The 144,179-nt window shown below is 35.3% G+C and overlaps 5 protein-coding genes and 2 non-coding genes across 11 annotated transcripts; 4 read left to right on the top strand and 3 right to left on the bottom strand.

Moving 5' to 3' along the window:
- Window positions 1-24,398: 24,398 nt before the first annotated feature.
- On the top strand, window positions 24,399-58,635 carry LOC131164827 (kinesin-like protein KIN-14J). 2 transcript variants are annotated; one of them, XM_058122318.1, is made up of 19 exons: window positions 24,399-24,669; window positions 26,513-26,674; window positions 27,279-27,406; window positions 27,561-27,644; window positions 27,762-27,839; window positions 27,923-28,015; window positions 28,106-28,135; window positions 29,224-29,565; window positions 29,648-29,729; window positions 29,830-29,925; window positions 30,640-30,819; window positions 30,990-31,096; window positions 31,189-31,367; window positions 31,609-31,773; window positions 31,870-32,123; window positions 32,293-32,456; window positions 38,895-39,409; window positions 58,121-58,257; window positions 58,370-58,635. In XM_058122318.1, the coding sequence occupies exons 2-19, from the start codon at window positions 26,536-26,538 to the stop codon at window positions 58,426-58,428; spliced, it is 2,832 nt and encodes a 943-aa protein (XP_057978301.1). In that variant the 5' UTR covers window positions 24,399-24,669; window positions 26,513-26,535; the 3' UTR covers window positions 58,429-58,635. The 2 variants fall into 2 exon arrangements, with proteins under 2 accessions (XP_057978301.1, XP_057978302.1); XM_058122319.1 differs by having other exon boundaries at window positions 24,461-24,685.
- Window positions 24,487-64,826, bottom strand: LOC131163506 (uncharacterized). The gene is made up of 2 exons (XM_058120100.1): window positions 64,562-64,826; window positions 24,487-24,702 (listed from the first exon to the last, which is right to left on the bottom strand). Exons 1-2 carry the CDS (start codon window positions 64,824-64,826, stop codon window positions 24,653-24,655), a joined length of 315 nt encoding a protein of 104 aa, XP_057976083.1. The 3' UTR covers window positions 24,487-24,652.
- Window positions 64,827-72,855: 8,029 nt separating this feature from the next.
- TRNAV-CAC (transfer RNA valine (anticodon CAC)) lies at window positions 72,856-72,929 on the bottom strand. Its single transcript has one exon. It is a non-coding gene; the product is annotated as a tRNA-Val (tRNA).
- Window positions 72,930-89,120: 16,191 nt separating this feature from the next.
- LOC131164828 (uncharacterized) lies at window positions 89,121-100,218 on the top strand. 2 transcript variants are annotated; one of them, XM_058122320.1, is made up of 9 exons: window positions 89,121-89,586; window positions 92,429-93,639; window positions 93,773-93,891; window positions 94,026-94,150; window positions 95,992-96,091; window positions 96,264-96,341; window positions 96,567-96,650; window positions 97,137-97,222; window positions 99,115-100,218. In XM_058122320.1, the coding sequence occupies exons 2-9, from the start codon at window positions 92,487-92,489 to the stop codon at window positions 99,302-99,304; spliced, it is 1,935 nt and encodes a 644-aa protein (XP_057978303.1). In that variant the 5' UTR covers window positions 89,121-89,586; window positions 92,429-92,486; the 3' UTR covers window positions 99,305-100,218. The 2 variants fall into 2 exon arrangements, with proteins under 2 accessions (XP_057978303.1, XP_057978304.1); XM_058122321.1 differs by having other exon boundaries at window positions 89,166-89,327.
- Window positions 100,219-101,252: 1,034 nt separating this feature from the next.
- TRNAD-GUC (transfer RNA aspartic acid (anticodon GUC)) lies at window positions 101,253-101,324 on the top strand. The gene has a single exon. It is a non-coding gene; the product is annotated as a tRNA-Asp (tRNA).
- A 311-nt stretch (window positions 101,325-101,635) lies between these two features.
- On the top strand, window positions 101,636-103,147 carry LOC131163507 (putative pentatricopeptide repeat-containing protein At3g11460, mitochondrial). The gene has a single exon (XM_058120101.1). The coding sequence runs from the start codon at window positions 101,636-101,638 to the stop codon at window positions 103,145-103,147; it is 1,512 nt and encodes a 503-aa protein (XP_057976084.1).
- A 121-nt stretch (window positions 103,148-103,268) lies between these two features.
- On the bottom strand, window positions 103,269-108,184 carry LOC131164829 (uncharacterized). 3 transcript variants are annotated; one of them, XM_058122325.1, is made up of 4 exons: window positions 108,006-108,184; window positions 107,693-107,855; window positions 104,914-106,831; window positions 103,269-104,172 (listed from the first exon to the last, which is right to left on the bottom strand). In XM_058122325.1, the coding sequence occupies exons 3-4, from the start codon at window positions 106,801-106,803 to the stop codon at window positions 103,846-103,848; spliced, it is 2,217 nt and encodes a 738-aa protein (XP_057978308.1). In that variant the 5' UTR covers window positions 106,804-106,831; window positions 107,693-107,855; window positions 108,006-108,184; the 3' UTR covers window positions 103,269-103,845. The 3 variants fall into 3 exon arrangements, with proteins under 3 accessions (XP_057978308.1, XP_057978307.1, XP_057978306.1); XM_058122324.1 differs by having other exon boundaries at window positions 107,693-108,167; XM_058122323.1 differs by having other exon boundaries at window positions 107,486-108,097.
- Window positions 108,185-144,179: the final 35,995 nt, after the last annotated feature.

Here is a 144,179-nt window from a genome sequence, read left to right on the forward strand (position 1 = left end):
AATAACCAAAACATTAAGAGTATTAAGCAATCTATAACAAAGCAATAGCACAATAAGCACTCTCACAATACTAGGATTAATAAAAGGAATGAGTGTATGAGAGGATTTGAGTAAGAATATGCAAAATAAGCTTTTTGAGTTTGAGAGGATTTTTTGCTAAAGATTTCTCTAATCTCTTGCTAATTTGCACAAATGAGGCCCTATATATAGAGGTAGCCCAAATTATGACCGTTAAGGACTCATAGGGCATTTTTAGAATTGTTTAAAAGCCCTTTAGGAAAAATAACCTCGTTTAACCAATTTTAACCTCGATAAAAAAATAAACAACCCAAGAGTTTTCTGGTGGCTGAACCACAGTTCGGTCGCCTGAACATACTCAGTTAAAAAAGTTATTTTTGAAGGTTTGGGTGCCCGAGTCAAGGTTCGATTTGCTGAATGAGGCGATTTCCAAAAGGTCCGTGATTTGGTCGCCTGATCCATAATTTGATTAACCAAACTCAAGAGTTCGGTCGCTAGGGGCCATTTTGAACGTGAATGTTCGGTTGACTGAGTTGGTGAGAACGATCACCTCAGTGGTTCGGTCGCCCGTGGACGGTGTGTACATTTTGGTTCGGTTTGCCGAACTCAGGTCAACTTGTTGACCGGTCCACAGTTCAGGCACCCGAGGTGTTTTGAACACAACAGGTTCGTCGCCCAACCTCTCACATTTTTTCTTATTAAGTCAATTTACACTTCAATTAATTCCCCTGACATTATAAGTGATTTTGGGGACAACTTATGTGTTTGTGCTGGAACCTAAGGTCTTTCTTGGGTCATTTTGAAATTGTCCCAAAAATTTAGTGTTGGTCGACCAAATTCCCTAAGGTCTTAAGCTTACAATTACCTACATGCATGACTTGCAGAGATTATTATAGACATTTTCCTATATTTACTATTACATACTAATTAAAAAAGAATACAAATATAATAGAAAAATAGGTCTTCATTCTTCTGATTCTTGAGACGCCATAAATGAAACTTGATCTTCATAGTTCGTATGACTTGCTTAAGTTCCTACCAACAATGCATGCTAAGGATAAACCTGTTCAAAAAACTTAGTGTAATAACCCCAAAAAGGGATATAGAAGATTAGTGGAGTGATTCCCAAAATAATAATAATAATAATAATAATAATAATAATAATTTATTAATTAATTAATCAAATTTTAAAAAAAGAAAAAAAAATTAATTAAAATTTATTTTTACTTTTATTAATAAAATATATTATTAATAATATTAATTAAATATATTATTATTATTATTGTTATAATCATTGATACCTTCTTCAACCTGCGCAGAGAAGGCCCCCCCAATAGTGTTCTCTGAACTTTCTCTCTCTCTCTCTCTCTCTCTCTCTCTCTCTCTCTCTCTCTCTCTCTCTCTCTCTCTCTCCATCTCTCCTCAGTTACGTGGCGGATACTCACTTGATCAGGAATCGGAAGATATCGCTGGACTCCATTCTCCGTTGCCGTCATTTCTACCGGAGCGAATCGGTGGTAGGAGCGGCGTAGACGTATCTCTTGGGGTAAGCCAATTTCCTATTTTTCTTTAATTTCTTACAAATTATAAGCCCAATCGATGAATAGACACTACCACGAGAATTTAGGGATGATTCTTTACAAGTCTAGCGGGATCGAATTTTCGTAGGGTCGTCATGGGCAAAATCCCAAATTTGGGTTACGGGGGTTATTAAGGGGCTTATTTTTAATTAAGTAGGATTAATTTAGAAATGTTAAAATATTGAGCATTTGGAGTTGAAGTAGGATTTTTGAAATTTAGGACCCGAGTTAGCGCCGCAGGTGTAATTTACAAGTGGGGCTGTTAAATGTTAGTTTAAATATTAATTTGAGGTATATGGAGCCTCGGGAAGGTTATATGGGTATTATTTTAAAAAAATAGATTAATTAATCTGAAAAAAATGTAAATTGCAGGAGTTAAATTTCAGGCGCCAATGGCGTAGGATCTGGGTGTTAATGAGACTCTCAGTAAGACAGGTAAGAGGAATAAATTATAGCAGTGTTTTTAAAATTATTATTTGAATTAATATGTGAAAATGAGCATATGATATTTTGTCTGAAAATTATTATGATATAAATATCAGATAAATTATGTGGCATTTCAGTAATTTTAAATTGTAATATTTTGGAGTGTAAAATATAACGATAAGTAATTTCTGTGAAAATATTGAAATGAGAATTATTGATGTGATTAGTGAAAAATAATGAAATATGGTATTTATATGTGAGTAGAAATATTTTGCTTGAAAAATGAGATTTCGTGAATTACTGATATTGGAAAATAATGAAATGTGGTATTTATTTGTGAGTGAAAATTATTTGCAGGAGAAATGAGTTTGTACAAATTATTGGTATGAGTATTTTGGAAAAATGTGAAAATACGTGAAATAAGATATATATTATTACGAGATGATGAAATGTGCACAAAAAATGATGAGAATATTTATATTGAACTGATCTATGATATACTGAAATATGATTGATGAAATGCTAATACCGCATAATGATTGCGGGTATATGGTAGTAAACCCTGTTGGATGGTTATGATATTGAGCATGGTACCGTTGCTAGTGGTGTTAGTGCAACCACATGGACTCTTGGAGCGTGTGGCGTGACACTCGACTGTGCCATTTTGTAGGGTTGTGGGCTCCCTGAGTTTGAATCAGGGTTATAGGTTGGCCATTCGTACTATAGATGCGATATGTGATATGATATTTTGATCTAACTGGGTCGGCCAACCGCAGTTAGATCCAGCCTTCGGGCCGCACAACCTTGACCATGGGGGGAAGCATGACTTGGATAGAAAGATCCTCAGGGTGACCATGAGTTACAGACGCGATGTTGGTATTTGATACCAAAGATACTCATGAGCCGGAAAGTAAAATGAAAATGGAAAGTGAAAGAATGATAAAATTGGCTAAAATGAGAAATGAAATAAAGAATGAAAATTGAGAAATAAATAATGTTAAATATAAGAAACGAATTGTGTGAGTTAATGACATAAATAATTAAGGCAAAGTGAAACTCTCCCCCTGAGGGCTTGTTGAGTAAGGTGAGTGCCCTAATAGGTATCAGATGTGGTCATACCTGGTTGCATAACGTGTTAGGGCAGAGGGAAGCTACCTGTATGGGCGAGTAACCTTCCCTATTCTTAGGAACTTCGCAGATAATTATGTGTTGAAATTATTGAATTTAAGAAATGGTTTTAAAGCTGATAAAAGTTTGTGTTGTATATCTATATGAGTATGAGAATATGTTTGCCAGTGTATTTTCTTAGATGAAATGTTATTTTGAAAAGTAAAGCATGTTATAACTGAACTCATATGACCACACACTGTAAATAATTTATTCCTTCTTACTAAGATGTGTCTCACCCAATTTATCTAAATTTTTCAGGGAACAGAGACCGACTGGGTGATAGAGCTCTATGATAGTAGGGAGCTGGAACCCTGATATACAGGGTGAGTTTGGACTAGGAAGGTGTGATTCCCTAAGGTTGTATTGTTTTTGGATATGAGATAATATTGTGTATATGTGTATATTGATACTCAGGGTATTGTATTCTGACTGATATGTATATATTGTCTTTCACTGTTAGGTTATATAATAAAATAATTTTTTACCCGGTACCCAATGCGGGTCGAGTCGTATGAATGATATTAGGATTGTTGAGGTGGCCGATCTATGGATGTTGCGGAGGACGAGTGATTATTTTTTTATTATTGAAAAAAAAATTGTACGAAAATCGGGGTGTCACACTTAATGCATAGGTGAGAAACATTAGTTTTGTCATAATCAAAACGGGATCAGATTCATAGAGTCAACAACTTACAAAGCAAGCATCCATAACCCACTAACCTATATAATAATATATACTAATATCATATATATATTATCATAACTTACTTTATCATATTATACTATATATATATATATATATATATATGTATACTTATATATTTATCATACCATTTATTTAATTACTTTATAAACATTAAGATCATCATATAAATTGTTCAATCATCCCTAATTAAACTAAATCATCATTATCTTAAATATATAATCTCGTACCTATGCCTCTAGCAATATCTACATCATCCTGAAACAACGAGTACACTTGTGCTAGACCACCCCTACCTAATGGTATCTGTCGTTTCCCCCGATACCATAACCTCTAAAATCAACTAACCAAGCTCATACCACACATTTCCATATACTCCAATTTAAATATCAAACACCCAACTTGACCACAAACCATTAAATCACATCACCTAAATTATTCTCCTTCAAAGATTTTTTTTTTCTACACGAATCAACCAACCTAACCTTCAAGTTCAAATTTTTCTGCTCGGAAACATCACCATCAATGGATGTACCATGATTTTTTGAAACTAACTACTTCTTCAGAAAAACATAGAAGACCATCAAAAGATTTTTCCCCCAAGCTTACGAAACACAACTTAAAATTCCTAAAAGTATCTTAATCTACCCATTCCTATCCTTATCGCAACTCAATCCTATACTCTAGTATAAATCAATTCTAGAGTCTGCAGAACCCAAAACCTAATGCTTTGATACCAAAATATAATGCTCCGAATCTGAAAACCTGGTCTGGTGCGTTATACTTGAATAATCGTGCTTCGTAGCGCCCCAAACCCTCCTGGTGGGACCTAGGTGCCACGTCATCCATTCATTTACCTAATACCTTACATTCTATTATCATTTACGCAACGAAAAACATAAATATAATCCTCCAACAATATATTACGAGAGTTTTTTATATCTATCTACATTCCAAAATAATCCATCCATCAACCTGCATCTACATATATATATATATATATATATATATATATATACATATCTCCAACATCCATTATTCATGAAATTAGGAATAACTTCCCAAGAGGGGGGGTAAATTGGCTTTTAAAAATTTCTTTTGACTTCTTTTAAGAATCATTAACTTCTTTAAACACTTAACCAATTCTTTAACTTGTTTGTTTAATTTCACTAATCACACAAGAACTTAGTTCTTTTATCCAATCAATAACACAATTAAACAACCAATCAATTAAACACAATCTTCAAACCAAACAATCAATTTATTTGCCAAGTACAAGTTAAACATCAAACAACCAAACCAAGATATAAGGTATTCAGCACTTTGGTAATATAAGATCTTGAGATTGTTTGTTTGTTTATATAGGCCTCGTGATTATGAATTTGAAAACCTTGTGAAGAATGTAATTTAATATTCAACAATCCTTTCACAAATACAATAAAGCTTTTGTAGTCAGCCCTAGATATAAATTTTCATCAAGTCCTGTATATATGGATTTGCTTAATATGATGTTAAATACAACATTCAATCACTCTTTCCAAATATTCAAAACTCAAATAAACTTTCAGTTAAGTTATCTTTGAGTGTTTAACCAAGAAACGTACTCCCGTATGGTTTTCGTAAGATATGGTTTCACCAACATACTCCCTTTCGGTTTCCGCAACCCAAATCAAAATTAATTTTTAAGTTTATTTGATTTCCAAATATGCGTAGTATATTTGATTTTCAATTTAAATCATTCACGCAATTTAAATATGTACTGAAAATAAAGAATAGGGAAAGAGAGAGTGAGACAGAGATTTTTACGAGGTTCGGTTTATACCCAGCCTACGTTCTCGCCTTTGGCAAACAACCAAAGGATTCACTAAACCTGTTCCGTTGATGGGTGGAATAAAACCGATTACAACATTCCTTGGTTAAGGCTCTACCTGCCTTCTCCAAACGATATTCCCTCGTTTGGTCACTCCTTACATAGGCTAGAGTCCGCCTCTCTAAGCAATATCCCCTTGCTTAGCCAACGATCCAAACACCTTGGAAAGTAAATGAACTACAAGAAACATAAGATAAAATTTGCGTACAAGTATACTCTTTCAAAGAGTAAGTTAGTACAATTTCAGCACTATATACTTAAATGTAAAATATCAATAGGAAATAGAATGAAACTCAAGTGTAGAATTCACCAATATCCTTCTTAGAAGAGGATTAGCAGTAGGAATTCAAAGGAAGAAGGGTCAGCACTTCAGAATTCTCAACAAAAGAATTTTTCAATGAGTGAGCAAGAGAACTTAGGAAGAACAAGAGTACTTTCAGCTCCTCAAAACAGATTTTTCAATTCTTTTTTTTTATTTGTTTTGAAAAACCATGTATTTATAGGCTTTCAAACTTGAAAAAGTTTCCTTAAAGAATTTCCCTATTTATTAGAATATTTAAGGTTCAAATGGCTATAATTTAAAACATTAGAATTTTAAAAATTTGCTCGTTGAACAGTTTTTAAATGTCTGACAATAGTACCCCATTTCAGTGTTTTGACCATAACTTTTTCTGTATAACTCCAAATTAGGTTTTCTTGATGTCAAAAGAAAGCTAAGAGAAAATCCTACAACTTTAATGTTTAACACTCTTTAAAATAATGAGCTTTTGATAGATAAAAATTCACCTCAATGCGGCTGTATAAAAACTAACAGCATTTGGGAAAAAAACTCTTTTTGGTGCTCTTTATTCCAAAAATGATTCTGACCTTTTTAAAATAATTTTTGACCTTATAAAAATATTATTCAGGTATTTTAAAAAGTATCTAGGTCTAAGAAGTTAACCTAGAGCTTCAAATATTTCAACCGATATTTTAAACATTAAAGCACTTACATGAGACTTCTAAAATTTTAACATTCTAAGTTCTTGAGTTTTCATGCTTTGTCCTTGGATTGAATTCATCTTTTCTTCAAACTTCCATATTCTTTAAGCTTTCTTACTTTTCCTTTCTTTGGATCTTTTGACTTTAATATGCCTTGACTTTCAACAACTTATTCATGTCCTCATGTTCTTCAGCAAGTAATTCATGTCTTGGCTCATTTAAGCTTCATTTGATCCTTGTGAACACTTTGACCTTGCTTCCATCATATTTGATCCTTGTGGGCACTTTGACCTTACTTTCACATATATGAACCCTGAAATATCATTACTCACACAAATACATTAAATTTCGTTTGTTTGTTAGCATCAAAACAAGATAACAAGATTTTAAACCTTGTAAGGCCAATAATTCACAACTCCATAACTCATAAAACTTAAAACATAAAACATAAAAACTTAATACAACTCAAAAATATCATCAAAGTTTATACCAATTTTTTTCTAACACAAAATACTATAATGGCCTCAAGCTCTCTAAGCTCAATCACGTGGAGGTCTGGAAAAAGATGAATTTGTATTCAGGTGAGACACATCTCAGTAAGGGAAGAAATAATATATTAAATTAGCGTGTGGCCAACATGAGGTTTGTAAATAACATATAAAATCATCATTTGTATTTAATCATAATTTCTAAAATCCTTTTCCTAAGCTTGATCAAACACATGCAAGGTATTTTACTCACGAGAATACCTAAAGATTGGGGTTATTACCCACCCATACAAGTAGCACCCATTTGCTATGATACTTTAGGCAACCAATGGTCACAACTGAAGCATATAAAAGCACTTACCTTACTCAGTAAGCCCTCAGGTGAAGAAGTAATCTTGTACTCACATAGTTCATACAATGGTTTACTAGCAAAGGCTCCCGAGAATAAGGAAATTTACCCGCCCATACAAGTAATTTCCCTCTATCCTAAAACGTTTTGCAGCCTATTGCTATATCTAATACCTATTAGGGCACTCGCCTTTCTCAGCAAGCCCTCAAGCGAAGAGTTTGCCCCGCCTATACAGGTACCATGTTATACTAGCATACATACTGATACTACCGTAATACATTATTCTGTCTATCATTTATCCTTCATTTCTCATCTGTTCATGTTCTTAACTTTGACATTTTGTAGCATTTCACTTTATGTGGCTCTTTCCCATTTTACATTGTTTACATTTCATATTTCATTTCCATTTCATTCCCTTTTCATTTCATTCATTTCATTTCATTTCATGCATTCGTACTACAGCTCCTTTTAATTGTACATCAGTTAGTCCACATAAATATGCGCTCAATCTGCTATTATAGCTCCTTTTAGCTGTTCATCAGTCAGTCCACATAGATATGCACTAAATCTAGTACTATAGCTCCTTTCAATTGTACATCAGTTAGTCCACATAGATATGCGCTAGCCTGCTACTACAACTCCTTTCAACTGTCATTAGTTAGTCTACAGCTCCTTTCAGCTGTTCATTGTTTCCATGGTTACATTAACAATCACATGCAGCATAATTCATATAACATTTTCATTATCAGTGCATTCCCTGTATAACCTGCATTTCATATATATAACATAATTTACACAGAATTTTCATTTTACTCATGCCACACAATTTAGCAGTAAAATTATACATTTCCTATAAAATAAGCCAACCTACATTTAACATTCATATACTAAAAATATACCTTTAATTTCTTACATAATTATCTTGAAAAATCTTTCACTTTCATCAGTCCATTTTCACATATACATAACTAATAAAACAACCCTAGGTTCAGAAATCATAATTTAAACGGTTAGCATTTTAAAACCCATAAGAAAACATATACGTATATACATAACATAATCCGTTTATCCGTTTAATTCATAAAAATTTGGTTTAATATATATTCCCCCTTACTTGGTTCCTTGAACTACGCCAACAAGGACCCCAAAACAATGCTTGCGGCGCTCACCCGAACCCTGATTCAATAATCATAGTTCAATTAAATTAACCCTAAATAAAATACTATTTCAACATTTTTTAGACTCATAAATTCCAAATAAATTATTAAACTCTTAAATATGACTAATTTACTTATTTCCCAAATCACAATCTCGCTTTGGAGTGGTGCCTATGATACCCAAATTGAAAATTTACTCTGGCCAAAATGACGATGATCGAAACTAGGACCCCGTGGTGGTGTCCGATCGTCGATTTAGTTGAAGATATAATGAGAAATTAAGGAATAAGTGAGGGTTTACCTCACCCCAGGAGTGGTGCCTACGCCGCTCCCACGATAAATTCGCTTTGGTAGAAATGTCGGTGACGGAGTTAGGAATCCAACGATACCTTTCGTTTTTCGATCGACCGAATATTTGCCAAGATATTTTAGAGAAAGAGAGAGGTGGTCGTGGAGGAGAGTTGGAGAGAGAGAGAGAGAGAGAGGGCGTGAGGTTCTATTTGAAATTGGATTTGATTTCCAATTTCACCAATTATAATTTGGTTCCTTTGGTTGGCTTACAAAGCAAGCATCCATAACCCACTAACCTATATAATAATATTATACTAATATCATATATATATTATTATAACTTACTTTATCATATTATACTATATATATAAACACACACACACACACATTTACATATTACTTTATCATATATATATATATATATATATATATATATCTGTATACTTATATATCTATCATACCATTTATTTAATTACTTTAATTTAATAATGCTTAATTAATTATTTGATTAATAATTAATATTTTTTTTCGGGTCTTTACAAGAGTTTCGAGGATCTGAAGGTTTTAGGCAGATTTTATAGGAACAAGTAAGAGGATTAGGTTATGTCAGCTCTTTTTGAAATATGAACCGATTAAACTATTGTTTATGTTTTTATAAACGGTTTATGTGTTTTTCTGAACGAATCAGGCTTATGGAAATGGTAGTTTTGAGTATTATGTGTATTTGGGGAAAATTAAAGTGAATGGGTTGATCATCTTCTTTTGCCTGCAAAACATATAGTTTGAGTTAAGTTAAACCCTAGAGATGATCAAACCCTTGTTTTTAGCAAATTTTATATTCCCCGTGCATTTTACTATATTATGATTTATTAGTCAAAATGGTGTGGCGTGAGAACGAGTATTATGGTATGATTAAATATGATAGTTTAATCAGATGATTTTATCAATATATGTTATGAAAGATTGATTCGATTATGATATAATGAAATGGTAGCTATATGCCAGTTATGATATACTAAATGGCGGCTATATGCCGGTTGTGATATACCGAAATGACGACTATATGCTAGTTGTGATATACTAAAATGGCGGCTATATGCCAAGTTACAATAATGACATGTTTTACATTGTTAAATGGAAATGAGATTTTATCATAGTTTTTATTTATGTAAATTACAATATATGGTTTAAGAACCCTATGGGATTAAATGTAATGTGAGCACGGTACCATACCTATAATCAAGAGGGAGTGCAACCACACTGGTATGAAAGTGTGGTAGTGAATAGTCAATTTGGCCTGGGTACAATACTACTCTTGTAGGCTTTGTCGAGAGACCCCTCCCGAAGGACATTCCGGGGGACCCTACCGAGGTACATTTCGGGATAAGGTAGGGAAATTGCACTTGCATATCAGTTCGATTGACTTAGCATTAAGTCGGCCGACCAAATGCTAAGTCCAGTCTTCAGGCAACACAACCCGGCATGGGGCGGAAGTATGTCGTTAGTTCACTGGCCCAAGAGGTTGGTTCTTCTATGCATATATTTGTGAATTTACGAGAAATAGACTATACTGAGCCAAATTATGTTATATAGGAAAATATACGTATTTTCAGTTACACAAGTGAGTACAGTTTTCAAATGTCATTTCCTGTTCAGTTAAATAAATGGGAATATCATGTTCTCACTAAAACTCATGTTAGCCACACACTGATGATAATCTGATCCTCTTTACTGAGAAGTGTCTCACCCCAATATCCATTTTATATTTCAAGTCTTACAGGGAATCAGTCCTAGCGTGTTACAGGGCTGGGAGTAGTTTCTTTTGTTAGTTTATGTAAGTATAGTGAGAAACTGAATTTTGTTATATTTTGTCTACTTTGGGATGTAATATATGTTATGGAGACACATATGCATAATTGGAATAGTTAGTACTCTAGTATTGTGTTTTGAGGTGGTTTGTCTTCCACTGCATATTTATGTTTTCAGTTATGGACAGGAACACCTAGGACCCCAGTTTGGGGGCAGGTTGTATGTTTATGGTATTAGAGATCATTACAGGGATTATGCAGGTTTTCCTACGTGGCACCCCGGGCCCAACGTGACGGGTTTAGGGCGTCACAAAATGGTATCAGAGCCTAGGTTTGCTAGGTTCTGCATACTTTGTTAGATGATCTTACCAAAGTATAGGTTTGAGTTAGGATATGGGTAGGAATTTTGAGTTTTGGTTTCGTAGCTCGGGGGCAGATTTCCTTAACATACTTCTATGTTTTTCCTAAAACGACGGTTTCAGAAAAACCACGGCAATCCATCAACGATTTTGTTTCTGAGTGGAGAGACTGGAAGTTAAAATTTTGAAAAGGAATATTAAGATGGCAGAGTACGTCATAATTAGGGGGTGATGGTTTAGACCTAGTACCTAAATTTGTTAAATGTATATATAAGAAAAGGGGATTAGTAAAGGTGTCTGGGGCCAAACTGTCGACGGTTTTCTAGGATGTCCATACAACCATCGACGGTTTTGTGTCTATGTTGGGTGTTTAGGGTTTATATCAAGAATTAAGATATTAAATGGGTCTTTTAGTATTATAAATGCACCGAACATGTTAAGATATTAAAATTCTAAATTCATTTCGATTATATCTTCAGGATGGATCCCGAGGATAATAATACGAACGCCTGAGGAAGCAATACAGAGGGGATGTCACATGAGCATGGTAATGGTTCTACATCGGTGATTCGGGACTTCGCCCAAAAATTCATGATCGAGGTCATGCAAAGTTCTAGGGGGTAGGACCGTCCCACCACTAAGCTAGGATGCACCGTCGATCAGTTCGCTCGCATGAATCTTCCCACATTCATGGGAAGCGTCGACCCGATTATTGCGGAGAACTGGGTGCAGGAAATTGAAAAGATCTTGGTTGTAATGCAATGCATAGAGAGTCCTCTACGTCACATTCAAGCTGACTGAAGAGGCTGAGCGATTGTGGTAATCTGTTAGGCTACTGAAGGAATAGAGATCAGTACCTGCAGCGTTGACTTGGGGTCGGTTTAGAGAGATTTTCTTCGACTGGTACTTTCCCGCCACTACCAGAGATGCAAAGGTCGAGGAGTTCATGAACCTGACTTAGGGACATTTTTCTGTTCAACAGTACGCCGCTAGGTTCATGGAGCTGTCACACTCGCTCCATATATGGTACCTGACGAGTATAGAAAGATACGGAAGTTCGAGAGAGGTCTGAGATAGGAAATCTTCGAGCAGGTGGCAATGTTACAGGTGCAGAACTTCTTGGAGCTAGTGGATAAAGCCACCATGGTGGAGACGAGTCGACAGAGAGGTGCAGAGGTTCAGAACCTGAAGAAGAGGGTTATGTCTTCTGGTTCTCACACAGGTTTGAGGCAAGGTCCTTGGAGGAGGTATGGTAACGACGGAGGCCAGATATGGGAGACAGGTAGTGGGGCATTTCAGGGTACCCCACCATACCCTATATGCCCTACCTATGACAAAAGGCATCCGGGGGAGGGCTGGAAAAAAGGGAATGTTATAGGTGCGGTAAACCTGGCCACGTCGCTCATTATTGTCGTGGGCCAGAAGGCGATGCACCTGCACCTCAACAATATCAGGGAGGTAATTAGGCATTGCATGGGAACTATCAAAGGGGCACTACCCAGGCGCGAGTGTATTCTTTAACTTTGGGCGATACGGAGAATACAAAATATGTGATGACAGGTAACCTTTATATGTTTCTAAATAAAGCTATTATGTTATTTGATTTGGGAGCCACACACTCGTGTCTCTAGGGTATGTCAGATTATGTGGGGTAGAAACATAATTCTTAGACGACAATATATCAGTAGTGACACCGACAGAGGTGACAATAGCATGTAGAAAAATGGTTAGAAATTGCCCAGTGGATATTTACGGTAGAGTGCTGCTGGCTAGTTTGATTGTATTCGATATGTATGGATTCGACGTTGTTTTCGGGATGGACTGGCTAGCATCCAACTATGCTAGTATAGACTACCACCGGAAAGAGGTAGTGTTCAGACCTCCTGGGGAGCAGGAGTTTAAATTTGTTGGGTCATGTGTGCGCTCAACACCACAAATTCTTCCAGCCATTCAGACAAAGAAGCTACTTTTGGGGGGATGCCCGGGGTACCTAGCATTTGTGAAAGAGGCACCAAAGGGGGAACTCAAGCTGGAGAATATTCCGGTAGTAAGGGAGTTCTCGGATGTTTTTCCAGATGACTTACCTGGATTGCCTCCTAATCGTGAAGTGGAGTTTGCCATTGATTTACTTCCAGGGACGACACCCATTTCTAAAGCTCCATACATAATGGCTCCAGCTAAACTAAAAGAGTTAAATGAGCAACTACAGGAACTACTAGACAAGGGATTTATCAGACTGAGCGTGTCACCCTGGGGAGGACTAGTATTGTTTGTGAAAAAGAAAGACGAGTCAAAGAGGATGTGTATCGAATACCGGGAGATAAATTAGATGATGATAAAGAACAAGTACCCGTTACCCCGTATTGACGATCTATTTGACCAAATTTAGGGAACACAAGTCTTCTCCAAGATTGATTTTCGATCCAGGTACCACTAGGTGAGAGTAAATTAGAGGATGTACTACAGACGGCGTTTCGAACCAGGTACGGCTACTATGAATTTCTTGTTATGCCTTTTGGGTTGACGAATGCTCCTGCGGCATTTATGGACTTAATGAATAAGGTCTTCCACCAGTATTTGAATCAGTTCATAGTGGTGTTCATTAATGACATAATGGTTTATTCAAGGAGTCTCTAGGAGCATGAGACACATTTGAGGCTGGTACTTCAGGTACTTAGAGAAAGGAAACTTTACGCTAAATTCAAGAAATGCAAATTATGGTTGGAACAAGTTGCATTTCTAGGACACGTAGTTTACAGGGAAGGTGTTTCAGTGGACTCAAGCAAGATAGAAGCAGTAGTTGATTGGGCGAGACTGAAATGTGCATGAGGTTAGAAGTTTCATGGGTCTGACAGGATATTATTGCCAGTTCGTAGAGGGATTTTCTAGATTGTCAGGTCCTTTGACATGGCTAACGAGGAAGGATGTGAAGTTAAGTGGACTGGTGAATGCGAGCAGAGCTTTTAGGAATTGAAATAGTGGTCGATCACTGCCCCAGTTTTGACCATTCCATCAAAATATGGTGGATTTGTGATCTACAGTGACGTGTCTCAGAAAGGACTTGGGTGTGTTTTAATGCAGTAGGGAAAGGTCATTGCGTATGCTTCTTGGCATTTCAAGGAATACAAAAAGAACTATCCCACGCACGACATGAAATTGGCAGCAGTAGTGTATGCATTAAAAATCTAAAGGCATTACCTCTATGGTGAAAGGTGCGAGATCTTTATAGACCACAAAAGCCTAAAATACTTCTTCACGCAAAAATAACTAAATATGAGCCAGAGGAGGTGGCTAGAGTTAATAAAGGACTACGACTATACCATCAATTACCACACAGGAAAAGCTAATGTGGTAACTGATGCGCTAAGTCAAAGTCAGTGAATGCGTCAGTATCAGCAGTGGTAGTTCAGCATCAGATCAGGATGGACTTGGAACGACTTGGCATGGAGATAGTGGAAGGAAATCACCAGACATTCATTGCTAGCCTAGTAATTCAGCCGACCTTACTAGAAAGGATCAGGGCAGCTCAGATGAGAGATACAAAACTAGTGAAAATGACAGATACAGTGTAGAGTGGGTTGAGAGTAGATTTCAATGTCTCAGATGATGGGGTGTTGAGGTTTTGCACCGGGGTATGTGTACCAAATGACGCAGAGATTAAATGAACCATTTTGGAGGAGGCACATCGCTCTCTCTATACAATGCATCTAGGGAGCACTAAGATGTACAGGGATCTGTGGGAATATTTTTGGTGGAATAACATGAAGAGGAAAATTTCCAGATTCGTAAAGGAGTGCCTGTCATGTCAGCAAATGAAGGCTGAGCATCAGAGGCCAGCAAGATCATTGCAACTAGTTCCTATTCTTGAGTGGAAGTGAGAGCACATTTCCATGGACTTCGTCACGAGATTACCATCAGCACTTCATGGACAGAACGCTATCTGGGTGATTTTTGACTAACTGACGAAGACTGCTTACTTCGTCCTGATTAAAATTAGCTATTCCATGAATATGTTCAAGAGATAGTGAGACTGCACGGTATACCAGTGTTCATTGTTTCAGACAGTGACCCCCAGCTCATCTCCCAATTTTGGAAAAGTATGTAGAGAGTTTTGGGAATGCAACTCACTTTCATCACAACGTTTCACCCTTAGAAAGATGGATAGTTAGAAAGGACAATCCATATATTAGAGGATGTGTTGAGGCGTGTGCTGGATTTCAAAGGTGGTTGTCTTCAGTATTTACCATTAGTGGAGTTTGCCTACAATAATAGCTATCAGGCTAGTATTAAGATGGCAGCGTATGAGAGGTTTGGAAAGAAAGGTAAGCTAAGCCCTAGGTACATCGGACTATTCGAGATTTAGGAGAAGGTTGGTCCGGTTGTGTACCGTTTAGTGTTACTCCCAGCCTTATCTAGAATGTATGATGTCTTCCATATGTTGATGTTGAGGAAGTACATCCTAGATCCCTCACACGTGATCAGTAATGAATTCTTGAAAATCAGCGATACCTTATTCTACGAGGAAGTGCCAGCTCAGGTTTTGGATTGTAAGGAATAGGAACTGCATACTAAGAAGATCTCTCTAGTGAAAGTGCTTTGGCATAATCACGCAGTGGAGGAAGCTTCATGGGAGTTGGAAGAGGAAATACATCGAAAGTACCCACAGCTGTTCAACAAGACCCAACATTAGGCATGTAGGTACAATGATTCAGGTAAGTATAACGGTATAGGTAGGTGTTTGGTTTTGTGTATAGGTTTGTTTAGTTATCTGTTTATTTCTGGTTTTAGTACATGGATGGTCGTTGGGATAGTTTTGAATGGTAATTGTAATCTCTGAAAAGCATTGTATGTAACCACGGTATTCCTCCTCCATAAGTGATGGTAATTAATAAACTTTGGACGGAGCTGCCATGTGGATGGTTGTCGGCTCTTCCTAAAATCAGACCAACAGATAAGTGATTGTAATAAAAATCAATTAGCAAATTTCAAAGATGAAAATTTTTATGAGGGGAGGATGTAGTAACCTGAACCAAGAAAATAAAAGAAAAGGAAAAAAAAGAGAAAAAGGAAAGAAAAGAGGGAATCAGTTTGGTACAAGACCAAACCGTCGACAGTTTTAGGGGAGTCTCAGGAAATCATCGATGGTTAAAACTACCAAGAGCATTCTAAGTGTCAAACCATCGACGGTTTTATAAAGCTCGGGAAAACCATCGACAATTTCAACTACTGAGAGGTTTTTGAGGAAGATTTTGGTTTGGTATATGGCAAAACCGTCGACGATTTCATGCGGGCCAACTTGCCTATAAATAGAATGAAGCTCATTTTTTTTAGGAAAATAAAATCTCTCACTCTCTCTCTGTAACGACCTGCTACAATTTATAAATATTTTAAAATTTTCCAATAATAAATACTATAAAAATTTCATATCTCTGATACCTTCATATATATTTATATATATAATAATTATCAACCTATGCAGCGATAAGCTGAATTCATATGACCATAATCACAAATGTACAATACAATACCAGAGTGCTAGATTGTTCCCAAAATACACATATACAACTGAACTAGAGCTACACCAAAAATACTCTCTCTCCAAAAACACTCACTCTTTTATCAAGGTAGCACTGTAACTCCCTCTATCTGCGAGCCTGATCACTCGCCTAACTGGATCACCTGAAAAAAATGTTAATATGACGGGATGAGATGACGCTCAGTAAGATAAAATATGCTATTGCTAGTGTGTGGCAAATGAGTTATAATTCTATAAAAATCTGATTCTATATAATCATGTATAATTGAATTTGCAAATACGGTACAAATAATATAAACCACCACCTATATCCATGTTGCTTAACTTATCCGTATTTTAGGTTTCTACTCATAATACTTATAATGTACATAAGTATATTCTCTGTTTCTGTAAAACTCTATATACACAATAATACCTGAAAAACTTCCCTGGATGGATAGTTGTATGTCATGATTTAACCCCTCGTGACAGGGTTGTGCAGCTCGTAGGCAGGATCTATCACTGGTTGGCCTACCAGGATAAACCACTATACTTGGTCAGTCAGATCGGCCTTCCTCAACCTATATCTGATGGGGATTCTGTCCACAACATAGGCACGATTGACTTATCTTCCAAGTATTATCTGAATATGTGGTTGCACTCTAAACTGTATATAGCTACGGTACCGTGCTCTGTAAACTGTATCTGTAATAGTCCATCAGGGTATGATACCATATAGTACGTTTCTGTATATAACTATCTGTTTTACCATGATTCTGTAGTAGCTGTATTAACCATGGCGCTGAAATAAACTATTTCTATAACAACTGTATTTCTGAAATTAATTGTAAATCTGTATGTCATGATACTATAAAGTGTATAATCATGGTATTCTGAAATTGCTATAAAACATATTTCCTGTATGTATATTATGTAAACATAATCCTGAAAATTACTGTAAAACATGTTTTTAGACTATATCTATATTCTCAAGCTACACAGTAATTTAAAACATATTAAACATAATTGATAAACTGTATAAATTTCTGCTGTGAATGATCATCTAGTAAAAACGTACAATTTATACTGAAAACATAATAAAATTGCCTAGCATAGCATATTTCTCTTACTTGATTCCTACTAAATTTCCTTACCGTAACGGGTCCTACACCTGTTGGGTTTCTCACTAAACACCCTGAAAATCAAATATCTTATACAAAATATCATTATTTCCCTGCCTACTACATTTCTTACAACTACTGGAAAGCCAAATTTTAACAAAAAGGCTTTACCCTGAATCTGGGGTGAAATTCAACTCCATCCCACCAATGATCCGCTCCGGAAGACTTGGAAAGAACTTTCCCAGGAGCATCGTGGTGGCCTCAGATCGTCGATCTGATGACTAACGGGGCCGAAATCGGAGAGAGAGGAGAGAGGAATCGTAGAGGAGAGAGAGAGAGTTTTCTGCTGAAAATTTATGCGTAAAACCCGAGTTTAACACTATTTATACTGTGGGATACATCGACGAGCCATGTCACCTTGCTGACGAGGCCAAGAGGAAATTTGTCGATGAACTCTCCCCTTCGTCGATGAAATTCAGAGTCACCCAGAACATCCCCTCGATATCTTCTCGTCGACGAGGCACACCCTCATCGACGAGCCCAGTACGCAACGTCGTCGACGAACGCTGAAACCCGCTGCCTCCTTCTGTTATTGTTTCCCATTTACCCTTTTCTTTATTATTTAAATACTATTATTCCTTGGGTCGTTACACTCTCTCTCCCAGGGTTTCGAGGTTTTCTCTCTCTAAGGCTCTCCTGGGCTTCCTTATGCTCTCCGATCCTCTCTCCTTCCTCCCAGCTCGTAGGTTGTCAATCCTCGGCAAATTTAAACGGCTAGGGTTTCGAGGATCTGAAGGTTTTAGGCAGATTTTCCAAGAACAGGTAAGGGGATTAGGTTATGTCAGCTCTTTTTGAAATATGAACCAATTAAATTGTTGTTTATGTTTTTATAAACGGTATATGTGTTTTTCTAAACTAATCAGGTTTATGAAAATAGTACTTTTGAGTATTATACGTATTTGGGGAAAACTAAAGTGAATGGGTTGATCATCTCCTTTTTCATGTAAAAGATATAGTTTGAGTTAAGTTAAACCCTAGAGATGATCATATTCTTGTTTTCAACAAATTTTATATTCCCTAGGCATTTTACTATATTATGATTTATCGGTCAAAATGATGTGGCATAAGAACGAGTATTATGGTATGATTAAATATGATAGTTTAGTGATATGATTTTATCTGTATATGTCATGACAAATTAATATGATTATGATATAATGAAATGGCGGCTATATGCCGATTACTATATACTGAAATGGCAGCTATATGCCAGTTGTGATATACTAAAATGACGGCTACATGCCGAGATACAATAATGGCATGTTTTACATTGATAAATGGAAATATTTTTTTATTACAGTTTTTATTTACGTAAATTGCAATATATGGTTTAAAAGCCCTGTGGGATTAAATGTAATGTGAGCACGGTACCGTAGCTATAATCAGGAGGTAGGCAACCACACTAGTATGAAAGTGTGGTGGTGAATAGTCGATTTGGCCTGGGTACAGTACTACTCCTGTAGGCTTTGCTAGGAGACCCCTCCCAAAGGACATTCTGGGACAGGGTAGACAAATCGTACTTGTAGATGAATTTGATTGACTTAGCATTATTTCGACCGACCAAATGCTAAGTCCAACCTTTGGGCAGCACAACCCGGTATGGGGCGAAAACATGTCGTTAATTCAGTGGCCCAATAGGTTGGTTTTTCTATGCATATATTTGTGAATTTACGAGAAATATGCTATATTGAACCGAATTATGTTATATAGGAAAATATACATATTTTCAGTTACACAAGTGAATACAATTTTCAAATGTCATTTCTTGTTCAGTTAAATATATGGGAATATCATGTTCACATTAAAACTCATGTTAGTCACACACTGATGATAATCTGATCCTTCTTACTGAGAAGTGTCTCACCCCAATATCCGTCTCATAATTCAGGTCTTACAGGGAATCATTCCTAGCGTGCTATAGGGCTGGGAGTAGTTTATTTTGTTAGTTTATGTAAGTATGATGAGATATCGAATTTTGTTATATTTTGTCTACTTTGGGATGTAATATATGTTATGGATACACATATGTATAACTGGAATAGTTAGTACTCTGGTATTGTGTTTTGAGGTGGTTTGTCTCCCGCTGCATATTTATGTTTTCAGTTATGGATAGGAAAATCCGGGACCCCAGTTTGGGGCCTGGTTGTATATTTATGGTATTAGAGATCATTACAGGGATTATGTAGGTTTTTCTACGTGTCGAGTTTAGGGCGTCACAACTGTGTTGTAAAATCGGAATACATTAGAAAATAAGGGAAAAAAAGGCAATCTAAGACCAAGGTCAAGATAATCCATATATAGGCAAATCTCACTGCTGCTTGGCTATTAAGAAAACTCATAGCTGGTGGGCAGCTTGAGTTGGATACTATCCGGAATGGCAAGGAAGCGACGTAGGTCACGCAAATCTTCATGGGAAGGGTTCGACCTAGCATTGCTTATATTGGTCGGAGGCGCGAATTGAGCCTCAGAAGACTTCATGGGGAGTAGACAATGAAAGAGCAAGAAGAAAACAACTTGTGATTTTCAAAAAGAAGAATCAACGAAGTCTACTTTCAACAATCTACTAAGAACATCCGATGAGCACACGAAGAACGCGAAGAATATTCAAAGAACATGTGAAGAACATTCAAAGAACACATGAAGAACGCATAGAACATGTGGCGAACTCAGAGAATATATAAGGAACAAAGCCAAAATAATACCACACACTGCCAAGGAAAAACAAACAAAAACAATGAAAGTAAACAAAAGAAAGGAGGACATAAGGGCATACATAGCAAACACAAAGAGAAGCTTTCGATTGAGACGAGGAAGGAATGAACGAGTAAGAGCAAAGCTTGTGAGGCCTGAAAATAGCCCAACTGATGAGCACAACTCACGAGGCTAAATAAAATCGGCACAAAAAGCTGCTCGGCGCAAAGAGCATCTTAAAAACCTGCTTCGCACAGAGAGCATCTCAAAGAGCTGCTTGGTACAAGGAGCATCTTAAATAGCTACTCGGCACAAAGAGCATCTCGAAGAGCTACTCGGCACAAGGAGCATCTCGAAGAGCTACTTGGCACAAAAAGCATCTCAAAGAGCTGTTCGCCACAAAGAGAATCTCAAAGAGCTACTTAGCACGAATGGTTACTCAAAAAGTTGCTCGGATCTGAGCTAGTTGGCATGAAGGACCACTCAAAGAGCTGCTAGAATAAGAGCTGGTTGACACGAATGACCACTTAAAGAGTTGCTTGAATTAGAGCTAGTCGGCATGAATGGCCACTCAAAAAGCTGCTCAGATGAGAGCTGGTTGGCACAAATGGGCACTCAAAAAGCTGGTTGGCATGAAGCGCCACTAAAGAACTACTTAAATTTTAGCTGGTCGAATTGAGGTTTGTTCGAAAACATTAGCTCAGCAAGCCAACCGATGAGGCGGTTTAGCAAGCCAAATGTGGAATGACTCGGATGAGCTGACAACAAAAAAACCTTAGCTTGGCAAGTTGCATAAGCAGATAAATGTGGACATTGACTCGGTAAGCCACATAGCAGCTTAGTAGTGGCATGGGCTCAGATGATTTGACAATGAAACGACCTCGGCTCGACAAGATGCATAAGCGGCTCAAGGGAGATATCGACTTGCCGAGCCACGTAGGCTGCTCGGTAGAGACATAGGCTCAGATGAGCTGACAACGAAACTACCTCAACTCGACAAGTTGCATAAGCAGCTCAAGGTAGACATCGGCTCGATAGGCCGCGTAGGCAACTCGGTAGCGACATCAGCTCGGATGAGTTGACGACGTAACGACCTCGACTTGGCAAGTCGCATAAGTAGCTCAATGCAGACATCGACTCAACAAGCGATGTAGTCGGCTCGGTAATCTATGTAATCGGCTTGGTAAGCCATATATATAAGGACGACTCCAATAGACCAACACGTTGTTTAGAAAAAAAAAAAAAAAACCACTTTCGAACTTTGGAAACAAGCTTCAAATTTTCGAAACCTAAAAGGGGGGCAACTGATATACCCCAAATGTGTCACCATTAAGAAGACCAACTATCAAATCAATAGCTTTTATAAACCAAGAGAAGACTAAAGCACTACATTGATGGGGGCAGTTACAAAACTACCCAAGTTAATTGTTCAACCGGAGCGATTTACGCCAACGCTGTAATGACCATAAAGATTAGAGTGATTCACGTCAACGCCATAATACGCTCATAAATGGCATATTGCCATAGGGTCAAATCTCACCAATATAAAAGGGGACGCTATAAAGAGGTAAGACATCTCATTCCTACATATCATTTTACTGTTGTATAAAACCTCTCAAGCAAATCCCTTACTTAGGCATCAGAGCGATCCCCCTGAGTACACCCTGGGTTCTCCAAACCGTTCATACTTTTTTCAGGTGATCACGCTTGGAGAATGTTTCAAAGGTCATTCAATATTTCATTCAGCAACAAATATAAAATCAAGATTTCTTATTAGTTTTTTTGAGATTATTTGAAATAAAAAAAAAAAAAAAACATGGTAAATGAAAGAATAAACATTTATTTTTCATTTAAAGCTTTTTAAAAGTATAATGAAAATTAAGACTTGTATTTTGAAAATTTAAATCTAACATATTGTCAAATTCATGTTTTCAAATCTTGAATCCATTTTTGTTTTTAATTTTTTTTTCAATTGTAGGATATATATATATATATATATAATTTAAAAATTATTAAAAAATAAAAAATAAAAATTTCATATCATTTTTTTTTTGTAAATGTTTTATTTCCAAAGTATCAAGTCTTTTTTAATATCAATTAAGAACAAATTTTTACAACAACACTATTTTGAAAAAGAATCGAAATTCTTATTTGTATTATTTTGTATAAAGTACGATAAAAACTTTTCCACACATACTCTCCCATGACTTTTGACATTCACCACACTCTCATTCTCATAAGTATTATCCAACCAAAATACTTTTTAAAGCATACTAATTATTAATAACAACTTTTACTTTAGTTTTACTCAACTAACCTAAATAAAAAAATACACATTTTATAAATTATAGCAAATACAGAAAATATAAAAATAGTCACACAACCATAACCATGCACCTCTGTTTTCATACAATGCTAAATAGTTTTCAAGTAGAACAATGCAATGGCTAGTTTAAATTTAGTTCGACTATATATGGGAGATGAGTCATCTTTCATCCTATACTCCTTTCTATTTTTCATAATTTGATCCCTAATAGCTATAATATAAGGGTTTGTTTGATATCATTATTTTTTGTTTTCTGTTTCCATTTTTGCATAGCAAAAACAAATTATAAAAATATTTTTGTTGTTGTTATCTTTTAGCGATCTGTGAAAAAAACAGAAAGTTAAACTTTATTTTTTGTTTCAATTGTTTTGAACTTATTGTCAAAAAATTTTAATATCTAAAAATTGTTTTTTGGATTGTATCATTCATTTAATACATACTTTTAATAAAAAAAAAAAAGCATCCATGAATTTTTTTAAAAAATCTTAAAAATAATAAATGCGAATTACAAAATATATTTACTGTTTTCAATTGTCATTTATAGTAAAATTTTTATTATAAGTGAATTTTGAAAATATAAACATTAAATAAAATAATTGCAATAATTTTTATCTTTAACTTTAAGTTTTATTATTTTTCACTTTTATTACTTAAATCATATGTTTTAAAATATTTGTTGATTTGAAGACAAAAATGAGTATTTTTACTTTAAAAATTTAAACCGATTGCTGATTTTTATTTTATATTTTTAGTTTTTAGTTTCTATTTTTAATTTTTATTTTAACAAATTTTAACAGTGATACCAAACGACTCTTAAACATCGCAAGTTTGATTACTAAAATACCTCCTTAAAAACAATATGCATGACCTAACTCACTTTAACCTTAACTATATATATGTGAAACTTTATTTAAAACCCTCAAGCGGAAGGGAGAGCTTTCTCTCACGCGTTCAAATTCTTCCCTAGAGATTTATCAGTTTTTCAAACCATTCTTCACATTTATCATCCGATCTATTATGTACATAAATATTTTTTGGTAATTTAAACTTACTGTTAACTATAGAACGAAAAACTTGTGACATTTATTTATATCATTAAAATTTTAGACGTATTGATGTATAGAAGCTCTTATAGATTTGATATTAATTTCTAAAAAAAATTAATTACTAAATCGAGAGATTAAACATATAATTATAATTTAATTAATTGTGTAATCCCATAATCAAGCGTGACATTAAATTAAAACCTCGAGCAATTATGCATCAAATTAGAATTGATGGGAGCAAATGGCTTGAAGCTAGCATTGATATAGTAGGTTCTATCCTAAACATACGTTTGCGCGTGTGGAGCACAACCACGCGCCACAAAAGCTCCGTACTCTGGAGCCCGCAGAGCTCGGCGAGTCGTAGTTGAAATCAAAAACCGGACAAAGGCGGGAACGGACGTCCAAAATCTTGGGGGGTCAAAACTGCAATAACCGAAACATTGACGGTCGTTTTGAAATATCGCAATTAACCATCAAATCATCGCCATTTCCCAACTATCTCTGAGAACGAAAGCCTTGCATTGCTCGCCGGCCTCCGAAAACTCGAACGAACGCGTCGCTTTGCGTGTTCGCGAAACGAACGCCTCGCTTCCTCCCTCCCTTCCTCGTTCGATCGATTTCGAGCCTCTCTGCTCTGTCGCGCGGCCTCTTTTTTACCGATCTGTGCAAGCTTCGGCGGTTTGTTTCAAGATCTCAGCATGCTTCTTCAGGTCCCATGTTTTGCCTGTACGCTTTTTGATTTCCTGAAATCCAGGGTGTTCCCTGCGGATCTGTTAGCGAATTCACCTTTACATGGTGTTTTGTTCAAATGCTGCTGGTGAATTGTCTTGCAAGTTGAAATTCTACCGGTTATGGGGGTGTATGAGTCAAACGTGTTGCTTTTGGATTGTTTAGGGCTTAGCTTTTATCGTGTTTGTCCTGTTCGGGTACCGGAAACACAGATGAGAGGAGAATTGAGAATTTTTCTTGGAAGCTGAATAATCTTTTTAGGTTCAGTTGAGTGGAGTGTATTATTTTCTCGGGCTCTAATAAAGAATGGAATTTGACATCTTGGGTTTTTCTTAAGTTTTTCATCCTCGCAGTCTAATGGATTTGACACATTTTGCGACACGTGCTTGAAGATTCATTCAGTTTAAATTAGCTGAATTCCTAACAATTTGATATTTTAAGGGGTATTAGCTATGCTCATTTCGTCTATTCGTTTGCAGAACACTTCTAGCAGATAGTATGCAGGCACACGTATCAAAAAATTTTACCTTGCACAGTGGCTGAACTCAAAGTTTTGTTTTTGAGGTATTTGTTCATAGGGCTGTAGGCCTTGTGGCAGCAGGTTTCATGGTATCTGTAGCGTAGTGGCAATCTTCAGAGACTCAGAGGGCTTCTTTACTTATTTTAGCGCATAATATAATTTTCTTCAATTCAATCTGGTTTGCCCTTTTTTTTTTAAAAAATAAATTAAATAATTACAGGATGAGTTAGAGCTTCAATATGATGCCTGGGTCAACGCTATTTATTTTCTTCAATGATGGTAAACTGCACTGGCTGATAAGCTCATAGCCTATCTACCCTTATTAACTTGGGTGTTGCAGAACTTTGAAACATTAGAGACCTCGGTGTTCTGATATCATGGTCATCCAAATACAAATTTTAAACTTATTCTGTTTGCTCATGACACCAAGTTTATTGTCCCCTTTCTCATAGATTTAACTTGATCAAGAAGAAGCGAAATGTGACAAAAGGTACCAGTGGGCAATGTCCCACTGTTAAAGAAACTGAGGTTCTAAATACTAATTTTGGCATGATTTTTCCATAGCAGGTGTATCCTGATCCGAGGAGCCCTAAATATCTGTTTTCCCCTCCTTGTTTTTTAAACCAGGGAAGAGGGGGGTGGGGGGGATGATGGTGGAATTTGATATTTGTTCTGGTTGAATTTGCTGGAGTCTAGTTTTAACTGCTAAGTCCTAAGAATATTTAAACGAATCATTGACTGTACACTGACAATAGTGTGGTGTTTTCAATGGTTCAGTAGTAGAAGAATAGGAATAGTAGCACAGTGGTGCTAATTGAGTCTGCATGCATGTGTGTTTTCAAGTGCACATCATATTGGTTCGCAGACAAAAAGGGAAATCCAACATTACAATTTATATTTTTTCCAGTTCATTGTATTTATTTCCTTTTTAAAATTTTAAGATATTATGCTGCTAGTTCACTAAGATTTGCTGGTCAAAGCAACATATGTTTTAACGGTATATAACTTATAGTTACTGGCTTTCAACTGTTTTTATATTTAAAGACATGATCAATCAACTCTTCCATCTCAATTTGTCAATATGAGCGGTACTGTATGCTGTTTAAAAGAGGCTTGTTTTTTTGTTTCCCAATATTTTTCTGACCCATGGATTTGTCACATGCTCAGCATGGCAATGGTCATGCCATCTTCAAGATGGATTCATTTCCAGGGCAGTTTATTTACCTAATAGAATTTTGAACTTTTACCATTGTAATGACTAGTATGTATTTTGTTAATTTTTTTATGGGGTTATTTTTTTGTAGCATTGTTTCCATAATTGACTCGGATGCAAAGTATGTTTGAAGATATTATCATGAATCCTCAGTCAGAAATGCATGCAACTGAAAATGGAGGATTTGGCAACTCAGATGAAGCTTGTAATCGAGTTGTTAAACAAACCCAAATTTTTGAAGGCATGGTTGAAGGTAAGAAAAAATTGCACATACCCATATATTGGTGTTTGCATTCCCTTTGTTGCAAGCTGAACATAAAGCTCATGCTTCTTGTCACTTCATTTTACTTGTTAAATAAGCTCAGATGAATTATGTGCCAGTTAAGGTGCTCAAAAGCAGTTTTATTTCATTTTTGGCTCTGCACTCGATGTTGTGAGTGAATTCAATACTTTGCAATGCATATGATTTGTAATTTTATAAAATTTCACTGATCATATTTTTTTGGAGCAATCAGAGTTTAAAACCTGAGTTAAAATCTTAAACCTTGATTTTTATAGTAGTGAAACTGCAACAGTGCCATGTTGCATGGGTTTCTTTCATAGTTATTTAGTTTTGTGCAGAACATTTGGGTTCTGATGAATATGCATGTGATATTGATCATGAGCTGCATATATGGAGATTATATGTGCAATGTCCGAAATTTTTGTTTATCCTTGGAGAGAACTAATTGTAGGTGTAGCAGTAACAGCCAGCGCTTTTGGGGTGGGGTGGGGGGGGGGGGGGGGTTGGTTTCATTCAGTTTGTTATTGCAGATTTGTAATATTGTTGTCTATTATCTTTTACTCTTAATGTGCAGAGCCATCAGCTGCGTTAAGGCATCATTTTGGACATAAGTTCCGTGAGGTGATCCTAGCAAAGCAAGGTTGTATTGCTGATCTTCCTGCTTCTAAAATATCAGAATTGATGAAATCCAACAGTTTAGATGTAAGCGCTGAAATCTTTTATTAATATGTGTGGTCTGCAACTTTTTATTTTAGAATTATTTTATCTACGTTTGGTGTACCTCAACATATTAGTTATTTTTCTATTACAACTCTTTTAATTCGAGTTGCTTGTTTGCTTGTGTTTTTTTTTGCAGGCTGCCCCGATTCATTCACTGTTCAGTATTGTGAACAAAATTTTGGATGAAAGCATTGAAAAGAAGAATGGGGATATTCCTCAAGTATGGTAGTGAGAGGATGCATTCCATATTATTGAAGCATATGCACAGACTGATCCTGTTATATTTTGTTTCCTTTCTTATCCAAAGTATTCTAACTCTTTGTTAAGTTCTGTTCAGCGCATGGCATGTTTGCTAAAAAAAGTTGTGCAAGCTATCGATGAGCGGGTTTCAACTCAGTTTGAAAACTTAAAAAATGTAAAATGTTTCCAAATATTGTATTCTCTGAAGAATAATTCTTGTTATTTTTGCTGAGTATTTTCACTATTGCGTGCTCGCAGCAAAATGATATATATAAGGCCCATGAAGAGAAATGTCAATCGAAAATCAGAGTACTTGAAACCATTGCAACAGGAACTACGGAAGAGAATGAGGTACTTTGAATAGTATGGATACATTTCCAAGTTTCTATTGGTTTTACTTTTTAACTAAGTTGACTTTGAAAACTCTTGGTCTACTTGTAGGTTGTAATGAATCAGCTTCAGCGGATAAAGGTTTAATTCTAAATTTTTGAGGCATATATAAAGTACATAGATAAAAACTTGTTAGTTACTTGTGTAATTTTGAATAGCTTGTTCTTATATGTCTTTTAGAAATCCCTAGCACACTGTACACAGATCCCCACAGTGGGGGGCTGGCAGGCTAGGTGGCTTTGGCTTTTGAGTCACTTTGATTTTTACAATGCTGTCCCAATATTAGTATCCTCTTGCACAGTTATTATGACTAATCCTGTTGAACTAATGCCTAGTCATGCTGGTTTCTTAATGGAAATATTCATGTCAAACTCTCTTTTCATGTTTGCTATAGCATGCCTAGTCTTTCTTCTTCAGTATTTTGGAGTACATCATACTGTTCATACATATTTCAAAAGACTGCAAATTCCTCTCAGCTCAATATTTATATGGATTAGCACGACTATCTATGATGATTAATAGAAGAGCTTATGAAAAAAAGTTGATAAATTGAAGAATCTATTGTAATATTTTTGGAAATTATACCTTACAAGCACACTTTAAAGTTTAGAAATGATTTTAAAGGTGGCAGGTTTAACTCAATGACATTGTCTGATGGGTAAACATTTTTTAAAGAGCTGTTTAATTTTATGAGCTAGCTTGAGACTTATATTATATTGTATATATATACATGTTTTTATATGGTTGCTGGGGGTCTATGTATTATATCTGGACATTTTATTAATGGCTATTATAGTTAGGACAAAATCATTGTTTGATCACATCTTTCTTGTTTACACTTGTTTTTGGAAACCACTGGCCAACTTTTGACTGTACTCAAAATCTACTTATTTATGAAAATGAACATACTCAATAATGTTTTATGTGTTCAGAACCTGTATATTTATTAGTACAAACAGCCTTGTATTATTACTTCATGATGCAAGAGCTGTTGGAGTCTTGGCTTGCGTTCTTTTATTTTTCCTATGTGTGATTATTGACTTGTATTTGACTATTTGTCAAGAGACACTGTAGTTTTATTTGCTACTTTAGGAGAAAATGACTATATCGTTTTGCTTATTATGCATTTTTTGAATATAGCTGTTATATGTGTTTTCTGCTTGTTGAAGATTGAGAAGACCAAAATAGAGGAGAAAAAGAAACTTGAAGAGCTGGGTATGGTTAGATTAAAGAAAGAGAAGGAAAATACTGTTGCTGAGGTTTCTGCACTGAAGCAGGAGCTTGAAACCACCAAAGTGGCCCATGAAGAGCATTGCTTGCTATTAGAAGCACAAGCTAAGGAGAGTGAGTTTGAGTTAAGGAATAAGTTAAAGGAACTTGAGTTCCTTTTGTCTGAATCAAGAAAGGAGGTTAGGGAAGTCAAGGCATTTTCTGAAGCTTTATCTGAGAGATTGAAAAAGAAAGTCCTCAGCTACCAGAACTTAATAGATTTTCAGTTTGGAGTTCTAAAGGTCTGCAAATTGCTAACATATTTTTCAAATTTGGGGAGCTTTGATGTTCTATTTATGTCAAATTCATTTGTTATAATGTTAGGAATTAAGGGTTGCTTCTGATTCCATAAAGCAAGATGTCTTGAAGACACAAGGAAGTTACTTGGAGGAACTTAATCACTTGGGTATGATTGACTGTCTACCATTAGTCTTGTTTGTCATGTTGAACTGACGTGTTTTACGATTTGGCATTTTTACCTGATGTAAATTTTTTATTATTGACAGGGTTAAAGGTTAAAGGCATAGCGGATGCGGCTGAAAATTACCACATGATTCTTGCTGAAAATAGGAGGTTGTACAATGAGGTTCAGGATTTGAAAGGTATAGTGCGAAGCAATGTTTTAAAAGGCTAAATCAATGCTCTCCTCAAGGCAATGCATGCCTAGAACACCTTAAGGCTCAATCTAAAATGCCAAATCTGAAAATGGCTAACACATTGCACACTGAGGCTACACATTTGTTCAAAAGCATGCCTTTTGTGCCTTCCTAGTTGAGGCTTATGCATTTTGGGTGTGTGGTTCTCAAGTTACATTTGGCTAGAAAATTTTAACTCCATGTTTATACAAAAGGAATGTCATAATATGAGTTGATTTTGTAAACTCTTGAACCTCAACCTTTCCAAAATAATCTATCTTAAATCTTGAAAATAATTTTAACTTTGTGATGTTATAACTATCTATTGCCATGATTTACGTAATGAATTCAAGTTAGCAATTTTTGGATGCCCACAAGTAGTTTGCAATTTATATTTGTTGCTGTTGTTGTCATTTTTTTTACATTTTATTTGTGTTTTTATTCATTTTATTTTATTTTATTTTTAAAATATGTGTAATTTATTTACATATTTTTATCTAAAAATAAAAATTTCAGAAAGGCTTATGCCCCAATGCCTTAAGGCTTACGCCTCACTTGTTGAGGGTTAAAGCGCCTTACCTCATGCCTTTGTCTTTTAAAACATTGGTGCAAAGTATAGTACATGTTGTTCCTTGGGTTTAGCTGTTACTTTACTTGTCATTTCTTGTTATATTTTGGCAGGAAATATTAGAGTATATTGCCGGATAAGACCATTCCTTCCTGGACAAAGTAGAAAGCATACTACCCTAGAATATGTTGGTGATAATGGGGAGTTGGTGGTTGTGAATCCTTTGAAACAAGGAAAAGATAGCCACAGGCTATTCAAGTTCAACAAGGTCTTTGGTCCAGTGGCCACTCAAGGTTTTATTTGTTCTTTCATGTTTGTTTTTATTCAAATATGTAATGTTTGACACAACTTGTTTATTTGTTCTTTGACTTCTTTCATGTTTGCATTTTACTTGATACTACATGTCCATTCAGAATTTATTTGTGATTTTGTACTTGTATTTGCTTATATCTTATGTTGACAGAGGAGGTATTTTTGGACACTCAACCTTTGATTCGGTCAGTTCTTGATGGATACAATGTCTGTATCTTCGCCTACGGTCAAACTGGCTCAGGAAAAACCTACACAATGGTATGTGTTTTTCTATATATATATATATGTACTACAGAGATGTTGGTGGTTCCAAACTTTTTATATTGTGCACCTTAATACATTTTTTCCAGAGTGGACCTGATATATCATCCAAAGAGGATTGGGGGGTCAACTACCGAGCTTTAAATGACCTTTTCAACATCTCCCAAAGTAGGAAGAATTCCATTATGTATGAAGTTGGAGTCCAAATGGTTGAGATATACAATGAACAAGTTCGTGATTTACTCTCAAATGGCGGTTATCAAAAAAGATATCCTTCCACTGTTCTTTTAGCTTTTATTTATTAAATTTAATTTGCCTGAGGTATACTGATTTTATTGCTTGATAAGATGGTGCTTTTAATTAACACCCCCCACACACATACACAGAGTAAAAAAGGAAAATATTATGAATGGACATTTCTGACAGTTGCCTCTTTTTTTGCTGCTATTGCATTTTGTCGCTATGATGAATGGGCCTCCTTCCAATTTTGTTTCCTTTGACTTGCACACACTTGAGATTTGGAACACTACTCAACCAAATGGTTTAGCTGTCCCAGATGCCAGCATGCACCCTGTTAAATCAACTGGAGATGTTCTCGAATTGATGAGTATTGGGCTAATGAATAGAGCTGTTGGTGCTACTGCCCTAAATGAGAGAAGTAGCCGATCCCACAGGTGGAATTTCTGATTGTATATGTATTTCTATATTTATTCTTCTTTATTTCAATCTGTTTTGTTTTGATTGTGGGCTTCATTTAATCATATGTGTAGCGTGCTCACTGTGCATGTCCGTGGCACGGATTTGGAGACTGATGCTGTTTTGCGCGGCAATCTACATTTGGTAGATCTTGCCGGTAGTGAAAGAGTAGATCGTTCTGAAGCTACTGGGGACAGGCTGAGGGAAGCACAACATATAAACAAATCTTTGTCAGCTCTTGGAGATGTAATCTTTGCTTTGGCTCAAAAAAGTCCTCATGTGCCATACAGAAATAGCAAACTGACTCAACTTCTTCAGGGCTCTTTGGGTACTTGCCTATTTGTCCTGCATCTGGCTTGTTATTATGGTCACATGACTCTTGATTGTTTCAGTGTGCTTTAGGACTCTGGCTTTAACATGTAGATCTGGGTGCCTTTTTTTTTTTAATCTTTGTGGATCTACTTTAATCTTTTTTGCCACCCCCCCCCCCCTTACAGGTGGTCAGGCAAAGACCCTTATGTTTGTACAGCTTAATCCCGATGTAGATTCCTATTCGGAAACTATAAGTACCTTAAAGTTTGCTGAGAGGGTCTCTGGTGTTGAGTTAGGTGCTGCTAGGAGCAACAAAGAGGGAAGGGATGTTAGAAGACTTATGGAACAGGTCCAATTTCTAGTCTTTTTCCTTGTTTATGAAAACTTTAACCCTCTGTTTGGAGAGACCTTGGATTTGGAGTTGTATTGGATTTGGATAAAATGTAATATTAAATTGTATTGAAATTTGTTCAAATACCCAAATCCAAATCCAAGGTTCGAAATCCATGCTCCCAAACGCAAAACAAGGGTTCAGTTTCTCTGCAATTATATTTGTGAAGTGCCATGTCTTTTGTTAGTAATTTTTTTCTTTGAGGTTATTGAGATGTACTATTAATAAATTTTTGTGAAAATTGTTCTTTTTACTGAAGTATAATGTATTATCTGTGCATTTTTTCCTTCAGTGTCCTTATTGCCTTGTGCCCTTCATGTCAACATAATTGCAATAATGTTGGCTGCTAAAGAGTTAATGAATGGTGTAGGTGTGAGGTATTACCTGCAACCTTTTATGCATAAATAATTTGTGAGAATAGGACTTAGTCTATGTCCTATGGTATTGCAAATTTATGATACGAACTTACCATCAATTAAAAAACAATACCCGGTTGTGGATTTTGTAGGATGGTGACCCAACCCAATATGCATCTCTATATACCTGAATATAAGTGTGACCCTGATCCTCAAAGAAGAGACCTCTTGTAGATGCACCTTTGAGGTATCTCAAGATGTAAATTACTGCATTCCAGTGACTTGTTCTCAGAGAATCAAGAAATTGGTTCATTGTACTTGTTAGATATATCCGGTTGAGTGATTGTTAGATCAACTTTCCAGTAAGTCTTTGGTGCCATCCAAGGTCAGCTAACAAATCTCACACATTTGGCAATAACTTGCTATTATTCATGGGTGTATCGACATGTTTGGATACCAACAACATACTCTCATCTAAAATGTCAAGATTCAAGAACATCTTCCTCTGTGACAATGCGCTTCCCGTACGAGATTCGGAATGGAGTCTTTGATTTGAAATTTTAGTTTGTAGAAAATGCTCTAGGTGCTGGATACCTTGGTCATCATCGCTAGTAATCAAAACATCATCCATATACACAATGATCACAATCCTACCGGATGCAGTATATACACAACAATCAGAATCCTAGAGGATGCAGTATGACAAACTGACAATAAAATATAGGGCAATCCACTGCATGCTGATGAAGGCCAAACTTAAGAACTACAACACTGAATTGACCAAATCATGCTCTAGAGATTGCCTTAGACCGTACAATAATTTCTTGAGTCAACAAACTAGCTTGATTGCTCATGAGCAACAAACCTAGTGGTTGCTCCATATAGGTCTCCTCCTAATCACCAAGTAGGAACACATTCTTCACATTTAATTTATGCAGAGACTAGTGATAGATGGTGGCTAAGGGATGAACAAATCAATTGAGTTAAGTTGATAACCAGGGAGATTGTGTTTGAATAAACTAGATCACACACCTAAGTAAATCCCTTAGCAAAAAGGCGGGCCTTCACAGTATGCACCTAGTGACAACGAACTATGGACTTATCATCAGGAGGAAGAGGTACCAATTCCAAGTATCACATCTATTCAACTATTGTAGTCCTCCATTTAAAATGTGCTGAGGCTTCAAACACAGATTTAGAAAGAGCAATATAAGATAGAGTACTTGAAAAAAACAATAATATAAGGGTGACAAGAAATCATGGCAAATGAAGTCAGAGATTGGATGCTGTGTACACTGTACAGGTGCATTTACCTTCGATGGCAATGGGAAGATCAACATCTTGGGCAATATGATCATCACACAAGGAGACCTAAGGCATAGCAGCAGAAACTGGCGGAGACTCTCCTCCCTTTAGCCACCATTGTGTAGATACCTTCAAATTAGGACAATTTAAGTGACATGAAGGACTCAAACTAGATGAAGATGCATGTGGATGAATAAGTAGAGATCATAAGCTAGAATTAAGAAGGTTAGATGGAGGAAGAGACTCATTGAGGCCAGAAGCGCTCAAGGACTCAGAAGAGTATGGTGTTGACTCAAAGAAGGTAATATTGAAAAAGAAGGAAAAAAAGCAATGCAAGTAAGACTATAACAACGATATCCCTTTTAAGTACATGAATAGCCCAAAAAAATACATTTTATAGCACGAGGATAAACGAGGACAGACGCTAGAACATATGGGGAGGTAAAAGAGCATTCTGGAAGAGAACATATGGGAAATATTTACAACTAAGAATAGAGGATGGCATTTTGTTAATAAGAGAGCAAGTCTTGAGTACGAACATCACTCCAAAACAATTTAGGAACATTCATTTCATTAAGTAGGTTATGAGTGGCTTCAAGGATATGTATCTTTCTCTTCTTTGCAACTCCATTTTATTGTGGAATGTGGGCACAAGATGATTGCGGAACTTAGTCATATAGGTAGTAAGTTGGGCACTAAAGTAGTCCTTAGCAGTATCACTACGAACTATGAAGTATCTGGACAGGAAAATCAAATTGAGTCTTTATTTAGGAAAAAAAGGCACACAATATTGGGACAATACTTTATTAAATAAGGCCAAGTCATCTTTGAATGATAGAATTTACAAAATATTGGAAACCCAACTAGGACCCCAAACATGGGAATGGACTAACATGAAAGGGCTTACTGCCTGTTTGTTGGCTTGGGAAGCAAATGGCACACAATGATGCTTTTTGCAAGACTAACTTTCAAGAATTGATACAGAACTCAAACTAGGAACTAGTTTTTTTTTTTTTTTAATTGTCTAATGAAGGATGACCGAGGCACAATGGATTTGGAGTGGTGTAGCAGCAACAGTACATGCAATAGAAGGATATAGCGATTCAAAGTTTAAAGTCCACTTGCCTCATGTCCTCTGCCAATCATCTTCTTTGTCCTCAAATCGTGAGTGCAATAGAATGAGGAAAGAGTGTTATTGAGCAATTCATGGATTTTGTAATCCTGCTAACTGATATAAGATTGAAGGGAGACTTAGGAATATACAAAGAAAGCTGGATTTACTATCCTTATTCCCTTAATGGTAGTGGTGGGCCCATTAGCAAGGACGACATGAGTTAAGCTTTTATTAATGGCAGCTGAATCTATATTTTAAGGACTATTGGGAGAAATACTGGACAACATGCAAGCTATAGGGTTATGTGTTGGAGCATGAGGTGCAATGGGAAGACAAGTTTGTTGAGATGCTTGATGCTAGTGGAACTTCGAAGATTCTTCCTCTGTCATAGATATAGTACATTGCTGCCCACTTAAGCCTGAAAGTGTGGACTCTGTGGTGGTTGCATTGGCAACATGGTGGTTTCCCATGAAGATTCTATCAATGCTCAATTGTCCACAATGATGTGAGGAGGGCCTCTATCACATCCATCCCTTCCACCTTGACCACTCAAACCACCTCGATAACTTTTGTGACTACTTCATGGTAAACTAGAATCACCTTGCATAATGAAAATAGTCTTCTCATAGCCTGAGGTTGAAACATGAGGAGCAGGGGCTGAGGAATGTGTACTGGTGGAAGCACCAAGGATGTGAGAGTAAGCATCAACAAAGGATGGCAACTCGACACTACTAATGATCTAGGACTAGATTGCCTTAACCTTAGGTTTCAAACCCGCTAGGACTTGAAGAACTGTCATATGCTCCTCTCTTCTTCTCCATGTCATGGGCATCGGTTGTGGGTTGCATCACGTTAAGTTCCTTATAAATGTGCTTTATCTCTGTAAAGTACTTTGTGACACTCCTGTCTCATGTTGTAATTGAAAATACTCTAGGCATAGATTGTACACATGTGTAACATTACTTGAATATAAGAGCTTGATATAATCCCATATATACTTTTATACATCTAGATGCATGCACATCCATGCAATCTTGGTTCCCATTGAGTTCTATGGTAGGGAGACAATCACCATATTTTCTTGAATTCATGCTTCTTTCCTTTTCCTGTCACTAGCCCACATAGAAACAGGTGCTTAGATTTATCTAACCCAGTCAAATAGATCTTGACAGTCTTAGAATTGCACACAACTCTTTCGATCCAACTTCTCAGTTGTTATTTGCAGAAATGATGAAGGGAACCTACTTTTCACTATTTTTGGATTCATGGACTCCATCCCAACAACTCACAAACAAGATCAATAATGAACATGGTCAATGGCTGGAACAACTGGAACAACACGAACAAGATGAACAATTGAAATGATCATGAACAAGACATAAACAAACTAGCACCTGCCAAGCCCTAAGAAACTAACGACAACCATTGATGTGCCATGAGTGGACGACAAATAAAGATTTGATCTTTGAACAAAATACATGACCAACAATGTGATCTTATGGAGTATGGAAGTATTTAAGGCATTCTGGAATAAATCAGAGCAAAAACAGTGCTCAAAAAGTTCTCATGTGCAGATGCGTGGGGTTGGAGCTACTGGTTTCAGCTGGCGCGTCGGGGCTCCTCCATGACGAAATTTCACAAACTTATAGATTGGCAGGTTCTGTGGCTTTATATTTGGCTGATTTTGAAAAATATTAAGGGGTTATTGTGACTCCAAAACAGCAGCGACGTCCAGGAAATTTCTGGTGACTGCTGTGTTTTCTGGTGACTCCTGGAGTTTTTTTGGTCTCTGAGGCTGTGGATGATCCTCTTATAGTGGCAGGTTTGCATGGGCATGGTTTAGGGTTTGGTTTGGTGGCGGTTACGCACTTAGGGTTTTGGTCAGATCTTGCTTTGGTCCCATGTTGAAGTGTTGGGTAAATTGAAGACCTATTCACAGAATCACAGTGGTAGGTCTCTCTCTATATTTATAATATATGTCAAGTACATATGTTCACATGAAAATTTTCTCATCTGATCCAGAAACCAAAACAGCTGGTATTTTGTTAAAGACGGAAGATGAAATCTTGAATGAGGTATAAGTGACCTTAAGATTAAGAAAACTATTTCGCTCCCACTTCTTGTAAATTTGATCTTTCTGCGGGCTTCCTAAAAGTGTGAAACTATTGAGCAGCTCTTGACTTTGTGTGGCTTTTAAACTTGTTTTAGGGGCCAATATGGGGTTCTATGATGCAATTTTTATTTGGACTAGATTTAGAACTATTACGGCGATGAATATAAGTTTTAGATCTAGTACAGGTACTGAGAACCAATGAGCAGAATGAAACAATGAAGTTTTAAAAGTTATTGCATGAAGCTAGCAGCTTGATGTGTGAGAATCATAGGTCAATATTTCATGAAGCTGAGGGGGCATGCCACCTATACAAATGGTCCACTTGCATGTATTCAATCAAAACACTAAAAATGCTTGGTCTTTTGGGGCAGTTCCACTGGTTGAGGCCGGGGGGAGGGGGCTTGTGGTTGCTGCAGGAGGTTTGCTACAAACTACCACGTGGAGGACCATTTGGAAGCCGTGTATTATCTCTCAGGGCCTGTAGATGACCACATAGGCAATTTAAGCATATTATCTCTCTGATTTAGTTTGTGTCCAAAGCATTTCCTTTGATTTTTCTGAAATTAGATGAATAAGATCATGTTTTGTCCTTATGCCATTCTTCCTTCTTTTATCATTGCCATCATGTTCTTGTAGTGTATTATGTATTTTTTGCACTATTTTTTTTGTAGGAACTATTTTTCTTGTAATCCATCAATTTTTCTTTTTCATTTTCTTTTGGATGTTCGACCATTGGAGAGGCCTTTTCTGAATTGGGTAATTACCCACCTCTATGCAATTTGGTGGAGAAAGCTTTGATAACACATGACTAGTAGCAAATGGCATAGGTAACTGCGCAGTTTTCCATTGGAATATTTGCCCAATTTTTTCTCCATGGTAAGTTTTACCTATCCTTCTCATGATTGAGATTCAACCTGGCTGTCACTTACAGCAAATGACCTGGCAGAAACTTTTTAACAGATTCTGGATCTCTCATTTTCTCATACTAAAATTTGCTAGTGAGGATTGGAGCTGTGTGTTCAGTGTGAGGTTCGCAGAGGTTGATTAAATTGCTTCTAGAGAATTATTTGATGCTTTTTGTAGTATTTCCACTTAAGGCATTCCTTGGAGTTCAATGTAATGAATACAAGGATGCATTTTCAATGAAGGTTGATGAAAATTGTATATTATTTTGGTAAGTAATTTCTAGAAGTCATGGAACGCTAAGATCCATGTTCAATGTGAAAGTAGAATTCGTGCTTGCATTGTATGAGTCCTCTATTTGTTACTTTGCCTCACTAGGTTTCCATATCACTCGACACACAATATTTCACTTTTTTACGATATTCTGTTTAGGATAATCTCGTAACTTTGCAGCTTTGCAGACACGTTTATACAAAATTAGTAAATATTTATATTCAACTACACTCATGTTATATACTTATTTTTTAAGGATGTTTTGAAGCCTGTTCAACTTTATTTATTTATTTTTATTTTTAATTTTATTTTTTTTCTTGTTGATCTTCCAGGTTGCATCCCTCAAAGACACAATTGCTAAAAAAGATGAAGAGATTGAGCGATTGCAGCTCCTTAAGCTAAATGTTAGTGGTGAGAAGCGTGGGATCAGCTCAGTAAGGCATGGGTCGTCCTCTCCAAGAAGGCATTCCTTAGGGGCGTCTCAACACACGCGTAGGATCTCAGGAGGGAAAGGATCAGGACTTGCTAAGAAAGCTGCTTCTGATCTTGATAATTGCTCAGAGTACAGTGATAAGCAGTCTGAAGCTGGTTCTCAGCAGTCAGTGGATGATTTTAGACATCAGAAGGACTTTCTCGAACAGTCAAAGGTTGCTGTAAAGGATGCCGGTCAGAATTTCACTGAAGACATTGAGCTTTTGGGATTTGGAGATGCAGATTCTGAAGAAAGATTAAGTGACATATCTGATGGAGGCCTTTCAATGGGAACAGAGACAGACGGTTCAATAAGTAGTATTGTGGAGTACACTCTTTTTCCTGAAACTTCTAAACCCGCTGAGAACATGGAGAAGTGAGTTTCTCATATTCTTTTAGCTTTTAGATTCTATTTAAACTTATTGGATATATTTCAGTGCAGTGTGAAATATTAACATGTTCTAATTTCTTTGTTTTGCATGATGGAACATCATACTCTTTTTCTCCCATGCATACGCATTGCTTCTAACAATCTTGAGATGCACTTGTGCTACTGGAATAAGAAAATTATAGACAACCACAGCATATTATCATATTTCCCCTTGTTTCTTTCATTCATATGCTTGTATATGTTTTCTTTGAAAACCTATTTATTCATTTAACCTTCATTTGGTGCTTATTTTTTGATTTGTGGAGTTTCTTATGTGTGTAAGATTTTGGATTCATTCTGTTTGCCTGGATGAAACTTACAATTTTCCTCTTTGGATGCTAGAAGTTTTCTGAACAGCATCCTCTTCCTGTAGAATTAGATCTCGTTTCATAAGTTGCTGATTTTTTCAGTGTTAATTTACTGGACTGTACCTGTGAGTGGACGATAGTATGTTATCTTTTTCACTTTCCTTCAAGGCTATAAATTAAAAAAGCAGCATACATCTTTCTTGTTCTCTTGTCATGGATATTTTGTATATGTCTGTGACAAGTATGTTTTACTGCTTTCTGGGTTTTGTTAATTTTTATTATTTTATTGATTTATTTTTGTGAATAAATAAACTTCCATTGAAAAGCACTCAGTGGTAAAGCCTCCCATATACACCAGGTTTGTATGGATAAACAAATCCTAAGGAAAATGCTGCAACAAAGTTTGCAAAAGAATAACGAGTAAGGAATAGTAACTTCCAATTATTCAAAAATGTATTAGCAAAAGAATAATAACTTCCAAACATTTAAAAATGTGGTATAAACAGCTAGTTTTGTGTTATCCTCTTCAATCTATTTTAAATTTCTCATATTTCCTCTTCCTCCAAAAGTTATCCATGGAAGGGCCAAGAAATGGTATCCCATGCTTGTCCTTTGGCATCTTTGCTCAACTATGGAAACCTGCTCATGTCTGAAGGTTGAAGGTTCTTTCACAACTTATCTGAGAACTCACAAAAAAACCATCCACATAATGGCCAAGGAAATGGTATCCCGTTCTTCTGTGTTCTTTGGCACCTTTGCTCAACTATGGAAACCTGTTCATGCCTGAAAGTTCTTCCACAATTTATCCGAGACAACTGGATGAATGCCAAGTATTTCCAAGTATTTTATAAACCACAAGAAAAACATGCTTATTCAGTTGGAATGGAGAAGCATTGAAGCAAATGGTTAACCAGCTCTACATGATTCTTGCACAGGAGTTATCTATTAGTGCAGTGTTTCCCTCTTTTCATCAAATTCTTGCTGGTTAAGATTCTCTCTTGAAGCATAACACAATTGTTTACTATGTGACAACAGTTGCAATAGACTTGTCACTAACTCACTATGACAGCATGGTATTCTCTGCTCTCACATGGCCTCCCAAGAAAAGGACACTTTTGGGGGTCTTATGGTTTTACCTACTTTGGAATAGAGTTTCAGCCAAAGGCATCATGTCTTCTCACCAATCTATTGTCAAAAATTTGAAAGTAAACTGCTCTTTTTTTTTTTTTTTTTTATAACAGTCATCGAATATTTATCAACCTCTGCAAAATGAACTGCAGTCCCACCAAGGGCATAAAGCCCCCATTCGACACCACTTATAATTAAGGACTTATATCATCTATTACTTATAGAGGTACTTGCAGTAAGTTTTTGCTGTATGAAAAGTACTTGTAACCCTAATAACTATTGAGGACCTCTCAAATAAGAGGCTTTTCAAGAAGTTGATGTAGGACATTAACCAGGTATTTGGATGGATCATTTTGACCCAATTTGGGGATTTGTTTCAAAGAATAGGGTCAAGGGATTGTTGGGTCCTATATCCAAATGTGTTTAGTTAATTAGTAGTTTATTATGCATGTTTAGTTTGCTTGTAGTAGGTTCTTTTTAGGCGTAGGGGTATAGTGAAATTCTTGTATTTGAGCCTTCCTTACAAATAGGGAGTGAAAGGCCTGAAAGAAATGGTTACTGCTGAATTTGAATTGAAGTGAAAGTGTGTTCTTCTTCCTTGATGCGATTCTGCATTATTTGGCATCAGAGCTGGATCCATTCAATTCCACAATCTGCCACCGTCGTTCACTCTTCCACAAAACCAAGTAACAGTTTCTTTGTCTCCATTGCTGTAACCTTCCCTGAACAAGAATCCCTTTGAACCAACTTCATTCCTACCATCATTGTTTCATCATTACTTCCACTATAATAGATCACATGAATTTTATGAAGGCATATGAAATACTCCACAAGCTAAACACCTGCTCTGTTCGTCATCTGCAAATTTCATTTAAATTGCAGCTGCTGCCTGTGTTTCCAACTCCAATCTTCTGATGCCCTCTCGTGACACTTCCAAATCCATAAAAAATAGAAACCTCAGAAAGGCTCTCCCAAAAAATTTCATCACTTGCCAACAAGCCATGTGCACCCCCATGCCGGAGAAAGATTCCCCAACTTTCGCCCCTTCAAAATCCCTAACTTCTTGGCATTATTCTTTCACATCGCCACCGCCACTGGGCTCACCACCCCTTGATCCACCACGTGCCAAAATTTCAGCACTGGAGAACACTTGCTGGTGGCACACGCACCAGCAACTCATGTGTGGAAAACTACTAGAAAGTAGGAACATGATATTTTGCAAGAAAGTGTGATATTTTGATATGAAAAGCTAGAAGTTGGTCTGCCAGGATACTGTCAACACTTCAGAGCATTAGACATCAAGAATCAAGTTTCTCAATATTACAGGTGAATTGAAGAAAGTTCTTGAGAAATTGGGAGTAAGGCTGGTGGTTTTGCATAAATAGACTGAGAGTTGTGGGTGAATTGTGTTAAGTGTCCTTTGCGATAAATAATTGCAGTATTTATATATATATATATATATATATATATATATATATATATATATATGTATAAACAGCTGCATGGTGACTTATGTTGAGTTGTTTGCGAAAGTGGAGCTATTGTCCGTTGAGTATAGAATGTGGAGAATGCCTTGGAGACATGGTTCGAAATCGCGGTCGCGGGAGACGCGGGTGTTACATAACCGGAAGCGGGCGTAACGGTCGTGAATTTTTTTTACGCATGCACAACCATGCCAAAATTGAAAAATAAGCATGAAATCCATTAATACATGATTTTTAATGAATTTTGAAGGCTTTCATTCAACCTGCAAATGCTTTTTAATAGACATTATGATTTTTATATTAATTTTAGTGCGCTGTTTACAAAAAAAAGCATATTTTTTTATAGTTTATATTACTTTAATGAGTAAAAAGATGCAGAAATGTAAGAATCAATTAATTAAAGTCATAAAGTTACTAAAAATGAATCAATACTCAATAGACTCAATACTCAATATACACATTACACATACATGAATTTAAAAAATAATTAATATCAAATATCAATAAATAGTTGAAAATACATGAATACAATATTACAAATTTATAACATAACACATGTCACCACCAAAAAGAATGACGTGGAGGGTCTTCATAATTTGCATCTGTATCTTGAGATTGGGATGGGAAATTATCTCCCCATCCTTGTGGAAATACATAGTTGAATAAACCCAAGTTTGTGTCATTTCGTTGTTGCTCTTGAAAATGTACTGGTGATGAAAATTCTCTTGAATAATGTCCATAAGTTGGGGTAGGGGCTGGCTCTGGGTAGTGTGTAGAAGAAGACTCACCAGATCCTGAGATTCCTAATCCACTGGGATAAAAATGTGAGTCACGAGATGCATAATGTGGGTATGCTGGATGAGATCCATATGATTGTGATGATGAACCATCTAAACCAAAGTTGCTAAAACTACGAACCACACCATATGAATCTTCAGTAGAATCACTAGGGTTACCACGAGCACTCCTTCTCCTGGGTTGTGAAGATTGGTTCCCTGGAGAAATACCCAAGTCATAATTTTCAGGTATGTCATGTAGTCCATAAGGATCAGAAGGAGATATATTCCTTGCAAATGATGTCCCTGTGTCATATCCATAATTATATTTTACACCGCCGCCTCCACCACCACCACTGCCACCCCCCCCAACCCCTGCTCTAGCACCACTATTACCATCATCGTCACTTGGTGGGCTCAAACCAAGATTGTCATCACTTTGTGTTCGTTCAAGGCTTGAACTTGAATCATCATGCGTGTTTATTGGTGGTTGATCATCTCCTTTTGTAGTACCACCAACTTCTTCATTTAACCAATTTGAATTGTCTTGACCGTTGAGTAGTGGTGTCTCTCTTTCCTCTAACCATTGACTTAAAGGATCATCTTCTTTGAAAATGTAGTCCAAATTGATAGGATTGAAACCCTCTTCAATTTCTCGTTGGCTTCTTCTCATTGTACGTCTTAACTTTAACCTCATGTTGTAATGTACGAAAACAAGTTTTTGTAGTCATGTACTTTAATCTATTTCTTGTTTTCGTATGGATGAGGCTAAAGGTGCTCCAATTACGCTTACAGTTCGAAGCTGATGTGGTCTGGCTAAGAACTCTGATTGCTATTCTTTGGAGCTCAGGAGCACACAAGTTATAATGAATCCACCATTCAGCTGCATGAATAATTAAAAAGAGTTTATGTTAGTATAGCGTATATTTCAAAAGTCAAATTTGAACATAAAGTCTCCATTATTTAGCTATATAGCCATATTTACCAGGATTTGTTTGTTTCACTGCCCTTTGAGCCAACAGGGTTCCAAAAGTCTTTTGCCTATCTCGATATAACAACAACTAAAAAAGGATGATTTTGAAATATAATTAATTAATTAGATGTATTAATAATTATTCTTGAAAGTATTACAGAATACTAGAACAATTTATTATTCAATTTAATGGAACCAATACTTACTTGATTAATAGCCCGAATTTGAGTATCTATTTCGGGTACCAACTTGGTTATCACTTTTTTAACCCCATCCATAACTTCTCTAGCAATTTGAGGAGAGGGTTGGGCACTATAAAGAAATTGTGGGTTCAAAAAATACCCTACAATTAAATTTAGAAACATATTAATCAATAGTTTTGTAATGGAACTATGCATAATTTAGAAGTTAAAATAATAAGAAATTGTATTTGATTTACACTTACCAGCAGCGTGCAAATCTTGGTGCAACTGAAAACTCCACCGGTTGTCAATAATTTTCCAATAGTCTTTGTAAAACCGGTAATCTTTTTGAATGGCCAACTTCGCCCTATCAATTGTCTCGTATATGAAGCCCATGGTTGGTTTTTCATCACCATCAACCAATTTAAGAACTTTCACTAAGGGTTCTTGCACTTTAATTATATCAGAGGCCTTTTGCCAAAACTTTTTGCCTAAGATAATTTTCTTTGAATCATATGCTAGGTCTGATTTTGCCATCCCAAACCTTGAGTTTTTCCAAGCATCAAATGTAAACATTTTCCTTAGTGCTTGTTTATGCCTGACAATAGTCTCCAAAGCAATGAAATTTGTGGCAAATCGAGTGATGACAGGGCGAAGTAACTCTCTATTATTTGTGAATTTCTTCATGAAATTCACTGTCCATGTGTGGTTGTAAATAAATGAGTTTATTATTCTTGCATCTTCTAAGACTTTCTTCACGTTACTTTTCTTACCAATATCTTCAAGAATAAGGTCTATGCAATGAGCTGTGCATGCTGTCCAATAGAGATTGGGCTTCTTCTGCATTAATAATTTTCCTCCTGCCTTCATTGCAGCTTCATTATCAGTTACTACCTGGACAACATTCTTCTTTCCAATTTCTTCAACCACCTCGTCCATTAATCTGAAAAGAAATTATAGATTCAATAATTACTACTATTTAATTGAAAATATGCAAATTCATAATACTATTTGCATATACAATTAAAATTAGAAAATTATCTGAAATAATATTCGGCTGTTCTGCTTGGTACATCAGAGGTATCAATTGATTTATGAAACACGGTGCCTCTATCGCAATAAACTAAAAAGTTTATAATGTGTTTTCTAGTTGGTCCTGACCAACCATCACACATAAGGGTTACACCTCTCTCCTTCCAAATTCCAGCAAAAAAAGCTATATAATTTTTCATTTCTTGATACTCTTGCTCCAAATAAATTTCAGATATCTCATAGGGTGATGGACCCTTCACCCCCTTTTCCAACCTCTGCAGCAATATCAAGTACAGGCTGCATAAATGGAGAGTCAGCTACATTTGCTGGAATCCGATTATAAATTAGGAATTTTTCAATTGCTTTTCCTAATTTACTTCTTAAACCTTTCAGTAACTTTGTGTTGATTTTTGGTTGTTTCGCACTCTTGCTTCTTTCTAAAATAGGATCCATTGCCTTTAGTCTAGTTTCAGGGGCATCAGGATTGATCCATTGTCGTCCACTACCTCCAGCTTCTCGACCACTATAAGATCGAGCTTCTGCTCTATTGAAACCACTGGTAGCACCACTACCAGAGCCACCTCCCTCTTCATAAATATTACCCCCTCTAGATGTTCTTGCTCGAAATATTTGTCTCTCTTCCCATTGTTGCTGTGATCGTATGCTTTCTTGTCGAGCAAATCTTATACTTTCTTCTTCCAAGTCTTCTTCATCGCTCAAATTCTCAAATCTCCTCTAATTTGGGCTTCTGCTGCTTCTTGCCTTTTTTGTTTATCTATTTTCTTCTCAGCATACTGGTGTAGATGTTTCATCATTTGTTTTCTGACTTGTGTGGTCACATTTGAGCATTTAGCTACTTGACCTTTTTTATGTGCCAAGTGTTGTTTCAAGCGTGTAATGCCTCCTTTAATTATCTTCCTACATAACTTACACATAATAACATGTCTATTACCGTCCACCGCAGTACCAAAATGCCATCCAATATCCTCATTATGTAAGTTCTCATTTCCTCTATCACATGACATATTGATAGACTTAATTTGATGATCTCTACACAAAACATAAAGAAAATACAAAGTTACAACCTTTCTAAAAAAAATGACAGGAATAATATTATAATTAGTAATTTAGTAAATATTAAATAATAAGTACTAAATAGTCATTCTAATTTTAAATACTTATTACGTAAAAATAAAATATAATATTTTGATTAAAAATAATAAGTAATGTTTAATTTATTTTTATATTTAAATAAGCAAAATTATAAAATATTAGATATTTTATTACAAAAAAATATATTCCTTTATCTTTAAAAAGATATTCTCATTATTTTTTATAACTTGATTTTATTTTCATTTATAACTATAAGAAATTAACATTGTAATTTTAAAGGTGGAAAAGACTTGCTCTACTTTCATATACATCACAGCATCACTAATAGAGATCCATACAGTACAAATTGACTATTTAATTTTTTAAGCATTTTCTTAGTTTATGGATTAAAATAAAATTTTTCTACAAATTCCAGTAGTAAACTAGTAATTAGTAAAAATCTGGATTATTAATATATTAACTATTAGGTTAAATTTTTTTTTTGTTAAGTTATCAATTTTTACTTTATTTGATAATTAAAAACAAAAAATAGATAATGTAACGATTTATTTTACCTAATTTTAAATTTAAGGTCAAAATGATGTTTTAAAACTTAAAAAATATTTATAAATAGGAAATATGTGATGAAACTAAATTTTCCTAATTACCTTTAAAAAAATATAAGACAATTAAAATATTTATAAATTAAGAAAATTTTATTTTACATAATTATTATTGTTTTCTAATTTTTTACTCTATTAAATTACTTTTTTTTTTAATTCAATTTAACAAACATAATTTACAATAAATTATTATTTAAAAAAAAACATAATAAAAAGTTTAAGATGTGGGAGATTTCTGATCTTTGAAAAAAAAAAAAAAAAAAACAAGAGCTGCATCTATGGGCAAGGCATAGGACTAGAAAAGAGTATTTTTTGTACTAATATTGTATCTTGGAAGTCTGTAACCATAATACTATTACTAACGGTGTCAGCTTTCAAAAAATGTTAATGCAATACCATATAAATGAAATTGATATTGTATATGAATATAATAATTTACAAGAAAAAAAATCCTGTTAGGGGAAATAATTATGCAAAATGTTGTTTTACTCTTACAAATATAAAATAGCATAGAAATAGAACATGAGAAATTGTCCACTCCATATTTTTGGAATGCCATGTCATAGTCATTTATTTTAAAATAATATATATTTTATATGCAATGAAACCAAAAAGAAAGAAAGAATACGTATGTAAAAGTATGTTAATCAAAACTAAATATGACATACTTAAATTGTTTTGGAACCAATTTGCATATTAAATGAATATGAAATTTTAAAGCTTATCTCAATTAATTTTTTACTCTGTTAAATTACTCTTTTTTTTTTAATTCAATTTAACAAACATAATTTACAACAAATTATAATTAAAAAAAAAAAAAAACATAATAAAAAGTTTAAGATGTGGCCATGTGGGTGTTGAGTGTTACTGAAATTTTAAAGCTTATCTCATACGTTGAGATGAGCAGAGGTCAGAGAGTCTGAGACTCTGAGTGAGACCGAGAGAGGGGAGGCAACTCGGAGGACTAGAGGAGCCTCGAAGCTTCGTGCGACGACTGACGGAGGGCTAGCTGGTGGCGGCGAGTGCGACGACTGGTGGAGGCTGCCGAAGGGCTATCGATGACTCCAAGCTCCGTGCGACGACTAGCAGAGGGCTGGCTGGTGGTGGCGAGTGCGACGACTGGCGGATGAAGCTGCCTTCGGCCACTCTCAAGCTTCGAAGAACTTAGTTAGGATCAGGATTCATGAAGGCTAGACGAAGGCTGCGAAGATGAGTAGATCAGGTCAGGCTTCGAAGGAGTGAAGGCGTGAAGCCTTCTTATAGCTTCGGCGGCTCGGCCAACAAAACTTCAAGTAAGTTTTTTTGCTCTTTGAATGTTAGATTTAGGTAGATTGAATGGTAGATGGGTGCTTGGGACTCGGGAAAGGGGGAAAGGAACACTGCGCAGCAGGAAGGAGATTCTGCAAGTCGTTGGCATGTAACAGTCCGTAATTGTGAACTTTTTCTGAACTGCATTATCGGCCCGTATCGGTTTCGGAACCCTTGATTTACGTTACATATCAGCCGTTACGTTACGTAACGGCCGTTATTTAAAACCATGCTTGGAGACTATTCCTAATTCTTTGAATAGGCTGACAACTGAAGTTGTAGCCCTGTGTCAAGATCCATTGATTTCCCTACCAAACAGAAAGTTTTATAGCTGCTGTTGCTCCTTAAGCTTTTGAGTTTCATGAACACTGAAATAACCATTTCAATGAAGGAATTAAATTAGTAGTTTTGGATTTGAATGGAGATGGTTCTCCAAATGAATTTAGGGATTGGGCGTATTCTTTGGAGTAGTGTTATCAATGGTATGACATGAATGAGGCTTCGAAGTTGTATTTGGCTGAATCAAAGTTGAAGGGAACTGCTTGAATTTGATGGGATTTAAACAACAGGTGATTTTCAGAAGAAGGAGATTTGGTGAGATTAGAATGTGAGATGAGATGAAGCAAGCCATGCAGCAATAATTTGTATCTTCGAATTACCAGCAGCATGTTCATTTGCAACTCTTTAACTTGAAGCAAGAAGTAAGATAGTGACACAGTACACTGTTAGGCTCTATCATTTGGCTACTTGTGCTGATATAGAATGGAGAGAGGATGCGATGATAGCTTTGTGCAAGAAAGGAAGCTAGCCATTGCCTCCAAGCTTGCTGCATGTTGTCTCATTATAGTTGTGGATGCAATACATTCAGATTGAGGAGGATATGCAGTGTGATCCTCTATAGTCGCATTGTTCCTTTGATTTGAGAAGAGTACTAGTGCGTTGTGCTAGAAAAACGAGCTTGACCAATTGCGTAAAAGAGTTCAGACTACTACCCTTGGAAAGACTTCTGGGACATCTTCTAAGTTCCAATCGCTAATTAAATGCTTCAAATGTCAAGGTTTTGGGCATTGTGCTTGACAATGTCATAACCAAGTCATGGCTAATGCAGAAAAAGAAGATGATGAGGACATTACCCGGCTAATTGAAGCTGGAACAAGTACCAAATGACTTAGATGATGATGGCAACATGAAAAACTGTTTAGTACTGTGATCTATACTCTCTTCCCCCAAGGTTGAAGAAAAAGAAGATTGGAGACGAACTAGCATCTTTTGGACTCATGTGTTTGTCATAAGCTTCTTTGTTCTTTGGTTGTTGATCCTGGTAGAAACAGCAAAGAAGTTGAGTTTGGAAGTTGAATGTTTTCTTGATCCATACAAAATTGCTTGGGTGAGCAATACCAACTTGAAGGCCCATGATTGTTGCTTAGTGTAGAAATCCTGAGTATGTTGGAGTGATTTAGGGGATATTAATGTAGAGAATTGTATATTATTAAGAGAGATTATTCTAGGAGATTGTTTCCATTTTAGCAATGGTGTAAACTGCCAGCCAAAGTAGAGGTTCGATGATCTCTGAATCTCACGAGGGTGAGAACGAAGCTATCTCCACCATGGGCTCAACAGGACTCGACAACTCATCTTTCCAACTCACGGTGGAGAAGATGAATGACAAGAATTTCTGAGAATGGGCACAATCGATCAAACTTGTGATCGATGGCAAGAGAAAGTTGGGATTTCTTACTTGCGAGACACGGAGGCTTGCCCCAACCGAAGTCGCTGCCCTTCAGAAATGGAAATCGGAGAAATCCATGGTCATGGCGTGGCTGGTGAACTCCATGAAGCTGTCGATTGGGAGGACTTATCTTTTCTTGCCGTCAGTGAAGGAAGTCTGGGATGCCGTCCATGAGACCTACATCGATGCCGAGAACTCCTCCATCACTCTACATAGCATTTCGCATAGGCAGTTGCTTAGACCAACCGCACTCGTCCCCATGGATTCCTCTTTGTCACCAGCGCCGTCGCTGCATCTGGCCATGGACGCCTTGATTGGTGCCTCCGTCATGGCCATCTTCGCCTTCTACATTCACAAGCACAGCGTTGACTAGGTCCTCCGCCGCCTCATTGACATCCAACGCAAGATTCCTCCTAATTACGCTGACCGTCGCTCTGCGTTGCATGGCCGAGAGGAGAAAGAAGAAGAAGAAGAAGAAGAGAAAGAATGGAGTGAGACTTTGACAGTTTTGGTTCCGACAGAGAGATTGGGATTGATGAGAAAATGTTGAGGTAGGGTCTATCTAGGTTGGCGGACCAGACCTCGTTTAGTTATTACAAAACTTCATCTTCCATAAATGTTTCTTCGGGTTCTTTAGCCCGAAGAGGTAATTTTTTGCAAGCCTTGAGTACAACTTCTAGATCTAAAACTCCTTGGATTATTGATTCTGGTGCCTCTGACCACATGACCATTGCCTATCATCTTTTCTCATCACATCCACCCTGTGCTAGAAATTTGAAAGTTAAAATTGCAGATGGATCGCTCTCGTCTATCGCAGGCAAAGCGAATATCCGACTCTCTGACTCCATCACACTGGAGTCCGTTCTTCATGTTCCTAATTTATCCAGCAACTTACTTTCCATTAGCCGGTTAACTAAGAATTCCAATTGTTCTGCTAAATTTCTTTCCTCTCATTGTGTTTTTTAGGACCTATCATCGGGGAAGACGATTGACAGTGCTAAGGAGTGTGAGGGACTCTACTACTTTGAGGAGGCTAATGTGAGTGAACAATGTCAAACTGCTATTTGGGATTCTGCATCTGTTTCTAGGAATAGTGAGATTTTGTTATGGCATTCTAGGATGGGTCATCCAAATTTTCAATACTTAAGACATTTATTTCCTTCCATTTGTTCAAATAAGACGTTTTCTGATTTTCAGTGTGAGATTTGTGAACTTGTAAAACACCATCGTAATTCCTTTCCAAGATTCACATACAAACCATCCAGACCTTTTACTATGATTCACAGTGATTTATGGGGGCCCTCACGCTCTCTCAATCGCACTCACACGAAATGATTTGTTACTTTTATTGATGATCACACTTGTATTTGTTGGATTTACGTGTTGAAAAATAAAATTAAAGTCCGTTCTATTTTTATCAATTTCCACTCCATGATTCAAACACAATTTCAAACTCACATTCAAATCTTGCATACTGATAATGGTACAAAATATTTGAATACTATCTTGAGAAATTATCTTCAAGAAAATGGAATTATCCATCAAAGTTCCTGTGTGGATACCCCTAACAAGATGGGATTGCCAAACGCAAAAATAAGCATATTCTTGAAGTAGCTCGGGCATTGATGTTCACTACAAATATGAAAAAATATTTTTGGGGCGATGCCATTTTAACAACTACATATCTCATTAATAGAATGCCTAGTTGGGTTCTTTCTTTTGCCACTCTCCAAAAATTCCAAAATTGTTTTCCCAACTCTTGGCTCAATTCCAATCTCTCCCTAAAATTTTTTGGGTAATCTGCATTTGTACATGTTCATGCTCACAATAGGGATAAATTGGAACCTTGTGCCATTAAGTACGTTTTTATTGGTTACTCTCCTACTCAGAAAGGCTACAAATGTTATGATCCTGTCACAAAAAAATTTGTTTGTTAGTCTTGATGTCACGTTCTTTGAAACCATTCCTTACTTCCAAAAACCCTCTCTTCAAGGGAAGAATTGGATTGAAGATTTGTTTTTTGATTTCTCTGTTGATGAATCTGTGTCATACACTGTGTCTGTCAACACCACTACACCATTCCCTGATCTGTCACTTGATCTGTCATGTACAAAAAACCACTTAAACTCAGGGGGAGATGCAGAAAAACAAAATAACAAGGAGATACTTGTTTACTCAAGGAAGCCAAAATCAAAGAACAGTGAGAATCTCATGCTTGAGGCACCAAGAGAGTTGGAACTGGTGATAGCTCCAAGCAACCATGAGGCCACGCCCAATCCCAATTAGGTAATAGATCCAAATGACCATGAGCTTCCTTCTGATAAGTCTGCACCTGATGACATCAATTTACCCATTGCTTTCAGAAAACAAATTAGGTCATGTACTCTCTATCCTTGTTCAAAATACATGTCTTATAAAACTCTGTTTACAGGGTATCGTACTTTTACCTCTAACCTTGACAGGATAAAAATTTCAAAGATTATCTAGGAAGCCTTGGAGATTCCTGAATGGAGGGAAGTCGTCATGGAGGAAATGCGGGCCCTGGAAAAGAATGAAACTTGGGATGTTATGAATTTTCCGAGAGAGAAGAAGCCGGTAGGCTACAAATGGGTCTTCACGGTGAAATATAAAGCTGATGGGATAGTTGAACTGTATAAAGCTCGTCTTGTTGCAAAAGGGTTTACACAAACCTATGACATTGACTATACGAAGACATTTGCACCAATGGCAAAATTGAGTGCAGTTTGGGTCCTCCTATTCTTGGTAGCCTACTTGGATTGGCCGCTTCAGCAACTTGACATTAAGAATGCATTTCTAAATGGCGAGTTAGAAGAAGAAGTTTACATGACGATACCACCAGGTTTTAGTAAGAAAGGTGACGAAGGTAGAGTATGTAAACTCAAGAAGTCCTTGTATGAACTCAAGCAATCTCCTAGAGCATGGTTCGACAGATTTGCGAAGGTGATATAGAACCAAGGATATCGACAAGGGCAATCAGATCACACCATGTTTTTCCAACAGTTTGAAAATAGGAAAAAAACAATTCTGATTGTGTATGTTGATGATATAATCCTAACTGGAGATGATACAGTGGAGATGGAAAGAATGAAGAAAGTCCTAGTCGTTGAGTTTGAAGTTAAAGACCTAGGACAAATGCGGTACTTCTTGGGAATGGAAGTTGCTAGATCAAAAAAGGGTATTAGTGTCTCTCAGCGAAAGTATATCCTTGATCTCCTAGCCGAAACTGGCATGCTTGGATGCAAACCTTGTGAAACCCCAATCGAAACAGTAAAGAGAGTTGAAGACTGCGAAATATCGATTGAAAAGGAGAGGTATTAGAGATTGGTTGGTAAACTAATCTATCTATCACATACCAGACCCGACATTGCATTTGCAGTAAGTATGGGAAGCCAACACATGCATTCACCAAAGAAGACACACCTAGAAGCTGTGTACAAGATTCTCAGGTATCTCAAGGGTTCTCCGGGCAAAGGACTCTTCTTCAAGAAGTGTGAATGCAAGGATGTAGAAGTTTTCATAGATGCTAATTGGGTAGGATCAGCGGAAGATAGAAGGTCTACTATCGAATATTGCACCTTTGTATGGGGAAATTTGGTGACTTTGAGGAGTAAAAAACAGAATGTAGTGGCTCGAAGTAGTGTTGAAGCTGAGTTCAGGGCAACTGCACAAGGGATATGTGAAGGACTGTGGTTACGGAAACTTTTGGAAGAATTACAAATCACAGTGAAATTCCCTATCAAACTCTACTATGATAACAAAGCAGTCATCAATATCTCTCTTAATCCAGTTCAACATGACTGGACTAAGCATGTAAAAGTGGATCGACACTTTATCAAAGAAAAGGTTGAAGAAGGAACCATTTGTATGACTTATGTGCCTACCAAGGAACAAATAGCAGACATCTTTACCACAGGGTTAGCTCGATAGAGTTTTGATGATTTCATGTCCAAGTTGGATATGATCAATATAAATGATCCAACTTGAGGGGGAGTGTTAAAATCTTGAGTATCTTGGAGTGATTCAGGGGATATTTATGTAGAGAATTGTATATTATTAAGAGAGATTATTCTAGGAGATTGTTTCCATTTTTAGCATACCTGATTGTATTATAAGTAGTGTATCAGCTTGTACAAAGATTTATTCAATAAATATAGAAATTATTCATTTTGATTTCATCGAGTTCTTATGGAAAGAAGGAATGATATAGGACAGGGAGTGGGTATTTGGATGGATAATTTCAAAGAATAGGATTGAGGGGATTGGATATTTGGATGGATCATTTCAAAGAATAGGATCAAGGGATATTTGGGTCCTAAACACAAATGCTTTTAGTTAATTAATAGTTTGTTATGTGTTTTTGGTTTGCTTGTAGTAGGATTTTGTATAGTGTGGGAGCTTGTTTGTAATTTCATGTAATTTTAGGGGTATATGTGTAATTTTTTGTATTTTTGGCTTTCTTATAAACAGGGTCTAAAAGCCATGTAAAAGTGGTTCTTGTTGAATTTGAATTGAAGTGAACATGTGTATTTTTCAACCCCTTGTATCTCCTTATCTTCCTCCTTTCTTCTTTTTCTGCCCCTCTCATCTCCTCTATTTCTCTGAAATTGTCTCTTGGCTGTAATTCTTTGATGATGTTTTGCATTTATTGAATGATTTGGTAGACCCTGTCTACCACGTCATCCATAGACTAAATCAATAAAATGTTGATAATTCATGACCTTCAGCTCCTGCAATGGGACCTCTCCATCCTTAGGTTTCCTCGCCAAATTTTCTTGTTTTGATGTGTTCTTTTCAATAGGGCAATTGTATTTGCTTTCTTTTCATTAGCTAAGTTTTTAAAGGTTAGCTATTTGGGTATTTTCAAGTGATTCATTCTCTTTGCTCTCCCTACTACAACACTCCTCCACTCTCTGGCTATTATCTGGAGCCATTTGTTCTCCTTGCTGAGGGGTTTTGACCCAGACTCTACTTGGATATAGCGAACAACCCATCTGCACCCTTCGTTGGAGTCCTAAATTTCTAGTCGAAGCTTTCCCTGCAATCCTTCTGTGCGCTATCGTGCCTCACCTCTGTTGACTGTTAGTGGTGTTGGACCAGCAACTTCTGCACCCCTCTCTCTTCTGTGCCTACCCATCTATGCAAAGATCTAAAGGTTTCTTGGGAACTTAGCTAGAATTCTCGTCATTGTTTGGCAGACCTCATTGTTGTCCCCCTAACCACACGGTAACAGTGGTGGAGAACCTCTTGCTCAAGCTGGGGGTTGGCTGTTGAAAACACCTAGAGAATGGGGATTAGGGGGATTTTTTTGCAATTTGTGTTTAGAAGGAAAATTTGCTATGATTTGCATATATCGTGGTGTATGAGTTGTCACTAAATTGGATTAGTTTATGGATGACTGGTAGTCCGAGTCTACCCAATAAGTTCTCTTTTATGAGAGATTCAGTAATATTGAATCTTACTAATATATTATGTTATAATATTGTAAAATAGTGATATACAAATTATAATTTATATTATTATATGCTAAAATGATATGATAGTAGATTTTACCTTACAATATGGTATTGTCACTCACTATTATGATGTTAAATATTATTATTAATAAATTATTGTAATATTAAAAAAAGGAAGTAATATTATTATGCCCTAATAATATAACATTAAACTATAACATAATGTATTAGTGCAACTATATTCTATGCCATTATATTTATAGAATGATTGATAATGTATATTTATGCTATAATATATTATTCGCAAACATGATTTTTATAAAAATAATAATTTTTCATAATATTGAATATATAAAAAAACATTCTATTATGCTACAATAATATAATATGGGAATTGCTATTGGCATTCCAAGAAGTATTGCTAGCTTTCCACATTTTTTAAGTATCAAATACAATTTTATCCCTTATTTTCACAATGAAATGAAAAATTTATCCTTTCTTTTTTTGCCTTTTCACTTGCAAAATGAAAATCAAAGCTAAACTCGCCATTTAATAAATGAAATGATATATGTGGAGTGCTAGTGATTTTTGTTGGAATGCCAATAGTTCCTCCCATATAATATTGTTATTTAAAGATAAAACAACAATTATAATATCGTATAATATTATAATACAATATTTTAATGCTATGATACTAAAATAAATATCTTTACGGGGGGTGCTTTTGGCAATCCCTAAATTACTATTGCTACTCCATTTTTGTTTTTTTCAATCTATCAATTATCAAGTGTCAACTTTATCCATTGATATTAATATTATCTTTGCTAGTGAACAGACAAAAAAGAGGTGATAAACTCATCATTTCACTATCTGAGAAAAAAATGGAGCATTAGTGCTAATTTTTGGAGTGCCAATAGTGCTTCCCTATGCTATCATGTTATATTTCAGAATAGTATATATGAAGATAATAATATATAATAAAATTATTACTACAACTATACATATGATTATACAATAACATATTTTATATCATACTAGTATATTATCCTATGTTCATAATAGATTAATATTATTAAAATTATTAAGATAATATTACTGGTCAAGTAATTACTTATTTTCTAATATTACCAAATACTACTATTCATTTTCATTACTTTTAAGCAATGGTTCTAAGTGTACTTGTTAAAGTTTTTTTCTGAGTCAGTACTTTCCAAATAAGTGGTTCAAAACAAAGCCGTAAATGGCCTCAAATCTGCTTCTACTTCCCAAATTAGAAGGCTCTATTTTGAAATTCTGATTTCATGTCACTGTGATATTTGTTAACAAGACAAGTATTCCTTGCTGAATCATTCCCAAATGGGGTCATTGAATATGGTCTGGTGCACTCTTCTTCTCTAATACTTTTTCAGGTTTCATTTCTAATATAGACTGATTTTTCATTCCATAGATAGTGTATCATATAATAATAGCAGAGAACGGTATTAGCTGGAATATTGAAAGCCTCTTAATTAGCTGAAAAGTTGAGTGCTTTATCTGCTCAATATTCTGTTTGATATGTGAAAATGTGAATGTCATCAAGTTCATTACATGGCGCTTGTTCCGCCCAGAGATCAGGCCATTTCTCCATGCTTGTTCCTTATTCTTATACACTATATTCTATATTTATGATTATGCTGTCAGACATGATTTGTTTTTGTTGGAAAAAACTAGAAAACTCAGGACTCAAACCATAATTTTGGTACAAGCATGGGCTGCATTGGCATTTATCTTCCTCAACTTGACTCTTCAGAAACATTTTTTTAAGTTAAGAATATAAGATTGGTGCCTATTTTCAATATGTGGTATATTGGTATTAGAAAACGTTTTCAAATGCTTCACTCCTGCCCCCCCGTTTCAAGGTGCTATGGAAATTTCTTCAACTGCCGCCCATCACTTTTTTAAGTTATAGACGGCAACAGGTTGTGTATACTTATAAATGGAAACAGGTTGTGTATACTTCAGTTGAGGCCTACAAAGGTTTGGTTTATATTTTCCCTATTCATAATGACCCCGACCTTGCGTCAGGGAAAACCCTAGCAGATTTAATTCGTAATGTATCAGGGTAGTACACCTCGAACATGTCGTACAATTGGGGCAATTACAAAAATCAAGGAGTATAAGTTGGTGATTGATGGGGCTTTGAAATTTTTTTAGTTTGTTGTGCTCGTTGTAAGATGACTGAGGGGCTGTTTGTTCTTGTCCTAACTGAAAATTTCATTCTACTTATCATCTTTCATTTTCTGTTATCTCATATACTTAAATTTTGTCTCCAGTTAGCTGCAGTGGAAAAACCATCTTTTAGGATTATTTATAACTTGTCTAATTTGCTGCTGTAGTCAAACTTTTTATCCAAAAATCTTGTTCACTTTTAACTGGTATGGGTGTGTGTGTTTACATATATGATTTGGAAGATCAGATCTACACTCGACTTTGCTGCATGACAATCTGCCTTTCCAAATAGACCCTGAGGATTGATGTTTATTTTTGCACTTTTTTTTGTTTAATGCAGGCATAGTGTGTCTGCGGCATCTGTACCATCTATATCATCATCTGTACCGTCCAAGCTCCCAAGGCCCCCACAAAAGCAAGGCCAAACAAAAACTTCCCAGTTGTCATTGACCCGAAGCCTGTCAAGGATTCCATCAAGTATGTAAAACCAAACATACCAAAAATCTTTCTGGACTTAATTTTTGCTTTCTCTTTGCTAGTTGAATTTTGAATTTTGACATTTCTGGGCATTCTTTGTCTTGGTGTCCAGGTTCAAGGAAATCTGCCATTGGCAGCTCTTCAGTCAAGCCCCTCAAAAGATGGCAGTGAATTTGAAGGGCTATTGAAATGGGCATCAGAATTGTTGTACCCCTTGGTAGGTAGGTCACGATTCTAACCAGCTTGTGTTGCATTCCTTGGATGGCTTATTGGTTTGTTTCCCGGGAATCCCTTGCACTGGAAAAAAATGATATTGACAACATTTTAGGCTGTAATATATCGATCATAATGTGTTCTAATTTCAGCATTTTTTGCCCATCTCTATATTTTATTCCAGTCATGTTTTTAATGTTCATTAGTTTAATTCCTCAAAAATCGTAGGAAGATTTTTGAAAACTTTATTACATTACAAGGAATGTTGTGGTTGAACTGTCATTTGGTAATGCTCATAGCTGCTTGTGACAAAACAATGCCAAAAGTGTTTTCTGCAGGTTGACGATTCCAAGAACTTAATTGTTTTGAAAATAAGAGGAAGAATGATGGATGAATCGTAAGAAAAACCTTTGAGAGAATGTAAGTAATGGTCCATTGTGTAGGAGTTGGTTGTTTCACAAAAATCTTTTAACAAGACAGATGATCGTGCTGATAAATACTATTTGTGGGTGCCAGACAACATTTTCATAAGTGAAATTTGGATAAAACTGTATTAGAAACATTTTGCGCAGCTTTTATTTGTTCCATGTGCCAGTTGAACTTCAATAAATATTTATTCTCTTCATTTCTTATCATGATCAATCAAGATATTAGCTAGATGCACCAAAAATATTCACCCAGGGTTACTAATGTTGAATGATACTGGAAAAAATTTATAGAATATTAAGACTACAGGGCCAATTTACCATCTAAATTATGCGCTTTGGTTGTTTCCGAATGAACACTAGTGTTCTTGGGTATGGTCATTGTGGCCAAGTAATGTATTTTCAGTAAATAATAGATATTGGAGCTGTCTAAGCTCTTATGTTTCTGATAAAAAAATTCTTTGTTAAATGAAAACACTACCGCAGATCCAGAAACTATTGCTTGGTAGGTTATACTGGATACATCTCACGGCTAAAAGGTTTTGAAAAATTTTGGTTGATTGAATTCTAGCTAATCTGATATCTATGTTAGGCCAAATAGTCACAGTTTTCCTAACAATTGTTAATGTGTGAATTTTACTTTGTACTAATAACAATAAGATTGATATATTTGTAAGTTTACAATAGGTATTATATCAAAATGAATAGTCTAAAATGCATAAAATCCCTTTGTACTGAAAACTAATTGCCCAATCCCCTTTAACTAAAACAATATTTATGAGAAATTTTAATGAAAAATATCCCTCTTAATCATGAGAAATTTTAATGGAGTAAGCCTTCAATCTCAAAAATACCCAATGCTAGAATGGTTGAACAAAATTCTCTTGCGTGGAAAGATCATTAAAAAAAATAAAAAACTTATGGATTAGTAAATCTTACTGTCATTTTTATTTTAATTATATTTTAAATTCATATAATCATTTTATTTTAATACTTTTAATTGAAAAGTATGTATAATATGACTAATTTAATAAAAAAAAAAAAAAAATAGATGTTAAAATATTTTTGAAAGAAGTTGTCCAAACAATTGAAAAATTATAAAATCTAGTTCTCAACTTTTTTCACTAATAATAAAAAAATTAACAATAGAAATAGAAAATTTACAACTTAAACAAATGCCTTTTCAAGATTTTTTTTTTTACTATAGAGAAATGAAAATGAAAAATAGGAAATAGAAATGATACCAAAAAGACTAGTAGATGCTCAGGTTGATAAACGCATAAATTGCAAGTGTTGGAAAAAATAGACCCTATGCAGTTTCATGGTTCGGTCAAGCAAGCAAATAATTTCCCATGGCTGTCTCCCCACATAATGGTCCAGCTGCAATTGGGTTGTCACGACTACGATGGTGACAACTCTAACTGCAGGTGTTGTGCTACCTACGACTATGGCAAATCCCTTTGTTTTTTTTGGGGCAATGACCAAGTTGATGTCGTAGAACTATTGATCATGAATGAGCATACTTTTACCTTGGGGTGCTCCTCAATGGAATGGTGAAGTCCAAAACTATTTAAGACTTGTTTGATAAAAAATCAAGGGTCTTTTAAGTGATGAATTTGTTATGTCAATTCTCATTAAAAGTGTAAGGATAAGGATAGTAAAAATCGTAGAAATCATTGAAGGAGAGAGAAAAAAAAAAGGTGAAAATACTTAAATTAGGAGAGGTAAGAAGAGAAACAGAGAAAAGAGACTAAGGGAAGAAAGAAGTGAGGGAGAAAGAGGTGAAGAGATAAGAGAGATAAAAGATATTGGGGTCTGTTTAGTGTTGAGTTATTGTATTATGTTTGTTTAGTTGAGTTAGGTATCTTTACTAGATGTGTTGTACACCTATTTATACCCCTTTGAAGTCAAACTTACATCAATTCTAAGATTTCAAATTATAAATTCAAGTCATAAATCTTAATTGTAAATTCAATTTATTTTTAAATATTCAAAATATATTTGTAAATTAGACTGTTTCTAAACATTAAAGATTCAATTGTTATAGTTGACAAATATTTTATTGTAGTTGAAATGCATATTTGCTCCTTATTTGTCTTATCGCTTGATTACTAAATGATTTCCCAGATGATTAGGCAACCATCGTTGCCTGATGACTGTGCGACTTCTATCGCTTGAGTAGTTACTTGTGCTTCCTTGGTTGCCTTGGTGATTTTTGCCATACTTTTTTCCTAGGCATTTCTCATTTACTCACTAGGATGACTAGACGCCACATGATTTGCCTTGCCTAAGCAAGTGCCGTATTTTTTGCCTCCATCTCTATTTATAATTTTCAAGTGACTACCTTGGTTAGACGATCACCATCACATTCTAAGGGGGTGCACAAATATGACACAAACAATGTCCCCATAGCTGTTCCATTTAGTTGCTTTTAACACTTATAAATGAGTAGTTGTAATTTTTTTATTTTCAGCCTAAAGTGTGTTTTTATTTTCTTAGGATGAACAATTTTATTTTATTTTATTTTTTTATTTTTTTAGTAAAAGATGGTGACACCTCCATATATTTATTAATATACCCTCACTTTTGGCGGAGGAATACCATGGTTACAAGTTAAAACAAACCAATCAAACTATGACAACCAAACTTAAACATAACTAATAAAGGAGATAAAAAACATAAAAACAACCAAACATAAAAAACAAATACACCAAACGAAACTCTAGAGTTGAACTAACGACGAATGGCAACGAGACCCCACTTATCCATCTGAATGATATCTTTCAGATAACGTGGTAAAATTTGTTATTCTTTGTAAATTAGATTGTTTCTCATTTCTCATTCTTTAGTAAGAAAATCAGCCGCACTATTGCCTTCCCTATATTGATGCATCACAATGACATTCACTCCTTCTAAATGATGACTATGACTGACCAAACCTAAACATAACTAATAAAGGAGATAAAAAACATAAAAACAACCAAACATAAAAAAAAAAAAAATACACCAAACGAAACTCTAGAGTTGAATTAACGACGAACGGCAACGAGAACCCATCTATCCATCTGAAGGATACCTTTCAGATAACGTGGTAGAAGGTGTTGTTCTTCATAAATTAGATTGTTTCCCATTTCTCCTTCTTTAACAAGAAAATTAGCCGCACTATTGTCTTCTCTATATTGATGCATCATAATGACATTCACTCCTTCTTGATTGGTCAATTACTTGTAAATGATGCTCCCAAGCTTGTTACAGTATATTTTGTTGCCTTTTTGAGTTCGATTCCTAATTTTAATTATGACAAATCATAAGTTACTTATGTGTGTATCTAATGATTGAACATATTATAATTCAACAAACACATAAAGAGATTGAGAATGGAAGCCAAAGACACATAAAGCTTATATAATCAGGCATTTTCCATGAAAATTAAAGAGTAAAGAAGATAAAGAAGACATTTGTTTTTAATTTGTATTACATTTAAATTTGGTCTATAATAACTCCCTCTCATGCATGATAGGTTTATGCTCAAAGGTCATAGTTTGATCATAGGGAAAATCAAAAGATCATAGACAGGTCGACCGACCTTGGGTTTTTAGGCTTAATTAAAAAGCCTTAGTCAACCAATACCCTTTAACCAAATTGCCGCAAGTTTATTCACACAGGGTTGACAAAACACAGGGGCTAAATAAGACTTAAATGCACATTTTTAAATAGCCTCGGGCGACTGAACCTTGGCATTATAAATGCCTTGGTCAATCGAATCAACCTAAAGTCAAACTGTTGACTATGACTTGGGCGACCGAACTGATTTTGAACGTATTTCCCACTATTGACCAACCAAGAAATTGAGACTTCTCCACTTGCCCCGGGCGACCGTTCCTTTAGGTCAAAATGACCACGGTCGACCGAACTTCAAAGTTCGACAGACCGAACCATTCACCAGGCGATCGAAACCACGAAACCTTGAGGAAAATCGCCTAGTTAAGCCAACCAAACCCTTTTTTCAGCTGACTGAACATGATTTTGAGCCTCAAATTATTGAGTCTATTCGAGCGACCGACCTTTGGCTTCAGGCGGCTGAAACTCTCGGGTAGCCAGATTTTTACCGTGGTTAACTAAGGTTAAAATTAATTAAACTCCATTAATCTTTTTCCAAATTGACCTCCATGTCCCTAACGGTAATATTTTTTGTAAAATCTATATATACTCTTTCATTTGGAGAAATTAGCAATTAAATTAAGAAAAATTCTCTCTAAATTTTTTGAGCTTTTATTGCTTACATACTAAGATTTTTTCAAGCATATCTTCACACTCTCTTGTTTCTTCTTTGGAAAATCATCTTTGATAAGAGAACATTTATTTCATCCTCTTCATTTGCAAATCCATTGCAAACTTGAAGAGTGATTATTCTTAATTCTTGTGGCCATATATATCCTTCTTTAGCTTATACTCTCTTATTCATTATTGTTAAAATTATTTTTAGAGAGTTAGCTTGAGTTGATCCCCGATTATTTCATTGATAAATATTATCTTGGGATAACTCTTTTTAGTTTGAGAATCTTTGCATCTTTGTTGTAACATCCAAAGGTTAGTTTTTGTGCTTATTGCAAAAAATTTTTTGAAGAAGCTAATCTTCACTATCTCCTAATTTCATTGCTAAAAATATTTTTGTGGAGGTAAAGATAGTTAAAGTATAAATCTTTGAAATACATTTTATTGACTTCCATTTATTTAATTCAAAGATTTATCTTTACATTATCTCTCATTTTACTTCATTGATATATTCTTTTGATCCTAATCTCTATTGTGCTTAATATTGAAAATATATCTATTGAGATATTTGATTAGGATGTTAGAAGTCCTTTTGATTATTTGTTGATTATAATATCCTGAATCAAAGGTACTACTCTCACGTAGAGATGAGCAAACGGTCGGTTTGATGAAATTCGGTTAATTAACCGAATTAATCAAAAAATTTCGGTTAACCATTTTCATTAACTGAACTGACCGAATAAGAGATATTAACTGAATCTCGTCCGACTGAATTTAACTAAAATTATTTAAAATTAATTATTAAAAATAGAATATAATTATAAATTTTTTGCTCATTCTGCAGTTCATGAATAAAGATAGATATATAGTAGCTATTTAGAATGGCATTACCCAAGGAGAGATCGCTGAGGGATTTTAACAAAAACATAACAAGCAGGCATATTAAAATGACTCATGCTAATAAAATGGACATTCATTCAGTCATTTTAACAAACAAATCAAAAGGAACTACATCGAACTAATAATAGAGATTGGTTAACACATTTTAACAAACACATCACAACAGATGCATCAAACAGATACTAGTTAATCTAATAGTCATTCATTGAGACATTTTAACAAACATGACAAGGGACTATTCGAGGGGCTGTTCAAGTGTAGTTTATTGGATCATTGGAGACTCATTTCTAATGGTCACTCTGTTCATGTGTTCGCAATACACAATACTCACCCTTAAAAAAAAAAGCTTTTAGCTTTTGCTCCAAGATCTTGATCATTGGAGAAGGAAAAAAAATGGCTATTTCTTAATAATTTTAGATGTTCATCGAAAACATGGTTTATACTTTATAGTCTAAAGCCTCGCTGCATAGGACAAATGCCTATCGAAGTACCTGAGTGAAAAGCCGTTGCAACGCGAAGAGCCGAAGAGGGATTCAGGACATGTGAAGCCACGAAGAGGGAGAACTGAGAAGGATTCGGGAATGGGGACTGCAGGCAAGCCAAAGGGAATGGAAGCGAGAACTGAAGAGGAAAACCGCTGAATTGAGAAGTGGAGATGGAGAAACCGAGAACTCGAGAAGGACCGAAGGAGAAGTCGAGACTCGAGAGTGGAGAGGACAGCGGCTGCGGAGTGAAGACCACTAAATAGTAAACCATAGTTAATTTATGCTTGAAATTTAAGTAAGTATTAAATCGCTTAACCGGATTTATATTTTTTGTTCACCGAATCGAAAACCGATTCACTGAAATTTGGTGAACCCCAATCGAACCAACCAAGCTGGTTTTTTTAACCAAACTGAACCGACCAATTTCGATCGGTTAAATCAGTTAATTTAGGTTTCCCCGAATTATGCTCACCCCTACTCTCACGTATTTACATATTCATATACACAACTTTGAGAGCTGATACATAACTTGACCAATCTCACCTTGAGCATAAATAATTATCATCTGTGAGTGCATTGGTTGTGTTGTGCATATCGATACATATTTGCTTAGTGTAAGAAGCATCTGGTTGTACGGAATATTTTATTTGATTATCTATTGTATTCCCGGCAAGTGGTTGGAAGAGGGAACCTAGACATGTAAATAGTTCCGGACTTGCTCAGACCCAGTTAGGAGAGCACTAGACCGGTTTAGACCTGATTAGGAGAACTAGGTGCACCATCCTAGTAAGGTGTTGTAAACGGTGTCGCTCCACCTGCAAGTGAACAACTTAATTTAGTGGAATCCTCAGGCTTGCGAGCTAAAGGTGGAGACGTAAGCAGTATTGGACGAACCCCATTAACATATCGTGTGTACACTTTACTTTTCCTCAATTTATTTTCCGCACCTATATGTTATTGTTTAATACTCTGATTATTTTACATATGCACTTTGAATGATTGTAAATTACTGAGAATAGTTTATTTGTTTTAATATCTGCTCGTTAATTTATTTGTTGAATTATATTGGTATGTGTTTAGACAAACCCTAGGTTGTGTATTACTGCTGTTAGCTTAGTTAAACTTAGGAAGAAATTTTTTAGATATCCAATTCACCCCCTCTTGGGAATACACCAATTTCAACATATTTGACTGATTAATGATGGTAAATAAAAGATGATCAACTAGATCTAGGTTGAGATAAGGGATGATCCTTGCTTAGCTTAAAATTTTTGTCAACGAGTTCACCAATCTATAGATCTAGCTTGATATCATCATCATTCTCAAGATTGCTTTGGCCCTTGTTGAGCTTTGAGTCCTTGACCGAAAATAAATTATAGAACTCTTCATGTTTGATTGAGTTAGAGTCTTCCTCATTATAGTTGATCAGTAAAGACTCTTCATAATTCTCAGGTTTGACCAAAAAAGAGATTTTGCATTCTTTATGTTCAGCTGAATTGAGATCTTCTTTCTCTTTAGTATGCTTGGACACTAAAGGGTCATGTTGTGGTGGTATTTGTCTCTTCATATTCTTCTATATATATAATCAACAAATATAACATTCTCATGATTTTCATGATTGATATTATCTATAAAAAATCCCATTGTGTCTTGTGTTATTGTGATTGAATGAAATAATCATAAGCGATGGTTCGACCAAAAGGAGTTTTGAGGTGAATGATGTTTGCCTTCCAGCATCTACCTACAAAAGAGCAAGTTGGTCGAATCCACCGTTGTAATTATAGTTGATGGTTTGACTATGTCCATAGAAGAACCATGGGCGAATGACAATAAAGGTTTTCATGGATGCTTTTGTCGTGAATCTTGAATTCTTAAACATATTGCTTCACATGTTCTACATCTAAGATCTCATCTCAGTTTGTAGATCACCTATGACTGTCTTCATTGCTGTTGTCACCTCGTGAGAATTGTGGGTGACCACTCAAACACTTTCTATGGCCAATTATTGACGAATCAACATCAAGTTAGTGTTGGTAAGTTTGATTGGCTTTAGTGACACAATGATCTTATCTTATACCTCTGGTAATTGACGACATAAAGGATCTTATGTGGTGCCAAATATTGCAGAAATGATCATTTATTCATTAGGAAGGGGAGACCAAATGACTCTCGATTCTGGAGATCAATGAAGGCCATCATTCTAGAAGTTATGGATATTGTTAAAATTTTGGTGAGAGGTGGAAACTCTTCTTTTTGGTTCGATAGGTGGCTTGCATCAGGCCTGTTATCTATGCACACATAGGATATTTTGAACAAGAAGCTGTGTATTAAAGATTGCTGGCTGAATAACAACTGGAACTCTAATTTATTACTAGAATTGGTTGGGGCCGATAGAACAATGGAAATTTTGCACAATGTGCCAGTTGGTAAAAGTGGTCAGGATATATTCATCTAGAAGCTTGCCCCTGACAGTAATTTATCTACAAAAATGGCATGGGAGGCAGTGAGGAGCAAAAGTGATAATTTTGTGTGGAATGAATGGTTTTGACATTCATTATTGCCCAGAAGAATCTCAATGTGTTTATTGGAAAGTATGCTTCGTATGCTTGGCAGTAGATGATAGAATTCAGGCCAAAGGATTATCGATGGCTTCGGCATGTGATTGCTACGTGTAGAGAAGCTAGGAAAACAAGGTGGCTTCTGAGGTTTGGTGCTGGGCTAGTGTGGTGTTGGGGATTCCTTTCCAGTGGTTCCTTCTATGGTGACTCGGAAAAATAAAATGATAAAAGAAATTAGAAAAATGGATTTTTGGTCGGAAAAGGAGAAAACTAGAGACGGTTTTCTGAAGAAGTCAAAAAATCGGAGACGGTTTTGGGAAGTTATTGAGCTCTGGTAAAGGTAAAACGGTAAATTTTGGAGCCGGTTAATAGAAAATCGGCGATGATTTTCTGGCCAATGCTGAAACTTATAAAGAACCGAGAGCTTTATTTTTAAAAACTAAATCAAATTCTTTCTCTCCTCTCTCAACTCACGAACCTCTCTTACTTTTCTCTACAAATTCCGCTCTGTTAAGCCTTGTTTCAACGATCAGGAACCACCACGAGGTTCCTGAGAAGATTCTCTACAACGTTGGCGGAGTAGAATTTCAATTTGGGGTTTTGGGGCACCATCTCAAAGCTGAGGTAAGGGTGTTATTTGAGTGTTTTGGGTTGATTATTTAATTATTGAAGGTATAAGCTTAGATCTAAATGTATTTCTGAGGTTAAATTAAGAAATTGGGATTTTGTATAATTCAGGGTTGGTGTATACACGACAGGCAGGTTAGGTTTTCAATGGGTGTTTTTCCTTAGGGACCTAGGTAAATGATAAATAGTTTATAATTCAAGAAATGTGAGTAAGAAACTATTCTGGGAAATTGTGTTGATTGATAGGGAAATATATATATATATATATATATATATATATATGTGTGTGTGTGTGTGTGTGTGTGTGTGTGTGTGTGTGTGTGTGTAATTTTAGGATTATGGAATTATGAACGTCGTGGGCGTGAGTTAGAATCAGTAGGCGAGTTCAATTAGCCAGGTAAGGGAAATATGCTATGCTAGGAATTTTAAAAATTTTATCAGTAAATAGTATTTGTTTATTAAGATACAGGGTATAAATTATACAGTTTTATAGATTTCAGAACATGAGTTTTATTAATTGTGTGGCATGAGTAGTATTTGTTCAGTACAATGTTTATATAGTTTTTCAGAAAATCATGATATACAATATTTTTTTATAGAAAAATATACCTCACCAGATTTTACAGAATAATACAAACATATATTTTACAGATAGATATTTTACAGTATGTATAGAATACCATTATTTCCAGAATTTCAAATCCATAACACTCAGATATTACAGTTTATTCAGTCAGATAATACAAATCAGATATTATAGTTATTTCAGTCAGATATTATAGTATTTTTAAATCAGATTTACAGTGTTATGATTATTTTGGAATCATGATGAAACAGTAAGATAATTATATATTAGTATTATATTGTATCAGACCCTAATGAATTATTTTAGTTAGATTAATTAATTTAGTTAGATTCGGTCAGCAGAGCACGATACCGTAGTTATTTCAGATCAAAGTGCAACCATGTATCTCAAATAGTGTGTGCATTTCCGTCAACCGTGGCTTGGAGGGATTGTAGGCACCCTAGTATTCTGGGTAGAGGTGGTTGGTTTGATGAAAGAGAGGCCAGTACTAAGCCTTTGGAGGGATTGTAGTAAGGCCGGACTGAGGATTGATAGAGTATCAATCAACTTATCCTGGTTGGCCAACCAGAGTTAAGTCCCGCCTACAGGTCGCACAACCCTGTCATGAGGGGTTAAATCATGACATACAGTTTTTCAAGGTAGTTTCCACAATTATTTATATATATACATATTTACAGAATAATGGCAGATATAGTATAATACTAGCAATATGATTAAATAGAAAACTCAGATATTACAGATGTATTTTAAGCCACATAGGTGTGAATTACACAATATTATATTTTACATGATATCTCAGTTTTGTTATTTATCAGAAAATAATTTATATAAACTCAGTTGCCACACACTTGTAATAACATATTTCGTCTTACTAAGTCTCATCCTAGTAATTTAACATTTTTCAGATGATCCAGTTAGACGAGCATATCAGGCTCAGAGATAGGGAGATTGGTTGCACTGCCCTGTTTGTAGGGTAAGTGTTTCTAGGAGAAAAGCATATTTGGGTAGATCTCAGGAGTTTTGATAAATGATACTGGAGAGTTATATTTTTGTGTATGTATATTGTGGGGAGATACTGAATTCTGGTATTGTGTATATGGTTGTACAATTTTATGTTTTTTGCTGCATAGGTGTATTGCAGTAGTCATTACAGGGGTATCAGAGTAAGATAATTTACAGTCTATATTTAAAAAAAAAAATGGTATGAAATTTTAGGTAGTTACACCTTCCCTAGAAAAACTGAATTACAAACTGGTTCCACTATGCTCGAAAATAATCTATTAAATGTATTTTAATCGAATTGATTCCGTATTTGATTATGTGGTGCCTCAGGAATCAAAGATGCAAAGTGAGAATGGAAGGAGTATATTAAAGTTCAGATCAAATGTGGAGAAGTGTTCGATACTGTGTTAGTTCTTTAGTTGAGAGCACTAATTCTTTTCAAAAATTGAAGATGTCGGACATTATGATTTTAAAAGAGTTTCAAATTAAGCATCGGGGAGTTTGCGTCAAGCCTAGAAAAATTATTTCGTGGGTTAAACCTCCAGTATGGTGGATAAATATTAATTGTGATAGGAGCTGTAAGGGCAATCCGGGTATTTTAGGAGGTGAAAAAATTATTCGAGACTGCCATGATATGGTGAAAGCGACTTTTTCAAGCTACTTTGGCAATGGTACGAACAATAGTGCGAAATTAAAAGAAATTCTGGAAGGAATTTGCTTATGCAGACGACTTCATTATTTTTAATTTGATTATTGAAAGTGACTCGCAAATTGTTGTTGATTGGCTTTGCAAAGGAAGATGTATCTTGTGGTATCTTTGAGATTTTTGGGAGGACCTCATGGTGGAGCTATAAGTAGTGAACTTCATGGTGATCCATCAATATAGGGAAGACAATAGTGCGACTGATTTTCTCGTTAGAGAAGGAGAAATGGGACACAATGTCATCTATGAAAAACAACATCTTTTACCACGTTCTCTGAAAGGTATCTTTCAGATGGATAGGTTGTATCTCATTTCCTTTCGTTATTAGTTCAACTTATCGATTTTTGCTCTGGTGGGTTTACGTTTGTTTTAATGTTTTTTTTTTTAAATTTTATCTAGGTTTGTTTAGATTTGTTTCTTATTTAGCATTATTTGGATTTATTGTCCTGGTTTGGTTGGTTTTTGGTGTTGTTTCTGGGAGGGTTTTAATTTCATGATCTGTAATCTCTCAATGTTTGTCTTATAATCACAGTATTCATCCGCCAAAAGTGAGGGCATATCAATAAAGATTTTATTATTATTATTATTATTATTATTATTATTATTATTATTATTATTATTATAATAAAAAAAGCTCTTATCAAAAGTGTAAGGATAGTGCTAGTAAGAATTGTAGAAACCATAAAAGGAGGGAGAACAAAGGCAGGTGAAAAGGCTTAAATCAGAAGATATAAGGAGAGATAGAGAGGAAAAAGAATGAGAAGAAAGTGAGAGAGCAAGAGATAAGAAGGAAAAATGCACTGATGTCTGTTTATCATAGGGTTATTGCTTTATATTTGTTGAATTGAGTTGGAGATTCATACAAGATAGGTTGTATACCTATTTATACCCGTAGGTCCAACATATATCAATTTTAAGGTTAGAATTTATAAATTCAAACTATAAATTGTAATCATAAATTCGGTTCATTTCTAAACATTAAAAACCTAATCATAAGTTAGGATTGTCTATAAACATTAAAACCAATTATTTTAGTTGATAAAATATTTTATTTTAATTGATACGCATGCTTGTCTAATGCTTACTCACCTTGTTGCTTGATGACTAGGCGATCTCATATATGATTGGGTGATCATCGTTTTTTGATGATTGTGCAGCTTCTGTCATTTGGATAGCTACTTGTGATTCCTTTTTTGCGTGGGTGCTGTTTGTCTCCTTGTCATTCCTTGTTGTCTGAGTGATATTTATCGTATGCCTCATCTTAGCAATTTTCCACTCAGTTACTAGGGTAACTAGGCGACATGTGATTTGCCTCGTTTAGGCAAACACCTCATGCCTTGCCTAGGCAACCTCTACTTATAATTTCTCAAGTGACTACCTTGCCCTCATAGTTTAAGGGGATATAGAAATATGGTACAAATAACACCCTATAGTTGAGAGAAATTTAAAACGAAATTGGTCATTGGGAAGGTAGTTTACACTTTACATGTTTAAAGGGGAGATATTAACCTTAATCAAAAGAATATCACATTATCTACCCTAACTATGTCCCCATTCCCAAATAAAGCAAGATGTCTGGGTCTGTGATTCTTATGATATTTTATTCCTATATTTATTTTGAAATTGATTTCTATTGTGGTGATAGTAGAATAAAAGATTTCAAAATTTCCTTTTCATATTTTGATATTTGTCTATAAAAAGTTTCATGTGAATACCACATGAATTAAAAAAAAAAAAAAAAAAACTAATTGCCTCCATTATTTTGGTCAATTGGGTATTAATTCTCTTATAATATATACATAGCATTGTGTCACGAGTTAAGCTTGTTCAGGGCATTATGCTTGCCTGTGACCGCTTATCTCGTGTGCTTAGGATGAGTTTCCATCATGTAAATACTAGTGTAGGGGTTATTTTCTGCTAGTAGAGTCTTTGTAAGCCAAATAAGGCAGTATGACTCCTCGGTCACTTTGATGTTTCCTAGTGTCAGGATGATAATTACATAAAAACATCTTTAGGGGAGAGTGAGTGTTCATCAATCATTGTAAAACTCACTAGCAATTGTCAACGTGCTTAACCTACTTGTCTCTCTTACTAAGTACAACACGTCAACGGAGGATTTGTTAATAAATTACGTTTGCTTCAATGTTTACTGCTTACTTGCCACGACTTTCATGAATTGATTACTGTTTCCGCTGCTATCTGAATGAATGTTAATGAAAATGCTTTGTGAATGAATGTTGGTAAACGATAGGCTGATTAGTTAAGAAAGAGTGCTTTAGCTAGCGCTACACGACCCTTCACAACGGTGTGAAAAAGGCGGACCGTGACACATTGCTATTACAATAATAAATTATCATAATAACAAAAATGGTAATCTATAAAAATGAAAATATATTACATTATTAAATTGATGATTTTTTTTTTCGGGCAATATAGATTTCAACATTGAATTTGAATTTGAATGAATTTTAACAAATTTTAATATAATTTTATATTAAAATCTATTTGAATTCAATATAACTTCAAATTCAAAATCTCTAATTCTTTAAAAATGCATATCAAAATTTTTATATGGAGTCAAATCCTGAATGAGTATGTTATATATATATATATATATATATATTGATAATTTAAAAGGAAAAGGAAAAATCAAGAAATAATATTCTCATAAATAAAAAAAATATTTTAAGGGTAATATTTTTTGTTCCAAGAGGGAAACAGACAGCCACTACTATGAGAGACAAAGCAGTCAAATCAACTTTGGACTCTTGATTGCTTTCACTGTCGTGCAGAATTCAAAAGCTAGATAAAATAAAAGCAAGGATGTCTGAGCCCGGCTTCGAACCGGGGACCTCTAGTGTGTGAGACTAGCGTGATAACCAACTACACCACCCAGACAACTCATGTTTCGTGCCCGAGGAAGAGTTATAGATATAAACTTAAAAATTGTAAATTCTTTTCTTTAGTTTTTATTTTTCGGAAGTTTTATATTTAGTTTCTATTATCAATATTTTCCCTTACCATCAGGAAAATATATAGCCGCTGCCGCAGCGCGGCTGCAGTAATCCTAGTGCATGCTCCACCATTATTTACAATTTAATTTTATTTAATTTTTAAAAAAGAATTACTGTAAAAGAAGAAGAAGAAGATACACTTCAGTTTGTAGAAAAGAAATTATGGGACTGTGTGAGGATGTTTTGGGCATCCAACAAACGAAATCAAGTTGGGGAATTCCTTTTCTTAGTAGCATAGTATTAATTTTTTAAAAAAAAAATTGTAGAGAGAATGGCAAGAACCAAAGGGTATTTTAGTTTTGATTAAAAGAGCAACTATATGATAGGTAGAGAGGTATTTCGAGCATTCAAAAAATCAGACGGAGTTAGGAGAGTTCCCGTCCTAGAATTATAGATATGAGTATGATGAAGAAAACATACTAAAATATTTTTTTGATTCGTAAAATGAAATTAAGTCGGAACGAGATAGAGTGAAAATTTGAAGGAAGAAGATGAAAAAACAAAAAAGAATAATAAATTTGATTATATTTCACTTGGTTACATTCGATTTCATACTTATCATATGCCTAGCATGTCGAAATACATTTTTTTTTTTCTAAAACGATAGTGTGTTGTTGGAAATAACTTTAATCCATACATCTAATATTCCAAGATCATCATGTTATTCAATTGAGAAACTAAACGCAGAATAAATACCTGGATCTAAACTAAATGCGGAATAAATACCTGGATCCATAAATGTGTCTGATTTGATTGTCTAACAGCCTTTAGCAGAGAGTTTTGATTTTCCACAGTCAAATCCCTAAGTGTCTCACTTGTGTTATTCTCTTTAGATGGAGAAAAGAAAAAACGTGAAAACTATTTCTGATTTGACTTGAGGACTATAATCCTATTATGTTTTCTTTATATATTAGGTTAATTTTAGAAGTTCATCAGTCCTAAATTAACTTAGTATTGTGTTTCTACACATTGCAAAACCTATACCCAATACATGTTAAAATAGCCTAGTAAAATAATTGTTCTTAAATATGTGAGCCCATAATAGGAAATTAAAATTTCTTAATAATCTCCCACTTGGGCGACACATAAATATCGAAAACAATTATGCTACCCAAACCTTAAGTGTGCACAATATGACTATTATCCTTATAACATCTCCATAATTCAATCTTGTTCATCTCATATACTAGCATGGGATCAAAGCGGCATTCGTCACACTCATATTCATAACTAAACCCATCAATGGTCACCACACTAATATACTCAATGACATAAATCGAGTAAGGAATAAGGTAGCTCCTTAACATGCATATCCCAACTAGTCCTACCTTATTCCTTATGAAATCAACCTCAGTTCCTTAGTCTTTAACTCGTCCAAAAAGAAGATAACATTTAGAGTCACAAATACATAAAAATGTATTCCTTCATTACTTTATTTTTGCAAAAAATAATCTGAAACAAGTGTCTACAAGAAGGAACACAAAAACAAATACAAAGACCCACTAAACCGCAACATTGTCAAACAAGACGACACCCATACGACGGTGTGCTCATGAAACACCTTGGGCGGTAAACCCTTGGTGAGTGGATTTGCAATCATGGAGTTTGTCCTAATATGTTCTATCGATACTTGATGACTCTGAACCCTTTCTTTAACCACCATAAATTTGATGTCAATGTGCTTTGATTTGGTAGAACTTATGTTGTTGTTTGAATACAAGACCGCATACTTATTGTCACAATAGATCTTGAGCGATTTTTCAACCCTGTCCAAGATATGTAGCCTTGTGACAAAATTACACAACCAAATTCCTTGATTAGATTGTAAGAATCCGAACTGTGGTATGTGGATTTGATATTTGAAAGAAGGGTAAAGTGGTAATTTGGGCAAGCTTCATCGATGAAGCCAGAGTTCGTCGATGAAGTCCCTTCTATTCTCGGCGACGAAATTCAAAGGCTCGTCGATGAGGAGAAGCCGAGAGATTTCGAGAAATTGGGGATCTCAGGCTCGTCGACGAGGCCACCTTTTCGTCGATGAAGGTAATGGCAGACTCGTTGACAAGGATGCCAATTCGTTGACGAGGGGGGCCGAGTCAAGGGCTATAAATATCAGTTTCCATTGCTTCTAAGCAAAGTAATCTCAAAATATCCTCTCCTTCTCTCTCTAGAACTTGAAGAACTCTCACTCTCTCTAGTTTTCTTCGCCATTCGTCGCTTGATTCATAAATCCAACGCTACTGCAAGGATTATGGAAGGATTCTTTACGTTTCTAGCAGATTAGAATCTCGTTTTGAGCGTTTTTGGGTTTCGGGCTAAAATCGAGGTAAGACTCAATTTTCGTTTCTGATTCAGAATATGTGTAGTAGTATGAATTGTAAGCATGTATTGTACTGTGGTTTGTAGGTTTTGAAGTCTCGATTCATAGTTTTGGGGACCGTAGAGTTCGTAGTTGGATTCCGGGTTAAGGTAAAGGGATTCGGTTTATATCAATTTATTTTCGAAATCGGGATTAGTAAGCTTGTAGGCTACGATCGTATGTATGTTTTGGTAACTTATTTGGGGAAATCTATTGTGTAAAAATAAGGTATTTTTGGGTTACAATTTTCGAGAAAATTTGGGGATTTCGGGTATCATCTCTCCTTTGTTTGGAAAACTGTTCTTTTTGTTTAAACTATATTATTGAGATGACTGTTATCCATATTTGCATAAACTGTATACTTGAAATAGAAAACGATATGATTTGCCGTAAACCAAATAAGTGTGGTATATATGTAATTGTTCCAAGTATTTGTAAAACAATTATGTGGCGGCTAATTACCGTACGTTGATATGTATAGAAGTGTGAGCTCCAAAATGATTCCAGGTTTTGTGAAATCAGCTAGTGGCGGCTAATTACCGTACGCAGAGAAACAACTGTGGCGGCTAATTATCGTGCGCTGCGCCATCTACCGGTGTGAAAACCGTAGGTGAGAGTGTCCGACTCTATATCCGAGAGTGTGAAATATCACTACGTATCCCAGTTGGTCACTGAGGGGTGTGAGCTACACGATATTGGCAATGTAATCACTGTGAAGTTTTGGGTTTCATGGAGTAGTTGCATGTTGACAATGTAATCACTATGAAACTTTAAAATCATGGAGTAGTTGCGTACTGTTGTGAGCTACATCGTATTGGCAATGTAATCGCTGTAAAACTTCGGGTTTCATAGCGTAGTTGCGTATTAGTGTGATAACACTGACCTTCTATTTTGGGTATCGTATGTACTGGAATGCATTTGTGAAAATACGAGAACTGTATGGAACTGTATGGAATTGTATGGAAATGTTTTCGAACTGTATCGTATTGTATTGTGTTATGTTTTGCGTAAAATAACACTGGTATGCCAAACACTGATATAACCTGCTTTCTTCCTTACTAAGAGGTGTCTCACCCCTAATGTACGTACAATGTTTTTAGGTCCATCAAGTAGCCATGTTTAGCATCCTAGCAATCGGAAGCGGGGGTGTCTTTAGCTGCTGTTAGTACTTGATTAGGTACAAGATTTTGTAATCGAGTTGTCGTGATGGTTTTTGTAAACACCGGGAGTATGTACGGTATTTATGGGATTATATACCTTAGTATTGTATGGGTTTGTGTATCCTAGTTTTGTACAGACTCTAGTATGGTATGTTATATAAATAGATGAAGCATTTTCTACTGCGTAACTGATGAGTATGGATGTATATGTGTATGTGTATAGGGAATCCGTGTATCTCACAGGGTCGGACCCTCTTATTGTATTGTATCATGTGTGTTTGAATTGATACAGAGATAGGTTAGGTTACTATATTCACACCTGGGACCCATCTGCGGGTTTAAGGCGTGACATAGATGCCTTGTAGCATGCTATAAATTCTACAGCCATGGTCGAAGGAGCTATGAGAGTCTACTTAACAATCTTCCAAGAAATAACACCTCCAACCAGCAGATAGATATAGCCCGAAGTAGATCTTTTGCTGTTTTGGCATCTAGCGAAATCAGAATCAGAATACCCAATGATCTCAAGTTGATCTGATTTCCTATAGGTGAGCACGTAGTCTTTTGTTCCCTAAAGATACCTCATAACCCTTTTGTCTGTCTTACAATGATCCAATCCTACGTTACTCAAATATCTGCCTAAAATTCCAACTATGTACCTGAGCAGATATAAGACTCCCTACAACTTACGCATAAGGAATCTTTTCCATTTCCTTATTTTCAACCTACAACTTACACATAAGGAATCTTCTACATTTCCTTATTTTCAACCTCAGTCTTGGGGCATTGACTAAGACTGAACCTTTCTCCCTTAGCTATGGGTGTATCTCCTAGGTGATAGTCTTTCATGCCAAATCTAGCAAGTACCTTTTCGATATAGCTCTTTTATGATAACCCAAGTATACCTCGAGAGCGATCATGATGTATCTTAATTCCTAATACAAAAAAGGCATCCCAAAGATCTTTCATCTCAAAAATTTTGGTCAGAAATCTCTTGATTTCACGCAATAAGCCTATATCACTACTTGCGAACAATATGTCATCGACATACAAAACTAGGAATATAGCCTTACTCCCACTGGTCTTATGGTATACACAATCATCAACCAAATTTACTTTAAAATCATACGAGATGATTACTTGATGAAACTTGTGATACCATTGACGAGAAGCCTGCTTGAGCCCATAGATGGATTTCTTTAATTTGCAAACTGTATTTTATGGATATCCAGAAATAAAATATTCATACTGCACCATATAAATAGTTTCATCAATGTCACCATAGAGAAACGTTGTCTTTACATCCATTTGATGAAGCTCTAAGTCCAAATGAGCCACTAATGCCATTATAATCCTGAAAGAGTCTTTCGATAAAAATCTAGAGAGAAAGTCTCTTTATAATCAATGCCTTCCTTCTGAGTGAATCCCTTAGCAACCAGACGTGCCTTACATCTCTCAATATTATCCCTTGAATCCCTCTTGGTCTTAAATATCCATTTGCAACTAATGGGTTTCACATTTTCGGGTAATTTTATGAGATCCCAAATGTCATTTGCTTTCATGGAATTCATCTCATCATTCATGACATCAATCCTCTTATGAGAATTAGAACTTTGTTTGACTTGATGGAAGTTGATTGGATCATCTTCCACCACACCTATGTCAAACTCATGTTCTTGGAGAAAGACAATATAGTCATCCGAAATCGCACTTCTCATTTCTCTAGTGGATCTCCTTATGGGCATCACTTCTTAAGGTTGTTGAGTTTGCTCTTCTGAAGCAATATCCTCATTTTGTTTAGGGAATATAATGATATTGTCTTGTATTGTTTCTTGAACAGGTTTAATAGCAATACTAGGAAGAGAAATAAATTCCTCCTCAAAGACAATATCCCTAACCTTATCTCCCCTCACAAACTCAACTTCCTCAAGAAACTTGGCATTACCCGTCTCAAAGAAGGTCCTTGTCGAGGAATCATAAAATTTATAACCCCTTGACCTTTCAGCATACCTAACAAAGTAGTAACTAACTGTCCTTAGGTCCAGTTTCTTTTCATTAGACCTATAAGGCCTAGCCTCAGCTAGACACCCCCGAATGTGTAAATGTCTAATACTTGGCTTTTTTTTCCAATCCAAAGTTCATAAGGAGTTTTAGCTACTTTCTTGTTTGGCATCCTATTCAATATATATGCTGCAGTCTTTAGTGCTTCTCCCCAGAGAGATTCTGGTAAAGAAGAATGACTAATCATACTTCTTACCATGTCCTTAAGCATCATGTTTCGTCTCTCAACAACATCATTCATGCTAGGTTTCCCTGGCATGGTGTACGGTGGGACGATACAACATTCCTCTAGGAATTTGGCAAAGGGTCTTGGACGTTGTTCTCTTGATCTGTTATATCTACCATAGTATTCACCACCACGATCAGATTTTTTTCTTAATTTTCTTGCCTAGTTGGTTCTCAACTTTGGCTTTGAAAGCCTTGAACACATCCAGAGATTGTGACTTCTCATGTATCAAATAAAGGTAACCATAGCACGAGTAATCGTCTATGAACGTGATAAAATACTGCTGTCTATTCCAAGAAGCCATAGGAAATTGACCACATATATTAGTATGTATCAGTTTTAAGATGCCTGAGGCTCTATTGGCACCTAAATTTTTTTTGTTTGTTAGTTTCCCCTTAATACATTCCACACAAACTTTAAAGTCCGTTAAGTTAAGGGGTCCCAAGATTCTATCTAACACAAGCCTCTCCATTCTCTGTTTAAAGATATGTCCTAACCTCTTGTGCCATAAGGTGGCGGAATCCTCCTCAGTTAATTTGCATTTAGTACCTCATGAACTAACTTGCCAGAACTCATGATTAGAGGCAATAGTACCCTACATATATAAATTGTCAACCAAAGATCCTGTGACAACCATATTTCAATATTGAAAAAGACAAAATTTATTATTTCCAAAAGAACAAGAATAACTAAATTTGTCCAATATAGAAATTGAAACCAAATTTCGTCTAAAAGATGATACCACATATGTCTCTTCCAAATCCAAAATGCAACCTAATTTAAAAACAATCTAAATGTCCTAATTGCCTCAACCTCAACTTTATTTTCGTCACCTACGTAGATGAATCTTTTAGCATCAATCGACTTTTGACTTCTTAGGCAGCCCTGTATTGACACACTTATGTGAGTAGTAGCACCCGAATCTACCCACCAAGTATATAAAGGTACTATATCTAAATTAACTTCAGAACAAACTAAAGTTAGAAGCGTACCTTTCTTTTCCTGCCAAGCGGCGTAATTGGGATAGTCCTTCTTGAGGTGTCTCCCTTCCTACATAAGTAATAGACAAATTCTTGAGTTGATTTCTTTTGCAGTTTTATTTGGGATGTCCCAACTACAACATCCTTATCCTTCAAAGTCCACTTATCCTTTTGAGTGTTGTAACTCACAGTAAATTGACTGTATTGTGCAGGAAGGGAAATCAAAACTAAATGCATGAGCAAGTCATCAGACAACTTTAAATTAAGTGCCTTTAGCTTTGAAGCGATGTTAGACATTTCCGTAATGTGTTCCCTGATATTACCTTTTTCTTTATACCTCATTGAAACAAGACTAGCCAAAAGGTTGCTTGTTTCAGCCTTTTCATTTTTAGCAAACTTTTTCTGTAGTTTCTCAAGGAATACTTTAGCATTATCCTCATCGGACATTGCGCCCTTGAATGCTTCTAGAACAGAGCGTTTCATGATCATTAGGCTCATGCGATTAGAACGCTCCCACCTCTCCAAGTCCCTTTTCATATCAAAGGTACTTATATTCGTAAGGGCGGAAGGCCGTTCCATCCGTAGTGCAAAATCTAGATCCATACAGCCTAGAACAATCATGGTGTTCTCCTCTAGTTCTTAAAGTTGGAGCCGTTAAGCACCAGAATGGAATTTATGTTGGCAAAAATTGTAGTAGTAGATACAGTAACTGAATGCAAAACAAAAAACCAAACAATATGCTCAGTCATAATATACAAGTCATATTAAATTCCTAAATCAGTTCTATATATACATGAGAGGTATATTAATAAATAAAAGTGGACCCAATTTGAAGATACCTAGTACAACATTAATATATTTTTGCCGACTTCAACAAATCATGATTACACTAATCAACAAATTGCCTTGATCATCAATACGACATTTAGAGCACGATCAAAGTACCAAAACTCAACCACAACGAATTAGGACAAGATGGTTAGAGGTAAATTTCACGCGTGCAAGATAAATTGTTACTACGTACCTTGTTCTCGATCATTGTTCTAAAATGAAGTCGACTTTAAGATTGTTGGAATTATAATAGAAGGAAAAATATTTACCAATAAAATTAATATTAAATAAAAATACAAATATTTATCAGAAGCTGAGACATGGATGAACCACTAGCCAATTTCACACCTACGGAGAACATTTCTTGGTGCATATAGTCACTGCATACACGACCTTTAGGATTACTCAGCTGGCCTAGTTTTGTGTGCATGCACAAGTCATTTAATTATCCAACAAAATATAAATCTCAAACGAGAGTAGAATGTATAGTTGTTTTGAAGAAGAAAAACGTATCTTGAAATGAAGCTGAATTATAGTTTCCTATTAGGGAATGGTCAACTAGCCTTACTCGAGAGCAAGGCATTTGCAAAAATTCCTTACAATTTAGTTTCGGAAAATTCTATCTTTTTAAGGGACACACATGCACATAATGCAAACATGATAAAAGTTCTTAGACTTGGTGTTATAGGATGTAAACCTCTTAATTCTAATTTTAAAGATCTAATGAATTATCTTACATATCCACAAAGATAGTTCTGAACTCATTTTTTTAAAAAGTTTATTTTTATTTTTTGAAAAAAATAAAATAAAGTAGGTACTATGTTTTCAAAATAAATATTGAGTAAAAACCAAAGGATTGGTTTTCTATACTGTCACTAAGTTTGTTGGTAATAAACATGTCATCCGGGTCTATTGTTGATAGCTATCAACAATTATTCGTAAATATTTTCCAACTGCAAATATAATTCACCTTTTAAAGCGCTACTCTAGTTTCTTGTGAAAGGAATTTGATTTAGAAAAGAAAATTTCATGTACAAGATTACATTAGATTTAACTATCTTTTGTTAATGAAAGGGATCTTTTTGCAATAATAAAGATAATTTAAGGTGTTACTTTTACAAGTTTAAGGCAACGTTTGTGATAAATTATAGTAACTCAGAAAAGAAATTAAGATTAATTATTGATTAATTAATTAATCAATTATTATTAAATTAAATAAATAAAAGAATAGTGTGGAAAAAATTGAAATAAAGATATATAGTAAGTTATAAATGTATATATATATATATATATATATATATATATATATATAAAGTTATTATGTAACGACCTGCTTAATTAACATAATTTTTTTTTTCACTGTAATAATTATCATACTTTGATACCATAATATTATCCTAAGCAGCGAGAAGTATAATACAAATAAACATTTCCATATATAATGATATACCATACTGTATAATACCAAAGTGCTATTATGTTTCCCAAAAGAATATATACTTGTGATACTAAATCCCCAAAATTGCCCTCAGCTAGCTAGGGCAAATACAAAAACTCTCTACTGTACTCACTTTGCTGTCAGGGCACCATAGACGCCCCTTTACCTGCGAGCCTGATCTGCTCGCCTAATTGGATCACCTGAAAAAGGTTTCAACACTAGGATAAGCCAACATTCAGTAAGACGATATATGCTATTACTAATGTGTGGCAAATGAGTAATCATATCATAAAAATCCGTTTCCATATAATCATGTGTATCTGGAGTTATAAATACAGTACAAATCATAATATTCATTACCATTTTCATGTCATTTAACACATATGCATTTAAGTTACTATTCAAAAAACTTCTAACATACATAAGTAACTCCCTGGTCTCTGTAAATCATAATATACATAATAATAACTATAAAATTTTCCCTGTGGATATCTATATGTCATGATTTAACCCCTCATGATAGGGTTGTGCGGCCCCGAGGCGGGATCTACACTGGCTGGCCGACTAGGTAAATCACTATACTCCCTCGGTCGATCTGCCCACCTCTACACATATCTAATGGGGAGCCTGTCCACGTCAAGGGCACTATACGATCGACCTACAACCTATTATCTGAATAGGCGGTTGCACTCTGTAAACTGTATACTGCATGTAGCTACGATACCGTGCTCTGTAAACTGTATGGTCCAACAAGGTCTGATACTATATACGTATTTATATATATACTCTTTCACTGTTTTCATCATGTTTTCAAAATTACCATAACGCTATCTTTCTGTATTGTACATACTATAACTGTAGCATCTCGATGCTATCTCTGTATAACTGTCTATATATTCTGTAAATGCTCTGTCTGTATACTTTGAATGTTATGGTAATAGAAATCATGACATGCTTTAAATTTTGTAAATCATAATACTGGAACTACGTAATCATAATACTGGAACTACGTAATCATAATACTGTATCCGTAATTCGTATAATCATGGTGTTAAAATCCGTACAATCATGGTACTGTAATTCACATAATCGTAGCACTAAAATACATAAAATCATGAAACTACAATTCATAACACATACTCCCATACTACATACATATTTCTCTAGCCACACCATAATAAATACACTGCATAATATTTAGAAATTTCCTAGCATAGCATATATCCCTTACCTTAACTCTAAAAAGCCCTTACTGTACTCTACCCCGATACTTGCAGGGCCTCCTACAAAACACCCTGAAACCAATATTTGCCAGAACTAAACATTAGTATTTTTCTGCCTATATCATTTCCTATAACTACCACAAGGCCAAAAGGAGACTAAAAGGCCTTACCCTGAATTTAGGATGATTTCCAACTCCGATTCCCCGACGATCCGCTCTGGTAGATGCATAGAGAACTCTGCCAGGAGCGTCGTGGTAGCTTCGGATCGCCGATCCGGTGACTGGTGGGGCCGAAAATGAAGAGAGAAGGGAGAGAGAATCATAGGAGAGAGAGAGCAACGAGACAATTGATAAAAATCCCGGTTTTCCTCCTTTTATAGGGCCAAGTTCATCGACGAGACATGTCATCTCGTCGACGAGCCTTTCACAAATTTCGTTGACGAGGCCCTACATTCGTCGACGAAATTCAAAGTAGCCCAAACCGTCTCTCTATATTTTCTTGTTGACGAAGCCTCGTGTTCATCAACGAAATTCTGAAGACCTTTGTCGACGAGATCCTGTGTTCGTTGACAAAGTCTACGACCTTCTTCTGTTGCTGGTTCTATTCTCTCCCTCTTATTATTACTAACATGCTATTATTCTTTGGGTCACTACATATTATATAATAATGGATAAAATAAAATAAAAAAGAAAAGGAAAAAAAAAATGGTTAAAGCTTCTTTCAGAAGCTTCACTGATCCATTCAAAATTAAAATTACAAAGCCTTGGGCTCTGCGTCTCTCTCTCTCACGTTCTTCCGTCTCTCACTCCTCCGTTTAATTCACTCTCTTTCATCAATTTCCTGATAAATATTTGGTCGATCGAAAATTGAAAAATACCACTGGCTCCATTCTCCGCCACCGACATTTCTACCGGAGTGAATTTGTCGTAGGAGTGATGTAGGCATATCTCATGGGGTAAGGTAAATTCTCACTTTTACCTCAATTTTTCTTAAATCTTAAGTCAAATTAATGATCAGGAATCACCACGGGATTCCTGGAACAATTCTCTACAAATCTAGCGGAGTGAAATTTTGGTTTGAGGTTCCCGGGCATAGCTCCAAAATTAGGGTAAGGTTGTATATTTGGATTTTAATGATTATTTGAGGGAAATAGGTTAAGGAATATTATTAGGAAGTGTTATGGGATTGAGATGATTGGTTTGAAATTTAGGAATACAAGGGCTTTTGCACGTACGTCGCAGCAGGAGCGGTGTAGGGTCCCTGCGGGTTTATTTTCGAGGATCAGGTAAGGAGAAATAAAATTATATCAGTATTTTATTAAAGCGAACCAGTTATTTATAAGCATATGAAACCTGGTATTTATCTATATGATTTTCAGAACAGTTCGAGTATTGAAAAATGATGATTTTGTTTAAGGTTTATATTTGGAATAATTGCATATGATATTAAAACCATGTGGCATGAGAACAATTTTTCCTAATAAATTGAATATGAATTACTGTGGTATTTGGGTTTGCATATGAGGATGTTTGTAATAATTATGACATGATGAATGAATTGTTATGTTTGAATTCCTGTGTGGAAATACATTGTAATGTTAGATTTTTGTGTGGAAATGCATTGATGCGTTTATGTGAATTATCTGGTGTGGTTATTCGTATGCATCACAATATAACGTTGGCATGAGGAGGTTGTTATATTACCTAAATATAAATCATGATATGACGTTGGCAGGCCGAAGAGTTCGTCATGTTGTCATTTATATGAGGTAGGACATTGGAAGGTCTGAGGAGTTTGTTTTACTGATGTACTACAAATCGGTTATGAGAATTGGACTGGTGAATAGTGATGCCTGTGTGGGTCATGTGTCGCGGAAGCCGGAGTGGTGCTTGTGCGGGCCACGTTATATCTTGTGTGGATGATGACGCATGTGTGGGCCATGTTATGTATCATGTGTGGATGGTGGTGCATGTGCAGGCCATATTATATACCCTGTGTAGATAGTGGTGTCTGTGTAGGTTAAGTGTAGATAAGAAGTACGTAAGTGCCTGTGTAGGCCACATACTAAGGACATTGGAAGACGAAATATGAGATGCATGATTCCTGTGTGGATGTGTTGTACGCATGTGGATTTATTTATAGCATAATAATGATGGTATAGCATATTGTGAATGCATGTGTGTGCATGCGGCGAGGTAAACATATTGTCGGGGGCTTGCTGAGAAAGGCTAGTGCTCTAATAGATAGTTTCTTGGTGTCAGTATAAAGGGATGTTACTTGTATAGGTGGGTAATCATCCCGATCCTTGGAAACCTTTACTTTTAAAAATAAAAATAAAAATAAAGATGTGTGTACTGGCGGCGAGATAATTCTTCGCCCGAGAGCTTACTGAGTAAGGTGAGTGCTCTAGTAGGTATCTTTTAGGTATCAGAGTAGAGGGAAACTACTTGTATGAGAGGATAATTTTTCATATCTTCAGGGACTTTCGTCTGCATAAAAATTATGTACTTGTGCATATTAGATGTGTGTATGATATTAATTGTTAGTGATGTTATTAATGATACGTTTTCTCAGTTGTTATAGATATTATATGAGAAACAGTTTATTTTGATATATATATATATATATTAAAACTCATATGCCGCACACTATTATAATTTATTTCCACCCTTACTGAGAAGTGTCTCACCTTAGTGGATTATTAACTTTCAGGTTCTTCTGGAGATCGAGCTTGAAAGCCTCTATGACTGTTTTTGGTAGTTTTCTTTTTGGGGTATTGTGAGATATTACTAAAATACAGATATATTTGTATAAGATTATGTTTTAAATGCTGGTTGTAGATACGTATATCTGGATGTTGTAGGGTTCATTTTTGGGATGTTATATAAAATTCTGGTATTTATTTAAGGTTGTTTATTTATATTCCGCTGCGTGTATGTTAATTATGGTATCAGAGATGGAGGATTGAATAGCGTGCCACTTGGGTCCCACCTGGCGATTCGAGGCGTCATATAAATGGTATGGTTTAGGGGTGAAAATATATATATATATATATATATATATAAGTGTAATTTCTCTTATATTTTTTGTAATACTTTTGTAGAACTTGTGTTCAAAATATGGTTTCAACTTTGCGTGTCTATAAACGTCACTAAAAGATATGTATACACTCCTACACATTGATGGTTACTTTCACAATATTAAGCAATTGTTCGTGTTTTTTTCGAAACCATTTATTGAGAAGTACTTTTTTTAAAAAGTTCTAAATTCTATAAATGTTGTTAATAAGTTTTGAACTAAAAAAATGCTAAAAATTATAAGTATTGTTTGATTGTATCTAATATAAGTGTTGGTTTTTTTATAAGCGCTCCGTAGATTTATATTATTATTATTATTATTATATGAATAATAATATTATATTTTAACATATAATAAATATATTATGATACATAACAACATAATATGAAAATGTTAAATTATGCCGATAATACTATTATTAAATAAATTAACATTTTAATCAATATTTTCTAATTTATATATTGCAATATTTTTAATTAACGATTTAATTAACCCTAATATAGAGTTATTTCTATTTTTTAATTTACAATATATTATTATTAAGTCATGTTTATAATATTATTTATATAAAATGATATAATTATTGTATGAATAATATTGTTATATTTCAACATATTATAAATATATTGTAATACATAATGTCTTTTATGTTAAATTATGTTTATAAATAATATTATTAAAAATAAAATAAAATATTTAATTAATGGTACAATTAGCCCGTCATTTAAACCTTAACATAGAATCATTTATTTTTTGATGATCTAGAATTCTTAACCGGACAAACCCTTTGAGCCCACCTAGGTGATACCAAATTGATGATAAAAACATTATCGCTTATCCATCGATGCATTCCTAGTAATAAACTAGATAAATAACAAGCGGGAATTCAAGGTTTTTTTCTTTTTTTTTAAATATACGTTTCACAAGATAATCAAACATATGTTGATGTCAAGTCTCACGTCTATATATATATATATATATATATATATATATATATATATATATATGTTTCACAAGATAATTAAACAAATGTTGATGTCAAGTCTCAAGTTGTTGTTTTTTTTATTTTTTTTGAAGATGACAATCTCAGTTTTATTGATAGTTCTCATTTATGGTGGAGAAATATCATGATTATAAGCAGAACATATGAGATTTATAAATAAAATATCAAAACCATTCCAAACATCAAAACCAATACTAAAAAAAGCAGTACCATTATCTAATTAAAACAATCTAAACATGCATAAATTTAATCAAAATCAAACAAAAACAAACAAAAACAAAGTATTTGTAAAATGATGTCAATTATCTGTAAACTTAAATAAGAGGAAAATCAAATAAAGACAATTAAAGACGAAGACTTAAAATACTCATTTTATCCATACGAATGAGACCTCTCATTTTACTTGACAGCATATCACTTACAAATGATTGTGTGATGTATTATAATATGATTATTAACAAGCTCTTTATAACAAAATTTACTTCAACAAATTCAAACTTTGCTTGGAGTTGGTTATTATTTGTTACAAGTAAGTTGTGCCTGTAAGGGGGCTTGTAAAGATAGTGGAGGGAAATCCTATTAAGTTTTTTGGTACTCTAAATAACTCTAGTCTATGTAGAGATTTATTGCACATTGAATTCACATGCTTGCAGCTTGGTATTATTGGGCTTGTGGGCCTTTCTTCATAGGCAAATTCCCCTCTTCTTGCTCATGGTCGATGCTCATAAATTTCAAAGTCGAACCAACTAAATTTTGATGTTTGTTCTATTTTTTGTTAGGTTTGTTCATTTGCTTATAATTTTGCCGATTTAGAGTTTGATTATGGTAATCAAGAAATTCTCTCACACAACAATTATGTCGTATAGAATGTATTCTTGAGTTTATGATGCATACTAAACACAGTTAAAATCAATTAATAACATTTCTTTATGTTGTAAGCACAAAATTAGCAAGTATTTTTTTTTTTTGAATGATGTTTATAAAATAAGATATTTAAATTGTGTTTGGGAGCATAAATTTTACACTTTGGTATTGGATTCAGATTTGAATAGGTTTCATATAATTTTATATTATATCTTATTCAAAGTAAATACAAATTCAAATTTAAGGTCTCTTTAGGCATAGTGTTAATGTTACACTCATTAAATATATTAAAAATAATATTAGGAATATTGAGAGATGAACACGTGTCACACATTACATCTTGTTAGGATATCTACTAAAAAAAACTTAAACATAAATAAAAATACAAATATAAACACGATTCACAAATAGGCCGAGACACGAATATCTCGCTCTTTTTAAGGAAATTCAAGTCTTTTGCGATTATTTGATTTAACCCACGAACTGGTGCAGTAGAATTTCTCAAGATTTGTCTCCCCCATAATACAATAACTTGATCTAAATCATATGATTTTCTTCAATTTTGCATAGACAGAGGAGTCCAAAGCTTCACTAAAAAATACCTTTATTTGTCAAATTTTCTAAATTTAAAATAACGATGATATAATGAAAAAGAAGAAAAAAAATTGATGGATTGTGTTAATGTCTCAGAGACTATTTATAGATAAAAAAATGAGCCTTTAAAATACACTTAACACTTTTGAAACGTGGCCATTGTGGGACACCCAAAACTAAAAGAAGTCACTCATTACGTTAAGCCAAAAATGTTCTTCCTATTGGACGCCTTGGGAAGCTGCGTCAAAGAAACCCAAAAATGACTAAATGGCTCGCACAAAATGAGCAACCACTCCAACCGCGATAAGGGTTCATCAGCAGCCTGTCGATGATCATGGTTATAGAAAGTCCACCAATCGCCACCGTTGATAGACTCGCAAACTTCTTGAAACGATGCACACGATCGAAGCTCCGGCCATCCGAGGTTAGATCCATTCAGGGACAGCGCGTAACGCGAGAATTTTCCTGGTAATTTCCAGGTGCAAAGAAACCCGCGAGGCTCACGTTAGCACGGACAAAGACGGCAATAGAAAATGAGCGCTTTGTGTCGTTTTGACGGTTGAGCAATTTGAATTTACGCTCTACATGCTCTCTATATAAACCCCGCCCAAAACCCTAACACATTCGTGGAAAAACTCCAATTTTTATTACCAGATTTGCCCGGGAAAATGAGTAAAACGTCCCTAGAGTTACTGCCATCCGTACAGGACCAACCCAATTCATTGAGGTTTCGGCTCTTTTGAACTCTGCTTTCTCACTGTTAAATGCGCCTGTAAATCTTCTACATGATTCTTCTTACCCTCCGTTTGGTTGCTGAGAAAACTGAGGAAAAGATAGGAAAATGGAAGAGAATTTTGGGTCCTATGTCGGCACCGAGTTTTGGGTGATGCTAGTTTCTCTGTTTTTCCTTGGTTTTCTTAGCAACCCGACGGAAGGCAAGTTCGTATTTCGGGAAACCATGTTTTTCGGAGTCATCTTTCTGATTTATCAGTTAAAAATATGGGTTTTCGGGAGCCCTTTTTCAATAGACTTCATTTCATATTATCAGGGCTTATATTGCAATTCTATAGTTTAAAGATCAGTATTAATTAACATGTTTTGTTTGGTAATATATTACACTGGTTGTTACCTTGTTATATTTTTATTCATTATCTCATTCATTTTTTGATTATGCTTGAACTGTCTCTCTCTCTCTCACACACACACACACACACACACACACACACATTTCAACAACCTAGACTTAAGTCCCACTGGGTGGGATTGGCTGCATGAATTGTTTTCTTCCAATTTTGGTCCTTTGGACAATATCTTCAAGCAAATAAGAGTTATTAGATTTTTACTATCACTAACATTAACTAGCTCACTCACTGATATTTTATTGCATGTGCCCAAACCATTTGAGGTGCCCATCTCTTACCTTATTTTAGTGCTACGCGTAACTTACCATAATATGCTTATTCATTCATTTATCTTTTAGCGTTATGCTACTAGGACTCTCATTTTAACAACTTTTATTTTTTGGATATGTTTTTTTCTTAGTTACCCAATATTTTGATCCATATTGCATAACTAGTCTTATAGACCTACCTCTTGATTTTAAGGATATTCACCACTTCTCCATTTTACCCAACTTGCTTTAGCTCTATGTATTTCATCTTCAATTTCTCACTTAGCTTTCTTAATAGATTTGAAGTATCAAAATCTACTAGTGATATTTATATCTTCACCATCAAGTTTAATCTTTTCACCAATTTTCTTCTTGTCATCACTAAAATTAGTAGTTACTCTATTGTTCATGCCCTTAATGACATTGATATACCTATTGCATACTCTCTTTTTTCTTCAGAAGTTACCATAGAACTTCCCAAGGTACCGTATCATTTTCTTTAGGTCAATGAAAATCATGTGCAAGTCCCTCTTCTTTTCTCTAAACTTTTCTATTAATCTCCTTAATGGATGATAGACATATAGCTTCTATAGTTGATCTCCCAATACTGATTTTTTGAAACCCTCATTCTTAATCTCAATCTTTGTTCAACTACACTTTCCAAAGTTTCATTGTATGACTCATAAGTTTAATTCCATGATAGTTATTACAATCTTGAATATCTCTTTTACTTTTGTATGTAGTTATTAAAGTGTTTTTCCTCCATCATTTGGCATTTTCCTAGTTCTTATAAAATTGTGTTAAATACGTCACTTAACCAAAAAACTCCATGCTCACCTCAAGCTTCAAACAGGACATCATCCGGGTTCTCTATATTTCTTTTACGTCATTTTTTTTTTAATGAGATTACTGTCATCCTCAGTTTTTATACATTTGAAATGACTTAAGTCTTCTCTAGCTTTAGCAAGTTTAAATATATCTTTCCCCTATTTATTTGTACCTAATTGTGTGTGTGTGTGTGTGTGCATGCGTGTGTTGCACGCACACGCATTGTTTTCACTAAATATTTAACAATATTTTTGCCTTTTGTGCATGTGGATAGGTATAGATGCTGTTCAAACTGCTAATTATTTTATGAGCTTTATATTAATGATCTACAGAGTATATTTTTAGGGATTGGGGTGCAAAGGCTGGATGTAGATTCGGGGTCCTTACATTGCTAATCTTCTTGCTGTGTTCTCATAAATTAGAATGGGTGGTTCATGGTTAATATTAAAAGGGAAAGAAATTGGCTAGGAAATGAATTTGTGGCCACACTTTTCCCAATGGTTCTTGTTTAATATGTTTTTCTACTCGTTTCTGATGATTATTGCCACAATCCCATTTTGATTGCAGTAATTCATTATGTCCTGCATTTATAGTCTTGATGTGTTTACACTGTAGTCCCAAGCTCTTGAAAAATACATGGTGTCAAGTTAGGCAAGTTAGGTCCACAGCTTGCGCAAATACCAGTGAAAAGACCTTGAATTGAGTTTAAGGTCCTGTGCATCACATACCTAGAATTAGTGGCCCTGATTGAAGGTCGTCTGCTGTTGTATCCAGATTGTAGGCTTATGCTTACAATTTATAACTTTTGTTTGCTTGGTTTACAATGGGCCCAAGGCACAAGAAGAAGTAAACTAAATTAGCTGTACCAATCCTCGAGAGAGCAAATCCCACAATGTAATTCAAATTTTCCTTCATTATAAAATAAAAAGGTGACTTCCTTTTAAAATTTTCATCCCATAGAGAAACTAATGCACATGTGTTCTCGAATGGCCTCTTAATTAGCTTTTCAGTTCATTTTTAAAAATCTGTTGGGTTCTGAAAACCAATATGTTTTTGTTTTTTTCACAATTTGACTGCATGGGGTTTTGATGACTCTTTCTTCCACTCTTGTCCTTATTGTTGAATAAAAATTTTGGTTAAGTGATTAACTGTCGAGACTGTCATTTTTTACTTATGTTTGCCCTTTGCTTCTTTCTTTCTGCATTAAATACAATAAATTGTGACTATAATTTTTAACATTTACATATCTTATTGAATCATAATATAACAACTCTATTGTTGACATGCAACTGTTATAGTTTGAAATAATAACTATTATATTTTTAATGCAACTTGGTAATTTATGTTGCAGTTACCTTTTCTGTCAAGATATTGGTGTGCTGTTTGCCATTGCTTTGTGAAGAAAATCGATGAAGGATTTGAGAAAAATGGGTGAGCGCAGTCGTCCTCATAGAGCAGCTCAACCCTCTATCAGATACAGGCACAGCCAAGTTGAGGGGGTATGCTTTGAGCTTGTTGATTTTGGTCAGGAAGATTGTCCTTCCTCTCACTCAGATAATAGTAAGCCAACCAGTAAAATACCTGATGGCAAGACTTATGAGATGTTGAGCACCGCTGAACTCATCTCAGCAGTTGGTCAATTGTGGAATTGCGCAACTCGTCCTCTCTCTGTTTTGCAGTCTAAACCACATTTGAAAGTCTTTGATCATGGCTGTCAGAAAGAGGCTGCATACTGTTATATGAATGAAGGAAATGGCAAGACTCCTACTTCAGATGATAGGAAATGTCCCTCGGTTGATTTGAGAACTGCTAGCAATTATTCACCGAAGATGCAGCAGTTAGAGTATCTGAAAGCAACTGACAAGATGTCATTTTTTGAACCTGGTAGTGGACATTATATGTATTCATCTTTCTGGAGATTTCTACAGGGTGGTGCCAACAAGTCTAATGAGTTTTGGAAGGGGCAGGGACATGCAAGTATAGGAATTTCATATGATTTGGAAAGCATATATAAATTGATGAACAAAATTACTTTCATTGGACTAAAATATCCTGCCAATATTAGCAAGACCAAGAACATGGAAATTGATGAATGTTGCATTTCGGGAGATACAGTTAGTCCTGCCAGTAGCTGCATTGCAAAAGGTCAAGGCATTGATTTCGATGCTGATTTAACCAAATGTAAAGATTCATCAGCTGGTGAAAATGAAAAAGCTATGATGAACACAAATGCTTCCGTCGTCACCTCTGTGTGTTCAGATTGTTTCCTCAGGGCTAACAAAGATACAGAAACCTCAGATGATAACCCACTTGTAACGAAAATGGATCGACGTGAAGAGTTTGTCCTCAAGAATAAGTCTAAAATGGAGATTTGTTCGTCAACACAAGATAAACCTTGTTATGCTCTTGCAAAGCAAGACCATGCTTTTGCAGGAGCATTGGCTGGTATATTTGTCAGCCTTTGTCTACATCCTGTTGATACAATTAAAACTGTCTTTCAATCTTGTCACACAGATCAGAATTCTATTAGTTACATTGGCAGATCTATTATTTCTAATAGAGGTAAGTTTTATATGAACTTCTGATTATTTTGTTTAGGGAATATTCTTATCTTATTTCTTGGGGAAGAAAGAGAGCATTCTGCAGTATTTTTGAGTGCATCTGATCGGCTTTAAGAAATTGATACTGTTTTCAGGTTTAACTGGACTTTATCGTGGAATTACTAGCAACATTGCTTCTTCAGCTCCAATTTCTGCACTTTATACCTTTACTTATGAATCAGTAAAAGGAGCATTGCTTCCTCTTCTTCCTAAGGTGATTTCTTAACTTTTTCTCTGATAACACATGGGAAACAAATTGTGGTGCCTAAAAGGTAGCACATTTGTTCTCAACTTTTCTAGTTATGCTTAATGGCTTTGTGACACTCTTAACTCATTTCATGCATGCAGGAGTATTACTCTGTTGCTCATTGCGTGGCAGGTGGTTCTGCAAGCATTGCTACTTCTTTTATTTTTACCCCTAGTGAGCGTATAAAACAACAGATGCAAGTTGGTTCTCACTATAAAAACTGCTGGTATATGTTTGACATCCCTTTTTTTTTTAATCTTTGTTGAGATGTCTGTTTTGCCCATACTGTTTATGTTTATGAGATTGATATGTGATAGTATAAGAAGAGTTTAAGAATATTTTATTCAACATTATCTTGCATTTATGAGTCACTTGTAATTTTTCTCACATGTTGGAAATGAGTAGTTGACCTTTGCATTAAATGGTGCTTTTAGGTCAATGATTTCATTTCAATATTTATCTTTCAAAACTCAAGTTGATTGGTCATTTGAATGACTTTGTTAATCATATGTTTTAGCTTGTGTTTTCTTTATTTACATATATGAACTGTTGCTTTCATTTTGCTTTTTCAAGCAAATGGACATTTTATTTGTATAACTAACAACTTTCTCAGTAATGAGAAATTATGACAATTAGATATTTGTTGAAGTTTAAAGATTGAAAATAAATTTCTAAATAATTGCAATTTATTTTCTTTTAATGCTATGCAACAAAAGGAAGACTTTTTCAACTGGTATAGAAAGCAAAACAACTTTGTGCCAAAAAAAAAATTGTTAGGTTCAAATCTTGACCTATCCATAATAGTCATTAAATATATTTTTATATTATTTTGGTTAAGCTTAATTCTTTTCAAGAATATTTTGTCAACTAGTCAATCAAAGTCAATGCACCAAAGTATGCATGTTCAAATCTTTGCCTATTTAAAATATAAATACTGGCATTGTATTTTTATATAATTTTCGTTAAATTTAGTTCCCTTTTAAGAATGTTTCACCTTATTTTATTTTTTATTTTTTTAAAGAAGAGATGTTTTTGTGCAAAGAAATGATTTGCACTATTCATGCTGTCATGTATAGTATAGATTGTTACAATTAGATGTTTGAAGTTAAAAAATTAATAATAAATTAATGAAATTTTAGTTGTGAAAATTTATTTAATGTTTTGTAATTGAAACAATGATATAGGGAGTAAATTGAAGCAATGCATTAGGTTTTATAGGTTCTAATTTTAATATCAAAGTACATTTTTTAGGTTCCAGTTTTTAACATATTTAAACCAAGTACTTTAATGTTGTGTTTGGGAGCATGGATTTTGGATCATGGATTTGTATTTGGGTGGATTTGGATAAATTTCAAACAATTTTATATTACATCTTATCCAAATTCAATGCAAATCCAAATCCAAGGCCTCTCCAAACATAGTGTAAGTGTAAAATTGATAATTTGGGATGTTTCTTATTTTTAGAAGATAAGGATATTTTCTTTCTACAAAATGATTTATACTATTCATACTTTTGTAGTTTCTATGTAACATAAATTGAGTGAAATTTTTATAAAACCATCTTCAGGATTGTGGCATGTGTTCTCATCTCAGAAGGTTTGCAGAAAGCAGTATTTGAGTTTACTTTGTTAAACTAGTTCTATATTCTAACTTGACTTTCATTATTTTCACAGCCAAATAAGCCGAATTTTAAATGCAACAACATGAGGACATAATCTTTGTCCCTTAAAGAGCTCTTTTAATCATAGATCTATTAGATTAGGGCTATTTAGATTTTTGGATTTTTTTTATATTTTTTTTATGTTCATAATTTGGTTATTGAAATACTGTTGCTGAAGATGATGTACAACAAGTAAGCCTCCATCTTACTATTGGGTTAATTTTATATATTGGATTTGCTATGTTGGTTCCATTTCAAAATTGTAGCTCCCCCTATTATTTTTCTTTTTATCTAACCTTTAGGGTTTCTTTCTTAAGGTTCTTGCAGTTTTTCTGTTGTATACATCAATTTTTGTTCTGGTGTGATCTCTAATGAAACTTCGCTTTTCTTAACGTGGCATTTTGTAGGAATGCTTTGATTGGAATTCTTATAAAAGGTGGTTTACCTTCATTATATACTGGATGGGGAGCTGTAGTATGTAGGAATGTTCCCCACTCCATCATCAAGGTCAGATGACCTATATGTATGCGTCCCTAAATGTTAGTCTGCCTCATTTTGAAGTCATTAGATAGGACACATTTGATTATACAATTATCCTTTTTTCCTGTTTAATGATCTTCCTTTTTCCTTTTCTCCAGCAAGCCACTTTATCTAAAGTTTTATTCCTTGTTACATGTAGTTCTACACATATGAAAGCTTGAAGCAATTGACATTGTCATCACTCCAGCCTGATGCTCAACTGAACACATTCCAAACGGTTTGATGTTTCCTTCTTTTCGAGTATCCTTTTTTCCTCTGCTGTATATTAGGTTCTTTGTGAAAATAATCTCGCTTCTGGAGCAGCTGGCTCTGTATTTTGAGCTAGGTTGTCGCCACTTCTCAAAAGATCCATATAATGACCTAAAGTTATAATTTGAAATTGATTAGCTGGAACTATTCTCTCTGCAGAATATGCTAAAAATAATTTTTGCTTCCCCTGCAGCTCATTTGTGGAGGACTAGCTGGATCTACTGCTGCTTTATTCACTACTCCTTTTGACGTGGTGAAGACAAGATTGCAGACACAGGTTTGCAATTTGTGTGTTATGTTATAGTTCCATTCAGCTGTTTCATTTTCTTAAATTGGCTAGTTAGTTTTAGCAAATTGTGGCCATAGATATAATTATGTAATTGAGTCATTAATTGAATGTTGCAGATTGTATCAACTGTAGCTTTTGCAATTATTATGTGATAGTTTAATGATGTGCGGACATTCTTTTGAAAATAGAATCACGCGATGTATTGTTTCTTATTTTTAGACGGCATGGATTTCTTGCCCAACGTCTGTAGTTCAATACCAAACCACCTTCTACTGCATAGAAGAACTTAAAACCTGGCAGTCATTCTGGAATTTCTCCTGTTATCAACTAGTCAACAGATTACATTGCATCCTATCAAAAAGATTTTTGCATGACATGATCCTGTTTTCAACATTTTGTTTCTAGCAATTATCCCCACAGATTTGTAATCCTTTACTTGATGTATAATGCTTATGATATGGTGGTATTATGCAGATTCCTGGATCTGTGAACCAATACAGTGGTGTCTTTCACACCCTTCAGCTAATAGGCATGCGAGAAGGTTTGAAAGGTCTCTACAGGTATGGATTGCTTCGTGTCTGTAGTTTTTGTTTTCAAGAAAACATTTCTTTATGACATTATTTACTGAAAATAATGGAACTTTAGTGGCAATATCTGTATTTATTGGTTTATCTCATAAATATAAATATGAAAATAATGGAACTCTAGTTCCCTCCCCCTCTCTTGACTCAATTTGCTAGTGTTTTGGATAAATGGTTGCTTCTTGATCATAGTGTTGTGATGTCAAGAATCTAATTAGTAAAAGTTTGGTAAAAAAATGAAAATTTTCCAGTGAAGATGTTTGATGCTTACTGATTTACGAAATAATGATAAGAAAACATGTTTGTGCTCTGTAGTTTGTTTGTTCCAATTTCTGGTTTTTGCTGACCTACCCTAGATATTTATTGAAAAGACCATCTGAATGTAAAAGAGCATTGAGATGTTCTTTAGAAGGGCTAAGCAAAGCTTCTATACATCATTTGGTGGAATAAGATAGTGCATTCGGGTGCTTCATAAACATCCACTCTACAAGCTTTCCCAATTTCCCAAATTTTCTCCTCCCTCTCCCTCTATCAACCTTGCCATGAAGGTGAATAGCTACGAATCTCCCAAATGTCAATCTGCAACTGAACTATTAGCTCCCTTTTTTATGTAGTTGAGTTTAAGAAGGATTCAGTACACCTTTGAATTACAGGAAAAACCACTCAGAGCTCGATTGTACAGGGCAGTAACCTGTTGATTGCTAAACTGTGGATTTTGCATCTAGTGACATAGCCACCAAAGTACATGTCTACCCATGAGGTGCTTCCTCAGAAGTGTTGTATTCTAGTAGGGACTTGTCTGAAGTTGGTACATTGTGCTTCTCATTATCATAAGAATTTTATTTATGGCGGATTAGTCATTTTTATTTCCTTCTTGTAACTTGCAAAGCAGAAGCTTTTATTTTGTGGGTAGCTGATATCATACCAATGGATTGATACAGAAAACTTGTATAGCATTTGAGTTAGTTAGGCTAAACTTGGTGATCTTATGGTTGTTGAACTTGAGCTCATTTCAGTTGCAAGTTCTTTAAACTAAAGCTTGATTTTTTAGCTACAATATAATATTTATTGAATATGTTTAAAATTAGGAATATAATTTGAAACATTTGTATAGTCCTATGCCCTAAACCCTAAGCCCTACACCCTGAACCCTAACCCCTATACCCTAAACCCTAAAACCCTAAACCCTGAACACTCACCCAAAAACCCTAATCCTTAAATTCTAAACCCCAAAAACATAAACCTTAAACCTTGAACCTTAAACCCGAAAACCCTAAAACCCTAAACCATGACCGCTAAACCCCTAAACCTTAAACCTTGAACCCTAAACCCTAAATCCTAAATCTTGAACCCTGAACCCGAAACCTTGAACCCTGAATCCTACATCCTAAACCCTAAACCATAAACCCCCTGAACCCTAAACTTTAACCTTGAACCCTCAATCCTAAACCCTAAACACTATCCGTAATACAATATAAAAATAATAAAATAACAAAAGCTCAATTAAGCCCGATTAAGTCGTATTGTGAAACTTGAACTTGACTCATCTAGCTAACTGGAGATCTAACTAAAGCTCAAATAAAGTTGAGGTAAAAGAGTAAGCTTGCTTGACTAGCTTGCATAGTTGAATTGGGGTCATTAAAGTGGACCAAAAATTTTGGACAGGAATTGTCAATGCACATCCTTGAGCTATCTGATTTTTTCTTTTTTTCTTTCTTTCATTCTTTTTGCCAGAATTTTCTTTCAATTTATGAGTTAGATTTCTTTATTACCTTTCAATTTTATTTTGCCATGCTTCTTTAATAATAGCCTGACAATAGCTACTCTTTTCTCCTCCCCCTTTCCCCTGTTGTTTTCTTCTCTTCAATCAGGGGACTGACTCCAAGATTGGTGATGTATATGACTCAAGGAGCACTCTTCTTTGCATCATATGAATCTTTCAAAAGTTTGTTTTCTTTGAAGGTGCCACAACTCGGCGCTGCAACAATATCTCACAAATCAAAATTGGAAGATAATCCAGAATCATCATCATTATTACCATCACCATCGTCATTTTCTTAATTGAGGCTGCAATGTGTGCCCCAAGTCAGCAGTGATTCAGAGAGCATCTAGAGAACCTTTCTTCTTGCTTTAGGAGCAAGTACCAGCAAAAGTCTTTGGATTCTGCTAGAACTGTCTTATCTTGTCTGAAGCTATATGTCTATCCAAAAGGACATAAACAGATGCAGCCTCATTTGCAGAAAAAAGAGATAGAGATCTCTCAGTTGATCCAGCAGAATCCCCTTTCTCAAGTGTTCCTAGCCTTTGCTTTCTCTGACATCCTTGCAGCAGAAGGGACACTGAGGAAAGCAAGTTTCCCTGCTTATTTTGGATTGTCTCCTTGAGAAGCTTTGGCAATAGACTTGGACAAACTAGTTTTGTTGGAATCCTGACTGAATTTCTGACCAGTTTTCTTCTCGAAATTCATTAACCCCATGTTTGCAAGTATGGATTTCAAGTCCAAATTTGGTATTGGGTGGATTTAAACGAAGTACAATTGAAGCATACACCAAGTTTTGTCAAATTCCAAATTCAAGGCTCGAACTCCATCATCTCAAATGCACTGTTAGCCTTTGTTTGTTTTAGAAGAAAATGATAGCAGGAAATAAGCATTGTGGCACCTGGCCAATGGGGCATGTATCATTCTTATTGTATCATAGATATTCAATGTTTGAGAACTCATAACCTTGGATGCAGTTCTGAAAACCAGAAGGTCAGTTCCTGAAGAACTCAGTTTCTCGACATTCAAGCATTGTAAACAATAAAGCTAATTTTGCAGCTGCAAATACTTAAGGGCATTGGTTTTGTAGTTTGTAAAGCCATTTCCACTCTTTTCTTCATTAATTATTATGACAAATGTATATATTTTTTTTTAGCAGGCTTCAATTTCAATGTCATTTTCATCATGGTCAATAACAGTAATCATCTTCATCAAAGGAAATAGCAATGGCTGTTTGCAAAATTTATGGTATTTGTTGTTCAAATGCTTAATTCACTTCCAGAGCACTTGCAGGAATCCAGGAACTGACCTTCTGGTTTAAAGCTTTCTCCAGTTATGGGCAATGGTTTTCATTTATTTATTTTATTTTATTTTAAAATTTTCAAAAAATTATAAAAAAGCCATTTTAATTTTTTAGAAAACTAGGAAAATAATAAAAAAAGTAGTCCAATGTTTCTACAGATATAAGAAAATTATATATATGTATATGTGTATATATATATATGTATATATATTTCATAATTTTTTGAAAAATTGGAAATAAAAAATAGAATTTGTTTTGTAGGGAACTTGGAAAATATTAAAAAAGAGAAAGGAAAATATGAAGGTTTTATTAGTAACTTGAAAAATATTAGGGATAAGGAAAGCGAAATATGAATGAATTTGTTTCGCATGCTTGATTATTATGGAAAGTGAGAAAGAATTTAATTTTTTATATCGTTGTTTTTGATTTTTTTTAAATTAGAATAAAATTTTATTTTAATAATATTAGGTGTCGATAGAAAGTATAATAAAAAAATTTCTTATTATTTTCTTTTGTTTCTAGTTTTCAAACAAATATTTTAATCTACATAGAATGAAAAGCACTCACTTTTTCATGTTTTGATAAAGAAAAATATGTAATAAATTGATGGATAAAGTTTTAATTTTGCATATTATTAACAGGTAACTTATTAAAATTTTTAATCATATTTAAATTAAAATTTATTTTTAATGATATCTAATATAGACAGAAAATATAAAAATAAATTTATAGTGTTTTTCGGCTTTTTTTAAAAACAAAATCCTCTGCCTAACAGCCTAAGTCTCATTATCTTAGAGCATTTTCCATCCTAAGAAAAGCTTGTATTTTCTGACCATCTCAACTTAACTACCAACTCAGCATGACCAAAATAACTGACTTAACCTCAGTTGGTTACACGAGTGGATGCACACTATGGTATAAAGTTTTTTCTACTGCATAGACATCAAGTCGTTGTAGTATAGTGGTGAGTATTCCCGCCTGTCACGCGGGTGACCCGGGTTCGATCCCCGGCAACGGCGACTATCTTATAAATTTTTGCCCGCCTATTTTCTCTCCCTCTCTCTCTCTCTCTCTCTCCAACCCCCATTAGTGCTGCTCAACCTCCATGCTGAAATGCACAAAAATAAAGCAACCTCTTCGTTTTCTTGGAATAACGTTGAAATCTAGGAGTTCGCACGTCCTATTTCTTTCTTATTTCCATCAACCACCATGCTTTTCTTCCCCAACATGCTGTCACAACGATCCTCTCTCTTCTCCTGCTCATGCTGTCGATCAGAGCTTCGAAACCAACATTTTCGTTGCAAGCGACTGTATTTCTACCCATCTTGCAATGGGCCAAATAGCAGCTGCTCGATCTCTATTCGCAACCCTCTTTGAGCCCAGTATTCGTTTGTTGAATTACACTCTAAAAGAGCTTTCCCATGAAAGGTTATTTGAGAAAATTCTTGATTTGTATTTCCTCCTCCGGCTTTCCAATGCGAAAGCTGATAATTTCACTTACCCATTTGTGCTCAAGGCTTGTTCTGCTCTCCGTGCCTCCGATGAAGGGAAATTGGTCCACAACCAGATTGCTAAATCCGGTTTTGTTCACAATATTGTTGTGGCGAATTCCCTCATTGACTTGTATTCGAAAATTGGGTCTCTTGAATCTGCTCACGAAGTGTTCGATGAAATGCTGACACGGAATGTGATTTCTTGGAATTGTATGATTTCTGGGTGTGTGAACAATGGTTTCCTTGGTGCTGCGTTGGAGCTTTGCAGTTTGATGGAGTTTGAAGGGATGAGGATAGATGAAGTGACCTTGAGGACCATTCTCCCGTCCTGCGGTCTGGTAGGTGCATTGTTTCTTGGAGAATCACTTCATGCTCGAGCAATTGTATTGGGATTTTCCCCTGAGGATACAGTAGTTCTAACTTCCATCATGGACATGTATGCAAAATGTGGGATTATGGATGATGCTCAAAAACTCTTTATAGGGACTCCGCACAAAGATGCAGTGACGTGGAATGTGCTGATCGGTGGGTATTCCCAGAAGGGCCAGCTTGACGTGGTTCTCAAGTTATTCCGCAAGATGCAAGCTGAGAATGTGAAGCCGACGATAGTTACTCTGTTGATTTCTCTACAAACTTGTGCAGATATAGGAAGCTTGCAAACAGGGGAAACCATGCACAGCTATATAACAAAGATTGGGATTAATTCTGATGCTTCTGTAGAAGCACTTCTAATAAAACTCTATTCAAAGTGTGGGAAACTGGACATGGCTTCTAGCGTATTTCGCACAATCACTTGTCAAAATGTAAATTCATGGAGTGCTATAATTTATGGACTAGGAATGCATGGATTTGGAGAGGCTGCCTTGATGAGTTTCTTTAACATGTTAAAAAGGGGCATTGATCCTGACAGTGTTTGTTTCCTTCTAGTTTTATCTTCTTGTAGCCATCTTGGATTGGTGCACGAGGGCTACAAAGTTTTCAACTATATGGTAAGGCAGTTTGGGATCAAACTTGAGATGAAGCACTATGCGACTATGATTGATCTAATTGGAAGAGCAGGCTTCATGGAGGAAGCATTTGAGTTTATTGAACAGATGCCAAAAGAACCAGATATCAGTGCATGGGGTGCACTTTTGGGTGCATGTAAGATGCATGGTGATTTCAAGGTGGGACATTTGGAGAAGAGAGTAGCTCAATTACATCCAAGAACAGCTGGATACCGGAAACTCTTGCTTGGCATTTATGCAAGCAAAGGAAGATGGGATGAAGTTTTCACCATAAGAAGTTTGATAAGCAAGAAAGGAGTGCAACGACTTGTAGGACACAGTTTGGTTGAAGTTAATGGCTAAACCTCTTCCAAGAAAGTATTTATGCATGCAGAAAGTCTTGTCAAATGAAACATTAGAACTTTTTAAATGTGCACACGCAGGAACCTAAAAAAAAAAAAAGCCATCCAGGTGCTGTTTATCATTGAGGGCAATCAGAAAGGAGCTCATGGTTCCAATGTCCAATGGCAAATGTAGTCAGCCAGTGCCATGGAAATTTGTTCCAAAGGAGAACAAGGAGCCATTCCATTATTTTATTGATACAGATTTGTTCTTGGCTCCAAACATTACATTAATAGGAGCTTTCTGCAACTATTTCCAAGATTTACTTGCAAAGCCACTAAATTACAAAAAAAGGGTAACGAGAAAGAACTCTCCCCTGAAAAATTAAATGATTGTTTTTCCCTCACTACCAACTAACAATATGGACAGTATAATGCTTTTTGAGTAAGACTCTAAAGGCAAAATGACAATTGAACTATAGAACAAAGAGGATGTGACACCTCCATTTGAAGCAATTCTCCATTTAAATAGCCTGGAAACTTGGCGTCCTTGATGTCAACTGTATCTGGAGACCTTCAGCATTGCCAATCAGACTGGTTGAGCCTATACCACAAAAGGATTTTGGTTCCCTCCCAAAGATACCCTAGTGCATATCGTTGGAACCAGCATCTCCACTTAGTTCACCAAATCTCTGCTTATTCAGTGAAATCATTTACAGTCTAGACTCTAGCAATAGGAGAAAAAGGTGGGTCGACCATGAAAGATTGTGGTATTTTTTGCTTTATCTTGCTGACTTTTCTCATCTTCTCCTCTGCGACAGCTTCAATTAAGAATTTCACCTCCTCTTCAATAAGCATTTTGAGTGAATTGCTTTGCAATTGTCTGTTCCTTTCCTGCCCAACAGCAATGGAGGCTTCTGCGCCATGTAAGATAGCAACACAAATGGAGAATGCCTGTAATGTGGACAGCCGTGCATGAAAATCAACAGCATATTGCCCCTCTTCAATCAATTTTATTGTCAGTGCTGGAATGCTCTCTTTTGCCCCCTATAAATAAAACAAAATCAAGTAAGAAGTGAGGGTTTGAACAATGATTATTTAAGCACTCAATGGATTGAATTAGGCTATGTTGTACAGCACCTATCTAGAAAAAACTTGACTCAGACCATGGTTTCCAACGGCAATAACCTCTGATATACTTGTACAATATGAAACTACACCATATATTTCAAATGGGTTCTTTTGTAAAAAATACTAAGTTCTGAGCCATAACTATGAATGCTGCAAAAACAAACATTTTGCATGGTATATTACTATGGAATTGGAACCATCACCATAGGAGGTAGAGTCAAAATCAATAAAAATGGTAAATAAAAAATTAAAACTATTTTACACTTCTTGAGAAAATAAAGCAAGTGTAGTATAAATAAATCAAGGAAGCACTATGAGAAGCAATGTGGAATGAAAATTTCTAACTTCCTAATGCTACACAGTTGTTTAGCCAGGGAATATATCTTCATTATAGGGAGAAATTAAAGAGATAGATAAACAAAAAAAACCCTGAGATGCCAGGGATCTACATTCACCGTTTCTTTGTCCTTAAGAGATCCTATCTGGATTTCCTCTCCTAGATCTCTGGGGCAGAATAATGAAGCGCAAGTTTCCTATTTGTCTTGATTTTCTCTTTAGTAAAATTGTCACTTAAAACATTATAGTTTATTATGTAAATTTTTTTTCATCAGAATTTGACCATAAAAAAATTGCACACAACATCAACCAAGATCTTACCTGAACAAAGAGTTGCAAGGGCTGCTGATTCTCCATGAGGGGACAATTTGCAACACTAGAGTCGCCAAAAACAGTGAGGGGACAGGCCATATCCCAACCACCACAGTCACAGCCTCCACCAGACCTCCATCGATCCAGTACTGGTGAAGGGCCTTGGCTTTCAGTGCTCGGCAAACCATGGTTCCCAGCTGATGTCACCACAAACACCTTTGCAGGGTTTCTACTGTTGGGGAGTTGTTTCTTTCTGGGCTCAACAAAAGGGAGATCAAGCATGCTTGGGTGCACTTTATCACTAATTTTATCCCCCCTCTCGTTCTTCATGTTCTCTCCTTTCTCAAAGGGAACTTGAATAACAACGGCTGCAACTTCGAAGTAGGGATGCAAGTCTACTGGAGCCCAAGGGCAGGAAGTTGAAGAACTAATATCCCCATGGTCAGATGCAAGATTATCTTGACCTTTGAGCTTTGGCAAATCAGACAAATTATCCAACTCCATAATTCCCCTATCCGAGCCTTCCTTAGAGCCAGCAGAATGAGTAGCACCAGTGTCAGCGAAACAGTTTGAAGTTTCTTTGGCAGCCACACTTTTTCTTGCATGCGCAATATCATATAACACAAACTCTGTCACCAGAGAGTTGTCCAAAGCCCCATCATCTTTTATTTCTGAACATAAAGAACAGGAAACTTGCATCTGTCCCACCATAGATGACTCTCTACTGCTATCTCTTAAGCCCCATCCACCAACATTATTCTTTTTTCTACCCCGAATGGAGTGAAAGGTATATACCAAATTAAAAGCATTTTCAGTTTTCCATGTCTTGGCCACAAGGACATCCTCTGGACATTTCAGCGAGAACTCAAAAAATGGCACCCCTTGCCTATTTTCTAACTTGAGACAGCCCTGTAGATGAACTGGTGAACATGGCACAACTGAATGATAATCTGTCTTGACACGGGGAGAATTAGACTCCATATCCCATGATAAATTTGCGAAATCACGCAATAAAGATTTCTGAGATGTCTTTTTCCTCCTGCCACCTGGCCTGTGAAATGGTGTGAGCTCATCAGCTACCACTTTAGAACCTAGAGAACTTCGACGAGACATGGGCTTCATGAACGGATCCAACACCTTTCTTATAGGATGAAATTGGTTCCTTGGGCTGTCTCTGGAGCAATCACTTTCTGACTGAGAAGGCGAATAGGGAATTCGTACCTTGGCAGATGATGACTTATGCAAAGCGACAACACTGTCTCTTTCAAGAAGTTCATTACCATTGTTCAGAGGACCAGCAACCTGATGACTTCTAAACTTTAGGTTTTCAGTGGAATCTCTGTCTAGGGCTTCAGCAGAGTCTCTGTTGTCCAAATTCAGAACAATTTCAAAGAGCCCATCAGATGAAACACTTGAGGCTGGATCTTTACCTCGGGAGGTAGGAGGGTGGAAGGAAAAATCTGAAAACTTCTTTGGGCATGATTTTCTTGATCTAACTGATGATCTCTTATGTTTCAGAGATGCACTTTCATCATCTGAACTACACAATGAGTCAATAATTCCAGAGGAAATATAGTCATTACTGCACGACACTTCAATTTTTCTCCTGTCCTCAGCTGCTCCTGATTCCTTCATCTTTGAGCTTTGATATATGGAGGCCCGCTTGAGCACTTCATCACCTTCCACCCCAAGACACTTAGATGAAATACTTTTACAGGAACTGCAGGAGGAACTCAAGCTATTCCCCCTGAATTCCTCATCCAGTCTAAGCAGATGGCTTCTGAGTGAGGGTTTTGCTTTTGGACTTCTATTTTCAACTTCTGAAAAACGCCGATGAGATCGAAGAATGATTTTCGGACTCGTACCCAGGCTGAAGTCTTTTCTGGACTCCATCTCCATTTATAGTACCATTGGAGGATCCAAAACCCTGCCAAATTAAGTGCAACAAATCAATATTCACCAAAGTAAGCATAAAGTCAAAATAATCTGATGGGTAATTAGAATCCAGCAATAGTGACATTATGCTGAATGAAACAACCAAGGGTTCGGTAAAGAAAGAAAAACCCTATGCATTTAAGATGATTGGAAGCTACAGGACTCATAAACACAAACTTGCACCTGCTGCATATCTGGACAAGTATCTCGTATACTGAAACAATCTAAACAGGTAGTAGGAAAAGGGACTGTGAAATCACCAAATGATTAATTTATTTTGAAACCCGTTTGATGAATTAAGTCCAAGCTACACTTATGCATGTAATTTCAACTGTGAAGAGAAGACTGAATAAGAAATCTAAAATGAGGCAGAAAACTAGATCTCATAATAGAATAGCACAAATCTAAGGAATTTTTTCGGCTCTAAATTTTTTAATTTGTACAATTGAATCTGCAACAATGATTCATGAAGCAGGCATACATATTTTCTCAAATTATAGAACAAGATATAAAACAAAACCATGCCGAATCCTTATAAGGGAAGCACTAGTTGAAGGATCTTGACTTCACTCAAAACCGTTGTGCAAAAAAGCAAAACCCTTCACATAATTCAGAGTTTGAGATCAGAAAATCTTAAAAGAAAAACCTGATCTTGAGCCCATAAGCCGAAATCCTTGGACCAAAAATGAATCTCCCATTATCTCTATCAACTTCCATTAAGTAATAACATAGATACAAACAAGATAACCAATTCTCACCAAACAACAAGGCAGAAATATCTTTAATTTCACTTGCATTCCAAGCAAAACAAGCTTTAAAAAGCTTTTTTATTTAAAAAAAAAAATGGACATACCCCACCAGATCTCAGAGAAGTGAACCGAAAGAAAATCCCAACAAACTGCAAGCAGAGGGTATCATTTCCTTCGAAATCTTGAGCTCAACTTCTGAGGCATCCAAAACGGAGAAACAATACAAGAACCCCCTCTCAGAAAGAGTCAGCGTTGGAGAAAAACCCACTAAGGATTTTCAAAGAATCAAAAAAGTACAGGGGAAAAGAAGAGACAATCAGAACCGGACCAATAGCAGCAAGGCATAATAGACACAAAAAGTGAATTCCAGAGAGAGACATCAAGCATGCTAGAGAGAGAGAGAGAGAGCATGCTTGCCTGATAGTGAGGGTAGAGAGAAAGAGAGAGAGTGTCACTGTAATGTGGGCTCTCCCAGTTTATGAAGAAGAGGCGAGGGAGAGACACGGAGCTGCCAAGCTTCTGCTCATGTCTAAAAAAAAATGGCTCACCTTGTTCAACCCATCATATGCTGGCTGTATCGTGTGCTCTGTCTCCCCACTCTCTTTCTATTTACGCTTACTTTTTTAAAAATAAAAATAAAATTTTTAGGGCACTACCACAATGGGCACACTTCGTGAAAAGACAATAACACCCTCGCGGGAAATCTGTCATGCTCTTAATTTGGGGGTAGTTTTGGTACTTGGGATGGGCATACAGAGGGGAGGTCCCAAAGATTAAAATAGGTTGGTGTCCCTAATCAAAGCCATTTATTGCCTTTTATAGTTTTGTGAATTGGGCAGGTTGCTTTGTTTGCCTCCAAATTAAGATATATTTTAATTGGATAGGATTCTTAACACTAATTAAATCTTCATCATTGATATTAATTTTGCTTGATTATGACCAAATTACCCCTAAATTACTCTAATCCCTTAATCCTTAATTTTTGAAGATATGGGCCCATTTTACCATGTTAGATTACATAACATGCCCATGGTTACAAGGCCATTATAATAAATTCATGCATACCCATTTGTTCAAATTTCTAAAAACGAAAAGTGCTGGGGCAGTGTTTGGGAGCATGAATTTTATATCATAATTTTGATTTATATAAATTTGGACAAATTTTAATATAATTTCAATACACCATCTTATTTAAATTCCGGGGATTGGGTTGGCCGAACGTCCAATTGATGCACAGAAGTCGTGTCCGCATCTAAACTTTACCCTGATCAATGAGACTTGGGGGCGGAGGACGCTGATCCGTAAGTTTAATGTCACACTAGGGGGTCCGAAGGGCTCGTTGATGGTTGGAATTTATATGTAAATAAAAAAAAATACCTAAAAAAAAGTGTAATTCTTAAATTAAGTGATAGATATGCTGGTTCATTCATAGAAAATAGTTTTTATTTTTTATTTTAAAAAATTATAAAAATGACACATCCTTCTCTAGTTTTTCAACGTTTATATAGAAAAGTCATCATTTTTGCAGTTTTCGTAATTCTATTTTGCAGACAAATGTTTAAAAATTTGAAAAAGAGACAGTATTCTTGTAATTTTTAAAAAATAAAAAAAAATGGTAATTATGACGAGTGAATATGCTTATGTTTTTTCTTTCAATGCTTCCCTTCATCTTGCTACTTGGATAGTCATTTTGGTAAGATTTGATAACGAGTCAAGCATTTTAAATTTTATAATTATAAGCAATTAAGGAGTTTACATTATAGAACATTAATTTCACAAAAGAGAGTGATTACCTTATTAAAGTCTTTGATATGTATATATTTTAAAATAGTCCCATCATGTCAACAGATTTTGAAGATTCATTTTATCGTTTATTTTATGAAGAATGGAATCGTAAACTTATTTCCATACTTTAAAGTAAAACTTAATTAATTTGGCTCCTACTTAATTTGGTATCCATACTTTAAAGTAAACTTAATTTTGTTTCAAACACTTTTTATTGACGCATCAAAGATTAAGACTCGATAATTTTAGCTTAGTCAATAACTTTGCAAAGAATTGCTCTAGGTTTTACCTAAAACAGGTAGGCTCTCGGGTTGCATCAATTAAAAGCGTAAGCATAGAGACCCAAATAAATTCTATTTAAAATTACAAAACGATCCCACAATTTCACTTCGGGAAAAATGACCGAAAGGTTAAAACCTAAAACCTTTTCATTTAGACTTTATTCGAACTCTAATTTCAACTGACGGTAGTAAGACACGCAATAACTTTTGGTTTTTATTTTTGGGATATTTACATATGAGTAATTTTGAATATAATAAGCTTTAAAAGAAAAATAAAAAAAAAGAGCATGGGTGTGGGAGGGTAAAGATGTAAAATGGGTAGGTAAAATGTAAACAGGGGTAGTGCATGTGGATGTGGTCTAAGGGGGAGGAGGCAAGGTCGGTCACATCTAACTCGCGGAACCTATAGCCCAACCTATCCCTATTTTTTTATAACCTAAGTATGAATATAATATATGGTAAATGCTGAATTGGACCGTCCCTTGTGGCCAATAATATAATAATTTTTTTTATATTAAGTGTGAGGGTAGGTGTGCCACGGTGTACCCTAATAATCGGTCTTCAAGCGATGCCGGTCGTCCTAGTCCATGCCCCTAGGGCTATTTAAAGAATCCGTCCGAACCAAATCGATCCAACCCAAAATAATAATAAAAATAATATGCATGTGGGTTGGTTGAAAAATTCAATTATGCATAATTTGAATAAGTAGGATAGATTACCATTCCACGTATATTTGATCTAATTTAAGAATATAATATGCTTGGTTGGTTGATGGTATTGTCTTTTAACGAGAAACTCGATATATGTTTAACTTGAATAATACTGTTAAAAGTTATGTTTTCAAGTAACATATCATATTACGTTTTGTAAAATTTTAAATTTTACACGTATTCTGTTATGTAATTTTTTTTACTTCACCAAGTGAAAAAAAATATATATTAAGTTAAATAAGATGTTCTGCTTGTGACCAATAGTATAATTTTTATTATAGCAATGGGCACATTGATCAATTGTCTTCAAGTGACCCAGTCCCTCTACCTACACATTCATATGTTTCGTAGGATTAGAATGAGTCAATGATCTATTGGATCTAACAATAATTATCATATTCTATATTTAATTTTTCATTTATAAGTGATGCAATAAAGATAGGGCTGATTTTTCATTTTTTAGTTTCGATACTGATAAGTCTAATTTTTATTTATAATTTTCTTTAATTTTGACACAGACTGAAAAATTTTTATTACCATGCATGACTAATACTGGGAGTTGAAAGTACACATCTTACTGTTAACTTAATTTGAGTCGATGCGTAACGAGAAACCAATCAATTTTAATTTATGTATATAACAAAACATAAGACGAAAAAACTTAATTACTTAAATTGAACCACTATTGATCTATATATGAAACAAACACACTTGTAACAAAGTCAAGTCGCCTTTATTTAGTGCAACAAATACATTCTACCGAACTTAGAGAATGAATTGTTATATTTGTATGTATGACTCTTATACTTAGGGTTCATAAACAAAGGAAGAAGAAAAGCATATGGAATAAGTGGTGCAACACAGCAGGGACTCATCAACGAGTGCCTTGTGCTCGTCGACGAGTAAATCTCGAGAGTAATAAAAATTCAGAGATTCTGAAATATCGCGAGTAGATTGAAAGACTCATCGACAAGTCGGCGGAGACGAGTCTCCTTCTTTGGTTCGTTGACGAGTGTCTTGTTCTCATCAACGAGTGCATCTAGGTTACGAGAAAATGTTTGAATTTTGAATTGGAACATTGGGGTGGTTGGGTAATTGGAGGGAAACCTCCGAGGGAGTGTTATTTATGTCCTTCTGGGCATACTTTTTCAGAAGAGAGATATCATTATGAAGTGTATTGTGTACTTACTAATTTCTTAGTGAAATTCTTGTGCCAATTGCCTCCATGTATGTAAGTTTTGCCTAACCATGTTAATTCTCATATTGTTGTTTCTCAATTTTCTGGTCATGTTTCATTTACTTGTTGTGTTTTACTTATTCTGTGGTACATCTTATATCTGATAATCACAACAAATTGGTATCAGAGCAATTGTTGTTGTGATGTTGAGATCATCTTTTGCAAGATTTGACATTGTCAAATTTAATGGAACTGGAAATTTCGGTTTGTGGTAGAGGAGAGTTAAAGATATACTTATGCAACAAGGAATGGGAAAGGCTTTACTTGGCGTTCAACTGGAAGGAATGAATATGACAACTTGTGGAGAATTGCAAGCAAATGTCGCTTCTACAATATGCTTGTGTTTGGCCGACAAAGTTCTCTATTATGTGATGGAGGAGGATTCTCCAATGGCTATATGGTGAAAGTTAGAAAGCTGGTACATGTCCAAATCACTTAATAATAAACTTTTTCTTAAGCAGCATCTTTATTGACTTAAGATGGTTATCAATGCCTTTAATCAAATCATAAGTGATTTGATGCGGGTTGATGTTAAGTTTGATGAAGTTGATAAGGCTTTGATGTTGCTAAACTCTTTGCCATTGACTTATACCTATGAAAATCTAGTTACCACTCTTACATAGGAAAAAAAGACTCTTGATTTATAAGAGGTGACAAGTGCCTTACTAAATTTTCATCAAAGGTTGAAAATATGTAATGAAGGAGAAGGACTTGTGGTGAAAGGTAACAGTGAGCGTGTTAAAGGAAAGTTTAAAAGTGAGTCAAGTTAGAAATCTTGTAATCAATCCAAGAAGAAAAAGGATATCTGGTGTTGTAAATGCAGTAACAAGGGATATGTTAAACCAGAGTGTCCGGATTGGAAGAAAGGAAATGCTGAAAAGCATTATGGGATTTCGAAATCAACGAATGTGGTTCAAGAAGGAGATTCAGTTTGCAGTGACGGTAATGTTCTTTCAATTTTGTTAGGGTCAGATAACCTTACAGACTCATAAATACTTGACTCGGCATGTTCTTACCATATGACTCCAAACAAGGAGTGGTTCTGCACCTATAGGTTAGTGAATTCAGGTTCAATTCTTATGGGTAATGATGTTTCTTGTAAGATCATTGGCATAGGAAATGTTAAGATAAAAATGTTTGATGGTGCTGTGAGAACCTTGAGCAATATAAGACATATATCGGAGTTAAGGAAGAGTTTGATATCACTTGGCACCTTGTATTGTAATGGTTTCAATTACAAGTCCGAAGGTGGGGTTATAAAAGTATCAAAAGGAAATCTGACGGTAATGAAAAGGCAAAAGTTAGATGGGAATATCTACACATTGCAGGGAACTACTACTATAAGTGGAGCTGCAACCATAGATACTGAATCTGATGAAACCGTCTTATGGCATATGCATCTTGGGAATATGAGGGAACATGGTATGAAGGAACTACACAAGAAGAAACTCTTGAAAGGTATAGAATTGTCAAGTGAACTTTTGCAAGATTTGTGTTCTTGGAAAACAAAACAGAGCAAAATTCAAGTTAGATGTTCACAAGACGAAAGGTATTCTTGATTATGTGCATTACTCACGAAAAGTCCGGGTATACTTTATGCGCACAAGTTTGATACGTTTTCCAGACAAGTTGTGGAAGGCTGAAGTGGAAAACTAGACAGGGAGGAGAATCAAATATCTAAGGTCGGACAATGGGACCGAGTACGTTGATTCTAGGTTAATGGAGTTTTGTGAGCAGCAAGGCATTAAGAGATACTTTATCGTTCGCCGGACACCTCAGCAAAATGGTGTGGCTGAAAGGATGAATCAAACTCTTGCTGAAAGAGCTCGGTGTCTCAGATAGGGCTACCAAAGAACTTTTGGGTTGAGGTAGTTAGTATGGCTAGTTTCCTGATAAACCGATCACTAAGGGCATAACTAGAGGGTAAAGTGGCAGAAGAGGTATGGACAGGAAATACTATAGACTACTCTGAATTGAAGGTATTCAGGTGTCTAGCCTATGTTCACATGTCTAGTGAGGAAAGGTCTAAGCTTGACCCAACATCTCAACATTGCATCTTTTTGGGATATCAGTAAGGTGTGAAGAGGTATAAGTTGTTGGGTCTAGTGACAAACAAAGTGGTGATTAGTAGAGATGTAGTATTTGATAAGAAAGCTATGGTGAAGCATACTCAAGATTGTGATGAACAGAAACAAGAGCCAAGAAACTCGGGTAGAGATGAACATGTGTGTGCAGGTGGAGTTGGAAGCTCAGGGCAACGACAATGAACATGGTCCTTTGGTTGCAGGGAGCTCTAGCTCGGGAAATCAGAAAGTCGACAATCTTCCTGTACAGAGATCCAGACGCACTATCAGACCACCACTAAGGTATGGGTTTGAAGAGTTAGTGTTTTATGCTTGTCTTACCAGTTGCAACAATCCAACTACGTTTCGAGAAGCAATGCACGACCAAGAGAAAGGTAGATGGATAAGTGCAATGATTCAGGAGATGAAATCACTACATAAGAATCAAATTTGGGATTTGGTGGAGCTTCCAGATGGAAAGAGACCGATAGATTGTAAATGAGTATATAGGAAGAAGGAAGCAATTTCAAAAAAGGAAGGAGAAAAATTCAAAGCAAGGTTAGCGGCAAAAGGGTACTCACAGACGAAGGGAATAGACTATTATGAGATCTTTTCACTTGTGGTCCGACACACTTCGATTAGATAGTGTTTGGGTTAGTAGCCCATTATAATCTTCATTTGGAACAAATGGATGTGAAGACGACATTTCTTTATGGTGACTTGGAGGAACAAATTTATAAGGTATAGTCAAAGGGATTCAGTGAACTAGGGAAAGAAAACTTAGTTTGCAAGTTAAGGAAATCTCTTTACGAGTTGAAACAGTCTCCAAGGCAATGGTATAAAACATTTGATTTCTATATGATCAATACTGGCTACAAAAGGTGTGAGTATGACTGTTGCGTATATGTGAATAAGCTTGATGATGGTTCTCTTATTTCTTGTTATTGTATGTCGGTGATATGTTGATAGCCGCAAAAGATTTAACTGAGGTGAATCAGTTAAAGGAACTGTTGCATAAAGAGTTTTACATGAAGGATATTGGTTTAACCAAGAAAATACTTGGGATGGAGATTATCTGGGACAGAATTGCAGGAAGGTTATGGTTATCTCAGGGCAGTTGTGTGAAGAAAGTGTTGAAAAGGTTTAGCACGACCGATGCAAAACTGATGTGTACACCTCTAGCGAGTAATTTTAAGTTGTCTACTGCAGATAGCCCAAGTATAGATGAGGATGTCCGAGAAATGTCAAAGGTCCCCTATGCTAGCGCCGTGGGGAGTTTAATGTATGCCATGGTGTATACGAGACTAGATTTCGCACATGTTGTGAGTGGGGTGAGTAAGTTTCTCTCTAATCCAGGAAGACAGTATTAGGAAGCCGTCAAATGGATATTTAGATACTTTCGGGGTGCATCGGATTATGGCATCATTTTCGGTAAGCAATAGAGTAGTCCTTCAGTTGTGGGCTTTTTTTATTTTATTTTGATTATGCAGGGGATATGGATGACAGAAGGTCTACAACAGGTTATGTTTTTACCCTTGTAGGAGGACCTATATGTTGGAGATCCATGACTCAATCTTTGGTTTCATTGTCCACAACTAAAGTTGAGTATATAACAGTTGCCGAAGCTGCAAAGGAAGCCTTATGGCTTACCAATTTGGTCAAGGAGCTGGGATTATGGCATGATGGGGTTGTGCTACGTTGTGACAGTCAAAGTGCTATTTACTTAACTAAGAATCAGGTATACCATGCTAGAACCAAACATATTGATGTGAAGTTCCACAGGGTTCGGGAGTTGATTACTTCAGGTGAGCTTGTATTGGAGAAGGTTCACACGTCTGAAAATGTTGCAGATATTTTGACAAAATCGGTTACTAGTGAAAAGTTCAAGCATTGCTTGAATTTACTCCATGTCTCCAAGTGATAAAAGGGTGACAAACCTAACCAAGCATTCTAAATTCAAGGTGGAGTAGTCAGATATGTTTTTCGAGTTCTCCTAAGGGGCGTATAATCGCCAAGGTGAATATTTTTATATTTGTATGTGTGACTCTTATACTTAGGACTCATAAACAAAAGGAAGAAGAAAAGTATATGGTGTAAGTGGTGCAAGACAGCAGGGATTTGTTGACAAGTGTCCTGTGCTTGTCGATGAGTAAATCCCAAAAGCAAGGAAAATTCAGAGATTCTTAGATACCAAGAGCAGATTTAAAGACTCATCGACAAGTGGGCTGACTAGTCGACGAGTGTCCTTCTCTGGATCGTCGATGAGTGCATCTGGGCGACAAGAAAATATTTGAATTTTGAATTGAAATGTTGGGGTGGTTGGGTAATTGGAGAGAAACCTCCAAGGGAGTGTTATTTATGTTCTTCTACGCATACTTTTTCAGAAAAGAGAGATCATTGTGAAGTGTATTGTGTACTTACTAATTGCTTAGTGAAATTCTTGTACCGATTGCTTCCGTGGATGTAGGTTTTGTTGAACCACGTTAGTGTTGATTCTTGTTGTTTCTCAATTTTCTGGTTGTGTTTCATTTATTTGTTGTATTTTACTTATTCCCCTGTGTATCCTATATTCGATAATTACAACAGAGAAGGGGTTTGAGATTTCAATAAAATTCATGTATTTTACTTTTTAATTAATTTGATTAGTAGAGACGATGAAAATACATAGTATGCATGCAAAGAAATTAAGAAATTTATATATAAATATACCTTTAAAAAAGGAAAGATCTTTTGTCTCTTTCATTTCTTCTTGTGAATCCTATTAATTAGTTTTCTTTTTTAAGTCTTTTAATGAAAATGATTAAGATTGTATAATAAAGAGTTAAAATTATATGCTTAAAAATGGCCTAATCACATTTATAATCACTTCAAAGTATTCAAAATTATTCTCAATTTGAAAAATTTAAATTGTTTGAGATTCTATGTAGATCATAATTGTAAATGCATATCGCGAGCTCAACTATGGGCATAATTTAAAAAAAAAAAAAATGAAAAACCATATAAGCATATCTATATTTCTTTAATTAAGTAATTCATATTCATACATTGTAGTGCTCCTAAAAAAATTAAATTAATTAATCAATTAATTAATAGTTTTTTTAATTAAATAATATATTAATATTATATATATATATATATATATATATATATATGAAAAAGAATCATCAAGATGCTTCACTGTCCTGATTTACAAATTCAAACCCCCCACTCCCTTTGGCCGTCTCTCAAACTCTCTCTCTCTCTCTCTCTCTCTCTCTCTCTCTCTCTCTCAAACTCTCTCTCTCTCTCTCTCTCTCTCTCTCTCTCTCCTCAAACTCACTCTCACACTCTCTCTCTCTCTTCAATCTGTCTCTATCTGTAAGTCAAATCGAAAACGAACATCATATCCAGATCCTAACTCTGCTTCTCAATATTTTAACTAGAATAGATTCGTTGTTTGGACACTATAAGTACCACTCTAGGGTTAAGGTAAGAGGAATAGATTATGTCAAGTTTTATATTAAAAAAATATTTCTGATTAAATTTGAATGCGTGAATTTAATTAGATTTGTGTTATTTAAAATATGCCCGATTTAAATTGAGTATGTGAAATTAATTATATCTATGTTCATATTTTATTTTAAAAATATGTCTGAATTAAATTAAACTGTAAGGATTTTGTTAGATCTGATTTTTGGAAATATTTTGAAATTAAGTTAAACTATAGGGATTTGATTATCCATGATGAAGATTAGATAAGGAATAATTATTTTTCCAAATTTTGTTCATTAAAATATTTATTCCTCTCTTATTACGTATTAAATGAAATAATAAGGAATATATATATATAGACACACACAACAATAGCTATTGCCTCTATTTTTTCCAAATTTTTCATTGTATTCTATTTTACTCTAAGGAATAGCAATTTTGACAACCAAACATAGCCTGAATATTTGACATCCTTTAAAATACAACATCATCATCCATGCCATTGTTGCACGTTGATGAGATACTATTAACAAATTTATTGTTTTTATATTTCATCATTTTTTTCAAGAAAAAAAGTACCAATTGACTTACATTTGTTTGTGTTTTTTTTTTTAAATTATTTTTTATTAACTTTAAAGATAATAAAATTTATTTTTCGATCAAGCAGAAGCCCATACTAAGCCCGAGCTACATTGTGATGTAGCTATCTCCCATCTCGTACCTCTTCTCACATTTTTTGAAGAGTTAAATTTGATACTTCCTACACAAAAATTTTAAAGTAGGATTCTTCCTAAGAAACAAAAAATAACTTTGCTTACTTGTTTGTTTTGGCTCCAAAATTATTATCTTTATTATTTTAATTTTATAAAATTTATTTTGCCCTTTTTTTTTTTTTGTGGTCTTTTCAGGATCATGTTCCCATTAACCAAAAGACTATTTCCTTGAATCAAATATTCTCAATAACTTAAATTGCAACACTCACACATGCCTACATGCACAAACACACACATACACATAGACTAGATAATGTTCACATTATTAGTAAGACAATATTCAACATCTTGTAGTGTGTATCACAATTGTTGTCCCCAAATAAACATAGAGGTAGACCACACATTTGGGACCTCTATAAAAAAAGGGTACTATGTTTACCTGACACAATAGTGATGACAACACAAAAACCTAAGACTAAAACATTTTCTAATATTGAAAAAATATCTAAATCTTTTGTTTTGACACCTCTTAATTACACACACACACACACACACACATATATATATATATATATATATATATATTATACACACACACACATACACACACACATATATATATATATATATATATATATATATATATATGATTGCTAAAACTAAAGCAAATCCCCCTATTAAAATACTTCAATGATTCACATGATATGATTAATATATTTAAGGTGGAAAAATCATTTCTCAAAACCCGTGTGATGTAGGACGGGTAAGGGTTGGTTCAACCCTCACAAGCACATACATTCAATACACTTTAAATTAAAATTTTAATTATTCGAACATAAACACAATAAATCAGAAGACATTTCACATGTTTTGAGATTTTGAAAGGGTGTATGATGTTGTTCTGAAATAAGTCTCAAGAATTCTTTTACTAAGGAATCAAGTTATATACAACAAAGATGTTGTTCCAATATTTCAAGAAATAAATTCTGTGTTTAGCACAACAGTATTCCACAATTGATTTAGACTAGCAAGTAGTAATATTTAAAGTCTAAGGATTCAAATATGCTATTCAAGTTTTGGAATTCAGAATTTTAGGAAAAGGGTTTATCAAATATGAAAGTACAAAATAAGAAATTAAGGTTTAGTAATAGCAGGGGTAATAATATATAACAAGGTTTTAAACAGAAACTGAAGTTACCATGAGAATCTATGGATGCTTGACTGTAACAACCCAAAGAATAATGGTATTTAAATAATAAAAAGAAAAGGAAATGAAAACAAGAACAGAAGGAGGCAACCGACTTCGTTGACGACGTTGCATTTTGGATGGGATAATTTCAAGAAATTTTTCAGGCTTCGTCGACGAACACAGGGGTTTCATCGACGAGGGTGCTTCAGGATCTCGTCGACGAAGTTCTATCTTGTCGACGAGAAGAAACCAAGAGAGGATTTTTGGAAGCCTGAAATTCGTCAACGAGGGTTGAAGTTCATCGACGAACTTTCTACAGGACTCGTCGACAAGCCACATTGACGAGGTGATGTGGCTCGTCGACGAATCCCGCAGTATAAATAGGGTTAAACGTGATTTTTTCGTTCATTTTCTAGCCTCTCTCTCTCTCATCCTTCGGTTCCCTACCCTTTCCTCTAAGATCTCGGGCCGATTTTCTACCGGTTTGACAATCTGAAGCCACCATGACGCTCTTGGGAAAGTTCTCTGCAAGTCTGCCAGAGCGGATCGTCGGTGGGGCTGAGTTGGAAACCATCACAAATCCAAGGTAAGACTTTCTACTCAGTATTTGGCTATTTGAAAGTTGTAGAAAGTGTAGTATGTATAGAAATATTGAACTTTAGTTCTGGGAAATGTTGTTTTCAGGGTGTTAAACGGGGAACCCTGTAGGTGTGGGGCTGTTTGTTTTAGGAGCTTTTCAGGACTCAAGTAAGGGGATAAACTAAACTAGTATTTTATGAAAAATATGAATATTGTTATAGCATTTGATTTTAGGAAAATAAATATATTTATACATATGCTTTATAATGAAAAATTGTTTTCTGGAAATGTGTTAATGATATGGACTTTTATAAAGGAAAACCGGCGTATGGGCCGAGACTTTGATATATTTGCCGGTGTACGGGCCGAGTTATGTGTATGATTTGCTGGCATACGAGATGAGCTATGTGTATAATTTACCGGCGTACGGGCCGAGCTATGTGTATGATTTACCGGCATACGAGCTGAGATATGGATATGTTTTGCCAGCGTACGGGCCGTGCTATGTATATGATTTGCCAGCGTACGAGCCGAGTTATGGAAATGATTTGCCAACGTACGAGATGAGCTATGGATATGATTTGCCAGCGTACGGGTCGAGCTATGGTAAAATTTGAAATACCGGTGTACGGGCCGATGATTTTCATGATATACGTAAATATGCAAAATGATATGATTGATTTGAAAATTAATGATATGAAATATCTATGTATCATAATTTCAGTATATGTTATATGATATCAGAACCTGGTTAGCTTGGTCTAGGCTAGCACTTGCACGGTACCGTTGCTATGTGTCCATGGTCATCATGATCATGATATTTGTGTTAACTCCGTTGTATGAAGTGGTGTGAGATTGGATGGTCGATGTGGTTTTTAAGAAGTGTGTGAGCGCCCCTAGTATACGGACCAGGACTGGCAGACCCATCGGACTTACAGACTGTACTTTTAACTTGGCAGTGGTCGGCCAACCATTGTCAGGTCCCGCCTTCGGGCCACACAACCCAGTCATGTGGGGGTAATACATGACAATAACCAGCTAATCTATCAAGATTGTTTTTGTATTATTATTTATATGAGATGAATTATGCTATGGAAACCATTATGTTCTATCATGTTTGATTATACATGTTTTCTCAGAAATGATGTATATACAGTTTTACTGGTTATATTATGATTATATGTATATCACAGAAATGCTCATGTTGTCACACATTAGTGTTAGTTTATTTCCGTTACTGAGGGTGTCTCACTCCAAAATTTTATAAAAATTTCAGGAGCCTCTGATAGGAGAGCGAGTAAAGTTCCGCTAATCTAGTACCATTGATCTGCCCTTCTAGAAGGGTAAGTGTTTTGATAGGGTCGGATGTATATTTTGGGATGGCCTTAGATGTCTTTTGGGTTTTGTACTGTGTGTATATAAATATAGTGGTTGCAGTAGCTCTGGTGTTGTGATGGATGATTTTGTATTTATGATATTATAATTGCATGTTTCCTGCTGCTTAGGCTTCCGTCATGTGTTCTGATGTATCCCTGGTACCCACGGGTCCAGGTAGATTATGATTTGCGGAGTTTTACGTTATTGATTTTATTATATTATGGAAAAAAAAATATGTGAAAATTAAGCAGGTCGTCACATTGACGTTGTTCGACACAAGTCTTAGACCACGCCAGAAAATTCCTTGGAACAAGTTTTGAAACACCGAGACGAACGCGGCAATGTAATGCAGGGGAAGTGGCCGTGTGGGGGGTATTTTGGTATAGCCGTGTGGATGCGTTGGAGGAAAGTTAGAAATCTTCTGAAGTTCTTCGTGCACACTTTGAAATATGGATATTTATGCAGCAAATGAAATGATGGATTGGTGGCCTTAGGGTGTAACTTGGTGATGGTTGTATGGATGATGGAGGGAAGTCGTGAAGGTTGGATAGGGATGGAGTCGCTTGATAGAATAGTGTTCTCTCACCACCTGATCTCTAAGGAGAACGACGTAACCTTTCACTACACAATCATAAGGATTGGACAAAGCTTAATAAGCTTCACAAAGGAAAAACTTTTTTAATTCAATAACAATACTTTTCTATCTACATATAGTTCTTACAATGAAGGGGTATATATAGCTAGCATGGGGGGACAAAGCATTAATAAGCTTAGCTAGCATGGGGGGACAAAGACATTAAACAACTAACAATTCCCACACAAGCATGGGAGACACAAATAATAAAGACACCAACTTACTAGACAGATTAATTACTCTTACAAGTTACTAATAAAATAAATGCTCCAACTTTTTAGACACAATAAATACTAAGCACAACTTACTAACACTCCAACTCACAACACATACTCAAACAATTTCCTAACCTACACATGCAAGCAAGTTGTCTTGCATGTGTTACAAATTAAATACAAACAAAAGTCAAAGGGAGGCCCAATTCGTGTGGGCTCAATGGAGCCATGTGGGGCCCACATGGGTCTTCAACTCGGACTTACTTTGGCATCACTACTTAGGTCTTTCTCACATTGAACTGTCTTTAAAACAAGTCTTCAAATGATCCATTCAAAATCTACAAACAATTATGAACCGATGTAGACATCAGAAGGTTGTCCATGTGTCATCATGTCGGAAAATGAAATGTGGACATCGGGCGGCCGTCCACATTTCACAACATCTGAAAATGACATAGGTAGGGCATGCTGATCCCCATCATATCTCCCGAGCCCAAAATAATTCTTCTTCGAAGAATTAAAAGTGGTGTACTGGGAATACAACACCGGGTTAAGATGAAGGAGGTCTTCTTTAAAATTTCAGCTCCTCTCTGAAAGTGGCTATCCTCTCCACTAGACCATGAACTTCCAATATGATCCTGCTTGTGTGAACTTTGACTTGTCATCCAAGGCAATTTCGAGTTCTCAAGTTCAAGAGGAGTAAGAAATGAAGTGGGGTCACTTGCAGGGTTAGAATTTGAAGGTTCCAAAAAAGAAGATGCTACAGGAAATGTGATTATATTTTCAACATTAAAAACATTGCTTATGCTAAAATCAATAAGAATATTAAACATGTAAGCATTAGAACCAGTTTTCTTTAAAATTTTGAAATGATCCATCTTGTTAGCATGTAACTTCCTCATCTTTCCTATGGGAATCCGCTTAGGATGAATACGGAACATAACCATATTACCCTTTGAAAATTCTTCCGACATGCAATGTATATCAGCATAAGATTTATGATGTTCAAAATTCAAATTAACCTTCATTCTTATTTCAGAGTGTAGATTGCGTATATGCTTTGCAAAAACATCAGTTGGCTTACTTACTCTAGACTTAAGTGGTAGTGGAATAAGATCTATAGGCTTCCTAGGACTATATCTTGTGACAACCTAAAATGGGCTAAGACATGTGGTCCTATTCACTACTTCAACTTGCCAATTGGTTTACGGGTGATAAGCACTAGGACATTTAAGTTTGGTTCCTAACATGGTCCTCAAGGCTTTCAAGAAGTAACCTATGAGCTATACATCTTCATTGGAAACAATGGTTTTGAGAAATCTATTCTCAATGACAATCTTGTTGGTTGCTCTATCATTGATGTACATGCTCAAAGTGTTATCTTCCTTGGGATTAGGGAAAGTAGGGTAGGCAAGTGGACCCAAACTCTTCTGAACAAAGTTATGTTCCTCCAATTCATTCACTTGTTTCAACTCCTCACGTTCTGTCTAGTTTACTTTATGATGTGGTAAATGAGGCAGAGATGAATAAGGAACAAGGCCAATGACTTGTTGATTGTCTCTCATAGGAGATGACTCAATAAATGGCTCAAAGATGGCATCCTTAAACTTAGAAGGTAGGGATGATACTTCTAGTGGTGTTTCCTTCTCAGGAAAGGGTATTTCAGTTTTCCTAGTAACAACCTCCGTCACTGCCTATGAGTCTTGACTTTCCTGCTCACACATCTTTTTACTTATGGTGTTCAAGGATTCACCACTACTTTCTCTCTTTTTCTCACCATCTTCCCTATCAAGCAGCAAGTTCCTGGTGGGACATTGTTTGGAAAAGTGTCCTTGTTTATGGCACCTAAAGTACACTGCACTGCTAGAACTCTAGTAAGAGGATCCAATCATGGGTACTTTTCCTTTGCCTATAAGTTGTTGTACTGTGGAATTGCTCCCTCGGGAGATATCTTGACCTAATTGCGTTGGTCGGGACTTGTCATAACTTTTTATCTTTCGAGAGTATGACTTATTTGAAGAGGTATCAAATTGTTTTCCCATGGGCCCTTTAGTCATTTGCTTAAAGTTATGAGCTAAATTATAGGCCTGTTCAAGGGACTCAATGTGATGGAGGAACATTTTTCTCCTCAGTTTAGGCTTTAATCCTAGGTAGAATAAGGAGATCTGCTGACTAACAATCTCATAGACACCACATCTTATAGACAACTCACCAAATTGACTCATGTATTCTGAAACAGTCATGCTACCTCGACGCAAGCTATAAAGCTGATCTATAAGGTGCTCTCTATAACTAAGGGATACATACTTCTCTCTTAACCTATCCTTCATTAGATCCCAATGTTCAATGGGTCTATAATCTAACCTTGCTTCATGCCTCTTGACATTCATCCAATGGAGCTTGGCTTGCCCCGTTAACTTCATTTTTGCAAACTTAACCCGATGAGGGTCAATCATCTTACACCAATAAAAATAGGAATCCATCCCAGTCAACAACATCATATTACTCATCATTCCAATGTTGGGCATAGGGCTCATGATGTGGTGGTCTCCTAGCAAAGTCATCTTGGCGATTCACTCGCCTTTGTGGAAGGAGGGGAGGTATTTCTCTAGGAAGCATAGGTGGTTCTCTTTCATCATTAATTCACTACCACGGTAAGGATTCTTGACTTAAGTAGACATCCTAGGGGTTGGGGAAGGATTCAGACACACTAGGGAAGCCTTTGGAACGGCGTTTGGTTACACAAAGTAGAGTCAAGTATAAACCTAACCAAACTAAGTTCCAAATATCCAAAATTCAGAATATAGGTGGGCTAATCTAGGCAAAATCCTACGGCTATTTCAGTCTGAAATTAAAATCCTGCGAGCTAAGGAAATGGGACTTTGAGGATTTAGCCTATTCTAACCTAGGCTCCGATACCAAGATGATATAGGACGGGTAAGGGTGGCCTAGTCCTACGGTTCAAACCTCTCAAGCACATACACTCAATAAACTTTAAATTAAGAATTTAATTATCCGAACATAAACACAATAAACCAGAGGACATTTCACATGTTTTGGGATTTTGAAATGGTGTATAATATTGTTCTGAAATAAGTCCCATGAGTTCTTTCACTAAGGAATAAGTTATATGCAACAAAGATGTTGTTTCAATATTTCAAGAAATAAGTTCTGTGTTTAGGACAGTAGTATTCCACATTTGATTTAGACTAGCAAGTAGTAATATTGAAAGTCTAAGGATTCAGATATGCTATTCAAGTTTTGGAATTCATAATTTTAGGAAAAGGGTTTATCAAATATGAAAGTGTAGGAATTTGAAACTAAGGTTTAGTAATAGTAGGGGATGTAAGATATAACAGGAGTTCAAACAAAAACTGAAGTTACCATAAGAATCTATGGATGCTTGACGTTGTTCAACACAAGTCTTACACCCAGCCAGAAAATTCCTTGGAACAAGCTTTGAAACACCGAGACGAACGCAGCAATGAAATGGAGGGGAAGTGGCCATGTGTGGGGGGTATTTTGGTGTGGTCGTGTGGGTGCATTGGAGGATAGTTAGAACTCATCTGAAGTTCTTTGTGCACACTTTGAAATATGGATATGTATACAACAAATGAAATGACGGATTGGTGGCCTTGAGGTGTAACTTGGTGATGGTCGTGTGGGTGATGGAGGGAATTCGTGAAGATGGGATAGGGATGGAGTCGCTTGATAGAATAGTGTTCTCTCACCACCTGATCTCCAAGGAGAACGACGTAACCTTTCACTACACAATCATAAGGATTGGACAAAGCTTAACAAGCTTCACAAAGGAAAAACCTTTTTAATTCAATAACAATACTTTTCTATCTACATATAGTTCTTACAATGAAAGGGTATATATAGCTAGCATGGGGGGACAAAGCATTAATAAACTTAGCTAGGATGGGGGGACAAAGACATTAAACAACTAACAATTCCCACACAAGCATGGGAGACACAAATAATAAAGACACCAACTTACTAGACAGATTAATTACTCTTATAAGTTACTAACAAAATAAATGCTCCAACTTTCTAGACACAATAAATACTAAGCACAACTTACTAACACTCCAACTCACAACACATACTCACACAATTTCCTAACCTACACATGCAAGCAAGTTGTCTCGCATGTGTTACAAATTAAATATAAACAAAATTCAAAAGGGAGGCCCAATTCGTGTGTGCCCAATGGAGCCGTGTGGGGCCACAAGATTGTGTGGGGCCCACATGAGTCTTGAACTCAGACTTGCTTCGGCATCTCTACTCGGGTCTTTCTCACACTGAAAAGTCTTTAAAACAAGCCTTCAAATAATCCATTCAAAATCTACAAACAATTATGAATTGATGTGGATATCGAAAGGTTGTCAACATGTCATTGTTGGAATTGGTATATTCCCAAAAGGGAGTGAATTGGAATTTTAAACTTCTCTCCTAGGTTAAACCAGATATTAGTATTACATAACCTAGGGTCTTTCTAAGCATATATCAAATCAATATATAAATAGTATAAGAAGAGTAATGAAAAATATCATACAAGTGCTAAAAATAAATTGCAAATAAATAAAGTTGACACCAGATATTATATCGGGGTTCGGCCAATAGTGCCTACGTTCCCACCTCAAGCTAACAAGCAAAAGGATTCCACTAAGTCGCTCATTTCACGGGTGGAGCGGTACCTATTACAACCAAGTCAATTAACGGGGTTGACCTCAACCTACAACCGCACCTTACCAAGATGGTGCACCTAACTTTCCTAACCGGATCTAAACCAATTCGGGACTATTCACAGGGCTAGTCTCTCTCTTCCGATCATACGTCAGGACTACAACAGGTAATCAAATAAAATATTTTGTACAAAAAAAATATGTTTCTAATACAAGAAGATGTGTACAACACTATAGCTCAAAATACACTCACGTATGATATGAAAAAAAGTTCAATGTGAGAATGATGATTTTTCTCAAAATAACTTTTTGGAATCTTTAAGTAAAATGTATGCAGTGAATATTTCAAAGATTCAACCCCAAAAGATCTCTTCCCAAAATATTTTCAAAAACCTTGTTCAAAGGAAGTTAGGGTTTTTACTTTCTAATGATCTTGCAAAATAATGCACATCAATGTAAGCACAAGTGCAAGAAGACTTTCCCAGCACAAAATATTTGTGCTCAAGTCTTTCACAGTAACAATTATAAATTTTCTCCCAATAATATTTATCAATAGAATATATGGGAGATCCAATAAGCTAACTCAAAAATAAATTTTCACTAACAAAGAACAAGTGAGAGTATGAGCTTTGGATGAAGAAAATAAATGCCCAAAGATTCATCAAATGCTCTCTTCAAAATGATTTTAAAAATAAGGAGTGTAAGAAAGTATGAGTAGTATGCTTTGAAAAGATTGGAAGTATTTGAGCAAAAGGAGGAGTTTGAGTACAAAAAATTTCAGAGAAATTTTCTTAATGTTTTTTGCTAATTTCTTATTAATTAAGACAAATGAAGGGGTCTATATAGACTTGGGGAAAAATATGACCGTTGAGGACACGTAGGTCATTTTGAAAGAGATTAATGATGTTTAGTTTTAAAATAACCTCATTTACTACGGTAAAAAATTTGCCAATTTGAGAGGTTTGGTCGACCATATCAATGGTTCGATCGACTAGATTGCCAAGTTCAGTCGACCGAGGGATTTTTGAACTACAAGTTCGGTTGATCGTCCAAAGGTGATTTTGAACCCTCAAAGGTGCGGTTGACCAGACTTAGTTTGGTTGACTGTACTTCATATACTTCATTCGACCCAGTCTTTTTGAACGTGGAGGTTCGATCGACTGGGGTGTTGGGACTTCCCACATGTCGATTCGATCGACTAGGGCGTTGCAGCACATTTTGTGGTCGATCGACCGAAGGGTCAAACTGTTGACCCTGGAGAAGTTCAGTCGACCGAAGTTTGTTGTGTATTAGGTCTTGGACAACCAAACATGCCAACTTTGGGCATTTCGGTCCTATTCCTCTTATGCAATGTCCCTAATCACATGATAATCAGTTCTAAGTCAATAGAGAACTTTTTCACGCAGAATTATGAGTCATACAGCCAGTTTAAGGCCTTTGAGAGTTAATCCCAAAAATTCGACGTCAGTCGACTTTCAATCGACCAAAGGGTGCCTTACGATCATTTGGTTCCCAATGGTCAATCTATGGTCATGTTAAGCTTATCATACACATCATGCATGCTATGCATTATTACAGACCAAATATAAAACAAAATGCATTACAAATTAAAAACATAAGTTTTCTTCTTCATCTTTGCTCTTCTGTCTTTCGTGAAAAACGCCAGTTGATGTGAGCTTTACAGTCTATTCTAGCTTCCATTTTCCCTTTCCTTATATGTGCTGTAATTTAAGTCTGTTCACATACTAAATACACAAATAAGATACTGGTGTTTCTTTAGCATCAAAATAGAGATCGGACTCAAAAAGCCAACAATCCCCCCCTTTTTGATGATGACTGTGACGACCTGCTTAATTTTCACATAAATTTTTTTTTATAACAACCAAAATCACAGAACTCAGCAAATCACAATCCACCTGGACCTGTGGGTACCAGGGATACATCAAAACACACAACGAAAGCCTTAGCAGTAGGAAATACAAAATCATACTATGGTAAATACAAAATCATCCATCATAATACCAGAGTTTCTATATCCTTTATATTTATACACACATCCCAAAAAGAAATATCTAGGGACACCTCCCACAAAATCCAACCGTCCCTACCAAAACTTACCCTTCAGAGAGGGCAGATCAACAGAACTAGATCAGCAGAACTTTTTCGCTCTTCTATCAGGGGCTCCTAAAATGTTTATGAAATTCAGGGTGAGACACCTCTCAGTAAGGGAAATAAACTAATACTAGTGTGTGGTAACATGAGTATTCCATGTCATACATATATCATACAGGAACATATTTAATAAACTGTTATGTCATATCTAGGAAAACATATATATCATCATAGTATGGCAGAACATATTGCATTTTCATAAACATATATTATCTCATATAATAATAATACAAAAACATTCCTGGTAGGCTAGCTGACTAATGTCATGTATTACCCCCACATGATTGGGTTGTGTGGCCCGAAGGCGGGACCGGACAATTGTAAAAATCCAAAAAGAGATATAAAAGATTAATAGAATGATTCCAAAAAAATAAATAAATAAAATAAATAAATAAATAAATAAAAATAAAATTTTTAAAAATATATTAATTAATTAATTAATTAATTAAACGACTTTAAAAAGAAAAAGAAAAAAAATTAATTAAAATTTATTTTTATTTTATTAATAAAATATATTATTATTAATACTAATTAAATATATATTTATTATTAATATTATTATTATTATTATTATTATTATTATTACATCCTGAAGCTTCCAGCTTCAGGATGACTTCTTCTTCTTCTTCTTTACTTTTTCTTTTCTTTATTTATTTCCTGCAACTCTCTGTAATCTCTCTCTCTCCTCACGTTCTCTCTCCCTCTCTCCTCGATTTCATGACGGATTTTCGCCCGATCGAAAATCCGAAGATACCACTGAACTCCATTCACTGCTGCCGTCATTTCTACCGAAGTGGATCGGTGGTAGGAGCGGCGTAAGCGTATTCCCTGGGGTATATCATTTTTTCATTTTTCTTTAATTTCTTGCAAAATATAAGCCCAATTGATGAACGGACACCACCACGAGAATCTAGGGATGATTCTCTACAAGTCTAGTGGGATGGAATTCTTGTGGGGGTGTCGGGCCAAAACCTCAAATTTGGGGTGCGGCGATTATTAAGGGACTTATTTTTAATTAATTACCATTAATTTAGAAATGCTAAAATATTAAACATCTAGGACTGAAGTAGGATTTCTGGAATTAGGACCGGGTGAGCGCCGCGGGGGTAATTTTGGGACCCGCAGGAAAAATTTGAAAAATTAATTAGGGATGTTAAATAATAGTTTAAATATTAATTTGAGATATATGGAGCCTAGGGAAGACTAGAAGAGTATTACTTTGGAGAAATAGATTAATTAATCTGGGGAAAATGTAAATTTCAGGAGTTGAATTTCGGGCGCTAAGAGCATAGGATTTGGGTCCTAAGGAATTTCTCAGTAGTCAGGTAAGGGAATAAACTAAAGCAGTAATTTTCCATACAAATTATTATTGATTATGAGTAAATTTATTTTTAGAAAAACATATGTTATATTGTGTATTACGAATGAAATGTACGATTGGGAAAATACTGCTATAATGATTAAAATGTATATGTATGTATGAGATGTAAGTAATTCATGATTTTAGAATATGAAGTATGACTTTTAACAGCATATGTGTGGCATGAATATTATTTTATGTGGAATGTATTATGATGTAAAAGATTTTACGAACAAAACATGTTTTCAGGTATTATGAAAAGATGAATTATGTTGTGAAGGTTTTGACGATTATATGATAAATGATGTATTTTTGGAATATATATACCTGAAACAATTTTGGCGCGAGGCCATATATTTATGTTATCGGCATGAGGCCATATTTATGTTATTGGCGCGAGGCTATGTATTTGTGTTATCGGCACGAGGCCGTATTTATATTATTGGCGCGAGGCCATGTATTTATGTTTTCGGCACAAGGCCGTATCTATGTTTTCAGCACGAGGCCGTAATGATGTTACGTATGATCATGTATTATATGTTTTCACAACCAGGATGTTAGTTTAGTAGAGACCAGGAGCTCGGTACCGTAGCTATGGGTTAATTTTGGCACGAGGCCTTATTAGTGCTACCATCCCACGAGGGGATGGGAGATGGATAGTCGATGTGGCTTTCAGTAGAGTGTGGACGTCCACCTGGCAGTCTGGACCAGGGTGTGGCGGGCTCATCGTACTTACAGACATGTTTTATTCAGCAGTGGTCGGCCAGCCATTGTCCGGTCCCGCCTTCGGGCTGCACAACCTGTCATGGGGGGTAATACATGACACCAGCTAGCTAGTCATCTTGGGTTTGTTTTCAGTACTACAGTTATAACAGATGATTTTATGTATGTTATGATTTATTAACAAATGTGAAAATATATGTTTACCCAATACGATATGATGATGTTTATAGATTTATGAAATGTACTATATACGTATAAAATGCATTAAATATTCATGTTGCCACACAGCTGTATTTAGTTTATTTTCCCTTACTGAGAAGTGTCTCACCCCTGAACATTAAATGATTTTCAGGAAATCCAGTGAGACCGGCGGGCTAGAGCCGCCATTGAGTGATTGGAGCTTCCCTACTAGAAGGGTAAGCATTGAACCAGGATCGGAGTTTTTGTTATTTAATCCTGGTGTTATTTTGACTTTTGGAGGTTGGATATCATAACAGTATTTTGATGTTATAGAAAGCTCTAGTATTATGTTTTATGATTGGATGTTTGAGATTTTATGTTTACTGTTGCTAGGTTTTCCGCTGTGTTTGACAGGTGTCCCCACTACCCATGGGTTCAGGTTGACCATTTTATTTATTATGTGATATTTTATGTTAAAAAATTGAGGGACGTTACAACAATGGTTGGCCGACCACTGCCAAGTCAAAAGTACACTCTGTACGTCCGATGGGTCTGCCAAACTTGGTCCGTACACTAGGGGCACTCACACACTTCTTAAAAACCACATCGACAATCCAATTTCACACCACTCCGTACAGCGGCATTAACACAAATATCATGATCATGATGACCATGGACACATAGCAGCAGTACCGTGCAAGTGCTAGCCTAGACCAAGCCAACCAGGTTCTGATATTATATAACATATACTGAAACTGTGATACATGGATATTTCATATCATTAATTATCAAATCAATTATATCATTTTGCATATATACGTATATCATGAAAATCATCGGCCCGTACGTCTGTATTTTACATTTTACCATAGCTCGGTCCATACACCAGCAAATCACATCCATAGCTCAGCCTGTACATTGGAAAATCACATCCATAGCTTGGCTCATACGCTAGAAAATCATATCCATAGCTCAGCCCGTACGCTGGCAAATCACATCCATAGCTCGGCCCGTACGCCGAAAAATCATACACATAGCTCAGCCCATACGTTGGCAAATCATATACATAGCACAGCCCGTACGCCAGCAAAACATATGAAAATCTTGGCCTGTACGCCGGTTTTCCATTATAAAAATCCGTATCATTAACACATTCCCAAAAAATAATTTTTCATTATAATTTCTACTCATGCCACACGAACAGGTTTTTCTTATATTTAACATACCATTATTTTCAACAGTATTTCCCAAATATAAATCATATATAAATATATTTATTTTCCTGAAATCATATACTGTAATAATATGCATATATTCATAAAATACTAGCTTAGTTTATCCCCTTAACCGATTCTTGAAAAGCCCATAAGAAAATTTGTCCTACACCCATAGGGTTTCCCGTTCAATACCTTGAAAACAGCATTTCCTAGAACTAAAGTTCAGTATTTCTACATGTACTATGTTTTCTACAACTGTAAAAAAGCCAAATATTGAGTAGAAAGCTTTACCCTAGAATTGGGACGGTTTCCAACATAGCCCCACCAACGATTTGCTCCGGCAGACTTGCAAACAACTTTCCCAGGAGCGTCGTGGTGGCTTCAAATCGTCGAGCCGGCAGAAAATCGGCCCGAGATCTTAGAGAGAAGGGTAGGGAATCGAATGAGGAGAGGGAGAGAGATTCTGCGCAGAAAATGAATTGAAAAATCACGTTTAACCCTATTTATACTACAGGATTCATCGACAAGCCATGTCACCTCGTTAACGAGTCTTGTAGAAAGTTCGTTGACGAACCTCAATCCTCGTCGACGAATTTCAAGCTTCCAAAAATCCTCTCTCGGTATCTTCTCGTCGACGAGACGGAACTTCATCGACAAGATCTTGAAGCACCCTCATCGACAAAACCCTTGTGTTCGTCGACGAAGCTTGGAAAATTTCTTGGGATTATCCCCTCCAAAATGCAACGTCGTCAACTGCCTCTTTCTGTTTCTGTTTCCAATTCCTTTTTTTATTATTATTGAAATATCGTTATTCTTCGGGTCGTTACAATGACAAACACGTAGGAGCAAAATGGAACAAGCCTGAAAAGGCTCCCCCTAAGAATGTGCATAGCTTGAAAAATAAACTATATAGGTCAAGCATATTCACAAAAGAAGACATAAAATAATATGCATTTAGTTTTATCAGTGTAGCACAGGCACACATGCATACAGCTTAACAAACCTCTCCCCCTTTTGGTCAAAGAAAGATTTAACATTTTGCTTACATAAGTTCTCTCCTTTTTGTCATCAGCAAAAGGGTTAAGTTAAGTGAAAGAGATTTGGTCATTAAAAAAAAAACTTAGCTTAATAGAAACTTCACTCTTAAAAAATATTTACCCCCTTTTTAATGTTTAAGCACACAAAAAAAATTCTCTCCTTTTTATCAAATGGTATTTTGGGCATTAAAAACAATTTTGATGTGCATTGAGGCACATAAGCAAGAAAATAAGATATGTCACATGTAAAATCATTTTTTGCCAAATGATAACAAAATATATGTATGTATATATATAAATATATATCCCCCTTATGATGTTTTCAAGAAGTGTTGGGGTTTATGCTTGGTGAAAAAGAAACTTTAATGTAATGCAAGCAAGAAATTTTTTTCTGATTTGGTATTTAAGTACAAATATAACCAGAATCATAACCATATGGATCCAAAGAAATAGACAATTTTAAGTGCAAGATCATATGACAAACTTTGAAATAGTTTGTGTTGACCCTATGGGTCATTCCCAGTTTTGATAATGACAAATACTCTTAGTATTTAATGTTTTTCCAAGTTAGTGTATAGGTTCATATTGGCAAAATTAGTTGATGGCACATGAAGACTTGAAGAAAACAAAGACCATGAAGCTTTCTCATTATTGTATTTCATATTATTGCTTTATTTGGGTCTATAATAATAACATAGGGCAAAGGTCTGTAATAATCTGCATTGCATGTATGTAGGAACTTATAAGCTCAAGACCTTGGAGAGACCTTAGGGAACACCCTGTCAACCAACGCCGGATTTTTTCGGTATCCTAAAGAAGACCTAAATTGACCTTAGTACTCCTTATAATTATAAAAATATGCCCTATCTTTTTAAATATATATATGCTCACATGAATAGGGTTTATGTATAAGGGACTTGAACCGAAATGTATGAAAAATACATGTTCGGTAGACCGTACTTAAAAGCACTATATTCCTCGGTTGATTGAACCGACCTGGGTCAACAGTTTGACTGTGGCTCGACCGACTGAACTTGCTTAGTTCAAAATTGTTGGTCAATCGAACTCCCTCGGATCAACACTTTGACCTTTTGGTTGACTGAATAGGAAAGTACTTCAATGCCCAGGTCGACCGAAGGTCCTCGAGAGATGCCACAACTGCCCAGTCGACTAAATCACTCAGTTCAAATTCACTTAGTCGACCGAACTGGGCTAAAATGGAAAAATAGCCTTGGAATCCTTAGTCTGGTCGACCGAACTCTCAGTTCAAATTTCTCTCGGTTGACCGAACTCTCAGTTCAAATTTCTCCCAGTCGACCAAACTTGGTTACCTAGTCAACCGAACCTCAAGTTCTGTCGATTGGTGCTCTCGGGTTGGAAATTTTTTTACCGCAGTTAAATTTCTTAAATAGTTAATTGTGCTTAAATGTTTTTAAACTTTCCTAATAATACCCAATAGGTCCCAAATTGTTATATTTTTCATCTTCTCTATAAATATAGGTTCATTTGTGAAGATTAAGATGAGATTAGCCAAAATCATTAGCAAAAATCCTCTCTATCTCAAAATCTCATTTTGCCTAAAATACTCTCAAATATTCATTCCCTAGATACATCTTAATATTGTGAGAGTTTATTGACTGTTCTTGTGTTTATTAGATACTACTAATACTCACACTATTCTTATTTGATTACGTGATTCATTTTTGGGGAGTTTAGTTAAGTTTATCTCACAGATTTCAATATTATAAATCTTGTGTTGGGATAAACTAACAAGCCTAGGGATTTTTGCATTTTCATTGCAAGATTCCCTTAGCTTTAATTTTGTTGTGCAAAAATATTTTCTACAAGTTATAATATTTTTCAAACTAGTCTTGAGCTCATTACATTGAAGGAAAATATTTTGAGTTAGTTTGAACATTTGATTAAGCATCTTTGAAACTCTGGTTGAACATTAAGATTGATATTAACTTGTTTCAAAGATATAACTTGTTTAGAACACTCTTGAACATTATAGTGATCACATCTTGTTGAGTGTTGTAATAACCCCAAAAATGACTATACAATATTAGTGGGGTGATTCCAAAAAAAAATTAATTAATTAATTAAATTTATAAAAAATAAAAAAATAATAATTAAAATTTATTATTATTATTATTATTATTATTATTCCTGAAGCTTCAAAAGAAGCTTCAGGCTTAGTTGAAGAGAGGGAGAGCTGCGCAGAGAACCCCCCTCCCCCAGTCTCTCGTCCTCGTTCCCTCTTCCTCTCTCCTCATTTTCTTTACGGTTACTCGCCCGATCGAAAATCAGAAGATGTCGTTGGACTCCATTTTCCGCTACCGTCATTTCTACAAAAGCAGATTAGTTGTCAAAGCGGCGTAGGCGTAACTCCTCAGGTAAGCTAAATTTCTCCTTTTACCTCAATTTCTTGTAAATTTTAAGTCCAATTGATGATCAGACACCACCACGAGAATCTAGGGATAATTCTCTACAAGTCTAGAAGAGCGAATTTCTCGTGAGGTCATCGTAGGCATAACCCCAAATTTGGGATAAGGGGGTTATTAAGGGGCTAATTGTTATTTAATTAGTGTTGATTTAGAAATGTTAGAATATTGAACATCTGGGGTTCAAGTAGGATTTTTGAAATTTAGGGTCCGGGTGAGCGCCGTGGGTGTAATTTCGGGACCCCGCAAGCGTAGTTTAGAAAATCAAGTAAGGATGTTAAATATTAATTTAAATGTTAATTTGGGATATGTGGAGCCTAGGGAAGGTTATATGGGTATTATTTTAGAAAATGAGTTAATTAATCTGGAAAAAATGCAAATTGTAGGGTTTGAGTTTCGAGCACCAAGGGCGTAGGATTTGAGTTTTAACGAGACTCTCAGTAAGTCAGATAAGGGGAATAAATTATAACAGTATTTTTAGAGCTACTATTTGAATTAATATGTGAAAATGAGCATATGGTATTTTTTCTAAAAATTATTATGATATAAATATCAGATAAATTGTGTGGCATTTGAGTAATATTAAATTGTGATATTTTGAAGTGTGAAATTAATATATTATGAATATTAGATGAAAACTGTATGGCATATGACGTATATTGAAAAATGTGAAGTATAACGATGAGTAATTTTTGAGAAAATATTGAAATGAGAAATATTGATGTGATTAGTGGAAAATAATGAAATATGGTATTTATATGTAAGTAGAAATGATTTGCATGAAAAATGAGATTTTACAAATTACTGATATGGGTATTTTGAGAAATATTGAAATATATGAAACACATATATACTATTATGAGATGATGAAATGAGTATAGAAAATGATGAGAACATTTATATTGAGATGACTTGAGATATACTGATATGAGATTAATGATATTTATTGATATGGAAATATTGAAACGTGAAAATGAGAACGTGAATTCTGAAACGTATATAGTGAAATGTGATGATTGAATTAAGTATACCGACTTTGAATACTGGGAAAATGTGAACATTGCAAAGTGTGACTGCTGCAATGGGATCATTGAAATATGATTGATGAAATGCCAATACCGTATAATGATTGCGGGTATGTTGTAACACCCCGACCCCGAGTTGCCTGAGATATTAACTTTTTACCATTGATTTACAGCGGAAGCAAATAAACTCAATTATTATTAAATCAGAGCGCTAATTATTCATATTACAATCACTTATTTCAAAAGAAGAAAATTACACAAACATAAATATCTGAAATCATACTAATATTTCTAATCAATCTTTATTTTTCTAATCCCCACCTGCATGCTTGCTAAGCCTGATTTCCAACATGCTCATCAGAGTTATCTGAAATAAAAATATGATTGGAGTGAGACGACGCTCAGTAAGTAAATAAGATTATTACTAGTGTGTGGCCAAAATGAGTTTTTTTAAAAATTTCATAAAACAATATTTAATATTGTAACTTCAAAATTTCTTTTAGAATAAATATAAATTTAAAATTTTCTGCATAAAACTTTTGTCATCAATTACAACAGTAAAATTTTATAATTATATACTATAAGTGTTAAATTAAACTTTTAACTTTAAAACTGTATAAACATTTAATGATAAACATACATATACTTTTCCTTATACGTTTTCCTTAGATCGTCATTTAAGCACAAAAATGATCCTTTTCCTGTAAACTTACACTTTTCCTTCAAATCATCAGTAACTTTGTACACGTAATTAAATATGTATAAACATATATTATAAAAACCACCCTTAGGCCTGTTTGCCATAAGTCATGTTTACCCCTATGACTTGGTTGTGCGGTCCGAAGACTGGATTTAGTTGGCTGGCCGACCAAACTAAATCAACGTATGTAAACTTTAAGTGAGATTTTCCTTATTAAGTCCTGGTCCGGAACCAGGTGCGCACTCAGGAGAAATCCACTAACATAAATAACCACTCTGTAAACAGTGTGGGTGCACTCTGATCCGTATAAACTTTAAGCTGCGGTACCGAGCATCTGTAACTTTGAACTTTCGTTGCCATAAGGGGTTTTAAAATCATCTTATTATAATTTATGCAATTTAAAATAATATCGTAAAAATCTCATCTTTACTCATATTTTCAAAAAAATGCAACGTAGAAATAAACTCATGCCACACAATTTTTGTGTTAAAAATATATATAATTTTATTTTTGAATAGAAAGTAATGCTGAAAATTTACCCGAGGGGATTAGAACATTTCTTAACCCAAAAATAGATGCAAGTATATTAAAGATAGAACTGGTATAATTAAATATGCGTAAAAATAAACTCATGAAAATTTTGTGGAACTAATTAACATAATTGAAATTTACTTATAAAATAAACTCGGGTATAAATTTTAAATAAAAAAAAAAAAAACTAACATAATCAAAATTTACTTACCTTCTTCCTTACGAATACTGTAACTATCTATAAGAAATGAGATCGAAAAGAGTGGGTGATTGAGAACTTACTCAAAAATTCTCTCTCCACCACAATTTCTTTCACTCACTAATCTTTCTCTTCCTTAGAAAATTGTTGTGAAAAATGAAGGTTGAGAGCTCCCTATTTATAGGAAAGTTTTGGGGAAGAAATGGAATTTGTAAAAGTGTGGGGAGATGGGTGACATTATAATTTTTTTTTAAATTAAAGAATGGGCAAGGGATGGGCAAGGTATGGGTTGAGTATGGGATGGAGATGGAGGCCATGTGGGAGTGCTTGCCACCATTCCCAATAAATAAAATTTTAATTAATTACTTACCTAATTAATTAATCAATTAGTTAATAAATTATTTTATTATTTTATTATTTTTCTTAATCATTATTATCATTATTATTCTTATTGTTATTACTTTTAAACTATTTTTAGTATTTATTTATTTTATTATTTATTTTTGAATAAGAATTAAATTTAAATTTTAAAAACTCATGTGGGCCCCACCTGGTCTTGTGGGCCCTACACAACTTCGAGACTCGAATGGATCCTACGTAACTCGAATAACTCTTATACGATTTTATGCATCCTACATAGCTTTGAGACTCGTGTAAACCTCCATATGGCTTCGGGACTCATGTGGGCCCCACACAGTCTTGTGGGCCCCGCATAGGATACCTATATTATTATTATTATTTTATTATATATTTTTACAAATTATATCAGTCAAAATATTATTTTATGTACTTATTTACGTATATAAATAGTGTCTTGTGGCTCCGGGACTCATGTGGACCCCACATAGTCTTGTGGGCCCCACATATGATACCTATATTATTATCATCTTATTATGTATTTTTACAAATTATGTCTGTCAAAACATTATTTTATGTATATATACTTATTTACGTGTACAAACAGTGTCTATCCTGTTTATCCTATGAAATTCCATTTTGATCAGGTCGACCTCCAGGGAGCGACTGAGCCGCAATGGTCTCTGAGCACTCGCTAAGATAAGGTCTTTCTTAGGCATCAAACATGGAATCAAGGATCCTACAGAAAAATACTTCTGTATTGATATTAACTTAAAGACCATTTTTATTATTTTATTATTATTGTACTTTAATTTTATATATATATATATTTGGGTCATCACATATGTGGTAGTGAACCCTGATGGATGGTTATGAAAATCCTAATGATGGGTTTTGATATTAAGCTTAGTACCGTTGCTAGTGGTGTAGTGCAACCACACGAACTCTTGGAGCGTGTGGTGTGACAGTTGACTGAACTGTTTAGTAGAGTTGTTGTGCCCCCTAAGTCCGGATCAGGGCTATAGGCTGGCCAGTCGTACTACAGACGCGAGATATGTGATATAATACTTTGATCTAACCAGGTTGGCCAACCACGGTTAGATCCAGCCTTTAGGCCGCACAACCTTGACCATGGGGGAAGCATGGCGTGGAAAGAAAGATCCTCAGGGTAGCCATGGGTTACAGACGCAATGTTGGTACTAGGTACCAAGGATACTCATGAGCTAGATAGTGAAATGGAAATGGAAAGTGAAAGCATGATAAAATGGGCTAAAATGAGAAATGAAAGAAATAATGGAAAATGAGAAATAAAGAATGATAAAATATGAGAAAATGGATCCGTGTGAGTTAATAATATAAATAATTAAAGTATAGTGAAACTCTCCACTTGAGGGCTTACTGAGTAAGGTGAGTGCCCTGATAGGTAGCAGATGTGGTCATATCTGATTGCATAACGTGTTAGGGCAGAGGGAAGCTACTCGTATGAGCGGGTAATCTTCCCTATTCTCAGGAACTTTGCAGGTAAATATGTGTTGGAAATGAATGAACTTGAAAAATGATTTTAAAGCTTATAAAAGCTTGTGTTGTATACCTATATGATTATGAGAATATGTTTATCAGTGTATTTTTCTCAGATAAAATGTTGATTTAAACAGTAAACTAAACTCATATGATCACACACTGTAAATAATTTATTTCTTCTTACTGAAACGTGTCTCACCCAAATTATCTAAAATTTTTTAGGGAACAGAGATAGACCGGGTGATAGAAGTCCAAGACCATAAGGAGCTGAGACCCTGTCACACAGGGTGAGTTCTTGGACTAGGGAGGGTGTGATTCCCCTAGGGTTGTGTTGTTTTGGGTTTGTGGTGGTAATGTATTTATATATGTGTGTTAATACTCTAGGTATTGTATTCTGATTGTTATGTATATACCATCTTTCGCTGTTAGGTTGTATAAATGAAATGACTATTTACCTGGTACCCAATGCGGGTCGAGTCATATAAGTGGTAACATGGTTGTTGACGTGGCCGATTGGTGAATATTGTTGATGATGTGCGAATATTTATTATTGTAAAAAAAATTGTATGAAAATCGGGGTGTCACAAGTGTTGCTTACACAAAGATACACATATACACCACTGAGCTTATAGTTCTTATGTGTTTCGTGTGGATTGATTATTACTTGGGCATATTGTAGTACATATCTGCTTAGTGTGAGAAGCATATTTCCATGTACGCAAAAATTGTATTACACATTTGTTGTATTCCAAGCACGGGCCTGAAGAGGGAGACTAGCCCTGTTGAGTAGTCCCAGACTAGTTTAGACCCGGTTAGGAAATGTGGGTGCGCCATCCTGGTAAGGCGTGTTGGTTGAGGTTAGCCCCTTGAATTAACCTGGTTGCAACCGGTGTCGCTTCACCTGTTAAGTGAGTAGTAGTGGAATCCTTGTGCTGGTGTGGCCAAGGCGGGGACGTAGGCACAGTTGGTCGAACCTCGATAACATATCGTGTGTGCTCTTTATATTTTCGCAAATTTATTTTCTGTACTTTTATTTTCAACACATGTATGTTGTATGCTTGATTCATTATATATAGTACATTTGTTGATTGTGTTTATAATTAAATAGAAAAACCCTAAGTTTGTGTAATGTTGTTGCTAGGTTAGTTGAACTTGGGATTAAATTTTAAATACCCAATTCACCCACCTCTTGGGAATACACCAAAACTAACAATTGGTATTAGAGCCTCGTAGCATTGACTTAAACGTTTTTTCTAAAAGATCCCAATGGCTCAATTTGGTGTATCCCCATTTGGAGAGGGATGATCACCTTCCAGTCCTCCGTTATTTTGTGGTGTTGATTACACCACTTGAAAAATTAGAATGTGCATATTTGTAAAATCTATGAATTGGAAGGTCTGACAGGTGATTGATAAGGGAATTTGTATGCCAATAGAAAATTATATTAATTTGTTGCATGCAAATTCACATGCTATGGACATGCTATATTGTGCTTTAGAGACTAATATTTCGCTTGAGATTATGGCATGTACAAATGCGAGGGAGATCTGAGTTGAGCTGAATAAGAGATATGGAGAGACCCAGGAAAAGGAGGTAAATCATGAGCTAGTAATCAGCGATGAGATATATGATTCTCACTCTAACTCAATTGATGATTCTTGTGCTGAATGTTATGTTGTGTCATATGCTGAATCATCTGTTGATAATATTGTTAATAATGTATGCGATGATTCTCTTGAAAAATATTGCAATATATCGTATGTTGAATCATATGATACTCTCTGTGATAATCTTGTTGAACAGGTATGCAATGATTCATATAATAACTATGATATATCTTTCGATGAATCATGTGGTAAATTGATAAATGAAAGCATGCCTTCGTATGAAATGCTAGATAAGACTTTATTGAAAATGAATAAATTTCTAATAAAGTTATCTAAGCAGAAATCATTTTTAAAGAATGAGAATAAAAGAGTGGCTAAGCAATTAGGTGAACTAAAAGATTATCATACCACCTTAGAAAAGAGAAAATTTAAGAAGATATTAAAAACTATCTGCCTAGAAGAAGTAATAGATGATTATTCTAGCATAACACTCGAAATTAAAAATGAAAAGAAGAATCAAAATGAACCCTTAAGAATTAAAAGCAATAAATTTTTCAAAAAGGGTTCATGGTTAGTTCATCAAACCCATAATCATGCCACGTCAGGTAAAAATGAAAGAGGCTTAGATAAGAAAATGATTTGGGTGATTATGAAGGCAAACCCCGTAGGACCTTTAAATAAAAATGGATCTAAATTAATATTACTTAATGATTTAATGCTTCCTTAGATCCTAGGTTTAGGTTTAGGGGGTGGTGATGACTAAAAGACTAGGAAGTGGTCTATGCTTAAAATATCAAATCTTAGTACATGCATTCACTATATAATATTGGTTTACTAAGAACTATTAGAAAATCATGCCAAAGTGGAAATACATGTAATATATCTAATCTGAACTTAATGCATATATATCATAATGATTGGTGAAAATGTGAAAACATTGGCTAGGATGCTATTTTTAAGTCACAAAGATGAACCATGTAAACAATTCATTAAACTATGCAAGAAAAATCAAAATGCAAAAGGATACACAATAAAAAATATACGTAGTGATAAGGGTAGAGAATTTAAAAATCAAGATATGGAAGAATATTGTGATTCATTACGAATATCTCATAACTTTTCAACTCCTAGAACACCTCAACAGAACAGAGTAGTTGAAAGAAAAAATATGAATGTACAAAAAATGGCCAGAACTATGCTTAATGAACATAAGTTACCTGAATACTTCTGGGATGAGGTAGTGAATACCTTCTGCTATGTTCTAAATAGAGTTTTGATTAGACCATATCTAAATAAGACTTCTTACGAATTGTGGAATGGTCATAGACCAAACATCTCGTATTTTCATGTCTTTGGCTGTAAATGCTTTGTGCTTAGAGATAATGAACACTTAGGAAAGTTTGATGTGAAATCAGATGAAGGTATTTTTCTAGGATATGCCTTAGATAGTAAAGCCTACAGGATATATAATAAATGAACATTAATTGTTGTAGAATCCATTCACGTTGCATTCGATGAATCCAATCCATTTGATCAAAAGATTGATGAGGATGAAATTCAGATAAATAAGGAATTTGAAAAACTGTCTATTCAAAATGATTTAGATAAGAGAAATGAAATTGAGGAACCATCTACTGAAAATAATCAGATTGAAAATGAGGTCATTGAACTACCTAGAGAACGGAAGTACATAAAGAATCACCCCATTGATCAAATAATAGGTGAACCATCACGTGGAGTAGTCACACGATCCTCACTTAGAAATATGATTAGTCATTGTGCATTCCTATCTCAAGAAGAACCTAAGAATGTGAGTGAAGTAATTGAGGATAACTCTTGGGTGATGTCCATGCAAGAAGAGTTAAACCAATTTGAGAGAAATAAAGTATGGACATTAGTTCCTAGACCTGAGGATAAGACAGTTATTAGAACAAAATGGATATATAAGAACAAGAAAGATGAACATAAGATAGTTGTTAGAAATAAGGCAAGACTAGTAGCTCAGGGATATAACCAGAAAGAAGGAATAGACTTTGAGGAAACCTTAGCACTTGTAGCTAGAATGGAAGTCATTCGTATGTTGTTAGCTTATGCTTCTTTTAAGGATTTCAAACTATATCAAATGGATTTCAAAAGTGCATTTTCAAATGGTTATATAAGTGAAGAGGTATATGTAAAACAACCCCTAAGTTTTGAAAACCATAAGTATCCAAAATACATTTATAAACTAACTAAAGTCTTGTATGGTTTAAAGCAAGCTCCTAGAGCTTGGTATGAAAGGCTAAGCGGTTTTCTACTGGATAATGGATTTATTAGAGGAAAGATAGACACAACACTATTCATAAAATCGAAGAATGAAAACATGCTCCTAGTTCAAGTATACGTAGATGATATCATTTTTGGAGCAACAAATGAAGATTTGTGCAATGAGTTTGCTAGTACTATGCAAAATGAATTTAAGATGAGCATGATGGGTGAACTCAATTTCTTCCTAGGACTTCAAATCAAACAAGAAAAACATGAAATTTTCATAAATCAATCGAAGTACATTAGAGACTTACTCAAAAGGTTTA

Source organism: Malania oleifera, chromosome 9 (genome assembly GCF_029873635.1).
Source record: "Malania oleifera isolate guangnan ecotype guangnan chromosome 9, ASM2987363v1, whole genome shotgun sequence".
Taxonomy (NCBI): domain Eukaryota; kingdom Viridiplantae; phylum Streptophyta; class Magnoliopsida; order Santalales; family Ximeniaceae; genus Malania; species Malania oleifera.

Bases quoted from the DNA above. Each gene is read 5' to 3' on its own strand.
- LOC131164827 (XM_058122318.1), top strand. From the start codon at position 26,536: ATGCAAAGTATGTTTGAAGATATTATCATGAATCCTCAGTCAGAAATG. The intron at 29,566-29,647 runs GTCTGCAAATTG...TTATAATGTTAG, and splicing joins TTCAGTTTGGAGTTCTAAAG to GAATTAAGGGTTGCTTCTGA. The intron at 31,368-31,608 runs ATATCCTTCCAC...TGACTTGCACAC, and splicing joins AATGGCGGTTATCAAAAAAG to ACTTGAGATTTGGAACACTA.
- LOC131163506 (XM_058120100.1), bottom strand. From the start codon at position 64,826: ATGGTTTACTATTTAGTGGTCTTCACTCCGCAGCCGCTGTCCTCTCCA. The intron at 24,703-64,561 runs GTACTTCGATAG...CCTGGATTTCAG, and splicing joins TGCAACGGCTTTTCACTCAG to GAAATCAAAAAGCGTACAGG.
- LOC131164828 (XM_058122320.1), top strand. From the start codon at position 92,487: ATGAAGGATTTGAGAAAAATGGGTGAGCGCAGTCGTCCTCATAGAGCA. The intron at 93,892-94,025 runs GTGATTTCTTAA...TCATGCATGCAG, and splicing joins TGCTTCCTCTTCTTCCTAAG to GAGTATTACTCTGTTGCTCA. The intron at 96,092-96,263 runs GTCAGATGACCT...TGTTACATGTAG, and splicing joins TTCCCCACTCCATCATCAAG to TTCTACACATATGAAAGCTT.
- LOC131163507 (XM_058120101.1), top strand. From the start codon at position 101,636: ATGGGCCAAATAGCAGCTGCTCGATCTCTATTCGCAACCCTCTTTGAG.
- LOC131164829 (XM_058122325.1), bottom strand. From the start codon at position 106,803: ATGGAGATGGAGTCCAGAAAAGACTTCAGCCTGGGTACGAGTCCGAAA. The intron at 104,173-104,913 runs GTAAGATCTTGG...TTTTATTTATAG, and splicing joins CCTTGCAACTCTTTGTTCAG to GGGGCAAAAGAGAGCATTCC.